This window comes from Hemitrygon akajei, chromosome 4 (genome assembly GCF_048418815.1).
Source record: "Hemitrygon akajei chromosome 4, sHemAka1.3, whole genome shotgun sequence".
In the NCBI taxonomy this organism is placed as follows: domain Eukaryota; kingdom Metazoa; phylum Chordata; class Chondrichthyes; order Myliobatiformes; family Dasyatidae; genus Hemitrygon; species Hemitrygon akajei.
This window is the reverse complement of record NC_133127.1, coordinates 79,823,337-79,944,072: the sequence shown is the minus strand read 5'-3', so window position 1 is coordinate 79,944,072 and position 120,736 is coordinate 79,823,337. Positions and strand designations below refer to the sequence as shown.

At 40.0% G+C, this 120,736-nt stretch overlaps 2 protein-coding genes across 7 annotated transcripts; one reads left to right on the top strand and one right to left on the bottom strand.

The window, feature by feature from the left end:
• The first annotated feature begins 23,625 nt into the window (after positions 1–23,625).
• On the top strand, positions 23,626–55,858 carry tmem184c (transmembrane protein 184C). 2 transcript variants are annotated; one of them, XM_073042928.1, is made up of 10 exons: positions 23,626–24,668; positions 25,647–25,777; positions 25,873–25,909; positions 31,302–31,507; positions 32,134–32,208; positions 42,544–42,637; positions 42,938–43,050; positions 43,251–43,350; positions 47,452–47,623; positions 54,147–55,858. In XM_073042928.1, the coding sequence occupies exons 1-10, from the start codon at positions 24,552–24,554 to the stop codon at positions 54,398–54,400; spliced, it is 1,299 nt and encodes a 432-aa protein (XP_072899029.1). In that variant the 5' UTR covers positions 23,626–24,551; the 3' UTR covers positions 54,401–55,858. The 2 variants fall into 2 exon arrangements, with proteins under 2 accessions (XP_072899029.1, XP_072899030.1); XM_073042929.1 differs by lacking the exon at positions 23,626–24,668 and adding an exon at positions 24,703–24,865.
• Positions 55,859–57,228: 1,370 nt separating this feature from the next.
• On the bottom strand, positions 57,229–117,210 carry prmt9 (protein arginine methyltransferase 9). 5 transcript variants are annotated; one of them, XM_073042924.1, is made up of 13 exons: positions 116,912–117,026; positions 104,703–104,782; positions 100,491–100,639; positions 98,782–99,018; positions 92,710–92,877; positions 84,929–85,031; positions 72,350–72,456; positions 69,385–69,577; positions 68,056–68,239; positions 65,511–66,225; positions 62,414–62,567; positions 62,186–62,308; positions 57,229–59,972 (listed from the first exon to the last, which is right to left on the bottom strand). In XM_073042924.1, exons 2-13 carry the CDS (start codon positions 104,736–104,738, stop codon positions 59,754–59,756), a joined length of 2,388 nt encoding a protein of 795 aa, XP_072899025.1. In that variant the 5' UTR covers positions 104,739–104,782; positions 116,912–117,026; the 3' UTR covers positions 57,229–59,753. The 5 variants fall into 5 exon arrangements, 4 of the variants coding, with proteins under 4 accessions (XP_072899025.1, XP_072899024.1, XP_072899028.1 ...); XM_073042923.1 differs by lacking the exon at positions 104,703–104,782 and having other exon boundaries at positions 116,912–117,205; XR_012098649.1 differs by lacking the exon at positions 104,703–104,782 and having other exon boundaries at positions 59,835–59,972; positions 62,404–62,567; positions 116,912–117,210.
• Between the last annotated feature and the right edge of the window lie 3,526 nt (positions 117,211–120,736).

The window sequence follows — 120,736 nt, the reverse complement described above, 5'->3', positions numbered from 1 at the left end:
AGGTAGAAGAATTTCTACTTATTTTCTTAAAGCACATAAACAAGTTACTGAGTCTATGCCGGCTCTCAGAACTCAGGTGGCTGTCTATTTTTCCACTTATTCATTGCAACCTATTTTCCAAATGACTATTTTCAACCTTCCTGTACAAGGGGTAATTAGCAGCACCACACTATGATCATGAATAAGCCAGAATACCCAGAGGAAACACACGGGGACATTCAACCTGGACAGCACCAGAGGTTAGCAATCAAGCTGAGTCACTGGAGACATGCAACGACAATGCTAACAATACTGACCATTACAACTTTTGGAACTACCAACTAAAGACATCATCGTCAATCATCAAATGCCTATTACCCTGCTGGCATTTAGGGCAGCTTTTGTGCTGTTTCTGTAACAATTAAAAAAGACCATTCAGGGTTGTTAGAGCTGAGCTGAGCCCCCGAATCTGGAAGACTAGTGGATTATTCCCACTCTGACCTCTACCCTTTGACCTGTCAGGCATAGTTGACCCTACCCAGAGTTAAAGCACAAGGCCCTGACTCCAGCCAACATAGCTCTCCAGGTCATCGAGACACATAAGCCTCCAAACCTTAGACAAGGTTGTGGTCCTCTTGGAGGAACCGAAGACAGGCAAAATAACATTTGTCTGTCTCTGATGCTCTCTTGTGGTTAGTAATGAAACAGCTGAAATGAAGAATCTAGTCTTGGTTGCATAGCCTAAGCAGTATAGTATTTCTGCTAATAAATGTTGATAAATGCTGATTACAACCCACACTTAAGGAAGAATAAAAGAACCATCATTAATATCACTACTTATGTTCTCATCTTCAGGGGAGTTCACTAGTAAATCTACATCAATAAAACCTTTTAAAATTTAGCATACAGGCAAAGGAGATCAAATATATATTTTTCATTTATTTTCTCAACACTACATCTGCCAAATGATTTATAGTAAGCTGAATTTGTTTTATTGGACTATGAATATGCACATATTATTTAGACTTATTTTAGTGGTGCATGGTCATTGATAAATTGTCTCTCCCTGCACTTCTATTTTGTGCAGACCTGAACAATCAAATAAAAATGTGAAACAATGTTCAAAAAGAACTGTCATTATTATCAGTCAAAATCATTTTAAAAAATTGTTACTGTGTTCTTGCAAACCTAATCTTATAGTAGTATCATTCATTATTTTTGTAATAACATTTGCTACTACAGAAATTGTCAGGAGTGCAATTTGTTCATTTTAGATCTTTACATGTATCATGTCAAACTTAAAATAAGCTGCAAAGTATCAGTGGGATTGCTGCAAAGTCCCTCTTTGAGTTTTAGTTCTCTGACTGCTTCAGTTGAAAATGAGATTAATGAAACACTCAACAAAGTTTTATGAAAGAACGATCTCAACGCGCTTTGCTGGAATTATCCTGATGCCGTGCCTGCTTCTGAATAACCAATGGACACCAGGATAATGTTCACGTCAGCCTAGGTACTAACCTATGCATCCCATATCTATAGATTTAGAAATAATACAGATATACAATTCAAGAGGATAGAATAAAAATGAAAACCTCTATAACAAAATTCAATATTTATTTTCATTGATGATACCAACATACAGAACCACCTATTTGTTGCTGTCCGCAAGGAAATTTTACAATTTGCTTACTTGTTTTAATTCTCAGGCAGCTACTGAATTTGAAAATCCATTTTATACTTGATGATGAAGTTTAATTATCCCACTAACTTAGCTGAACCTTACAGTCTTCTTTATTTCTTCTCTTGGCCTCTCCTCTAAGCTACTTTCTGTGATTCACTCATACTCTACACTCTCTGAGATCACTGACATCTTGTCCTCCATAAACCTCTTCATTCAAATAAATGCCTCTAATAATCAAAACTTTATCCCAATCGAACATTTTATTGTCTATCTCTAAACCAGCCTCACATCCCACAGCATCCTCAGTTGCTGAGGGTGGAACCAATCTTCTCTCTGTACCTTACCATGGAAAAAGCTCTCTGCATCATAGATAACTGTACGTTCTGAATCTCAGCTATACAGACCTTCTCCTTCCAGCTATTAAATTCACTTCCAATCTGTTCCTCCACTGTGCCACATTTAATTTCTGTTTACTTTTGCTTATCTGGTCCAGCTTCTTGGCTTGATCGAAATATTTACTCCATGTTAAATAGATAAAAACTTTTCAAAAAGTTCAGATCCTCAGGACGTCTAATTTTATGAAAGGTCAGTATTCATTGTCTTTCCCCACTATTTTAATGAGGTTATCTTAAACCACAGAGCAGATGCAATCCCTACCGGCAAAGGAGTACTTCTGATGTAGAACATGCCCTCAACCTTCCTCATTTGGGATGAGAAGTCTCTGGCAGCAATCTCAGGAATGACATAATCATGACCACCTGCAACAAAGAAGACATGTCCAATTAACAGCTACAGAGAGGGTTCCCTGCTGCCTGCCATAGGAAAGCTTATCACATGGATGCTCCTCAATCTTCTCAGTGTTGGTCAAAAGGTTCCTCCAAAATCCCAGTGCTGATATTATCCATCAAGAGATTTAGTTGACATGACCTATACCTCACGATAAACATAAAAAAGATAGAATACATCAGTTACTGGGCATTGTCTTTTTAATCAGACAAATTGTTCGAGTTAGTCATCTCCATTCCAGAATTGTATTCACTCTAAAATTAGTCAACTTACAAGTGTAAGTATCACTCCTATGTGTCCAGATCCAGATGCCGAGCTCCATAGATCATGTCCAAATCTCAGGAACCATGTCTCAGCGAAGGCAGGCTCAAATGTGGAATTCATTTTGGCCTTCAGTGCACCAGCATTGACTTTGATTGACTAAGGAAAAGTGTGCTTGAAGAACAAGAGCATTGTCCTAAAACTAAGCTCAAGAGCAGCAGGTCAGTAGTAGTCCCCATTCTTCTATGGATCTCAGCATCTACAGCAGACACTTCAAAGTATTAAAAAAATCACTAACACTGCCTCTGAAAAATTCTCCAAATTCACTAGCAAACTAACAAACTAATAGCACAATTGTCTCCAAGAAAATATCTCCAAAAATGAACCTATATAATAACAAATTAATCCATAAGGCAGACAATATCATCCACATGCCCAATACCAGACACCTAATATTCTAAACTCCAACATGGCAAGATTTTATCAGGAGGCGGAGAAAACTCTTCAAAGATGTATCTGAAGTATCTGTGCAGAAATGCAACATTCTCGGTGACTCCTGAGAATCCCTTGCAATTATTTATATAATAAACTCACGCTAGCCTGGAGCATATTCACCAAGAATTGACTATATTGAGCAGAGACAGAGAGACACAATCAGCTGGTCCACTGGCAGAATCAGTTTTAAATCAGGTTAGCTGGGTGGAAAGCATAGTGACAAAACGAGCTCTGTTTTTACAGTTGGCAGGAAGTTTGCTAGGTACAGTAAGTAACATGGCTGCTTGTGAGGAGGCAGTGATGTGTCTTGATTGGCATTTAGGAGGGTGCCAGTAGTCACAGGTAAATAACCCACTGGATTAATAAGGTCTCAAATCTGTGAAGGTGGCAGGAATTGGATGTGGACAGGAAGTAATGAAAGGTTGGGGTAGAGATTTAGGAAAACATAAATCCCAAACTGGAAATTAAAAGAGATGTTAGGGTAAAAGAGAGAACTCTTGGAGGAAAGAGAAAAGTTTCTAAGCTACATGAAGTATCTGTGTTCTAAGGAAAAGCTAAGGAAATTCTAAGGTTTTATTGGTAGTTCTAAGGATAGCTATACCAACAAAACTTCCTTTATGGAAGGCAATCAACTTTCAGCTGAAAGCAGTGGCTGACAAAATCTACCCACTCATGTAATGATCCCCTTTAAAAATGGAATAATTGAATGCAAACTATCAACAGTCCACAAACAGTAAATAATACTCTCAATTAAATATTTAGATGTATGAAGTTGAGCCATATCAACCAAACATAAATTTACTCAGTTTCAAAGTTCAAAGCAAATTTACTATCATACAAATCACAATATACAACTCTGAGATTAATTTTCCTGTGGGCATACTCAGCAAATCTAGAGTAGTAACTATAACAGAATCAATGAAAGATCAACCAGCGTGCTGAAGACAACAAACTATGTAAATGCAAATATAAATGAATAGCATTAAACAACAAAAACATGAGGTAATAAGATAGAGTCCTTTAAGTAAGATTCCTGAAGAAGTAGAGGTGCTGCCATGCTTTCTTCACAATTGCACTTATATTTCTGACTGTCTTGACTATGATGTACTGTATGAGTTGGACTTAACATCTACAGGATTCATACCACATATTAATAATTCCCATGGATTACTTCTCCAAACAGGTTTGAAATGTAACTCACACTAAAATTATACAAGAATACAATTGTTCTATATCTATGTGGAAATATGCATGTCATAAAATATTTCTTAACATTTATTGTTTGACACCAAACCTAACACGGGATAAATAATACTTACCAATTACTAACAGGTGTAGCAGTCATTGTTTGCTTTTGCCATATTACAAAATACCATGAAGTCAATCACATAATTGTTTTTAGTTTGATTACTTAATGTTCCCTAACTTAATATTCACACTATTTTGTATCTTGACTTTCACTCTGACTTCCCATAGATATTGGACTTTTCTCTTCCTTGTACATAACTCTTTTTAGTCCACACTGTATTCCTTTTTCCGTGTTCTTACCCATACATTCAAAGAGGCTTCAATGGATGGGGACAAGCTAAACGTGTGGATAAGAACATGGAAAATGGAATACAGTGTGGGAAAATATGAGTTTATTTACCAAAATAACCAATTATTTGTCAAACAGGAAGAGCTCAGGCTCTGTTGACGCTCAGAGGCATGTAGGTGCAACGACACAACTTAAACTAGCTTTCCCAGTTCCGATGAAAGATCTTGAACCTGAAATGTTAACATTTTCTCTTTCCACAAATGCTACTTCACCTAGTGAGTCTTTGCATCATTTTGTGTTTCTATTTCCAATTTCTAACATCTGCATTTTTTGATCTTCAATTGCTTTTTGGAACTGACAACAGTAGGTTCATGCTTAATGTTATATCTCTCAAAGGATCTTCAGAACTATTATCCTCTGCATCACAGTGGAATCTTCCATTAACATATCAAGCACAATCTAAAGTTATTACCAGCCATTCATTAACCCCATAAGTGGCAAATGCCTTATAGAAACTAAGCTCTTCCACAAAGCCTATACTGTCTCTTCAGTTGCAGTAATACCTTCTGACTTAATAAAAATTAAGGTGGATCTCGAACTATCTATACTGGGCCCAACATATTGATGCAATTACAAAGAAGGCATAATAATGGCTATTTTTCATTAGGAGTTTGAGAAGAATTGGTATGTCACCTAAGATATTCTCAAATTTCTACAGATGTACTGTGGAGAGCATTCTAACTGGTTGCACCATCTGATATTGAGAGGCTACCGCACAGGATGGGAAAAAGATGCAGAAAGTTGTAACTCTGCCAACTCTATCATGGGCACCAGCCTCTCCAGCAACCAGGACACCTTCAAAAGCCGATGCCTCAAAAAGGCATCATTATGGACATGTCTTCTTTTTATTACTACCATAAAGAAGGGGGTACAGGAGCCTGAAAACATGCACTCAATATTTCAGAAACAGATTCTTCCCTTCCACCAACTGATTTCTGAATAGAAAATGAACCCATGAACACTACCTCAGTCTTTTTATCCTCTATTTTTGTGCTAGTTATTTAATTTAATTTCTTTTTTATACTTACTGTAATTTATAGTTTTTATTATTTTGTATAGCAATGTACTTCTGTCGCAAAACAATAAATTTCACAACATATGCCAGTGATATTAAACCTGATTTTGAAAATTACCTTGCTACAATATCTCATGCCAATTTTTATTTTGCATACCATCTTGCATATTTGCAGATGCTAGCAATGTTGCAGCTATTGTCCTGAAACTCCACCGTATCTGCTCTCTTATACTGTCCAAGCATCTTATGTATTCCTCTGAAATAGTCCACATCAATAATTGCACATGTGCCAATTCCTCTGAAAATGCTAAATCACTATCCAAATGGTACTCTGAACTTTGACTGTTTAAAACAATCTAAGATTCACTCTATTACATATCACCATGTTGACTTATTTGATGATCGACTGAGCTGATTTCCTCTTCAACCTCATGGAGTCCTCACAGATTCTTCAGTAATGCAGTTCTGCTCGAACATCTATCTGGCTGCCATAGCAAAGCAAACTTTGCAATGTTTCTTTTACCTACTACTACATCAGTGAAGTGGGATTGTTATGTTTTGTAATGTCATAAATTAATTGAAAGGTAAATATGGGAGCCTGGGGATAAATGTGACTCCTTCCTTTTACTTTTGTGAGGCATTCATTTATAACGTGGTGACATAATGATGTGTTGAATCAAGAGTTAAAACTGGCATGTCGCAAAGGTAATGGTACGGTTGTTATGGGGGATTTCAACATGCAGGTAGACTGGGAAAATCAGGTTGGTGCTGGACCCTAAGAAAGGAAGTTTGTGGAGTGCCTCCAAGATGGATTCTTAGAGCAGCTTGTACTGGAGCCTACCAAGGAGAAGACAATTCTGGATTTAGTGTTGTGTAATGAACCAGATTTGATAAGGGAACTCAAGGTAAAGGAGCCACTAGGAGGTAGTTACCATAATAAGGTAAGTTTTAATCTACAATCTGAGAGGGAGAAGGGAGAATCGGAAGTGTCAGTATTACAGTTGAACAACGGGGACTATGGAGCCATGAGGGAGGAGCTGGCCAAAGTTGACTGGAAAGATACCCTAGCAGGGATGACAGTGGAACAACAATGGCAGGTATTTCTGGGAATAATACAGAAGGTACAGGATCAGTTCATTCCAAAGAGGAAGAAAGATTCTAAGGGGAGTAAGGGACGACCATGGCTGACAAGGGAAGTCAAGGACAGAATAAGAATAAAAGAGAAGTACAACATAGCAAAGATGAGCAGGAAGCCAGATTGGGAAACTTTTAAAGAGCAACAGAAGATAACTAAAAAGGCAATACAGGGAGAAAAGATGAGGTACGAAGGTAGGCTAGCCAAGAATATAAAGGAGGATAGTAAAAGCTTCTTTAGGTATGTGAAGAGGAAAGAAATTAGTTAAGACCAAAGTTGGGCCTCGAAGACAGAAACGGGTGAATTTATTAGGGGGAACAAGGAAATGGCAGATGAGTTGAACAGGTACTTTGGATCTGTCTTCACTAGGGAAGACACAAACAATCTCCCAGATGTAATAGTGACCAGAGGACCTAGGGTAACGGAGGAACTGAAGGAAATTCACATTAGGCAGAAAATGGTGCTGGGTAGACTGATGGGACTGAAGGCTGATAAATCCCCAGGGCCTGATGGTCTGCATCACAGGATACTTAAGGAGGTGGCTCTAGAAATCGTAGACGCATTGGTAATCATTTTCCAATGTTATATAGATTCAGGATCAGTTGCTGAGGATTGGAGGGTGGCTAATGTTATCCCACTTTTTAAGAAAGGAGGGAGAGAGAAAACAGGGAATTATAGACCAGTTAGCCTGACATCAGTGGCGGGGAAGATGCTGGAGTCAATTATATAAGATGAAATAGCAGCACATTTGGATAGCAGTTAACAGGATCAGTCTGAGTCAGCATGGATTTACAAAGGGGAAATCATGCTTGCCTAATCTTCTGGAATTTTTTGAAGATGTAACTATGAAAATGGACAAGGGAGAGCCTGTGGATGTAGTGTACCTGGACTTTCAGAAAGCCTTTGATAAGGTCTCACATAGGAGATTAGTGGGCACATGGTGTTGGGGGTAGGGTACTGACATGGATAGAAAATTGGTTGGCAGACAGGAAACAAAGAGTAGGGATTAACGGGTCCCTTTCAGAATGGCAGGCAGTGACTAGTGGGGTACCGCGAGGCTTGGTGCTCGGACCACAGCTATTTACAATAAACATTAATGATTTAAATGAAGGGATTAAAAGTAACATTAGCAAACTTGCAGATGACACAAAGCTGGGTGGCAGTGTGAAATGTGAGGAGGATGTTATGAGAATGCAGGGTGACTTGGACAGGTTGGGTGAGTTGGCAGATGCATAGCAGATGCAGTTTAATGTGGATAAATGTGAGGTTATCCACTTTGGTGGCAAGAACAGGAAGTCAGATTACTATCTGAATGGTATCAAGTTAGGAAAAGGGGAAGTACAACAAAATCTACATGTCCTTGTTCATCAGTCACTGAAAGTAAGCATGCAGGTACAGCAGGCAGTGAAGAAAGCTAATGGCATGTTGGCCTTCATAACAAGGGGAGTTGAGTATAGGAACAAAGAGGTCCTTCTGCAGTTGTACAGGGCCCTGGTGAGACCACACCTGGAGTACTGTATTCAGTTTTGGTCTCCAAATTTGAGGAAGGACATTCTTGCTATTGAGGGAGTGCAGCGTAGGTACACGAAGTTAATTCCCAGGATGGCGGGACTGTCATATGTTGAAAGATTGGAGTGACTAGAATTTAGAAGGATGAGAAGGGATCTGATTGAAACATATAAGATTATTAAGGGATTGGACATGCTAGAGGCAGGAAACATGTTCCTGATGTTGGGGGAGTCCAGAACCAGAGGCCACAGTTTAAGAATAAGGGGTAGGCCATTTAGAACAGAGTTGAGGAAAAACTTTTTCACCCAGAGAGTTGTGGATCTATGGAATGTTCGGCCTCAGAAGGCAGTGGAGGCCAATTCTCTAGATGCTTTCAAGAAAGAGTTAGATAGAGCTCTTAAAGATAGCAGAGTCAAGGGATATGGGGAGAAGGCAGGAACGGGGTACAGATTGTGGATGATCAGCCATGATCACAGTGAATGGCAGTATTTGCTCGAAGGGCTGAATGGCCTACTCCTGCACCTATTGTCTATTGCCTTTCACATGTTTTTACGTATAAACATTAATTATGTAAACAAAGAATGCTTAATCAAATATTTACAATATTACTCAAATACTGCTAAAATATTAAATACACAACAATTCTCCCTGCTTGCCTATAAACTCCAACTCAATATAGAATGCACCTCAAAAGACTTAATCGCTGTGGAGGATTTCTTACTCTTGTCAGATAACGTCTTTCAAGGGACGTCACTCGATTAGGCAAATGAAACTTGTGACTGTGAAACAATCTCAGATTCTAGATGCCACCCTCCTCCCCCCCCCCCCCCACCCGTGGTGATTGTAGGAGTTGACTGTGGGCCTGCAGGAAGTGGTACTGACTGCTCTGGACAACTTTCTTCTGGACATGTTAGCATCCCAAACAGTGTATGACAAGCTGCTTGATCTGCTAATCTATCCCACACCAGCAGACAAGGCTTTGAGCCAGCACTTTCACTTTCACCACACCTAGATGGCCAGCATGAGGCTCCGCCAACACTTTATCTCTCAATGAATAAACTCTTCTTGGGCTTCAAGCCGGGTACAGGTATCGATTATAACTGACGTTTTGATGACGAACTCTGTGATCTTCTTCTGGGATGATGCCTGTGTATGTCTAATCTGGTTGTATTAGATTCTTTTTCACTTTGGATGGTGCAACAACTCTTAACCCCCACGTAAGGACACCTCTGTCAGAGGCAAGTTCATCATGGCACTGGTAAAAATGGGGGAACAGGAATATCTGCAGCATATTCCAGCTATTTTGGGTCCCATGTAGATCTGAGACAGTATGGGGTCTGTTCTGGTTTCCTGTTGGATCATCTTGGCTGTAATAAGGAGACTTTTGATTTGCATTAGGGAGAATACATCAAAAGGAGTGTCCCTCCTTTGTAAATTGTTTGGTTATTTCCTTTCCAAGTAAATAGGACAGTCCATCAGCATTTCCATGATTAGTTGTATGCATGGATTTGATCTTGTAATCGTGTCCTTCAAGAAACATCTCTGCATTTGTGCTGCTGTTGTTAGTAGAACACCCTTCTGTGGATTGAAAATGGATACTAGTGGCTGATGATCAGTAATGAGGGTAAACTCTCTCACATACAGGCACTGAATGAAATCTTTTACACCTCAAACCAGGCTCAAAGCCTCTCTGTCAATCTGTGCATAATTTTTTTCTGTAGTCATAAGGGGAATGATGCAAAAGCAATGGGTGTTCACTCATAACATGTGACGTGACTGCACCCACTGTATACCATAGGGTGAAGTGTCACAAGCAAGCTTCACTGGACTATGTGGATCATAATGTGTGAGTACAGTATCTGACATCACCATTTCCTTTGTCTTTTGAAAAGCAACCTCACACTGCTTTATAGAACCATAGAACACTACAGCACAGTACAGGCCCTTCAGCCCTCCATGTTGTGCCGACCCATATAATCCTTAAAAAAAATCCATTACTAACTATCCATTGCCGTTTCTTCCTAATTGGTAGTAGTAAGTTAAAGGGGAGGGGCATATTAGCTAGACTGGAGAAACCTGTTATAGTAAGTGACTTATCTTACAAGGGACTGCAATGGTGACACGTGCTTTGGCCTTGGGGAATCCTCCATTGCTTGAATTTTCTCAGCACACATGTGTGATTCTTTTGCGTAAATGGCGTGACCACGGTAAGTGATGCTTGCTTTAAAGAATTCACATGTGTTGCATTGTGCTCTGAGCCCATAACCTTCTAAACTTTTCAAACTATGTTGAGATTTTGAAGATGTTCCTTGTCATCCTCACAGATAACAATGATGTCATCAGGTAACATTGAGAGCAGAGGCAGCCTTGCAGTACCTGGTCCATACTTTTTGCCAGAGTGCAAGTACAGATACTACTCCAAAAATAAGCTTATTTACAGCTATTAAGTCCTTTGTAAGTGGTTATGGTGAGAAAAACTAAACTATAATAGGCTTACTTCGGAGTAGCATCTTCTTCCATCTCGATCCGTTGGAAGGCCTCAGCTGTCCACTTTGCTGAAGTGTTTCCCTCCAGAAAGGTTTGCAAAGATATCCTCTATTCTGGACAAAGGGTATGGATGCACTTTCAGTACTGGGTCAATGGTGACCTGAATCCTAAGATCACCACATATCCTGTCAGACCAATGCATCTTGGCTACTAGGACCAGTGGTGTTGAAAATAATTCCTTCAGTCTACATATGATCCAGCTCATTATCAGGATGGCATGAACTGGATGGGCTTTGTAAAACTTGAGTGTGGCATTTTAATTTAACACTATTTTACCCTTGATATGTTTGAGTTCTCCAATGTCATCACTTTCAGTTGACTCTCTTTCAGGGGATGTGGCACGCAACTGATGGATGAATCTCCAATCAGGTTGAAGTTGTCTCAGCCACTCATGCCCCCCGTGATGGCCTTCTTGTTTTTACCACATGCAAGCCCAATGTGGCTTGTTGGTTGTCATATTTCACTGTTACAAATATCATTCCCACAGGAATTATCTTTTCTCCAGTATAAGTTCTTAGTTGGATATCTGCAGGCTCCAGTTCAGTATTTTGAAGTGCCATTCAAACTCATTTTGTAGAACAACTGAAACAGCTGAACCAGTGTCCAATTCCATCTTAATTAATTTGCCGTTCACTTCTGGTGTAAGCCATTTTGCTTGTCTATTGTTAATTTTTACATTGTAAATCTCAAAGCTACCCAGACCTGTGTCACTCTCATCATTATCAGAATTTTTTATCAACAGCATGCAAATTAGTGCTCCTTTTGAAACTGCAAATTGACCATTTATCTTTTTCTCTTTCCTGTGCAGTCCATTTATTTTTGTCTGCCTTATATGCTCTTTGGTTGTTTCCTATTTTGTGGCATTTTCTGCAAGTTTCACCTTTAACCCTGATTAGTTTGGTGTATGAGAGCCCCTGCTACAATGGTAAACCAAGTTGTTCAGCCAGGCTGGTTTCTGTTTAGACATTGTAACTTTGTTCCTGCTCACAACTCAATTGTGTCTCTGGCTGCTGTTTTCAATCATGCAGCACTTCGAACTGCTCTTTTAAATGTGCATTGTGCCTCAGTCAGCACCCATTTCTTAATGCTTTCTAGTAAGATTCCACAAAGTAAATTATCTCTCAGTGCATCAAGTCTAGCACTGAAGTGACAGTGCTCACAATCTCTTCAATTCAGCCACAAAAGCTGTAATTGATTCACCTTCCTTTTGATTCTGCTTCTTAAGCCTAAAGCGTTCTGCAATCAACAATGGTTTTGGTTCTAAATGTTCCTGGTGTGGCAGTCCGCACATACAGCGCTTGGAACGCCATCGGAAGCTGCGAGCAGACGCACGACCCACTCGGGGCAGACTTTTCGGGGTCGGTCTGATGTCACGTCGGCCCTGCTGTTCGCAGGGACCCATGGGAAGGGAGTTTTAAGCGCACGGGTTTGAATCAGTAAAACCAGTCCGAGTTCAGCTCTCTCTGCCTCCGTGTGTTCCTTTTGTAGCGCCTTGCGCGCCACTACATTGGTGACCCCGACGTTCCAGACGGCATCTGGAACCAGTGACTCCGCAGCCAGCCACGAGTTCGAGCAATTCACACAACACGGTTGCTCTGAAGCTTCCGACTTGCTGGGCCACTCAGCCCCACGTTTGGTTCGAGCAGGCTGAGGCCCAGTTCAATATCAGAAACATTACGGCCGACGCCACGCAGTACTACTACGCAGTCAGAGCGCTCAACCAGGAGACGGCAGGCCGGATCATCGACTTCCTACACCAGCCGCCAACGGAGGACAGGTACACTCAGCTTAAGGCGCTCCTGCTCCGTACCTTTGGACTCTCCAGCCACGAGCAGGCCGCACGGCTCCTACACGTGGACGGCCTGGGCGACCGCACGCCATCCGAGCTCATGAACGGCCATAAGCTGTGCCTTTTATTCGAACAGTTGTTCCTCGAGCAAATGCCAGAGGACATTCACCTCCTCCTCACGGGTGAGGATTTCAGCGATGCGCACGGGGTCGCAGCTAAAGCAGACATCCTTTGGCAGAGCAAGCAACGTGGAGCAGCCTCCATGGGCCTAGCCACAGTTGCGCGCCCCAAAGCACCAGCCCTACAACCGAAGCCGCCGAGACCCATGGGGGGAAAAGTCAACAGTTCAGAGCAATGGTGTTTCTATCACCAAAGGTGGGGTTCAGGCGCGCGCCGCTACCGTCCACCATGTGCTTTTCCAGAAAACACCGGGGCCAGCGGTCGCTAATGGCAATGACGGCTGGCCACGGAGACAGCCTCCTGTACCTCTGGGACCGACACTCCAGGCAGCGCTTCCTGGTAGACACTGGGGCCAAAATCAGAGTGCTTCCCCCCTCGAATATGGACATTCGTAACGCGGTCCCAGGCCCCGAACTCACCGCCACAAATGGTACCAGTATTCGGATGTACGGCCCGCGAACTATCACACTGCATATCGGGTCCAGCCGTTTCACTTGTTTCACGTTGGTGGTGGTGTCACAGCCACTACTAGGGGCAGACTTCCTCCGCACCAACTGTCTCCTGGTCGACTTGAAAGCCCGGCGTTTGATCCACACCGAGACGTTCCAGACTTTCCAACTCAGAGAAGCCAAGCTACCAGCCCTCCACCTGGATTCCGTGACCCTCTCAGTTAACGAATTCACCAGGGTGTTGGCGGAATTCCCCTCCATAGTCACCCCGCAGTTCTCCACGGCCGACCCCAAGCACGGCGTGCAGCACCACATCCCCATGCAAGGCCCACCGCTGCACGCCCGAGCTCGCAGGCTCACACCCGGCAAGCTCCTCCTCGCCAAGGAGGAGTTCCGTAAGATGGAAGAGCTGGGGATCATACGCCGCTCAAACAGCCCGTGGGCATCCCCGCTGCACATGGTGCCCAAGTCCGCAGGAGGATGGAGGCCCTGCTGAGCCTACAGAAGGCTCAATGATGCCACAACCGCCGACAGATACCCGGTACCCCACATCCAGGACTTCACAGCGAACCTGCACTGAGCGACCATCATCTCAAAAATCGACCTGGTCAGGGGGTACCATCAGATCCCAGTGCACCCCGACAATGTGCCCAAGACAGCCCTCATCACCCCGTTCGGCTTGTTCGAATTCCTGAGGATGCCTTTTGGTCTGAAGAATGCAGCCCAAACTTTCCAGAGGCTCATGGACACGGTGGGACGCGGCCTGGATTTCGCTTTCATTTACTTGCACGATATCCTGGTGGCCAGCAGTTCGCACCAAGAGCACGTGGCACATTTGCGCCAGCTCTGCCAATGCCTAAGCGACCATGGACTGGAAATCAATCCGGCAAAGTGCCAGTTCGGGCTTGCGGAGATTGACTTCTTGGGCCACAGAGTCAATCGGCACGGCGCAGTTCCCCTACTAGACAAGATCCGCCAGTTCCCCAAGCCCAACACGGTCAAGGGCCTGCAAGAATTCTTGGGGATGGTCAACTTTTATCATCGGTTCGTGCCGTCGGCGGCACGCATCGAGACCCTTGTTCAGCCTGATGGCCGGCAAGGCCAAAGAGTGGCATGGGACGCGGAGTCCACGGAGGTGTTCGAGCAGACCAAGGAGGCGCTGGCAAAGGTGGCCCTCCTAGTGCACCCGAGAGTCGATGTACCCATGGCACTCACAATCAACGCTTCCAACACTGCAGTTGGCAGAGTCCTGGAGCAGCTTGTTGAAGACCAGTGGCGGCTGCTCGCTTTCTTCAGCCGGCACCTACGGCCACCGGAGATGAAATACAGTGCCTTCGACAGAGAGTTGCAGCAGATCGACTCCTGTGTGACATGTCTACCGGCAAACCCCAACCCGTGGTTCCAGCAGCATGGAGGCGCTGGGTGTTCGACACGCTGCACGACCTGGCCCACCCGTCCATCCGGGCGTCCATCAAGCTGGTAGCAGACAGATTCGTCTGGCACGGTTTGCTCAAACAGGTCGGACACTGGGCCAGGATCTGCGAACACTGTCAGACTGCCAAAGTCCAGCGGCACGTGAAGGCTCCCCTCCAGCAGTTCCAGCCGCCACGTAGGAGGTTCCAACACATCCACGTGGACATCGTCGGCCCCCTGCCAGTCTCCCAGGGCGCCAGGTATATCTTTACCATGGTAGACAGGTTCACCAGATGGCTGGAAGCCGTACCGCTCACAGACACGTCCCCGAGTTCTGCACCAGGGCACTCATTGCCAACTGGATCGCCAGGTTCGGCCTCCCAACGAACATCACCTCCGACAGAGGGGCACAGTTCACGTCTGGTTTGTGGACAGCACTGGCGCAGCTCCTGGGCACCCAGCTGCATCACACCACAGCGCACCATCCCCAGTCCAACGGTTTGGTAGAGCGATTCCACTGGCATCTCAAGTCAGCCCTGATGGCACACCTCAGGGGCCCCAACTGGACAGACAAGCTTCCCTGGGTCCTACTGGGCATCCACACAGCCCCCAAGGAGGACCTGGGCACCTCCTCGGCGGAATTGGTCTACGGCACCCCCCCTGACGGTCCCAGGCGAGTTCGTACCTGAGGCCCAAGGTTCAGAAGAAACTCCAGCTGCGGTGCTAACGAGGCTGCAGGACAAGATTGGGACCCTAGCGCCGGTCCCGACCTCCAGGCATGATCCCACGCCATCCTTCACCCCTAAAGACCTCTGAGACTGTGAGTATGTTTTTATTTGCAGGGGCATGCACAGGTCACCTCTACAGTGGCCATACGAGGAACCCGTCAAGGTGATCCGGCACAACAGAACCACGTGTGTCGTGGAGGTGGGTGGCCAGGAAGAGACTTTTACAGTGGACCCCCTCAAACCGGCGCACTTGGACATTGAGCAGCCGGTGACAGTTCCCGCACCGCACCGGCAGGGCCAGCACCCTGGCAAGCCAGACAGACTGGGGTCTCCACTCCCCCGATGGACATTTCTTGGGGGGGTGGTGTGGCGGTCCACACACACGGGGCTCGAAATGCCATCGGAAGCTGCAAGCAGACGCGCGACCCACTCGGGGCGGACCTTCCGGGGATGGTCTGATGTCACGTCCACCCCGCTGTTCGCAGGGACCCATGGGAAGGGGGGTTTTAAGCGCGTGGGTTTGAATCAGTAAAACAAGTCCGAGTTCAGCTCTCTCTGCCTCTGTGTGTTCCTTTCGTAGTGCCTTGCGCGCCACTACGCTGTATTACTTTCAAGATATCAGCAAAACTCATTTCAGCTAGTTTGGTTGGAGCAGTTAAACTTCTAAGCAAAGTGCATGCTCTTCCACTTACTGAACTCAGTAACACTTCCGCTCATTTTCATTGGCTATTTCAGTTGCTACAAAATACTGCTCAATTTAATCAGTATATGTCACGCAGTTATCTTTTGTGCAATTGAACGCATCCATCTTTCCAATGTAGCCAGCCTTTTTTTATTTATAATTACTATCACCCAGTATTCACTGTTTATGAACATGTGAATTCCATCTGTTTTCTGCCTTTCTTTTAACTTGACCATCTTTCTCCTCTTCCAAAGAGACACATGCTGTGCTTTTTTAAAAAAAGACTTGAACATTTTTCTCTCCTCTTTCAAAGAAAAAAACATACTGCACTTCAATGGGTAGGTAGTCGTCTCGGGTTCATTCTAAAATGTCATCATCACCACTGTTATGTTTTGTAATTCCATAAACTAATCGAAAGTAAAGCCCAGCAGCCCAGGGATAAACAAGTCTACTTCGTTTTACTTTAGTGAGGTGCTCACTTGTGACGTGGTTGCATGGTGATGTGTGCCATTCATATTCTTTTACATATAGTATGAATAATGTAAACAAATAAAAAAATCTTAATCAAACAAAATATTTACAATATTACACAAATACTACAGAAACTTTAAATAAACAACAGGGATATGTCTCAACCTAGCTAGCAGACACATGACAATCAGCATTGAAAACATCTGGCTTCTGAAGAATGATCTCAATAGTTGTTTTATCTCACAAAAAGTGTGTGCTTTGCTGACATTGCCAACTTAAAACCACAGCTCTGCTTCTGGGAATATCACATTTCCATTCCCTGCCATGCAATTTCATCACAGTCCTTGGCTGTATATTGATCAATATTTTCTTGGTATCTTTAAAATCAATCTTTTCTGTTATTGGACCAACTTTCTAAATTATCTCTTCCAAGAAGCCCTTCTATCTATCTACCCACTCAGCTTGCCTTTAAGCTTAAACTTCAGACACATAGTTTTAAACTCTGAAGGATAGGCCTTGGTGCATCATCAGGGGTATTATCATCACTACATCTTTCCACAGAGACAGACACAGTCTACCTTTGCTTTACTCACGCCACAAATTATATTTTCTGTTGGCATCTCAGGTAATATATTGATATCATCAATTTTCATTTGCATTACTTTGTTGGACCCACAGCCAGTGATTTTGATTAGGCATGACAGTAAGCTTTAGACTTCTTGTCAGTCCCCCAAACCCAGCAGATGAGTGATGTATTTAGGTGAAGTTGATCATTTAAATGCCAGTTGCAACGCTTCTTTCAAACATACACTCTTCAATCCAAATAACTCAGTCTAATCTCTGTCCATAAGCATTCGTAATCCATGATTGATTATAATAGATAACTGGACTAATCTATGACTTCTAACAATTCAACTATTCCATGACATCTGTTTCCTCCCGCACAGACACCATTTTGTTCACTTCAATAGAAACTGTGGTGATATTTCCAATATTTCAAAGGGACAAAGAAAACATGGGTCTGTTATGTAAAACTTTATTAGAGTATATTTTTCCAGGCACTGAATGGAGGACAGGAGAAAGTCCAGAATTAAGGTTTCTATGGTGAGACCAAGGTCCTAAGATGCAGCAATGCTGAATTGCTATGCGAGTTTATAGACAGTGGTGGATGTTTGAAAGGGGGTGTGTTGCACGATGTTATGCCGCAGGGATTTAGGGCAACAATGAAGGTCCTCCATTTCTGGTGCTGTTCAGGTCCTCCTTCATCATGTCAGAAGCTTCCTCTCAGTTTTCACTACTGTCAGTCATGTAAGTCCCAGGTGGAGACTCAGGAATATCATCGCATTCAGATGTAGAAGGATTCTTCATTGCTGGTTGGTAACAATTTTGTTTTATCAGTCGGGGTTGTTAGCCATGAGGTGAATCCCCAAACCTGGAGAATTTGTGGAACACTCTTAGTCTGTCCTCTACGCTTTGACCTGTTTAGTATGGATGACCCTGCCAAGAGTAGGGTCATCCATAGGTGGTGGGGTGGAGATACGTCCCTACCAAAGGAGGTGTAAATCATTCAATCCCTCTGCTAGCCTGTAGATCACTCTTGGGCAAGTTGTAACACTTGCTTAGCCCCTGATCAGGGTCATGTGAAGCCATGGGAGTAGGTGGTGGATAATCATATGAGCAGTTGGTGCGTATCACAAATCCTGGTTATGCAACCACTGATGACAGGTAGACACTACCTGAACAGTACTGATGATGGCTGGGGTCACCCATCTTATAAGGACACTGCCCACTTCTGTAGAAAAACTTGCTAAGAGCAGTCATGGTCATAGTCCATGATTGTCCACGTCATACGACATGACACATAATGATGATGATTCAACCAAGAGCCAAAGCATAAAGCCCTGACTCCAACCAACATAGCTCTCCCCGTCACTGAGGCACACAAAACCACAAGGTTGTGGTCCTCTTGGAGGGTTGCATGGTGTACCTATAATGTATTTCCATAAGACTGAAGATCCCAGCACAAATTCACCTCTCAAAAAATATTCCAAACAAAACATTTTCTCAGTTAATAAAGTTGACTTATTTCAGTATATGATCCTGAAATGTTTATGATTCCTTTGAATTGCATGTCATACTTGTCTGAGTTTCAATGACCAGTTTCAGGAATCCCAGAATAGTAAAATTGATTGTCAAAAATAGCAGATAAGCTAAATATCATAAATTACATAGTACCAAAAGTAGTAACCATGCAGAAGGTCAGGAAGCATCTGTGGAAGTAGAAACAGAGTTAAAATTCCATATCTGAGAGCCTGAGGAGTAGGTGGAGGGGGTGGATAGAATAAATGAAATACCTCTAATATCTTGGTATCAAATGACTTAAAGAGGCAGATTGAATAGGCTATGGGACATGCCCAATAGATGTGCTATACAAGAGGGAAAACCTTGGCCAAATTTATAAATTGCCAGTTCTGATAAGATGAAAAGAAACAGCAAATTGCCTGAAAGTTGAGGCATTCCATAATGTGTCAGTAAAAAGATGAGATATTGTCCCTCAAGTTTGCATTAGACTGTGTTGTAATAGTGCAGGAGGTCTTAGAAAATAGCTGAAAGTGGAAGTGGAATGGTGAGTTAAAGTGGCAGGCAACCAGAACTCATAGTTACTCCTGTGGACTAATTGTAGGTGCTCCACAATGTGACCATCCTCACAGCAACTGACCTCTCCAACGCAGAGGGGATCGTACTGTGAATACTAAAGACTTTACAGTAGAACGTTGCTTCTCATGGGAAGACTTTGTGTCCCCAGATAGAGGGAAGAGGTGAAAAGACAGCTGTTGCAAATCCCACGGCTTTATGGGAAAGCACCATAAGAAGGGGAGTGGTAGGAGACAATGGAAAAGCAGCCCAGGGAATTGAAAAGGGGGCAATTCCTTTGAAATGCTGAAAGAGAAGGGGGGGGGATATGTGCCTGGTAGTGGAATTTTGTGGAGCTGGCAAACACTGCTAAGGTTGACTCACTAAACGCAGAGGTTGAGGGGGTAAAAGATGAGGTTTATTGGAACTTCGCTCTTGCTCTCTTCAGGAAACAATGATCAGAAATAGCTGCAATGCAGTCAAGCCCTCAGTCCACCAAGAGTGATCTTAAGCCACCATTCAGGAAGAAGGAAGAATTTTAGGAACACCTGTGCAGGAAGTCCCAGCGTCATAGCAAATGTGACTAAGACAAAAGGAACTGGGAGGAGGCAGTAGGGTCCTTATAGGAACAGGGAGGTGGGAAGTAAAGCCAAATAACTAGGAGTTGCTCGCTGAGCCTGCCTCCAGCAGAGGGCCCTCAGCCCTCAGACCCACCTGATGTGAATGTGATAACTAGAGGGGTTTATATGAATGGTGAAAATGAAACAGTCAGGACAAATAAATTGGAAACCTCTAAAGTATAAAAGGGAATCCTATGTTTAAAATGGACCGGGGAGAAACAATGGAATCAGGGTAGAAAGAAATAATTTCAGTGGGACAAGAGGCTGAAACAAAGGGTGAGTCTGGATAGCCTTGAACAAAAGCTAGAAGTTAACTGTGCAGAGCAGGGGCACTCCAGGGTTGTAAACTATGGAAGGAAGATCTCCCTAGAAAATATGGCGGAAGACAATAGCTTTATGTTTGATGGTGGGGTAGTGGTCCAGCCAGCATTAAGTGGATGTGTCAGAGAGCTGATAGAATCCTCTGTAATTTCTTCCTGACCCCTCTATCATGGCATCTTATCTATTTCCGATACCTGCTCTCAGCCCTCTCCTCAGGATACTCAATACCTGTCCTTTCATCTCTTCCATTCCCAACTTCTAAGGACTCAGTCTTTTTAGGTGAAGCAGTGATTTGTTTCCATATTTTCCAATCCATTCTACTCTATTCAGTGTTCATGATACTACACTGGAGAACCTGAAAACAGGTCAAGCGATCTCTTTGTGGAGCATCTATGCTACAGTAGTGACATTCAGCTGCCACGTCAATTGTCCATGCCACTCCCACTCTGACCTCTGTTGGTAGCTTCCTGCAAAGAGAAACAACACTGAACAACAAGCTTGTGCAGCAACATGTTATCTGTTGTCTGGGCATGTCATAGCATGTAAGACTCCATATACAATTCTCCAATTAAAGGTACTCACTCGCTCTTTCTGTCTCTCACAGGACTAACCATTTCCACAAGTCATCTGTCTGTGATACTGGTCTGTTTTTCTCTCGGTTGCTCAGCATTTCTCAGAACGCTGCTTTTGCAGATGATACCGCAGCGTTAAGGCCAAGACCAACAGGCTCTGAGACAACTCCTTTCAGATTGATCAATACATATTGATCTGATTGCATATCTTACTGTACATACACGTATACAAAACAGTTACGTATACAATCTTCCCACAATCCTGATTGAGAAGTTGCAGAACCTGGGCCTCAGTCCCTCCCTCTGCAATTGGATCCTCGACTTCCTAACCAGAAGACCACAATCTGTGCAATTGGTGATAACATCTCCTCCTCACACCTCAGGGGTGTGTGCTTAGCCCACTGCTCTACTCCCTGTATACCCACAACTGTGTGGCTAGGCATAGCTCAAATACCAGCTATAAATTTGCTGACGATACAACCACTGTTGGTAGAATTTCAAGTGGTGACAGACGGCGTTCAGGAATGAGATATGCCAACTAGTGGAATGGTGCTGCAGCAACAACCTGGCACTCAACATCAGTAAGACGAAAGAGCTGATTGTGGACTTCAGGAAGGTTAAGATGAAGGAGCACATACCAATCCTCATAGAGGGATCAGAAGTGGAGAAGAGTGAGCAGCTTCAAGTTCCTAGGTGTCAAGATCCCTGAGGATCTAACCTGGTCCCAACATATCAATGTAGTCATAAAGAAGGCAAGACAGCGGCTATACTTTAGTAGGAGTTTGAAGAGATTTGGTATGTCAACAAATACATTCAAAAACTTCTATAGTTTTACTGTGGAGAGCATTTTGACAGGCTGCATCACTGTCTGGTATGGAGGGGCTACTGCACAGGACCGAAAGAAGCTGCAGAAGGTTATAAATCTAGTCAGCTCCATCTTGGGCACTAGCCTACAAAGTACCCAGGACATCTTTAGGGAGCGGTGTCTCAGAAAGGCAGCGTCCATTATTAAGGACCTCCAGCACCCAGGGCATGCCCTTTTCTCACTGTTACCATCAGGTAGGAGATACAGAAGCCTGAAGGCACACACTCAGCGATTCAGGAACAGCTTCTTCCCCTCTGCCATCCGATTCCTAAATGGACATTGAAGCTTTGGACACTACCTCACTTTTTTTTAATATACAGTATTTCTGTTTTTGTACTTTTTAAAATCTATTCATTATACATAATTGATTTACTTGTTTATTTATTATTGTTTTATTTTACTAATTATGCTAGATTATGTATTGCATTGAACTGCTGCTAAGTTAACACATTTCACGTCACATGCCAGAGATAATAAACCTGATTCTGTTTCTGACAATCTTAGTATTTTTGTAATATACTCCCACATTTCCCTTCCTTATTGCTTATAGGTTGTGATGGGGACGCAACATATAGATTTTTACTCCCATGGATGTAAGAAATAAAATAAATACAAATAGAAATATTAGCCATGCTTACCATAGACAAAGTGTCACCTAACAAAGATATTCCCCTTCTACTACCTATTCCTCCCCATTCCTTCTCTGCAACTGAAAGCTGACTTATTTTCTCTCTTTCCAATTCTGATGCAGGAAATCTGATCTCTGAAATTTGATGCCCACTGGCTGGTACTGGGTGTCTGATTCTGCTCACTGTTTGATGCCCACTGGCTGGTACTGGGTGTCTGATTCTGCTCACTGTTTGATGCCCACTGGCTGGTACTGGGTGTCTGATTCTGCTCACTGTTTGATGCCCACTGGCTGGTACTGGGTGTCTGATTCGGCTCGCTGTTTGATGCCCACTGGCTGGTACTGGGTGTCTGATTCTGCTCACTGTTTGATGCCCACTGGCTGGTACTGGGTGTCTGATTCTGCTCGCTGTTTGATGCCCACTGGCTGGTACTTGGTGTCTGATTCTGCTCGCTGTTTGATGCCCACTGGCTGGTACTGGGTGTCTGATTCTGCTCACTGTTTGATGCCCACTGGCTGGTACTGGGTGTCTGATTCTGCTCACTGTTTGATGCCCACTGGCTGGTACTGGGTGTCTGATTCTGCTCGCTGTTTGATGCCCACTGGCTGGTACTGGGTGTCTGATTCTGCTCGCTGTTTGATGCCCACTGGCTGGTACTGGGTGTCTGATTCTGCTCGCTGTTTGATGCCCACTGGCTGGTACTGGGTGTCTGATTCTGCTCGCTGTTTGATGCCCACTGGCTGGTACTTGGTGTCTGATTCTGCTCGCTGTTTGATGCCCACTGGCTGGTACTGGGTGTCTGATTCTGCTCGCTGTTTGATGCCCACTGGCTGGTACTGGGTGTCTGATTCTGCTCGCTGTTTGATGCCCACTGGCTGGTACTGGGTGTCTGATTCTGCTCGCTGTTTGATGCCCACTGGCTGGTACTGGGTGTCTGATTCTGCTCGCTGTTTGATGCCCACTGGCTGGTACTGGGTGTCTGATTCTGCTCGCTGTTTGATGCCCACTGGCTGGTACTGGGTGTCTGATTCTGCTCGCTGTTTGATGCCCACTGGCTGGTACTGGGTGTCTGATTCTGCTCGCTGTTTGATGCCCACTGGCTGGCACTGTCTGGGCCTTAGCGAATGCAGATCCAGCCCAACGAATCACTCTAATCACGTGACTGATTGTGCCCACCCTCTCTGTTTACGTCACCCATTCCTTTCCCGGCTGCTGCATGATTGACAGCAATTCTCGCCATTCAGAGCGTAGTTTGGGTTGTGACGCCACGGGGTGGTGACGATTCGTGGTGAGGAGCTGCTCGGGAAAGACGTCTATTCACCACCAACTGGGCTGTGTGAGGATGGGGTCGGAGTTCGATCAGAGTGTCCACTAAACTGGGCAGGACCGTTCTGTTTTACCGAGAGGCTTGGGCCTAATGTGTTTCCGGAGACCCGGCACCAGTGGTACCTTCAGCGCCGACACCGTTCCCGTAGCAGGAGCTCACTGTTCGGAAAGTGTCCAGTGGCCAGGGTGCCCCCTTGCAGTGAGGAAGTGGTGGTCAGGGTGCCCCTTGCAGTGAGGAAGTGGTGGCCAGGGTGCCCCCTGTAGTGAGTAAGTGGTGGCCAGGGTGCCCCCTTGCAGTGAGTAAGTGGTGGCCAGGGTGCCCCCTTGCAGTGAGGAAGTGGTGGTCAGGGTGCCCCCTGTAGTGAGTAAGTGGTGGCCAGGGTGCCCCCTGTAGTGAGTAAGTGGTGGCCAGGGTGCCCCCTTGCAGTGAGGAAGTGGTGGCCAGGGTGCACCCCTGTAGTGGGGAGGGTGGGATTGAGACAGCTGTAGGGGTGAGCAGAGGGTGCGGTACAGGAGGCAGTATACCGAAGAGGGGAACTAGGTGTTTTGCATCCACTGTAGAGAGTACGATGTCCGTGATTTAGACAGGGAGGGTGCTCTAGGGGGGTGGGTGGAGGGAGGTGAAGTCTAGGAACAGGGTGAACTCCACAGCGCGGATATCCAGATATCAAGGCCTACACTGTTGATAGTTTACAGGGGTAAATTTGTTTATCATGGTGAATGTTTTCGGGAAGGACAAGCTGTGCCAACCAAGTTCAATGGATCCATATTGGAAAGTGTAATACACGTTCTGCTACATGTGGATTCAGTAAGGTCTGATCAACTGAGGTGTATTGCGTGAGAAAGGTATACCCATATCCTAGAGCCATGGCGTGCACCTGTGGGAATTGGAGACAGTGGATCCGCCCCTTGGTTGTAGTCTTGTACATAGTAGGTGTAGCTGTTGCTATTCCTCTCTGTGTCTGGGAGCTGCAAAAATCTGAGGTATTGTGATGGTCTCATTCAATTTCATTTTAAGCTATTTTTCCTTTAAAACAAATTGCACTTAAATGTAAATGCTCATATTTAGTACACTTGCGTAGCAAGTTGAATGAAGTGGGATGTTGGATCTTCAGCACTGCTGATAGTAATCTGGAGGAAGTGATCAAAATTTGTCAATGCAGTTGGACTTGAGGCTTTTGGTAAGCATACTTTATATGTGGACAAGATTTATTCGAAGGAGAAAGGAATATGATATTTTTTATCAAAAAGGCTGAAGAAGATGGGCTGAATTGGGAGATTGTAAAAGGGGGAAGGGTATAATAAGGGGCAGCAGTTTTTGGCTGGAGGGAAACACAAAGAAAAATACACACATTTTGAAGAGGCTCAATTTGCTTTAGCTCCCTACTTTGAAGAATTCCATCAATGAAGCAATGTTGCTTATTCTAGTCTAGTGTGGCTTTCTCTTTTTTTTTGTTTTTTTTAACGTAGTTCAGTCTAGTTTTTGTACTGTGTCATGTAACACCATGGTCCTGAAAAACATCTCATTTTTACTATGTACTTTACCAGCAGTTATGGTTGAAATGACAATAAAAGTGACTTGACTTGACTTATTGGTAGAGACAAGAAAACTTTTCCAGAAGTTAGTTGCTATTCAAAAGTTGTTCCTGGTTAAGGGTTATGCGACTGATAAAGACCTAATGAGAATCCAGCTTCCATATTTAAAAAAGCCAAATCCATTTTTCTGGCCGGAAATTATTTTTAGGTGGATATATTATAAATATGGGCATTAGAATTTATGATAAAATATAGTATCTGTGTCAAAAATAATTGTTGCATAATAAGTTATCTCCATTCCATACATGTCACTCAAAACTAAACTTGCTATCAAATTATTTTTCTCCTGTTGAATTACCAGTTTAAAAAATTGTTTGTGTCCATGGTATTTTATTTTCAGTAATATTTTGCTATTTTTAAATCAAGGTCGGAACTCACAATAAAGCATGGTTCACTGCAGGTATTTTTGTGTTTATGACTATTCCGATATCGCTTTGGGGCATCTTGCAACATTTAGTACATTATACTCAACCAGACTTACAGAAACCAATAATAAGGTACACCATAATTTTTGATTTTGCTACTTTCAAGGTACGTCTGAAGAAATTGCTGAATATTAAAAAGTGTGACATAATTTTCTATCCCTCTGCAGGATCCTGTGGATGGTGCCGATATATAGTTTAGACAGTGTAAGTAATTTTAAAAACACTGAATATTTCTTATTGAGGATTTGCTGGTTCGTGTTTAATATTAACTAATGGAAAGGCATTCAGATTAATACAATTGAAGAAAAGTAATTCAAGATATCTAATTTTAACAGGTTCTTTGATCCTTATAATGAAATCTTTGATTTTCACCCAAGATCTTCAGTTTTTACAGTCTGAGCACATAATTTTTAAATTTGTCAAATTGCCTCACATTTGATAAAGCTGGGTTTGAAGTGAAGTCATATTATGGCAAGCAAGCATACATTTTTTGCAGTTTTTATGCAAATGAGTTTATTTTAAGAAAATTAGCTCATCCAGCCATTGAGCTGGTTGATGGTGAGTTGCACTGTGTGTCTGAGCTAAGAACAAACATTAATTCATCCAGCTATTGACCTAGTTGATGGTGAGTTGCACCATGTGCTAAGAACAAACATTAATTCATCCAGCTATTGACCTAGTTGATGGTGAGTTGCACCATGTGCTAAGAACAAATAGACTTTGTTATACAAAAAAATTTACTCAGAACACAGTCAACTTTTAAAAAGCACAAGGAGATAACTGGTATCAGAAATTACGTCAAATCCTCCCAGTGGCTGAGAATGGCACTGTCAGTATGAGCAGACAAAAAAAAACTTACTCACTTTGTTTGATCATACCTCCTTCCATAAGAAGCTAATTTTCTCAAAGCCCCTCTTAGCAAATTACAAATCCATTTGTAACTTCTCACGTTACTCGTAATCTTAAACATGTGACCTTCTGAATTCATGCCAAAATTTCGCATAACTCCATATTTAGATTGTTAAAATCAGATTTCTGCCATATCCCAATTCTCTGGGCAGCCATTAATGTAGTTAATCACGTCATTATCTAGTGCCTCACATCTGTTGGTCAGATAAATAGGATGCTTTAGTTTTGTGCCACTTTTCCCTCTTAAATACAGTTCACTGTCTTAACATCAAGTTACAGAGTATTCCATTATTTTCTGTTTTCATGTCAGATTGCTTGCCTGAGCCTAGTTATGGAATTTTCTCCAGCAAAAGCAAAGTTATTGTCTATATACACTTGCAATTTGTGACTCAGTCTGTCCCTAGTAAATGCTTCTGGATGAATTAAACTATTCACAATATCTAAATCTTGTTTAATTTTGAGCTAATCTTCTACTATCACACAAGATACTACACTCAACCTTCCTTTGGTCCTCCTGCTTCAGAACCTCTCTTCCATACCACCCTCACTTCTGAATTTGACTCTGCCAATTCTCATGTGACCTATTCCTCTACTTTTCTCCAGCTCAACTTTGTTCTCTCTCCAGCTGTTGTGCATGGCCATTCCCTACAGCAGTAATTTTTTACAGTGGGCTGGTGATGGGAGAAGGGCCATAACCCTCTGCTGGATCATAGAATGTTTTAAAATGGGTCAAAATCAATTATAAAATGCAAAGAAGAGACTTATTGCTGTTCTAATAAGGAATAGTTATTGTTTATACAGATTGAAAGTTCAAAGTAAATTTATTATCAAAGCACGTATATCACTATATACAACCCTGTGATTGATTTTCTTGTGGGCATACTCAGTAAATCTATACAGACAGACAGACATACTTTATTGATCCCGAGGGAAATTGGGTTTCGTTACAGCTGCACCAACCAAGAATAGTGAAGAAATATAGCAATATAAAACCCATAAATAATTAAATAATAAGTTAATCATGCCAAGTGCAAATAAATCCAGCACCAGCCTATTTGCACAGGGTGTCTGACACTCCTAAGTTTGATGGCCACAGGTAGGAATGACTTCTATGACGCTCAGTGTTACATCTCGGTGGAATGAGTCTCTGGCTGAATGTACTCCTGTGCCTAACCAGTACATTATGGAGTGGATGGGAGTCATTATCCAAGATGGCATGCAACTTGGACAGCATCCTCTTTTCAGACACCACTGTCAGAGAGTCCTGTTCCACCCTCACAACACCATTGGCCTTATGAATGAGTTTGTTGATTCTGTTGGTGTCTGCTACCCTCAGCCTGCTGCCCCAGCACACAACAGCAAACATGATAGCACTGGCCACCACAGCCTCATAGAACATCCTCAGCATCGTCTGGCAGATGTTAAAGGACCTCAGCCTCCTCAGGAAATAGAGACGGCTCTGACCCTTCTTGTAGACAGCCTCAGTGTTCTTTGACCAGCCCAGTTTAAAATAATAACCATAACAGAATCAAAGCCAGAACGTCCAGGTAGGGTGTTCAACCAGAGTGCGGAAGGCACCAAACTAAGCAAATACAAGAAGAAGAAACAACAACAACAATAATAAATAAATATTGAGAACATGAAATGAAGACAACTTGAAAGTGGGTCAGTTGGTTGTGGGAACATTTCAATAATGGGGGCAAGTGTAGTTATCCCTTTGGTTCAAGCGCCTGATGGTTGAAGGGTAGTAATTGTTCCTGAACCTGGTGGTGTTGAGTCCTGAGGCTGTTGTACCTTCTTCCTTGTTAATTTTTTTAAAAATTTCTTTTAAATAGTTCCAATGGAAATATTTTCAAGGTTTGTTCTTGTATTAGTGGTTTTATTGCTGTAATCATTAGATTTGTAATAAACTAGTTGTTGTCACATGGGTAAAGTACTTGATTAAAGTGGATTGTCTTAAAAAAAACCTTAAAAACCAGTGTCCTAGAACATGCTGTTTGTTATGTTGTCTTTACTCATTTAAACCCCAAAGATGGAATGTACTTTCTATACATTTGACACTCATATGCCCTCTACCTTTTGATTGCCACTAATATGAATTAACTGGAACAAGGTTTGATCGGCCTTTCAAATATATTTTTTGGTATTGATTTGTATTTCATTCCAGTTATTGATTTCCCCCAGGAAAGGGAAAGAACTTTTAGCATTAGACCTGATAAAGCCCATTCAATTTTGTGGTTTCAGTAAAAGTATTGTTATTCTTAATTCAACTTGTACAAGCTTTCTTCATAACTCTTTGGTTCTAGGAAGCAAGCTATTGAACTTTCTTTAAACTACCTCCAATTCCTACAAGGAGTCCAGAACCATACCAGTACTCCAAATGTGGTATCACCATTGCTGCATGTAGCCATAGCACAGTTTTATTCACACACCACCTCCTTTGTAATTCCATTTGTTTTCTTAATACTGTGTACATGGCACTCAGATGTCTCCATCTGTATAGTTATGTGAATTAGACTTCTTTCTAGGAAGTTCCCCACATTTTTCTTCATCTACCAAGTTTTTGCCACTCACTTTTCATAGTTTATATCTTTTGAAGATTCTGTCATCACAATTTGCTTTCCCACTTTTGTTTTGGCAGCAAATTTAGCTGCAGTGCTGTCCCTTTTAAGTCACTAAAATGATTATAGATAGCTAAAGTCCTAATACTTATTCCTGTGGCACCCCACTCGTTAAGCCATTCACCTATTTATCCCACATCTCTTATGTTAGCTAACAAATTCTTGATGCTAATGTATTGTTCCCAATACCACGAGTTTTGGTGCAGTGACCTTTCAGGAGACACTTATTGAATGCCTATTGGAAGTTTATCTACTGGTTCTTCCTTGTCACTGTAACTGCGATATCCTGAAAGAACTCTAATAAATTGCCCTTTCACGAAACCATTTGACACTGTTGATTGAAAGTGTATTTTAGATTTCTAATACAATACTACCTAAATGGATTCCAGCATTTTCCTCAATGACATCTTCTACTAACTAATCTATAAATGTGCTTTTTGTCTTCTTCCTTTCTTGAACATGGATGCTAAATCAACAGCTTTCCAATGCTCTGGGATACACTTTGGAAGATTATGACCAATGCATTCCGTAGCTCTATAGCTATAACATTTAAGGTCCTTGGTTGATAGCCATCAGCTTTAGGCAAATAATCTTAGATCAAATGCCACTACTTTCCTTGGTGATTTACTTAAGCCCTGTGACTTTTTTACTTTGAAGTTCTATTTCCTATAAGGTACCTTAAGCTATTTTTGAAGACAAATTTAAAAAATTGAAACAATTTGGAGGAGTGAGTCAAAGAAATGTATTTTAGAGCACATTTGGAGCACAATGGAATTGTTTAAGGTAAATTGCTGTTATGTGGCTCCGTTTTCCTTACAACCCAATACTTGGAAGCCTCAGGTATATGTTTGTAACAGATTAGAATTCAGGAAAGTAGAAGTAAAGCATATTCTGAATACAGTAGATCCCAGTTAATTGGGACACATTGAGACCAGGACAGCGGCTGCCCTGTCTAGCTGGAAATAGAAACATAGAAAATAGGTGCAGAAGTAGGCCATTCGGCCCTTCAAGCCTGCACCGCCATTCAGTATGATCATGGCTGATCATCCAACTCAGAACCCTGTACCTGCTTTCACTCCATACCCCCGATCCCTTTAGCCACAAGGGCCATATCTAACTTCCTCTTAAATATAGCCAATGAACCAGCCTCAACTGTTTCCTGTGGCAGAGAATTCCACAGATTCACCACTCTCTGTGTGAAGAAGTTTTTCCTCATCTCGGTCCTAAAAGGCTTCCCCTTTATCCTTAAACTGTGACCCCTCGTTCTGGACTTCCCCAACATCGGAAACAACCTTCCTGCATCTAGCATGTCCAATCCCTTTAGTTAATAGTTAATAAGATTTTTTTAAAAGGCAGACTACAGTTTAACTGAGTAACAAATTATGTATTTAAATGAAATGCAGAACAAGCTAGAACTTACCAATGCTACTACAGTAGAGTAAGACTATATTTGTTCCCAAGAATGATCTGCAGAGGAATTCATCCCATTTATGCTGCCACATAGGATCATTTTTTTTCAGCTTGTGTCAAATCTTTTTGTGTCATCTTGGCAAGGGTCTGAATTTCTTTAAGTCGAAATAAAAATACAGAATGATCAAAATCACCATTTTTTTAAAAATTGGTGTCCATCTGCCCAGATGAATAATGTAACCCAAGCATACACAACTGACGCTATTTTAAAAGCTGTTCATTCTAAGCACAGTGTAGTGTCTAACAGCCATAGAAGTGTACATGACTGACACTAGTTAGATACTGTTCAGCAGCAGTCTCCTGTCCCTGTTAAGCAGCATAGTGCTCCAAATAAATGAAGGGAATCCCAGCTACTTTCTCAATTAGATTAGATTTTTGTTCTTTGAGTTGTCCCAAATCAGCAGCTATCTTGATCATTTGATGGCCTAATTAACCGGAATCCACTGTATTTGAAAGGGGTCCTATATTATGTAGATTCTTAAAAATCAAATTTGAAGTACCAATTGTGCAACAGTTTGATATTTAGTCATACCTATGATATGTCTAGTATGGTAAAGTCTAATTTGCTTGTATACCATCATTTTCTTCTTGATCAGTGGATAGCTCTGAAATACCCTCACATCGCTATATATGTTGATACATGTCGGGAATGCTATGAAGCATATGTCATCTATAATTTTATGATCTTCCTGCTGAACTATTTGACCTATCAATACCCAAACTTAGTGATGCTACTGGAAGTTAAAGATCAACAAAAACATCTACCCCCTCTCTGCTGCTGTCCGTCTTGGCATATGGGAGAGTAAGTAGCAATCCTTCAACTGTTTACACATCTCTTAAATGTAGTCACTAAAATGTCAGTTTTGCTACAGAAGATGAAATTTTTTTTAAAGTGCTGGAAATGCAGGTCGTTTTAATTAAAAATTTAAACTAACAATTGAGTACATCCCATGCATAATTTTTTTTAAACTTTAAAATTGTCTATTTGAGTTGTACCATGTATTGCATGTTAAATGTTTTTCGGTGTTGTAGATTCAGTTCCACAAGATCCTTTTTTTCATAATATCTTATTTTCAGATTATAAAAACTTACACTTGCAGGGAACAGAATATGTCCTCAGTACTGCATGTAGTTTTTTGTATTAAACGTGGGTTAGTTGCCAGACTCTTGCCTCCCAAGTCTCAAATATTTTGATTCAAAGTTCTACAGTGGAGATTGGAATGAAAAGCTTAGGCTAATAATACCAGGAGACCAGTTCACTGTTGGTATTGCAAACTCTATAGTGACAGCAGTAAGATCAGGGTTGAGCAGTGAAGCAGCAGATCTAATTAAAGGGAGTGCTTTTCTATTACTTGCTACATTCATAGTTTTGTGTTCCTAATGAATACAAGTTCTGACAGACATTTTTGCATGTGCTTTACTTGATAGGGTATTGCTGTTCAGGTGCAAGCTTGGAGTTCTGCAATACACAGTTGTCAGACCTTTTACAACAATAATTGCTTTGTAAGTAATGTTTTGAAGGAATGAATGAAAATATTTACCATTGTTTCTTTTGTTTATGTATGACTCCAAACCCACTTTAATCACCACTTTTTTCGAGTTGAATATGCTAAATTAGTTTTAAGCTCTTTTTTTAAAATGTTGTTTATTGTCACAATGTCTGTGAACATCAAACTTGTAATCTGTTTTGCTAGTCTGGCATCAGACAACAACTGTCATGGCCTGAATAGCTGACTAAATGTAGTTGAGTATGGGGTATGCTGATGTTGGTTATACTTACCCTTGCAGTATGGGGTAGATGCTGATGTTGGTTATACTTACCCTTGCAGTAAATTTGGAGGGCTTTGCAGAGTCATCATCTATTCAGTGTCTTGAATTTCCTGCTGCTGAAGCACGCAGGAGAGAAGGAATCACTACTTTGTGCTCAACCATGAATTTTATGACTGTCCAGAGTCTTGGTCTTCGAATACCCTTTTCCTCAATCTAAGATTGTGCTGATATATTAAAGGCAGTGACATCATCATTTACCTTCACTGAGGGGCAATTCCCAGGACATGAGAAAAGGTTTGCATTTTCCAGGGTTGCACTGCACACCTACAAAAGTTTGGGCACCCCAAGAGATTTGAGCTCTCAAGATAACTTTTACCAAGGTCTCAGACCTTAATTAGCTTGTTAGGGCTGTGGCTTGTTCACAGTCATCGTTAGGAAAGGTCAGGTGATGCAAATTTCAAAACTTTATAAATACCCAGATTCCTCAAACCTTCAAAAACCAGCAGCCATGGGCACCTCTAAGCAGCTGCCTAGCACTCTGAAAATAAAAATAAATGATGCCCACAAAGCAGGAGAAGGCTATAAGAAGATAGCAAAGCTTTTCCAGGTAGCCATTTCCTCAGTTCATAATGTAATTAAGAAATGGCAGTTAACAGAAACGGTGGAGGTCAAGTTGAGGTCTGGAAAACCAAGAAAAATTTCGGAGAGAATTGTTCGTAGGATTGCTAGAAAGGCAAGTCAAAACCCCCGTTTGACTGCAAAAGACCTTCAGGAAGATTTAGCTGACTTTGGAGTGGTGGTACACTGTTCTACTGTGCAGTGACACCTGCGCAAATGACCTTCATGGAAGAGTCATCAGAAGAAAACACTTCCTGCATCCTCACCACAAAATTCAGCATCAGAAGTTTGCAAAGGAACATCTAAACAAGCTTGATGCATTTTGGAAACAAGTCCTGTGGGCTGATGAAGTTAAAATGGAATTTTCTGGCTGCAATGAGCAAAGGTATGTTTGGAGAAAAAAGGGTGCAGAATTTCATGAAAAGAACACCTCTCCAACTGTTAAGCACGGGGGTGGATCAATCATGCTTTGGCTTGTGTTGCAGCCAGTGACACGGGGAACATTTCATTAGTAGAGGGAAGAATGAATTCAATTAAATACCAGCAAGTTCTGGAAGCAAACATCACACCGTCTGTAAAAAAGCTGAAGATAAAAAGAGGGTGACTTCTACAACAGGATAATGATCCTAAACACCTCAAAATCCACAATGCAGTATCTCAAGAGGCGCAAGCTGAAGGTTTTGCCATGGCCCTCACAGTCCCTTGACCTAAACATCATCAAAAATCTGTGGATAGACCAGAAAAGAGCAGTGCATGCAAGACAGCCCAAGAATCTCACAGAACTAGAAGCCTTTTACAAGGAAGAATGGGCAAAAATCCCCCAAACAAGAATTGAAAGACTCTTAGCTGGCTACAGAAAGCGTTTACAAGCTGTGATACTTGCCAAAGGGGGTGTTACTAAGTACTGACCATGCAGGGTGCCCAAACTTTTGCTTTGGGCCCTTTACCCTTTTTGTTATTTTGAAATGGTAAAAGATGGAAATAAAAAAGTAATCTTGCTTAAAGTATTAAAGAAATGTGCAATCTTTAACTTAACGCCTTTTGGAAATCAGGTCATCTTTTACTCGCTTAGCTAGTCACAGTAACAGAAATTTTGACCGGGGTGCCCAAACTTTTGCATGCCACTTTGTTTTTGGAGGGCAGTGGGGGCAAGTTAGTAGAGGATTGATTTATTATTGTCATGTGTGCCAAGATTCAGTAAAAACTTGGATCTTGATCTTGTGGATACATGCATTATCTACAGCTAGGCTACTGAGGTTTAATAGACAGTAGGTGCAGGAGTAGGCTATTCGGCCCTTCTAGCCAGCACCGCCATTCACTGTGATCATGGCTGATCATACACAGTCAGGACCCCGTTCCTGCCCTCTCCCCATATCCCTTGACCCCACTATCTATAAGAGCTCTATCTAACTCTCTCTTGAATGCATCCAGAGACTTGGCCTCCACTGCCTTCTGGGGCAGAGCATTCCACATATCCACCACTCCCTGGGTGAAAATGTTTTTCCGCATCTCTGTTCTAAATGGCCTACCCCTTATTCTGAAACTGTGGCCTCTAGTTCTGGACTCACCCATCAGCGGGAACATGCTTCCTGCCTCCAGTGTGTCCAATCTCTTAATAATCTTATATGTTTCAATCAGATCCCCTCTCATCCTTCTGAATTCCAATGTATACAAGCCCAGTCACTCCAATCTTTCAACATATGACAGTCCTGCCATTCCAGGAATTAAACCTTGTGAACCTATGCTGCACTCCCTCAATAGCAAGAATGTCCTTCCTCAGATTTGGAGACCAAACTGCACACAATACTCCAGGTGGAGTTTCACCAGGGCCCTGTACAGCTGCAGAAGGACCTCTTTACTCCTATACTCAATTACTCTTGTTATAAAAGCCAGCATGCCATTAGCTTTCTTCACTGTCTGCTGTACCTGCATGCTTGCTTTCATTGACTGATGTACAAGAACACCTAGATCTCATTGTACTTCCCCTTTTCCTAACTTGACTCCATTTAGATAGTAATCTGCCTTCCTGTTCTTGCCACCAAAGTGGATAACCTCACATTTATCCACATTAAACTGCATCTGCCATACATTTGCCCACTCACCCAACCTGTCCAAGTCACCCTGCATTCTCATAACATCCTCCTGACATTTCACACCGCCACCCAGCTTTGTGTCATCAGCAAATTTGCTAATGTTACTTTTAATCCCTTCATCTAAATCATTAATGTATATTGTAAACAGCTGCGGTCCCAGCACCGGACCTTGTGGTACCCCACTGGTCACAGCCTACCATTCCTAAAGGGACCCGTTAATCACTACTCTGTTTCCTGTCAGCCAGCCAATTTTCAATCCATGTCAGTACTCTGCCCCCAATACCATGTGCCCTAATTTTGCCCACTAATCTCCTATGTGGGACTTTATCAAAAGCTTTCTGGAAGTCCAGGTACACTACATCCACTGGCTCTCCCTCGTCCATTTTCATAGTTACATCCTCAAAAAACTCCTGAAGATTAGTCAAGCATGATTTTCCCTTCATAAATCCATGCTGACTCGGACTGATCCTTCTACTGCTATCCAAATGTGTCGTAATTTCCTCTTTTATAATTGACTCCAGCATTTTCCCACCACTGACGTCAGGCTAACCGGTCTATAATTCCCTGTTTTCTCTCTCCCTCCTTTCTTGAAAAGTGGGACAACATTAGCCACCCTCCAATCAGCAGGAACTGTTCCTGAATCTATAGAACATTGGAAAATGATTACCAATGCATCTACGATTTCTAGAGCCCCCTGTTTAAGTACCCTGGGATGCAGACCATCAGGTCCCGGGGACTTATCAGCCTTCAGACTCAACAGGCTATCCAACACCGTTTCTTGCCTAATATAAATTTCCTTCAGTTCATCCTTTACCCTAGTTCCTTTGGCCACTATTACATCTGGGAGATTGTTTGTGTCTTCCCTAGTGAAGACAGATCCAAAGTACCTGTTGAACTCATCTGCCATTTCCTTGTTCCCCATAATAAATTCACCCGTTTCTGTCTTCAGTGGCCCAATTTTGGTCTTAACTGTTTTTTTGCTATTCACATACCTAAAGAAGCTTTTACTATCCTCCTTTATATTCTTGGCTAGTTTACTTTCATACCTCATTTTTTCTTGGTGTATTGCCTTTTTTGTTATCTTCTGTTGCTCTTTAAAAGCTTCCCAGTCCTCCGGTTTCACGCTCATCTTTGCTATGTTATACTTCTTCTCTTTTATTTTTATACTGCCCTTTACTTCCCTCGTCAGCCACGGCCGCCCCTTACTCCCCTTAGGATCTTTCTTCCTCTTTGGACTGAACCAAAGGTTTGGGTGTACAGTCACCATAGGCTGAGTTTCCATTTGTTTTGAAGACTCATTCCACTCCAGGGCTGACAACGATTGAGTATTGTGGGACTGACACAGCATTGTTTGATGTCAGTCTTCACTGAGAGTAGTTCTGTTGAGGAACAAATTAACCATCATAGCATGCATGCCATATAACAATTACAGCACGGAAACAGGCCATCTCGGCCCTTCTAGTCGGTGCCGAACGCTTACTCTCACCTAGTCCCACTGGCCTGCACTCAGCCCATAACCCTCCATTCCTTTCCTGTCCATATACCTATCCAATTTTACTTTAAATGACAATACTGAACCTGCCTCTACCACTTCTACAGGAAGCCCGTTCCACACAGCTACCACTCTCTGAGTAAAGAAATTCCTCCTTGTGTTACCCTTAAACTTTTGCCCCCTAACTCTCAACTCATGTCCTCTTGTTTGAATCTCCCCTACTCTCAATGGAAAAAGCCTATCCATGTCAACTCTGTCTATCCCCCTCATAATTTTAAATACCTCTATCAAGTCCCCCCTCAACCTTCTATGCTTCAAAGAATAAAGACCTAACTTGTTCAACCTTTCCCTGTAACTTAGGTGCTGAAACCCAGGTAACATTCTAGTAAATCTTCTCTGTACTCTCTCTATTTTGTTGATATCTTTCCTATAATTCGGTGACCAGAACTGTACACAATACTCCAAATTCGGCCTTACCAATGCCTTGTACAATTTTAACATTACATCCCAATTCCTGTACTCAATGCTCTGATTTATAAAGGCCAGCATACCAAAAGCTTTCTTCGCCACCCTATCCACATGAGATTCCACCTTCAGGGAACTATGCACCATTATTCCTAAATCACTCTGTTCTAACTGCATTCTTCAATGCCCTACCATTTACCATGTTTGTCCTATTTGGATTATTCCTACCAAAATGTAGCACCTCACATTTAACAGCATTAAACTCCATCTGCCATCGTTCAGCCCACTCTTCTAACTGGCCTAAATCTCTCTGCAAGCTTTGAAAACCTACTTCATTATCCACAATGCCACTTACCTTAGTATCATCTGCATACCAACTAATCCAATTTACCACCTCTTCATCCAGATCATTAATGTAAATGACAAACAAATGCCATCAGGACACATACAAAATGGGCATAAATTTCAGTGGACAGCCAAATTTTTAGGGCGTTTCATTGTGTTTTTCAGCTGATGAATTAAAAGCTGTAATGAGGTTGAGAAACGCCACATGTGGTGGCTCGTGGTGAACCCAATGTTATGCTAAAAAGATCATGTTCACTATGATCTTTTTAGGTGAAATCTGCAATACAATTTGGGGTGCAGCTCCCCAATCTCTAGGAGCAAAAGGAGGTTGAGAAGATTGCTGACTTTCCCTTTAGTTGTTGTGCAAACTACAAATTTGTATACCAGATGATAGGTTTTTATGATGATGCTATTCAAGGAAGAAAATCTTCTTCCTTAGTCTGACCTACGGTTGCAAGAAAACGTTTGTGAACCTTTTGCAATTACCTGTTTTTGTGCATTAATTAGTCATAAAATGTGGTCTGATCTTTATGTAAGTCACAATAATAGACGAACACAATCTGCCTAAACTATTAACACAATTATACTACTTGTCATTACTGGGTACACCATTTAAACAATCACAGTCTAGGTTTAAAGAAGTATGTGAACTTCTGAGGTAATGCCTTCTACATGCACCCCAAATTGTAATGTGGATACCATCCATCCAGACTTAGTGAACATGATCTTTCGAGCATGGCGATAATACGGGGATCACCACTAGCCACTACATGTGACCTTATTTAAGCCTTTCATTTTATCAGCTGAAATATGCAATGGAACACCCTACAAATTTGGCTGTCCACTCCAGTCACTGCACTCAAGCCCAAGGGGTTCTCAATACACTCTGATGGACAGGATGGCAGCATCAGGAAAGGGTAGAGGTGGTAGCCTCTGCTTCATGATGAGCTCATTGTGGTTATTGGAAGTTTTGGTCATCTTGCATTCTTGTTCTCCCGACGTGGAACATCTAATGATTAAGTGCTGACCATTCTACTTATTTGAGCATTCTCCCCTGTGATCCTGACTATGGTTTGCATACAGTCAAAGGCAGTTATCAAGCTAGCACTTGATGTATTGAGTGCCATCATTAATGAACAAGAAAAAGTTTACTCTGGTGCCTTTCATGTCCTTGCTGGGGTTTTCAGTCAGGCTAGCTTAAAAATTCAGCCCAGCTACCACTAGTACATCACCAGCGGACCCAATTCACTTGACCACTACTACACTACCATCAAGAATGCCTACCATTCCATCCCTTGACTGCGTTTCGGGAAATCTATCCATGTATAGTCAGAGACTAAAGATCAATGTACCAGGGGTAAGAAAAACACAGGAGGTAGAGCTGTGACTGCAGAGCTGCTTTGAGTTGATGGACTGGACCATTTTCAAGGGCTCACTAGTGGACCTGGACAAATATGGCACCATTGTCACGGTCTTTATAAAGGCGCGCATTGACGAGTGTGTCCCCTCAAAATCTGTCTTTCCCAACCCAAAATCCTAGGTGAACCAAGAGATTCACAATCTGCTGATAGCTAGAACAGTGGTATTTAGGACTGGTGATCCTGGAAAAATAGAGGACCAGGTATTACCTTTGGGAGGTCATCTCACATGCAAAGTGGCAATTCCAGACTAAATCTGAACTTGGAGGGATGCTCAACAACTGAGGCAGGGCTTGAATGCTATAACCTCCTACAAAACAATATAAATTACAATGAGGTTTTGTTCCAAGGCTACCTCAGTGTCACTTGTGCTCACTTCGGCCAACAGTGCAAGATGGCACTGGCAATACACAGTGACATTTTCTGGGCAGTTCACAAAACTTCCAGATATACTTCAGAACATGGAGGTACCTTCACAAACATCTGCACACCTTAACGGCTTTGTGATCTCAGTCCACAGGAAGCATTTAGCCCAGACAGCATATCTGTCCGAGGTACGAACGCAAGCTAGCCAGGAATATAAAGGAAGATAGCAAAAGCTTTTTTAGGTATGTGAAGAGAAAGAAGATAGTTAAGAACAATGTTGGGCCCAATGAATTGGGTGAAATTGTTATGGGAAACAGAGAAATGGCAGAAGAATTTAATGAGTACTTTAGATCTGTTTTCACTAAGGAAGACACAAGCAATCTCCCAGACGTATGGATGGGCCAAGGACATAGGGTAACAGAGGAAATGAAACAGATTGACATTAGGAAGGAAACGGTGATGAGAAGACTGATGGGACTGAAGGCTGACAAATCCCCAGGTCCAGATGGTCTGCATCCTAGGGTACTAAAGGAGATGGCCCTGGAAATTGCGGATGCATTGGTAATCATTTTCCAATGTTCCTTAGATTCAGGATCAGTTCCTGAGGATTGGAGAATGGCTAATGTTATCCCACTTTTTAAGAAAGGAGGGAGGGAGAAAAGAGAACTATCGACCTGTCAGCCTGACATCGGTGGTGGGGAAGATGCTAGAGTCCATTATTAAGGATGAAATAGTGGCATATCTAGATAGCAGTGATAGGATTGGGCTGAGCCAGCATGGATTTACCAAGGGTAAATCATGCTTTACTAATCTGTTGGAGTTTTTCGAGGATGTAACCAGGAAGTTAGACGGGGGAGATCCAGTGGATGTAGTGTACCTCGATTTTCAGAAGGCATTTGATAAGGTCCCACATAGGAGATTGGTGGGTAAAATCAAAGCTCAGGGCATCGGGGGGAAGACATTGACATGGATAGAAAACTGGTTGGCAGATAGAAAGCAAAGGGTAGCGGTGAATGGGTGTTTCTCGGAATGGCAGGTGGTGACTAGTGGGGTGCCACAGGGCTCGATATTGGGACCACAGCTGTTTACAATTTACGTCAACGATTTGGATGAAGGCATTGAAAATAACATCAGCAAATTTGCTGATGATACTAAGCTGGGTGGCAGTGTGACATGTGATGAGGATGTTAGGAGAATTCAGGGTGACTTGGATAGGCTGGGTGAGTGGGCAGATACTTGGCAGATGATGTTTAATGTGGATAAGTGTGAGGTTATCCACTTTGGGAAGAACAGGAAGGCAGATTATTATCTGAACGGTGTAGAGTTAGGTAAGGGAGAAATACAAAGAGATCTAGGAGTCCTTGTTCATCAGTCACTGAAGGTGAATGAGCAAGTGCAGCAGGCAGTGAAGAAGGCTAATGAAATGTTGGCCTTTATTACAAAGAGAATTGAGTACAAGAGCAAGGAAATCCTCTTGCATTTGTACAGAGCCCTGGTGAGACCACACCTGGAGTATTGTGTAGAGTTCTGGGGGTTAAGGAAGGACATCCTGGCTGTAGAGGAAGTGCAGCGTAGATTCACGAGGTTAATTCCTGGGATGTCTGGACTGTCTTACGCAAGAGAGGTTAGAGAGACTGGGCTTGTACACGCTGGAATTAAGGAGATTGAGAGGGGATCTGATTGAAACATATAAGATTATTAAGGGATTGGACAAGATAGAGGCAGGAAATATGTTCCAGATGCTGGGAGAGTCCAGTACCAGAGGGCATGGTTTGAGACTAAGGGGTAGGTCATTTAGGACAGAGTTAAGGAAAAACTTCTTCTCCCAGAGAGATGTGGGGGTCTGGAATGCACTGCCTCGGAAGGTAGTGGAGGCCAATTCTCTGGATGCTTTCAAGGAGCTAGATGGGTATCTTATGGATAGGGGAATCAAGGGATATGGGGACAAGGCAGGAACCGGGTATTGATAGTAGTTGATCAGCCATGATCTCAAAATGGCGGTGCAGACTCGAAGGGCCGAATGGTCTACTTCTGCACCTATTGTCTATTGTCTATTGAAGATCCGTGCTAATCAATTGGCTGGAGTATTTATGGATATCTTTAGCTTCTCACTTCAGTCTGAGGTACCCACCTGCTTTAAGCAGGCATCAATCATACCAGTGCCCGAGAAGAATGTGGCAACCTGCTTCTATGACTATCATACAGTATCACTTACATATACTGTAATGAAGTGTCGAGAGGTGGAGGGGGTCAGTAGCTTTAAATTCCTTGGCATTATCCTATCAGAAGATCTGCCCTGGGACCTGCACATAAGTGCCATTACAAAAAAAAGGCACAACAGTGCCTCTACTTCTTAGAAGTTTGTGCCAAGTCAGCATGTCAACAAAAAGTTTGACAAACTTCTATTGATACACAGTGGAGAGTATCCTAACTGGCTGTATCATGGCCTAGTATGGAAACAACAATGCCCATTATTTGCACAGTTTGTCTTCTGCACGTTGATTGTTTGTCCGTCTTTATCTGTTTATGTATAGGTTATCATAAAATTCTATTGTATTTTTCCTGTAAATGCCTGCAAGAAAATGAATCTGAAGGTGGTATACGGTAACACATGCATACTTTGAACATTCTTAGTGCTAAAGATTTTGCTATACCAAGTAAGTTAATGAACAACACACAATGCTGGAGGAACTCGGCAGATCAGGCAACATTTATGAGGGATAATAAACAATCAGTATTTTGGGCCGAGATCTTTCACCAGTACTGGAAAGAAAGGGGGCAGAAGACAGAATAAGCTGGGAGGGGAGGTGTACAACCTTTCTGTGAGCATGGCTGATGTGTAGTTGGTATTTGGTGCATGTGGACACATTTAGTAGAGCCCAAGTTACGTGGTTTGAAATTTGGAATCAGCAGCATCAAAATTTGTGGATGACGCCAATCTTTGGAGGGTCATATGGGGAAGTTTCACAGTATGTGAGCAGAAATGTGTGTTTACTTAGATTTTAAATGAAGGTTGATGGTCCTGATCCAAATCACTGGCGAAAGTTTTTGTTTAAATAATTATCACACGCTGACATTTGGGACTATTCAGTTATAACAAAAGCAGTGTGATTCTATTAACTATTTAAGGAGGCTACCAGAGAACGGTGCGATATTCTTGATATTTAGCTTTATTTTAGATTTTTGGCATGCCAATCTTGGAGGCAGGCAAGTATGCTATCAAGTAGTGTGCTTTATTCAAGGCCAGTAATTGAAATTTCTTTTCGTCTAGAATCTGCGAACTCATTGGGGTTTATGATGAAGGGAACTTTAGTTTCAAGAATGCTTGGACATACTTGGTTATAATTAACAATCTTTCACAGCTAGTAAGTCTTGATATATGTATATGCTTATAAAAAATGTAATTTTTATTTTCCTGGTTTGTTGCACTTGATTAAATTTTTTGAAAACAATTTGTCTTTTGTTTTGGTCTTAAATTCAAGAATTTCGCTGTAAAATGAAGTTTTAAGGTTTGACTAAATTTTGAAAAGAAACAGCTTTTCAAACATAATTCCTGATTCTTTCAAAATCATATGCACGTTTGGTTATATTTTTCTATATTAAAGATGCAGAAGTGCTGCTATTTATTCTTGTAATGGTGATTATGCTGTTCTTTGTTTTTCAAGTTTGCCATGTATTGCCTTGTGCTATTTTATAAAGTGCTGCGAAATGAATTGAACCCCATCCAGCCAGTGGGCAAGTTTCTCTGTGTGAAGCTAGTTGTTTTTGTATCTTTCTGGTAAGTTGTTTTAAAAAATGTTTTATTCTCCTAAGGCTTTTTATTCCTTGGTTTAAAACAGACAATAGTTTCCTTAAAGCTGAATTTAATAATATAAATTAGTTGAATACATTAATGAAAAAAATCAAAACCCAAATTGTTGAATTGCTTTTTTGATCATTTTATCATGTTTATTAAAATTTCCTTTTCAATCATTTTAGGCAAGCTGCCTTTATTGCATTACTTGTGAAAGTTGGGGTCATATCTGAGAAACACACTTGGGACTGGGAGAGTGTAGAAGCTGTGGCTACTGGTCTACAGGTAATTTTAGCAGTTATATTTGTACAGCACCCTCAAAAGTGGCATCTTTTATGGAATCTGTTTTAGTTTGCAAGGATGGCTAGGAACAGGTTATTTTAAAGCTACCATTGTTGAGAAGAATAATTGTATATGGTAGAATTTTATATAAAGAATGAATCATCTAGTTTGGAAAAGTGAACAATTTTGAAGGTTGTCTTTGCTAGTGTTGGACCTCTGATAATGTTCTGATCCTTGGGGTTCTCCCAGGAGTCAGGAATGACAAGCCATCTTAATTCTAAGATTTCAGTTTATTTTAAAGTACAAACAAATGTACAGATACTAAACAAACTAAATAAAGAGCTGAGAAATGATGCCAAGAGGTGAATAGACGCAACAACAAAAGGAATAAAGATGGTACCTCTGAAATGTGCACCACTTTTATAGATGAAATTAAGAACATTCCTTGGATAGAGTATAAACTAGTTAATAGGCTAATTAAAACTATCATATCATGTGGGTAACGTACTAATAGTTAGCCAATGAAAACTGAGAAAGGTGATACAGCAGTTAATTTAACTGTTATTACCGCTTTTTGCCAATAAGTGCTGATGAACCATCACATATCGTCACAAAAACAGATTAGTTTTTTAAAAAGCACAAACCTCATAACAGGAAAAAGTATTTTAAAAATTGCTGCAGTAAAGGTTTGACGGTAAGAAAACATCTCTAGCATAATTTTCTACAAATACATATCCCTTTTTAAGGCATAAAAGCCAAAGGAAGAGTGTTCTACTCATGGCAGACAAGGTTATAAGTAATAGATTTTTTTGTTGTCTAAAGATCGGTAAGCCTAAGAATTGGGAATCCAGACACCTGATCAGGAAAGAAATATTAGAAAATGGGAGAAATCTGCAGAAAGGCACATACATAGTCTGGAATATCTTCTGTAGACCTGTTTTGTTTTAAAAATAAATATTTAGCTTAATAACTGAAACAGGATAAATAGGGGAATGAGGAAGTAGCTGAGTAATAAAATAAGTACTGTGTGTCTGTATTACCTGCAGGAAAGAGTGGAGAACAACTACGGTAGTTTGAAGTGAATAAGTTAAAATAAACTAACATTAATAAATTAATGGGATTGAAGGTTGACAACCACACTCAATTTGGAAATCTACATACAAGGTTTTGATAGAACTGGAAGGTAGTCAAAGTAACTCCACCTTTTAAGAAATGAGGAGGAGAGAGCTAACTGCTAGCTCCAATTGGGTTCAACTGTCATGAAGGAATTTGCCACAAGGCTATTTATCGGATCACTTGAGATTGGGAGGAGTATTCTGGCCTGAACTGAGTATTGGCTGTCAGAAAACAATCTGAACAAATGAGTCATTTTCAGGCTTGGCATCTGTGACCAGTGCTGGGGTCCCACCAGTTCACAATTGGTTTGAATCCAAGTTTGCTGATGACATTAAGCTGGGTGATAAAATGGGATGTGAGGAGGGTGCAGAGAGAGCTTGCTTAATTTTCCATGTACAACAGACCCATCATCCCATTCGTAAAGCTTGGAAGAATGGTAAGAGACGTCATTGGAACATTGAACATTCTTGCACTGCAGAATGGCAGAATTCCCTCAGGCCAGGGAACACAGTCTCAAAATGAATGGTCACCCATAAAAGATAGAAATTGAAAGAAACTTCACTCAGAAAGTGGTGAATGTTTGTGATTCTCTACCCATAAATATGCTCAAGACAGAAATTAATACATTTTTGAAGCCAAATGGGATTAGCACAGGAAAGTGGCTCTGAGGTATGATATTGATTAGCCATGATCTTACTGAGTGGTGGCGTGGCCATTAGAACTGAATGGCCTACTTCTGTTTCTTGCAATCATATTTCTGTCTTCAAAGTTAATTTAGTTTTGGGAGTGAGAGTACAGCTTGTCCCTAGTTATTGAAGGAATTGGGTTCTTAGCCTTTCATGCAAGAATTCAAATGGTAGGTTGTACAATAAACCCTTCATCTCACTGAGGATACATTACAGAAATACCACAAACATGTACTGTGCTGGTAACTCTTTGCTGTTTATTGTTCTGCTGGTAGCCTTCAACTAAGAGTTGTAGTAAATAGTGAGAAATGTCAGGAGGCTGGTCAGTCTCCTCCCTATAAGAATATAGTAAATCAAAAGCTTGTTTTTGCATGCTAGTTACTTATTGAATCTATGCTGCCAGATGGAAGAATGCAGTTACTTAGAAGTATTTTTTTCCGTTATAGTGTTTTTTTGCTTAACAGGTGTATTTTTCTGATCAAACAATCTGTGTTTGATATTACTATTTTGAGAGCTAGCCTTCAAGTATATTTCCTACTTCCAATGTAACAACAAAACCTTTTAAGCAACAAGTTAAAAAAAACGTTGCAAATATTAAAGCGTTCACCACTGGTGATTTATATAATGTTAGTATGCAAATGATGGGATACTGTCAACAACAATTACTGTGTAAAATAGTGATCAACGTTCTAGTGTGCAATTTTAAATATAGAGAGCACAATAGAATAATTAAACACAAAATGTACATTAATTTCAAGTTCCATTTCTCACCTGCTGCTTCACCTGCACCACTGCTCGCCTCTCCATTGTTAGTGCTAATCATTTATTAATAAACTGTAAGGTACTTAGTTTTCTTTCTATTGTTTTTTTGCCACCAATAAGTAGTCACTGGGCACCATGAGTGCCATCTTAAACTGCATATTTCTGTTCAATCTATCCAATACACCAAAAAAAATTTCCTTCTACCTGTAAAGAGTTTGTACATTCAAACCCTGTGACCACATGGGTTTCCTCTGGGTGCTCTGGTTTCTCCCACATTACAAAGATGTACGAGTTAGGGCCATTGAGATGTGGACATACTATGTCAGTGCCAGAAACGTGGCGACGCATGGAGGCTACCCAGCATAAATTGTGCTGATTCGACTTGATACAAATGACACATTTCACTGTATTTTGTACATGTAGCAAGTAAAGCTAATGTAATCTAAATATGAACCCATTGATGCTGCTATAGTTTGGAAAAAGTACTGCTTATGTAAATGAAATATCGGTAAATGATTTGAAATTCCAGTTAGGAATGGCAGCTGCAACTAAACTGCTAGATAAGGTCCAGAATGGTTGGGAACTGTATTTGGTAGGATTTTGGCATGTTTGCATATATGAAATTTTAGAAATTGGTTGCTGAGAGATGGGTTGGTTAGTAAAAAGTGAGGACAAATCCAGTGGGGCCCCAGGAACTTCAAATATGACTTTGTTATCAGTGAATTCTGTAACCTGCTGATGTTCCATTGCACATCACACAAGGAACTTTGGAAAAGGTAAATTAAGGACATGTAAAATGTGTTTGAGAAGCGAAGGTTTTTAAAATTACAAAGACTTATTGATTCTTTTGAATATTTTCATATGTAACCATTTGCGTTATCAGACAATGTTTCATTTAGTTGCAAGATTTTCATTATGATCACAATGGTAACACTTTATGTATACACTAATTTCCATGACCAGATTGTCTGAGTAGTTATGACACAGGTTCAGCCCCTAAGTGTTCAATGATCCCGTAGAGTGTGGTGGCTGCACCAAGATTCAATACTCCGCAGCACGTGGTACCAGATTTTAGAATGTGCTACTCCACAACACTTGGGTCACGATGCCTCTTTCTCTAAAGACCGTCAAGATCAAAAGATTGATAATCTTCCAGCAGCAGTTGATGTTAGTCTCTGTGTATTTGTTTGAAAAGCCTAAACAGCACAGCTTTCTATGTATGCAGAATGGAACATTGTTCAGCAATGTGACCAGACACATCTTTGCAAGGTAGAATCCCGCCAAACGGTGAAACTCACCGTTTGCATTCTGAGACCTCCGATGTTTGATGTACCCATGCACAACGGTGGCCATTAGAACGAGCACCAATTTGGGTGCAAACCAGCCAATTTGATTTGCATCTTGTACACTAATACTAATGATCTACAACCTTTATATGTGGTTAAATAGATTAATTGAGGAAATTGGCTAGCATGAAGAAAGGTATAAACTGAAAAAAAAAGTAATTTGATCAACATTTTTTTTCTATTTTCCTTCTCAGGATTTTGTCATTTGTATTGAAATGTTCTTTGCCGCAATTGGTCACCATTATAGCTTTTCCTATAAGCCCTATGTGCAGGAAGCTGAGGAAGGCTCCTGCTTGGATTCTTTTCTTGCGATGTGGGATATCTCTGACATCAGAGCAGACATATCGGAACAAGTGCGGAATGTTGGTAAGGAAGATGTGTTAGTGAGATCGTTTACATGTTGACATTGAAACTTTTGAGTGCAAAGGTGTCAGTTCCAAAGTATCATCTTGACTTAGTTTCAAGTGAAGCCAGTGACAATGTTGTGTTATTTGTTTAATAGCAATCATATGAGAAGAGATACCCCAATTAAGATCATACTATATATTGTATTTTGCAAGACTAGAAGTGCATCATTTTATATGGAATCTTAAAAAGAAAAGACAGGTCTACCTAATTAGTCAGTAGAAATTATTCTTGCAAGAAACCAGCATTTAATATGTCTCTTGTTAACCTGAGCTCACCAAGCCAATGATCTAATTTTAGACAGGACTTCATAGATCCGATACATTCTTCTGAAGTAACTCAGGTTGAGCACCCCTTATCCAAAATTTGAAAATGTATGAAATGTAAAATTTTTTCTGTTGATATGTCACAAATGGAAAAATTCATAAGGCACTGAGAAGGTTCCCAGGTGACGTGCAGGTCTCTGCACACCACAGGCAATTCTAAGAAGTCAAGTCTAGTGAAGTTTATTGTTATTTACTATGTACGTGTATATTACATATACAGAAATGAGACACCATTTCCTCGAACCACGGTGTAAAGTGCTTTATACACATAACACACAATAAGTTATGAAGGTAAGGATAAAATCTGCAGATGAATCTCACATAAATAACAAACCAAAGTGAATTAATATTAAATATTGTAAGGAATGGAACAGATTAACCAGTGACACTTCGAATACAACGTGGCCGGGAGTTCAGAAGCCTAATGGCCTGTGAGAAGAATCAGTTTCTCATCCTGACCGTTCTTGTTTTAGTGCATCAGAGTCTCCTGCCTGATGGTAGAAGTCAAACTGGATGCTGGATGGATGGGTAGGATCCTTAATAATACTAAGGGCCCTGCGTATGCAGCGCTCCTGATAAATGTTCCCAATGGATGGTAGGGAGATCCCTATGATCCCCTCAGCTGATCTCACAGTCCTTTGTGGGGGCTTCAGGTCTGATGCTCAACTGCTCCCATCGCAGATGCAGTTTGTCAGGCCACTCTCAGTGATGCTCTGTAAAACACAGTGAAGATGGAGGGTGGGGGGTGACTTGCTTGCCTCAATCTTCTTGAGAAGTCGGAGGCACTGCTGTGCTGCCTTGTTCAGGGAGCTGATATTAAGGGCCCAGGTGAGGTCATCCATGATGTGAACTCCCAGGTTCTTGGTGCACTTAACTCTCTCTACAGAGGAGCCATATATTCACAGAGGGGGATGGTTTGTCTGCACCTTCCTGAAGTCCAGAGTGATTTCTTTTGTCTTCTACGTTCAGGCTTGGGCTGTTCTTCTCACACTTCCCCTTTATACTCCGTCTTGTCATCGTTCTTGATAAGACAGCCACTGTTGTGTCATCCGTAAACTTGATGACAGTTTGAGCTGGATCCTGCAACAGTCATGCATCAGCACTGTGAACAACAGCGGGCTGAGCACACAGCCTTGGGGAGCACCAGTGCTCAACATAATGGGATGAGAGATGCCCACACAGACTGACTGTGGCCTTACTGTTAAGGTGAAGTGTCCTCATATGTCATGAACAGAAGTTAATGAAAAATAGAACAACAAAAAAACACTGCATAGAGCAAAACAGATCTGAGTGGTGTATGAAAATAGCAGATCTGTCTGTGTTGGAGTGAACGTGCAGCTTAATGTGAAACAAGATCTGTTGCAACAAATTGAAACTGAAGGTAATTGTGAATATTCAGCAGGCTGGTTGAGAAATTTAAGAAAATGCACAGCATTAAATTTTTAAAGATTATGGGGATAAAGTATCTGCTGATCACAAAGCAGCAGTGAGACTTATTGGGTTTGTCAAGATCATTGCTGATGAAAATCTTAACACACTGAAAGGCTGCATCAATACATGTGTGATGAACAAGTGTGAGATAGACTGCCTACCGGTAGCACATAAATTCAGAGTTGGGAATGATGGTGATGCCAAACAGCCACAGACTGTCCACCTGGGCAGGTGAGCTTACTTTTCTGATAATTCAATGTACACATTATTTCATGCACAAAATTGTTAACAATTTTTATATAAAACTACCTTCATGATATCTGTATGAGTTGTACACGTAATGTAAATGGATTTCATGTTCAGACTTGGGTACCATATTCAAGTTAACAAGTCTGAAAAAATATGGAGCACCTTTAGGCCCTTTGGATAAGGGTTGCTCAACCTCTATCAGGCTACTTTTCTACTTGGGATACGCTTTTACAATAGACAATAGGTGCAGAAGTAGACCATTCGGCCCTTCGAGCCTGCACCGCCATTTTGAGATCATGGCTGATCCAATTCCTTATCAATACCCAGTTCCTGCCTTGAACCCATATCCCTTGTTTCCCCTATCCATAAGATACCTATCTAGCTCCTTCTTGAAAGCATCCAGAGAATTGGCCTCCACTACCTTCCGAGGCAGTGCATTCCAGACCCCCACAACTCTCTGGGAGAAGAAGTTTTTCCTTAACTTTGTCCTAAATTACCTACCCCTTATTCTCAAACCATGTCCTCTGGTACTGGACTCTCCCAGCATCTGGAACATATTTCCTGCCTCTATCTTGTCCAATCCCTTAATAATCTTATATGTTTCAATCAGATCCCCCCCTCAATCTCCTTAATTCCAGCATGTACAAGCCCAGTCTCTCTAACCTCTCTGCGTAAGACAGTCCAGACATCCCAGGAATTAACCTTGTGAATCTACGCTGCACTTCCTCTACAGCCAGGATGTCCTTCCTTAACCCTGGAGACCAAAACTCTACACAATACTCCAGGTGTGGTCTCACCAGGGCTCTGTACAAATGCAAGAGGATTTCCTTGCTCTTGTACTCAATTCCCTTTGTAATAAAGGCCAACATTCCATTAGCCTTCTTCACTGCCTGCTGCACTTGCTCATTCACCTTCAGTGACTGATGAACAAGGACTCCGAGATCTCTTTGTATTACTCCCTTACCCAACTCTACACCGTTCAGATAATAATCTGCCTTCCTGTTCTTACTCCCAAAGTGGATAACCTCACTTATTCACATTAAATGCCATCTGCCAAGTATCTGCCCACTCACCCAGCCTATCCAAGTCACCCTGAATTCTCCTAACATCCTCATCACATGTCACACTGCCACCCAGCTTAGTATCATCAGCAAATTTGCTGATGTTATTTTCTATGCCTTCATCCAAATCGTTAATGTAAATTATAAACAGCTGTGGTCCCAATATCGAGCCCTGTGGCACCCCACTAGTCACCAGCTGCCATTCCGAGAAACACCCATTCACTGCTACCCTTTGCTTTCTATCTGCCAACCAGTTTTCTATCCATGTCAATGCCTTCCCCCCGATGCCCTGAGCTTTGATTTTACCCACCAATCTTCCATGTGGGACCTTATCAAATGCCTTCTGAAAATCGAGGTACACTACATCCACTGGATCTCCCCCGTCTAACTTCCTGGTTACATCCTCGAAAAACTCCAACAGATTAGTCAAGCATGATTTACCCTTGGTAAATCCATGCTGGCTCGGCCCAATCCTATCACTGCTATCTAGATATGCCACTATTTCATCCTTAATAATGGACTGTAGCATCTTTCCCACCACCGATATCAGGCTGACAGGTCGATAGTTCTTTGTTTTCTCCCTCCCTCCTTTCTTAAAAAGTGGGATAACATTAGCCATTCTCCAATCCTCAGGAACTGATCCTGAATCTAAGGAACATTGGAAAATGATTACCAATGCATCCGCAATTTCCAGAGCCACCTCCTTTAGTACCCTAGGGTGCAGACCATCTGGACCTGGGGATTTGTCAGCCTTCAGTCCCATCAGTCTTCTCATCACCGTTTCCTTCCGAATGTCAATCTGTTTCATTTCCTCTGTTACCCTATGTCCTTGGCCCATCCATACATCTGGGAGATTGCTTGTGTCTTCCTTAGTGAAAACAGATCTAAAGTACTCATTAAATTCTTCTGCCATTTCTCTGTTTCCCATACCAATTTTCTCTTATTGCATTGGTTTAAAGATTTCCTTTGACTAGAATTTTGATATTTTGTTATGTAGTTAAACATTTGATGGGCTTTATTATTAGCTACTTTGTATGCTGGGTATCTTTGTCTTTCAAATTGGCCCACTACCATTTGTGGAGAGTGTTTATTTTTCTTCCCAAGTCTACAGCCTGTGAGTCAGCAATGACTAGTGCTGTCAAATAGTTATAAAATTAAGAGGATTTGCTGTTTTTAAAAGTTCTCAGGAATTCATGACCAAGAGTCCTGCCAAAATGAGATGTTTCTGATTTCAATCTTCTTGAACCAGCTAACCTCAAGTCTGGACAATAGTACAAGAACTGTATCTGGTATCTGCTTTTGGGCTTGGGAAGTACAGATCATTGATTTGTATTCCTGACTCCTGTACAGTAAGACCTCAAAGTCTGCATTTAAGGTATTGGGTCAGGACTGTTTCTGCTTGGTTGATATGTTCTAGTGTAAAGAGGTAATCCATACTGACTTGCTGATTTGGCCAATTGCCTTAATACATTAATTTTACCCTATTTGAATTCTTGAAGTTAACTTGCAGCCAAAACAATATAACTGACTAATACTGTCGTTTCCTGGGTTATTTCCAAGTATTTTGGACTTTAGCACGTTTCCCATTTTCTGAAACGTTTGGAAGTTGGTTAGTGCTTTTGACATCTCATCAGACTTGGGGATACACATACTCTGAGGCACTTAAGATTTCCATTCAGTCTGAGGTAAATTTTGGGCAAAAAATATACTTCCAAATGTTTGTCTTCAGAATTAATTTCCTCTCTGAAGTACTCTTATCCTGCTTCATATTAATGAAACCTAAGACAGAATACTGCATTCCTGCAGTTTCCGTTACTGTCACAAGATGTCCTTCTTTCTCCAAAATTAGTTGTACAGGTTGCACACTTAACAGAAATGCTTGCTGCTGGAATTTTTGTTTGCAATTTTGGAATATTTGCATCTATATAATGAGATACCTTGGGGATGAGACCCAAGTCAAAACACAAAATTCATTGACATTACAGAACATATACAGCTTGTCAAATGCCATGAGGTAGGTTTATATATTTTTAATAATTTTGTTCATAAAACAATGTGTACATTGAACAATTAGAATTGTAAGCTATTACTACCTCAGCAGCCCAGGTGGACAGTCAGTGGATTCTGAATTTGTGTGCTATTGGTAAGCAGTCTTTGTCTTACATTTGTTCATCATGTATATGTTCAGCTTTTCAGTGTGTTAGATTTTCATCAGTGACGATATCGGCAAACTTATTGAAATTCTCTGCTGCTTTCTGATCAGCAAACCCTTTACCATCAATCTTTAAGTGTAATGCTGTGCCCTTTTCTTAAATTTCTGCAACCAGAGTGCTGAATACTCAGTGGCCTTCAATTTTCAGTTCATTGTGACAGATCTTTGCATGTTTCATGAAACCGCATACTATTAAGTAACATATGTTCACCTTGATGCTGACAAATCCACTCTTTCAATATACAATCAAGATTTCATTTTTCACTTAATGCAGTTTTTTTTAAATTTTTCATTAAATTCTGTTCTTAACACGTGTGAAGTCACTTCTCTGAACTGTCTGTGGTTCACAGAAACCTGCACATTCCCTGGGAACCCTCCCAGCACCTCGTTTAATTTTCCATTTGTAATATGTCAGAATTCAAAAAAATTGCATATCTCGGAGATTTCTGGAATTTTGAGAGTTCAACCTGTATACTGAATATATTACTCTTTCCTTTATACTTTTGTTTCAAAAGCTGCAGGTTTAAACCAGTAGTAGGATACTGACCGTTTTTACGGCTGCTGGATTCTTCTGGTTAACTCAATTTTATCATAAATTTCATAAGGAAAATTGTGTGGGAAGTCAGAGACTGATCATTGAAACCCTCAAGTTTGAGAAGTTATCATTTATGCCAGCTGTTTTTCACTTTACAGGCAAATTCCTTTGTCAGTAGAAGAGAATTACTAATTTGTAAATGGTAATTGATTTGCATCAAACAGCTGTGCATAAAGCCTATGACTTAAAGATTTTATAGTACATTCTAATGATGAATCTTGAATTGCTGTTGCAACTGTACCAATGAACTTTATTTCATATGCAAGTGTGCCAGTCTGGACACCCCTTCAGATCTACTTAATAGTTAACACATGTATGCTTCTAACTAGTCTCTTAGCAATTACTCTTATTGCATAGCGTTTAGGGAATACTTAATTTTACAGGATTTGCTCATGGTAACACAAAGTTCCAATTAATAAATGTAGGTACAATTAAGCTGATAGTGACTTAAATCTCTTGTATCTGGATAGTAGCTGCAGGGTAAATATACTCTTAATAATTCATAGAATTTTTATCTAAATATAGTTAATGCAACGAACCCAAGATAGTTTGTGGATCTTAATGAGGAGCAATCATCCCGTCATTATTTCTGAATGTTTAAATTTTATAGGAAGGACTGTGCTGGGTCGACCAAGGAAAACAAATGTTACTGAGGAGGAGGAGCACAATGAACATACCAGCCTTCTCTCTTCAGCGAGTCAGGACCTGAATTCTGATACTCCATCTCTCCCACCGTCTCCAAAGGGATACTATCAAGGATTTGGACAGACACACGCAGCTCTTGCACCCCATACTATTGATGATTTACCAAATGAGAAAGAAAATGAAGATGTCTTAAATTCTGTGCACAGCAAATCACCATAAAATTCCTGATCAAAATGCTTAAATTGTTGATTAAATTTTGACTTCAAACTTGCTTTAAATCCATATCTCTTGATGGTACCATGATAACAAGATCGAGCATTATAGATGAACTTGATGAAAATTTTAAAATAGAAATCTAATGCTGTATATTAAAACAAGCAAACTATATATCATAGAACTTTGTGATATAAAGGTTGTATGAAAATCACTAACTACTGTATAGATGTCTATAATAGTTTTTAATGGAAGAAATTGCACAATGTTGTTCAGAGCATCATAAAATCCATCAAATATCTCCCAGATTATTGGATATGGAACTTGTGTCTGAATTTAAAAAGTACTTGATGGGCATTTGTACTCCCCTACAAGGCTGCAACCAAGGAGCTGAGTAGTGTTAGTCAGAGCACCTTGACTTCTATGGACAGGAAAGGCACAGGAGGCTTCCATTTCAGACTTTTAAATATTAAGGCATCTTTGAATATAATGGTTATTTATTCAGATTCACTGTTTTCACTTCATTTTATATTTTCACTATGATTAGTCATTTAAAGGGGCAATGGAGACTACTTTTGCTCAATTTGTCCCAATTCTTTATTTAAATTCTGGTTGAGGGATCTTGTGTACAAACTGATAGTAATTTTTCTTCATCTACATAATGGACTAAACTTCCACAAACCATTCATTAGGCTGTAAATCATTTTGGAATATCGTAAATGTGTCAACAGCACTTTATTTCTGCACACCGGAGGAAGAGTTAGTCCAAAGTGCAATAGTTCCAGTGTGTTATTTTACAGACCCAGGAGTTTTAATTCTACAATAACAATATATATTCCCACCAATTTTGTGCGGCCAGAATGAGCAGGGCAATCCTGCTGTAGTAAATAATTCCCAGGTATTACAGGTATAGCAAAAGGTTTGATAAATCCAGTAAATTTTATTTCCTGTATTTTAAATTTCTGAAAAAAAATGCAGTTCTAATATCTCTACAGCTGAAAACTTGTATGGGCCTATTTTTGAGACAATGTTGCATGGAAGTGAAAGAGGAAACTATGGTTACTACTTCTGAACTGTTGCCTATTCAAATTTAATACTGGAAGTACATTCTAACTACATTACCAACCTGTGTATAAATCATGCATCATAATTGTTACAAGACTTGGATGCACTCAAAATGTACTTCTTTGGATTTCCTCAATGCTGTAACTTGGAAAAGGTTGAGTGTGAATCAGAGTAGTATATAACTAGTATAATAGTGTTTTAACAGTAACATTTATTCATCTGCTGTATGTAAATTGTTAAAATAGAATTGTCATTTAGTAAACTGTTAGGTTTATAATGGTAAATTAATATTGCCTTGTATAAATCACAGACTGCTAATCTGTCAAATGTTGGGCATTTTGATCAGAAATGAGAGCTATCTTGAAATTTTTGGTTATTAAACTACATTTTACCATTTGAGTTTGGATGTTAGAATCAATTAAATATACAGACTATGTAAAATTGATTTCTACATTAATCACCATATTCATTGTTTTTAATTATTTGGGGCTATATTTTAAGTGATCCAATTGGAACAATGTAGAATCCTTAAAACTTGATCTAGTAATCAAAGATTTGATATATTGCTTAATTTGATAATGGCACATGCTGATAAATGAAAGATGTTCCTTTCCTTTAAAATTAGCAATCAAAATATGTTCTGTTATAGCTACACTAATGCCAGCAGAAGTTGGTGTAATAATGCTTACAGTAAATCAAAGGTGGTTAAAAATTTTAAAAATGTAATTAATTGGACATTTTCATGCCTCAGTGACTGTTCTAAAGAGCATCACTTAAGTACTGGAAACCCTAACGTTACTGTTGTTTAGCTAATGAAAATTCACCATTAAAGAATTCAAAATCATGACCCAAAGATTTGAGATACAGAATTTGTGGGGGGGGGGGGGGGGGGGGGGGAAGCAACTACAGTTTCTTGACACATGCTCAGATGATCCTGCTTCACATTTACTGAAATTTGTGAGACAGACTGTTTTCTAAGAACACTGCTCACCGCAACACTGGGGTTACCTGGATATTGTTTCTGAAAGTTAAATGTGGCTTTCTTCCTTTCCAGTCTCTCATCAATATTACTACCACTATTTGTGAACCAATTTGAAAGTTATGACCTGAATCTTACCAAGACATATTTTACTGCGGATCTTGGTAAAATGTGTGCAATTATATTACTCATTGGTAGTAATGTGACTGCCATTGAACTTTAAGTTGGCCTTGCGTTGGGAAATCTGCCTGCTAATCCTATGCCAGTTTAAACCTGTGGAGCAGGTTTAGCAAATCTGTTCCAAAGTAGAGAAATCAAGATAAAAGATTCTTCAACCTTGGACCTGGTCAGGCTTGTCCTGTTTTAATTACATTGAAGTAGGTTTCACTCTGTTTTTATATGAGTACCTTTGCAGCTTTTACACCATAATGTCATTGCTGACAATGTGAAGCTACCATATATGTATGGCTGTTTTTGCATGTATCTACATCAAATACATAGAGGACCCAGCAGCAGTTTGGTTATCTTCATGATCTAAACAGTAAAGTTAGTGTGCTGAACATTGTGGTTATATCAAAATGTGCATAAATATTGCCACATAATCTGATTTTTAAACCACACTAACCAATGTTCTGTAGTGCTAAATGAATTACTTATTTGTTCTTCAGCTTGAAGGTGGCCAAAACCATTAAACTAATATTCATTGCACACAATTCCTCTTGCTCATCTATAAAGGATGCTGTTTGAAGCCTCCTTGGAAAGAGTAATTTTCACTTTGCATAATAACTGGTTATGTGATTCAATTTTACTTTAATAAAAGCTCTTAAACTTGTGTAAACAAAAAGCCTTCCTGTGAATACACTATTGGGTATTCTGTATTAACATAATAAATCAGACATTCACTTGATATGGAAATAGCTTAGAAATAGTTCTAATGTTTCAAATAACATCTAGCAGCCAGAACATTTGATCATTTTTCATGCGTAATAATGTGAGAGATCTATTACTATTAGATATAATTATTTTGCCATTTCTCATCTCTATCTGCTTAAGGCAGATTGAGATCCGTTTGCTGAAAGAAAACATCTTTTTGATAATGTCAATGCAATAGGTAATTGTAAACCATAGGAATTATTGAACAGTTCCTCCAATGGTGACAGAAGCCGAAGGCTAATCCGCAAATGGTGAATACATGGGTGTATTTTGCAGTATTTAATACAAAGTCTATAAAAAATATTCACTCCCCATGGAAGTTTTCATGTTTTATTGTTTTATGACATTGAGTCTCAATGGATTTAATTTGGCTTTTTTGACACTGATCAACAGAAAAAGACTTTCATGTCTAAGTGAGATCTCTGCAGTTATCTACAGTAATTACAAATATAAGACAAAAAAATTGCATAAGTATTCACTTCCTTCCCCCCCCCCCCTTTTAATATGGCAGACCAAATCATCACTGGTGCAGCCAGTTGGTTTTAGAAGTCACATAATTAGTTAAATAGAAATCTATTTTTGGAGACCTGAGTGCAGTCAAGGTGTATCATAGTATCATCATAGTGATCATAGTAAAAATACACCTGTATCTGGAAGGTCCAACTGCTGGTGAGTCAGTATCCTGGCAAAAACTACACCATGAAGACAAAAGTACATTCCAAGCAACTCTGCAAAATGATTATTGAAAGGTACAAGTCAGGAGATGGATACGTACAAGAAAATTTCCAGGTCACTGAATATCTCTTGGGAGTATAGTTAAGTCAATCATCAAGAAATGGAAAGAATATGGCACAGCTGTAAATCTGCCTAGAGCAGGCCGTCCTCAATAACTGAGTGACCGTGCAAGAAAGGGACTAGTGAGGGAGGTCACCAAGAGACCTATGACAGCCCTGGAGGAGTTACAAGCTTCAGTGGCTGAAATGGAAGAGATTGCACATACAACAACTGTTGCCCAGGTGCTTCACCAGATACAGCTTTACGGGAAAGAGACAAAGAGAAAGCCACTGTTGAAAAAAACTCATGAAATCTCAGCCAGTTTGCCAGAAGGCATGTGGGAGTCTCTGAAGTCAGCTGGAAGGTGGTTCTATGGTCTGATGAAACCAAAATTGAGCTTTTTGGGCATCAGACTCAATGCTCTGTTTGGCATAAGCCAAATATCACACATCATCAAAAACACACCATCCCTACCGTGAAGCAGGTTGGTGGCTGCATCATGCTGTGGGAATGCTTCACTGCAGCAGGCCTTGAAAGGCTTGTAAAGATAGAGGGTAAAATGAATGCAGCAAAATACAAGGAAATCCTGGAGGAGAACCTGATGCAGTCTGCAAGTGAACCATGACTTGGGAGATTTGTTTCCCAGCAAGACAATGACCCCAAGCAAAAAGCTAAAGGAATGGCTTAAAAACAACAAAGGTTAATGTCCTGCAGTGACCAAGTCATAGTCCAGACCTCAATCCAATTGAGAATTTGTGGCTGGATTTAAAAAGAGGCAATTCATTCATGATCTCCATACAATCTGACAGAGCTTGAGCAGTTTTGTAAAGAAGATGGGTGAAAAATTACAGTGTCCAGATGTGCAAAGCTGATAGAGACCCATCCACACAGACTCAAGGCTGTAATTGCTGCCAGAGGTGCTTCTGCTAAATACTGACTTGAAGGGGGTGAATACATAAGCAATCAATTATTTAGTGTTTCATATTTGTAATTAATTTAGATCACTTGAAAGAGATCTGTTTTCACTTTGACACGGAGTCTTTTTCTGTTGATCAATGTCAAAGAAAGCCAAATTAAATCTACTGTGATTCAATATTGTAAAACAGTGAAACATGACAATTTCTAAGTAGGGTGAATACTTTTTATAGGCACTGTAAAAACAGCAGGAAGTGGCCTTTGGACTATTTCAGTCTACTTCAATAAGTAGACTGTTTCTCTTCTTCCCATCCTCACCCAAATTTCATTTTCAACAAATGATTAAAGAACAATCTTCTTCCAAGTACATTGTCTTTATATACATTATTAAAACTGACAAATTTGTGAACAATTTAAATTAGAAAGCCATAGAAATAAGGACAAATGCATACAGGTCTATAAATCATGCAATTATCCAAGAAAATATCTGTTCATATCTTTGGCAGTTCAGTTCAATGGTAGAACATTGGGAATATCTTTCCAATGGGAAATTAATAGTCCTGTTTGATGGTTCTTGTAATTTGGAATGGAACAGATTCATTTTACTTCACTGCTTTGGGGAACTTTGCTATAATTTGAGCTGTGAACAGGCGAGTTCTATTCATATCAATTTTTAATCTTGAGTAATTACTGCTACACATGGTTTACAGTTATTGAGATATTACTCTTGTGATAACGAACTTTTAACAGAAGTTCATCTCCCCTGTTAACTTGTATTGGATTGTCTAGAACAAAAGCAGCCTGCCTCCAATGAGAAGATTCACTCCATGTACTCAGACTGATGTCCATGTCCAGGTGAATTTCATACCAAAACGGAACAGCAGTTAGACTTCCAGAGGAGTGCACTTGCACCTATGTGTTAAAAGAGAGTAAACTGAAATTAGTATGGTTTTACAGTTATGTCCAAAAGCATATGGTTGAATTGTAGACTGGAAATTCCTACTGTTTATAACCAGCTGTTGCATTGGAATGGTTAAAATTGCAGCAGGGATTCCGCTTCTGTTATAAAGTGGTAGGTTTACCTACAACAGCAGTTGATTTCACATGTATTGTCTTTGTTTCAAAGAATATTATGAATTTACTTGAAAACAGTAAAAATCTCTAGATTCTTACTGTTGAACTAGATGATATCTTACCTGTGAATCTCTAGGTATAACTGAACCCTTAGAAGTTCAAGCAACTGTTAAAGCCCAATATAATACAATATACAACACAATTACATTTAACATAACAAAACATCCCAAGATGCTTCCCAGAAATCCCATCTGAGGAGAAACCTGCCACAAAGGAGATATCAGGGAATGAGGTAACAGAATTGACTTTTTAATGTGTGTCTTAAAAGATTAAAGTCCAAACAATGGAAACTGGAGATAAAAACTAAGCCAGGGCTGAAAGAACACAATTCACAAAGAACTGTGGGGCTGATGTAATCGAATGATGTAGGACAGGTCATGGGTATTGAAAGAAAAGGATGATAATTTTAAACACAAGAGTTTCTGCAGATGCTGGAAATCCAGAGCAATACAGACAAAATACTGGAGAAACTCAGGAAGTCAGGCAGCATCTTTAGAGAGGAAAAAACATTCAACATTGAGTTAAGACCCTTCATTGGGATTGGAAAGGGAAGGGTAAGAAGCCAGAATAAGAATGTGTGTGTGTGTGTGTGGTGGGGGGGGGGGGGGGGGAGGGGAGGAGTACAAGCTGGTAGGTGATAGATAAACCTGGTGAGGGGAAATGTAGGTGTGATGGAGGACGGGGTGAAGTGAGAAGCTGCAAGGTAATAGGTGTAAGAGGTAAGGAGCTGAAGGAAGAGGAATCTGATAGAAATGGACCATGGGAGAAAGGAAGGAAGAGGAGAGTGCCAGAAGGTGGTGATAGGTAGGTGAGGAGAAGAGAAGGGATAAGAGGGAAGCCAGTATGGTGAAAGGGAAAAGAGAGAAGGAACAGTGGGGATAAATCACCAAAAATTAGATAAATCAATGCCCATGCCATCAGGTTGGCAGCTAACCATATGGAACATAAGGTGTTGCTCCTCCAAACTGAGAGTGGCCTCATTGTAATAGTGGAGAAAGCCATGGTCCAATATGGCGGAATTAGAATGGCAAATGAAATTAAACTGGATGGTCAGCAGAAAATTCTGCCTTTTGCAGCAGGCGGAGCAAAGATGCTTGACAGTGGTCCACACTGGTAAATATCTAACCCAATTCTTGACAGACAATGTCTGTGGAAAGAAATTAATGGGTGACATTTTGGGTCAAACTGCTTTACATATACACAAAGTTTATAGGTAATTTTGTTACATGGAGAGGGATTTATGTCATTATCATTATAGTAACATAATTGTCAAAAGTCTAAATATCCTGAAAATTTCTCCGTATTGCTTTCAAATTTGAAGATACAAATTATAACTAAAAATATTGATATGAATACTGTTTTTATATTTCAGCCTATACTTTGATGAACTAAATTATATTATTCCTAACATTTTTATCATTCACCGGTCTAGCAGGTTGGTATATTTTGCCTTTCTACATGTAATATGCACTTAATATTTACAACAGATTACTTGTCAAACGTTTAAAAGACATAGTTACAAGATTAGGGGGTGGTCATTTAAAACCTCCTTGTAGGAACTCTAGGATTTTCAACCTCAGAAAGTTTGGAGGCTGGATTATTGGTATTTAAAGAGGATGAAGATAAACATTTAAAAGATCAAGGTATGAAATGCTACGAGGTAAGGGCACAGAAGAGATGAGACTTGAGTCAGATCAACTATGATTATTTTGAATGGAAGGGCAGGCTTGAGAGGCAGAGTAATCAACTCCTGTTCCTATTTTCTGATGTTTTATGATCTTGCTTTTCATTAAAATTCTATGCAACAAACATTCTATAGATAGTGGAGTCCCTGTTGCAGCCTAAGCTCAAAAGGGAATGATTCATGTGACTATTTAATTAGCAGTGAAAGAATATGACTAATTTTGGTACTAGAATGCAAAGTTGTAAACTAAAGCAAAATTCAAAGTTCCCATAACCATTGATATAACTTTTTAAAAAATACACTTTACCCTGATCTCACTGCATAGGTCATCAGTGACAAGGTCCAGGAGATTCAGCTTTAATAGTTCCACTGGCTCACTGAGTTGAACATGAGGTAAAGTGGATAAATGCAAGAAAACATGGATAGGTACCTGTAGGGAAAAGAAATCAATTTCTTCACACTTACCACAGGAAAATCTATTTAATATAAGAAATTGATTTTGTACAACATGTACACTATACTAACAAGAAACAACCTTGAATTGGTTGATGAAGGGTGCAATATTGAAACCTAATGTGGGTTCTTTTCCCTGAACAGCACTTTCTTGCTGTAAAGTGTCAGACTCGATGAGTATTCCATATATTGTTATACACTGAGGCAGCAACCTTCCCTCAGGTCGAAGCAAGCACCTAAAAAAGACAAACATTTAAGCAGTCTTATGATTCAACAATTAACAAACTTCATATATCCCTCTCTACTGATGTAGAATGGCATCTGCATCACCTTATACCTTACAGAACCTGACCTGAAGAGGTAAACACCAAATTTAAATCTGGCATTTATGCATTTAACACACAAAAGAAATTCTAATCCCACCCCATATCATTAATGGAGAACGTGTGGAGCAGGTTAAGACCTACAAGTATCTGGGAGTACAGTTAGACGAGAAGCTTGACTGGACTGCCAACACAGATGCCTTGTGCAGGAAGGCACAGAGTCGAATGTACTTCTTAAGAAGGTTGGCGTCATTCAATGTCTGTAGTGAGATGCTGAAGATGTTCTATAGGTCAGTTGTGGAGAGCGCCCTCTTCTTTGTGGTGGCGTGTTGGGGAGGAAGCATTAAGAAGAGGGACGCCTCATGTCTTAATAAGCTGGTAAGGAAGGCGGGCTCTGTCGTGGGCAAAGTACTGGAGAGTTTAACATCGGTAGCTGAGCGAAGGGCGCTGAGTAGGCTACAGTCAATTATGGATAACTCTGAACATCCTCTACATAGCACCATCCAGAGACAGAGAAGCAGTTTCAGTGACAGGTTACTATCGATGCAATGCTCCTCAGACAGGATGAAGAGGTCAATACTCCCCAATGCCATTAGGCTTTACAATTCTACCGCCAGGACTTAAGAACTTTTTTAAAAGCTATTATTAATGCTTTTTGAGACGGTGATTTAGATGCATATCATATTTTTTTTACTGAGTTAAGTATTGTATGTAATTAGTTTTGCTACAACAAGTGTATGGGACATTGGAAAAAAAGTTGAATTTCCCCATGGGGATGAATAAAGTATCTATCTATCATAGACACCAAATAAAAAAAACAAATCCCAAGCATGAGGTGGAGGTATGAGAAGTAATCTAAAGTATGATCAGGTAACTTCCAGGATGAATCCAATTGAAGCAAAGAAATGGATGGGGATTTCAGCAGGTTTGAGGTAAAGTCAAAGAAATTAACTAAAACCAAAGTCATTAACGAGTTTTTTCTTCCAACAAAAAAAAAGCTCCTGATCTCAAAGACAGCAAAGTTTAATGGGCATGTAGGACTTTTCTTGCAGTGTATAGGTAATAGAATTAATTTCATAAGTTTAATATTAACATAAAATATCCCACCATTAGATCAATTCAATGACTTAGTTATATTTGTGCATTTTACAATAATGGGCCTACCAGGTCTTGAATTAAACTTCATAGAGCTTACAGTTCAAAAATGAATTCCGATCGTTAAGCATGAGAAAACAAAATAAGATGTTCTTTTTGTTCTGGTACTGTGTAACATGTTACATTCCTAAAGGAGCTGCCTGTCTCTCTCTCTCTTGATAGCTCTTAAATATAACCTCAATACCAAAAGGTTTAATATATGACTCTTCAATTCTAATAGTCAGCTGTCAAGTCACAGAATCTTAATTTGTTCTGTTATTTATTTGTTTAGGTTGGACATTTTGAGGTTTTTTTTTCAACATTACACTCTGTGGCCACTCTATTAGCTGGAAGAGTGGAATGTGGTGTGGTCTTCTGTTGCTGTAGCCCATCCACTTCCAAGTTTGATGTGTTATGCACACCACTGTTTTTAACGTGGGGTCAAGTTGTTGTCGCCTTCCTGTCAGCTCAAACCAGTCAGGACACTCTGTTCTGACCTCTCACACCAACAAGGCATTTTTGCCCTGTTAAAGAGCCCTCAGTAAATGTACTCCTTACAAATGTGCATTCACAGTCGTTGCACTGAATGTATGCACTTCAATATCTTCCCTGGTATATTCTCCTAATGGGTCCCTAAATGAGCTGATGAGCTCAGGTTGGCTTTATGGTGCCTTCCACCATTTATTTTGTGAAGAGGAGCTGAAAATGTGTATATATTTATACTGTATTTAAGGTAGATACTGATGTTTATTTTGTAATATGATTTTAACTACATTGTGGGATGTATCATATTCTACTTCATGTGTTGTCTTAAGTTAACTTTGTTGGTAATTAAAGATGGCAAGTCCTAGTGACTAAAAAAAAATCTCATTGCTCTCAGTAAGGGAGAGAGAAAGGAGCTGCCAGGAGTTCACACTGGGTAAAAATAAGTAGTGAATGAACCATTATTGTGTATTCTGGTAGAAATCTTTTTGTAAATATTGGCAGTTTTCCTTAATTTTTGTGAAACTTCTGTCAAACTACATTTGGTTTTTCACACACCTATAAACACCCTAGCACTAAAGTGCTAAGCGACTCCAGCCATTTTCCCTTTGGTCATAATGCACGTCTCTAACACACCCACAGAATTGCTGCTCACTGGATTTTTTTTTGTTTTTTGGCAACACTGACTGTAAGCTCTAGAGATTGTTGTGACTGAAAGTCCCCAGAGATCAGCCCATCACAAACCACCCCATCTGGCATCAACAACCATTCCACAAGTCAAAGTCACTTAGATCATACGTCTTCCCCATTTTGATGTTTAGTCTAAACAACAACTTGACCATATCTGCAAACTTTTATGTATTGAGTTGTTGCTACATGATTGGCTGATTAGATATTTGCATTAATAAGTAGGTGTACAGGTGTACCTCATAAACTGGCCACTGAGAGTATTTGCTCATTGCTGAATAAATGTAGAAATAAACAAAATCACGTGCAAATTAAGTTAGTAATCCCATTAAGATCTTTAATTGGCCACTGGCTCTACACTTCATGAAGATGTGGCCCAGGAGAATAAAACCCATTTCATCATCAAAATATCCCCAACTGAGACAAACTTGGGTTGCCTCCCCATTTTATCTCACTTTTACCATCTGTACCATTAATAAGTAGCTTATTGTTTCTGCAAGACAAGAAGTTTATATGCATTCTTTTAAAGAACAAGATGAAAATTAGACATACCTAGCAAGGACTGCTTTCTCTACCAGACCTTGTCGTATAAGTCCACACGTCTCTATAGCATCCAGAATAATCACACTCCAGAGCTTGCCTGACTGAGGCCTTTGCAAAAGTGTCGAGTCATCGTCCAGATAATTATGCCAAAACTCTAACAGATCTTTGGAAATGTTGTTGGATTCTGCTAGAATACTCAATGTAGCCTGCTGCTGTGCTTTCTCTAAGGAACTAAAAACTTTAATGGGTGCCAACTTAGCAGCAATCAGTGGCAAAATTGAAAAGCCCTCTGATACATCTAACAAGTACAAAGTGTCAAAGGTTGGGTCTGAAGAATTATGTAAGTCTGTGTTTTCACAATTCATGTCATCCACTCTCTGTGAGAAACAGGTTCCGCTGTCCACTGGTGTTAATGAAGATAATACACTGTTTAGAGCCGATTTGAAACAGTCATTATATTGAGTGTTATTGAGACGAGCTATTTCTGACGATTCAAGCATACAATGGAGGGTCATTCCAGAGTCACTCGTAGTCTGAAGATTGGCCAAAGCGTTACACAGTTCAGTTTCGCAGGCAAGATGGCTACTTGGCTGATCACTCAAAGTGTTCATTTCGATTGTGGTCTTGTTTTCATGTCTCAATACAGCAATACTGTGAAAAACCAGGTATGAATTCTTGCAGGAAACGTCAACTACTAGAGTATCACCATATTTCACTATCTGGCCTGCAACATAAGAGCAGATATAAATCATAAGCCAGATTCTACTGACCTGTTTCCCTCCCAGAACTTAATTGTATGAATAGTGAAGGACAATTACTCATGTCACAAAAGAATGAATACATGAAGATCTGTGCATTCAGCTCATAACAATTATAATTTCCAGTTCTGAAAATAAAATAAATCAAATTGGGATCCTTGTACATCAAGCACAGAAACCTGTGTATTGCCGATTTACACTCCTCTTGAGCTAAGTGCATGGCAGGAGTTCAGCCTAAATCCTGGCCCCATTAACTGTAAATTTGAAGACTTCACTCCTGGTGAGAAGTGATAGTTAGCATGAAATTGTTCCGTCACTAAGGCAAACAGGGCACGCCAAATTTGAAGCATGCAGCAGCAGCTTTAACTACGTGCTAAATAATAAATACTTGTGTTTGGAGACACATTACGCTGCTCACAAAAACCTGATGTGGCCAAATAGGATTCCTGCTAAACTGCCAACACTTCACAGATTGAAATTAGATAACTCAAAAATAATCTTAACACTTCAACTAAGAACCAGAGGAAGTGTTCTGAAGGTTTTCCAATTACTGTGGGACAGGAAGATAAGCCTCAAAGCGCATACGTGACAGAGTAGAAAGTTACACAAAAAGCACAGTTCCAACCATTCCCCATTGTTGTTGCCAGGCCTATCCAAAGTAATTGAAAGAGAAATGTATGAAGAAGTGTTTTATATTTTTAGTACCTTCAAATAAGGAAACAACTATCATTTTATTATGATAAATCTGCTTATTTGAGATGTCATCTAATATTGATAAAAACATATAAATTTTATATATGTATACATTATGTATAAATCAAGGTAAGTATTGATTTTAAAAAGTCTCATCTGCTTTCCTCCAAAATATTAATTATACTTCATTATTTTTATTTAGTTTCTTCAAAATAAAACAGCATTTTTAAATGAAGTATTGGGACGATGCTTCAGATTTCTTGACAAATTCTATCCTGTTCTGTTCAACCCCAATATAGTAAACTGTCTGTTTGGTCAAAGCTTAAAATGAATCTATGGCTTCTCTCTACTTCTCTATCAATTCCAAATGTCCCCAAGGTCCTCTGATTTCTTTCACTCAACCGTTAATGGTTGTGTCTGTATCTTAAGGACTGGAATTTCTCTATTCCTCTCCACCTCACTGTCCCCTTTGAAATTTATTTCTTCAAATAGAACTCTGGTCATCCAACATGGCTTGGTGTCAAATTTTACTATGTGAATGCACTCTATTGAATCTGATTGTTGTTGTCTTATTAAGGATAAGTGCTTGATGCATTTTGGTTTCATTTCATTTGGGGAATACAACAATCTATTCATATTATGTGTTTTGCTCTGATTTCCAGCATATGCAGAATCTTTTCTGTTCATACTGTTCATATTTGATTGAAAGAGTAAATTTTCACTGAACAAATTCTGAGCAAACTATAGAGTTTTAAATCATAGAGCAAAAGCCACTTGATCTGTCATGCTAGTGTTAGTTATTTGAAAGAGCGGCCTAATTCAGTCCTGCACTCCAGGTTTTCCCTTTATATTAATCCACTTTAGGTGGTTTTGCAAATTATTTTGAAAGTTCATTAGAAATGTGTTTCCATAGCATTTTTTTAATAAGTGTGACTGAGCAAAAATTCTCATTTTCTGTTTCTATGACCATCGTTTATCAACAGACTGCCACACAAAACAGTTTCTTTCTACTTGCTCTAAAAATATCCTTCATAGTTCTGAAATCACTACTAGTGAATTAAAATACTTTCTCTTAACAAACTTCTCTATTATTTCATACTGACCGAGTGCACCCTGCACAGGATATACAGCCTGTTCCCAACAGGTTTCTTCATCAGGGCCAGTGGAAAGACTGGTTTCATCATCTAACTGCAGAACAAACCAAGCAACGATAGCATCCAGCACACCCTCTTTAACTACTGGCAGACAAAGTCGACAAGGTTTCCTATTTGTAAGTTCTTCCAAGTCCTAATATAAAACATAAACATAATGACCGCCATTTACTGCAGACTTCATATCATACAGTGCATGGTATTTTCAAAAGAATAAGATGCCAAATTACCTCTCAAAGCAGTTTTTTAAAGATATTACATAAAATGATTTTTTCTTTTAGTTTCTGAATTACGATTCATAGGCTCAATTATTGTGTAATTAAATAGTGCAAAAATATATCCTTTTAAAAATGCTTACATGCAAACAAATTTCTTAACAATGACAGAAATTTTCCTGACTTTACTCTTTCAAAGAAACAATAATCAAAGTAAATGGTATAAAGGTTGGAAAAGATTCAGAAATACCGCCCGAATATCTATATTGATCTTTTACTCCAATTTAACTTTAAACTATTTGCTTCACGCTCTGGATACAGTAGCTCATTGGACTTGAGGCCTGAATACTGGAGATACGAGCTAAATCCCATTTCACTTGGATCCAATAGGTATCTCAGGTTGAATCCCAATTAAATAAAATTTAGAATAAAAGGTAATATCACAGGTAGGGATGAAGAAACAACTTCATTGTTGTAAAAACCCATCTAGTTCACTAATATCTTTTAGAGAAGGGAACATTCTCTTATCTAGTCTGTCCTGACTCTCTCAAACAGCCCAACAATTAATGGGCAATGTTCACATTCTGTGAACAATTATTTTTACAAAACCCTTCAGATGTCAGTATAAATTCACATCCCCTCACCATTGTGTTCAAAGAGAGCACAAACTGTTACCATATACTAATGCTGAGGCTCTGATCTCAAATGCTTTTATGTGCATCAGTGCTGTGACTTGTATCCCATCAATGGGTTTACCCAATAGTGTTTACCCTAGACTCATGAAACATCAGTGAGTTTATTCTGCAGCTGACCAAATAATCAGCTGACCTTGACGGCTAACAGAGTGAAACATAACAAAAACTGAGAGTACAACTGCACATGTATTCCCCTGCAGTTAATTCTTTACATCTTTGCCTGAAAGTAAAAGTGTTGCACTGTTTTTTTGAACAGTAATACGAATATTATACTTCACTGGTACTTGCAAAATACAGTCACAGGCCAACTTCAAGCCCGGAATACGCTTTCTCGATACATGTCCTTGGAATTGATGCAGCTGTTCTCATACCTGTGGACTGTTGAAGTCAATTGTCATGGCCTGGAAATGATCAGTCAGAGGGCTGTATCCACCTGGTACTCGCCTCATTCGTTCAGTGGTGTAAGGTTCAGCAGCATCACCATTACAAAGCTCACTGCTGACTGGGCTGTACCATGTTATTGTATCATTCATCTGCAACCCACCAATCTCATTGAAGCAAACTCTGACAAATAAGAAAAGAATAAACTTGATTAAAGATTATCAAAAGCTTTCTGTAACAAAACTGGATCTCATAGTTTAACATAAAGTTTAAAGCTTCTTTTAGCCCTTTCATTGACACACTGAAACATCACAATTCTTTTTGCTTCAAATCAGATTATTAATTTGTTGAAGCCTCTCCAGACTCTGGATTTGGGGATTACCAAACGTTATATGGATTTTTTGGTGTAGTCTATTTTGTCGTGTGCTTTTGTGATATCATTCTGGAGGAGCGTTGTCTTATTTTTTAACTGCATTGCATTTGTGGTTTCTAAATGACAATAAACTGAACTGAACTGAAAAACTGCTATAAAATTGTATTTGGTTGCATTATCTGTCCTGGTTTTCCCCCTTGCACCATTTGCTGTCATTCCACCCTCTCTGATATCTTGGGTATGATGTTTTGTAGGACAATATTACTTAGCAGAAGAAATTGGATTGGCTTATATGCCATAGAATCAAGTCATAAATGCTTTTATCTAGGACTAAGTCACAGCTGAGGCATTTTTTCAAGCAGGTGCTAACCATCTCTTTATCCTTGATAAGCATCTTCCTCTTCAGCTCTCAGTGGTTTGTGACCTTGAGTACATAATTATAGAAAGCCTTTACAGTACTGAAGAATCCATGTATATCAGAGTTATCAGCAAGTTACTGAGCTTCCTATTTTCCTTTCCACCTACTCAGAACCCACAAAATTGGAATGGGAGCAGATTTCGCTTGATCACAAAGGAGCAGCTAAGATGAAGGAGATAATTTTGATGTTTCCATAAATTTTGAAGATTTTTGCAAGTGTTAACATTGGTATATTTTCCAATCTTACTATGGGTGGCCCTGGTCTGAAAAACATATAGGAATTCAAAGATCTGCTGCTCGCTTAAACCATGGGTTTTGCGTCAGGTCTGAGATCCAGATTGCCAAATACCCTCATCCTCAATCAATCAAGGACCGATATACTGAAGCATAACAGCTTAATTTCTTCACTTCTCCTGGTGAAAAGTGGCTCTCGAGAAGTGATCCAGGCTTTCCAGGGTCTCATCATTGGGGCCATCAGTCTTTGGCTTGTAATTGAAATTAGCTTGGAGCTCAGCTTCTGAAATTGTGTAAGTACAAATGACACCTGAGGATTGGGTGATCTCGGCTTGGAAGCATAGTTGTCATGGGTGCCATCAGTTCCAAGGATTAACTTGCTGTGATTCAGTGATGACTAACTAATTCTTAAACATCAAAAGTGAAAGCATATATTTTGAGTGACAAAATCTGTAATTTTTTGGATCATTGTGTCAAAATAAAAATTGCTTGTGCTGACAGATTAGTATTTTGGGTATTTTTCTAAAGCTAATAAACTTGAGACACAGAGGAAAGGTTTTGCCAGCATCCTTTTTAAAATTGTGCAAGTTATTTAACAAAAATATTCCTTTAATTAAATCAAACAAGCTAAAATTCAACATGAATCTTTTTAATGCGACTCAACATCATGCATGCACCAGATAATAATTAGCGTTGTTGTGCAAACTCTGAAGAGTAGCCTCAATATGATGGACTGCTTCCCATCAACAGCGTGAGATTTTGAAAGTAACCTACTATCTTTTAATTTTCTGGCAGTTAATGTGCATTAAATAACAGCAATCTTAACAAATCAATAATGGTAAACCACCAAGGGTGTTAGCCATTTAAGAGCATATAAAATTGCATATTTCAACAAACATCCTGGAGAGTTCATTTAATGAAATCCATAAAGAAAGGATCAAAAGTTTGATTAAGTAATTTAGCCTTTGCATGGTGTGCATAACCACATTCAGCTCTTAGGGGAAAATGCTTTTTTAAATTTATTTCATCTTGAATACAATGCTTGCAGATTAGCTGTCCATATCACAGCTGTAAATACAAATTGGGATAAATTGTTTCACAAGATCATTTCAACCAAAGCCAAATTCTTGGGAAGAAATGTAATTCAGCTTGGAGTTATGACACTGGTGAGGCCTTACTTGAAGTATTGTGAGCAGTTTTGGACCCTTATCTAAGAAAGGATGTACTGACATTGGAGAAGGTCCAAAGGAGATTCACGAAAATTATTCTTGGGTTGAAAGGCTTATCTTATGAGGAGGGTCTGATGGCTCTGGGCCTGTACTCGTTGGATTTCAGAAAAATGAGGGGGGGATCTTATTGAAGCCTACTGCATGTTAAAAGGCCTCAATAGAGTTAATGTGGAGAGGATATTTCCTATGGTAGGGGAGTCTAAGACCAGAGGACACAGAATCATACTTTTGGAATGGAGAGGAGGAGGAATTTCTTTAGCCAGTGTGGTGAATCTATGGAATTTGTTGCAACAGGTGATTGTGAAGAGCAAGTCATTAGGTATATTTAAGGCAGAGGTAGATAGATTCCTGATTAGTCAGGGCATGAAGGAATATGGTGTGAAGGTAGGAGATTAGGGTTGTGCAGGAAATGGATCAGCCATGATGAAATGGCAAAGCAGACTTGATGGGCCAAATGGCCTACTTCTGCTCCTGTATCTATTACGCTCTTAATCAGCCTATTGTTTTGACAGAAAATGCCACTTAAGGATGGTGTTAAGAGGCATTTTACGTCAACAAATCATTTCATTTAAAGAGAAACAAACCAAAAGTAGAGGAGAAACACAAGTTGTTTGAAGTAATAGTTGAGCATTGTCAGTCTATGTTGTCATTTTGACTTGCTTCTAACATAGGTACACTTTCAAATAATAACCTTAACCCACCTGTGATGTCTGCGGATTTCTTGACACTCCACTGCCATGCCAAATACAACAGCATGCAATGGGATAACACGACCAAATCCTTCTGTAGGACCTTCCTGCCCTGCTGGCTGAAAAACAAGTAAAAGGAAAAAGGGAAAATTAAAATGGAAAGATTAGTGCCTACAACTGTACTTCTGTCAAACTATAATTATTTAGAAGTTAAATAAAAAAGGAAACCAGCACTGATATAACCTCTTTCAAATTCCATTCAGTACTGCCCAAAACACTTTACAACTAAAAAGTACCTTTGAAATATAATAAGAATCCCTGAGATTGAATGAATTAGATGAGGAGTTCCCAACCTTTTTAATGCCATGGACCCAATACCATTAAGCAAGGTTGGGAAGCCCCTGAATTAGACAAATAAAAATAATTTAAAGTCCAATCCATGTGATGCAAAGTCTATCTTCTTTGATGGGAATATTCTACAGCACCCTCCCCCAGTATTAACAGGGACACTGAGGAGTAGATAAGTAGGCAGATTTTGGAAAGGTGCACAAGTAATAGGGTTGGTGTCATGAGTGACTTCAACTTTCCTAACATTGATTGACACCTTAGTGAAAAAACTTTAGATGGGCTACGTGTCCCAAAATTATTCATGACATGGTATGTGGACAGGCCAACCAGAAGAGAGGTCGTACTGGATCACTAAACAATGAACCTGGTCAGGTGACAGATCTCTTGGTAGGTATGCATTTCAGAGATAGTGACCACAACTCTCTGACTATTAGCATAGCCATAGACAAGGATAGGAGCAGATGATCTTTCTTTTTTCTTTCTTTTTCATTATCTTTTTAAGTACAGCACAGATACAGACCCTTTGGCCCATCTAGTCCATGCCAAAAGCAGCTAAGCTCCCCATTCCCATCGACCTGCACCAGCACCATAGCCCTCCTTTCATTTCCGTATTATCCATGTACCTATCTAAACTTCTCATAAATGTTGAAATTCAGCTTGCATGCACACTTGTGCTGGCAGCTCATTCCACACTCACACAACCCTCTGAGTAAAGATGATTCCCATCATGTTCCCCTTAAACAACTCATCTGTCTCCCTTAACCCTTGACCTCTGGCTGTAGTCCCACCCAAACTCACTGGGAAGCCTGCTTGCATTTACCCTATCTATACCCCTCATAATTTTGTATACCTCTATCAAATCTCCCCTCAGTCTTCTACATTCCAAGGAATAGAGTCCTATTCTAGTCAATCTTTCTTTACAACTCAGGTCCTTCAGACCCAGCAACATCCTTGGAAATTTTCTCTGCATTCCTTCAACCTTGTTTACATCTTTCTTGTAGGTAGGTGAGCAAAACTAGACACAGGACTCTCTCTCTCTCCCCCCCCCCCCCCCCCCCCCCCACTCCACTCTCTCCATGGTGTGTTGCTGCTGTCTACTTGCCATGAAAATTAGCATCCTTATATGATGGTTACAAAGAATTTTCAGCGGTGCTAAATTAGGTGAGGTCCCATCTGGAACAGTGCAGGTTCTGTATTAGCACAATTCTGTGTGCAAACCATCACAACACTGTTTTTAGATTTGGCCAATTTCATAATGTCTTGCAAGGAATCTGATTGGGTGATTGTGCTCTCTATCATTCCACCTAAAAGGTGAGAAAGTGAATTTCTAGACGATGGTCTGACATACATACTGTGTGCCAACATTAGCAAAATCCTATTAAAACAAATAAAGTTTTCATAAAGCATAATTTATTTCTGGTCAGACAACTTTTGGTCATTGTAGTTTAAGAATCTCAATATCAAAGTAGTGGAAAATCTACTTTTATGAAATTTATTTGGCTGACGGACTTTCTCCCTTAAAAAATACCAGATCATTTAGGTATAAGTTGGCAAGTGGCTTGGGATTCCCCAGATCAGGATACTGCTGAAGTTTAAACTACTGCAGAAAACTAGCAATCTACCCGCTGTATGCTTTCCAGGTAATATGTAGCTAAACACAAATGATTTCTGCACCCATAGATCAATTAAAGTGTTGTGAATATGTCAGACTTGACTTATCACGTTTCAGCTATATGACCCGTCATCTTCATACAGGTGCCAGACCACAGAAAATGCCCCATGATCATCTTCCTCTGAGCTGGAAAACTGCTTTGAGAAATGGAAGCTGTCTGTAGCCTGAAGTTTCTGCAAGTTGAAAACCCTGTCAGCTGAGACCACTGTTAGCTGAGGCGGAAAAGGTTGTACGTGTCGGTTAATTAACAACAGATCTTTGATAATTTTAGATATTTGTTAGATTGCAGTTAAAATGTGTACAGATCTGTATTATAGATTCAATACAGGCTGAACAACAAGAGTTCAATCTGCAAAATAATTAATTATAAATTTTCAGCCATATTGTCTAACCCATGCAACATGTGAAGTTCCTTGTAACTGGCCAGAAGGTGGACAGATCAAACTGTTGATCGCCAAGCTGGTAATCTTCCAACCAACCACTTCTATCTCAGCTTTCTCAAACGGATTCAATCCTGGCCTCCAATTCTACCCAATGGTATTTTGCACATTCTCCGATATCACATGGGTTTTCTCCAAATGTGCCAGTTTCCACCCACATCCCAAAGTTTGGTAGACTAAATGATGACTATAAATTGTTCCAAGTGTAGATAAATAGTAGAATGTGGGAGTAGTTGATGAGAATGGGGGCAAAGCGCTACTGGATGCTCGATGGTCAATGCAGACCCTCTGGTCCCAAAGGTATTTCTGTATTACATGACCATGACTTTTGCCAGGTGCCTGGAATCTCATGGTCTTTGGGTTGGCAAGCAGATCCATCAACAAATTTTATCATAGACCTCTAGCTGAGTGAGACACAAGACTTCAACAGCTCAGTCTGGAACTCTGGGGTTAGGGAATCAGCAACAAATTTGGTGTATGTTGCTTAAATTGCTTAAAATAGAACTAACACACCAGTGGTAGTTAGTGCAAAGACCTTTTTTTTAAAAACTGAATCAGCTTCTTACTTTAAAAATGCTATTAGTTTTCAGACTCATACCTCACCCTAAATGGTTGTCACCTAAGACCTCTATACTTTATTATGGGGTACAAGCGTCAGCCAAAGCCAAGACCCAAAGAACACACTGAGATGGCTAAGATTTACAAGCAATTCTTTGTACCGTGTGACAGTAAGCAAGTCATATCACCAGTGCATGAAAGGAATGGTCATTAAAACTACTTACACTTAAGATATAATGTGTATTAGAGGATAACCAGCTGACTTCAGCTGAGAGTATTAATAAATCACATCCAAATGTGACATGATTCACATTACAGATATACATGATACATGGTTTCCTTGTAGTCAAAATTCACTCCCAAGACAATTTAGCTGGTCATCAGAATCAAAGCAAGCTTTGTAATTTGATTCTTCAACTAGTTAGGTTCAAAATGACAAAATAATTTTACCAAACAGACTTGTGTTTATGTAACACCTTTCAAATCCTCCAGATGTTTGAAAGTACTCTGGAATTAATGAAGTACTTTCTCAGAGCAAATAGAACACAGAACGATTTGAAATCACAAGCTCACAAATTTTGACTCAAGATCAAGTTAAGAGCCCAAACATCAGGTCAAAAAAAAATTGTAAGAAGCAACTTGAAAAAGATAAAGAATGTCAGAATTTAGAGTACATCAAAGGCACTACCAAAGGAAATGGCATTAAAGCCCAGAATTGAAGGAGAGTAAGAAAATATATCATTGGCGGCCCAAGTGGTTGACATGGAAACCCCATAGTCACTTAATAAGTTCTATATTTTACTGTGAGGTACGAGCCAAGACGTAAAGGACCTACTGATATGGCAAAGATTCCCAAACAATATTCCTGTGAGAGTAAAAAGTGGTATGACCAGTGCGTGAAAGGAATGGTCACAAAAACTTTCCACACTTGAAGAACAATGTGCATTACAGGATTAACCAGCTGAAGGTATTAATAACTCACATCCAAATGCAAAATTAGATGATCCAGCACAAGACTGTGTTTCTTTCCCTGTTGAATTGTGTGGCGGTGACATAAAAACATGGTTTCCTTGTAGTCAAAAATCATTCCCAAGACAATTTACCTGGTCATCAGAACCAAAGCAAGCTTTCAAAGATGGGTTTGGTAATTAGATTAGTTTGATCTACAATGACAACATAAATTTACAAAACAGACTTATGTTTATATGGTACCTTTCTAACCTTTCTAATGTTTGAAACTACTCTGCAAGCATTCAAGTATTTTCTTGCAGTAAATGGAAGACAGGAAACAATTAACAGATACAGTCTCAAATTTTGATACAAAAATCACATTAGCTGCCCAAACATTAGATCAAAGAAGAAATAAAGAAGAATATTTTAAGAAGCAACTTGAATGGGATAAAGAATGCCATTCTTTGTGGTGTGTCAGATAAAGGCACGACCAAAGAAGATTGCATGAAAGGCCAGGAATAAAGAAGTGCAAAAATAAGTGAATGGAGCCTTCAGATGTGGGACAAATTGTACAATTATATTTTTGACATGATAAAGGATCAGAAAAAGAGATTCCTCAGTATAGAGTCCAGATTTAACATAGTGACTACTATGTTAAGATTTGGCATTAACATTCATAGAAATCTAAGACTAGAACAAAACACATCAAACAGAAAAAGCTTTCCAATCAAGTTCCCTGGAAGTGTGAATGGTACAGAAAAAAAGTTAGTGACGTACATGGGATTTTGAGGTCAGTGATAAAGAATGATGCTCAGGATTTCCCTTCGCCTCTTAGACGGAGATATTTTGAAGATGACATCACCAGAACTCTCAAGTATTGACAAAGGATCAATAATTTCAAAGGACATCCTTATTTTTTGAAACAATACCTTTGAGATACCTTCCTGGGTTGTACAGAGTTTACATGTGAAGCAACCACCACCGTATTCCTCCAAAGATCCTCAGACAAAAATATGAATTTTAGCATACCAACAAGAACACCTTAACATGCACTTTTCAGTTCAATTCTAGAAATAAGTAAATATTTGATTCTGCCAAAAGATAGACAGCAATGGGTAATGGAAAATAAGACCTTGAAATATAGGAGCAGAATTTGACCTTTTGGACAATCTAGTCTACTTCTCCATTCAATCATGACTAATTTTTTCTTTCAATCCCATTTTCCCACTTTCTTCCCACAAAGACACTAAGACCATAAGATATACAAGCAGAATTAGGCCATTTGGCCCTTCAAATCTGCTCTATTTCATCATGGCTGATTCCATTTTTCCTCTCAGCCCCAACCTCCTGCCTTTCCCCCATATCCCTTCATGCCCTGACCAATCAAGAGTCTATCAACCTTCCTCCGGAGAGGGGGACACCAAAGTCTGACTAAACATTGCACACTGTCTTTTGCCTCTCTGTTGGCAGTTTTGCTCAAGTGAAGGGATGCTGCCCCGCCCACCCACACTCAGTGGCTCAGGGACATCATGTCCAGTCTACACCTTGAGAAGATCCACTACTCAATCCTCAATTCGGAAATAAAGTTCCAAAAGGTGTGGGGACCCTTTCTTGAATATTTTAAAAATTCCCAGCCAGACTAAAGGTCCATTCTTTCTCCCTTTCCTCAGTACATAAATCCCTGACCTCCAGCATTTTCCAGTAAAGCTCTTTGGACTCAGATTTGTTATCATACAACAGCCTATCTATTAGAAAAATACACCTCTATACCAATGCAGCTCTGAGGGGACAAAGGTTCTGTTTAACCCTTTTTGCCAATGCATTGATGACTTGGGGACTGGAAGGGGTAGGGCGATAATGTTTGTACTATGGGTGCATCTCCTTCATGAATGTGAATTGTACATTTGATACACTTGTTATGCACTGCACAATTCTCCTTTACACTATGTTCTCTTTATTTTAAAAAAACAATAAAAATATTGTTGAGAGAAATAGAGATCACAAATATAATCTTTGTGTTATACCTTCTTCGTATGATTGCAACTTTACCTCTTGATAACAACAGAAGTAAAAAATTATAAATTTCTTTTGTATGCATTCCATGCCCTATTTGGAGATGTGAAGTTATATATCTATATATATTTCTCTTAATTTTATTATGCCAATGAAAGGCAAAGACTGATTTAAACATGCATCATAATATTGATGGGCAAAGTGTAAAATTTGAAACATAATTAAATTGCATTGTGTTTTCTGCTGAAAAGAATCTATCAACCTCGGCCCTAAATATATTTAAACACTTGGCCTCCACGGCTGCCTGTGGCAACAAATTCCACAAATCAGCACTCTCTGGCTGAAGAAATTCCTCCTCAACTCTGCTGTAAAAGGATGCCCGTCTATTCCGAGGACATGTCTTCTGGTCTTATGCACTCCCACCATAGGAAACATCCTCTCCACATCCACTCTATTAAGACCTTTCACCATTCAATTAGTTTCAATGAGGTCACATCTTATTCTTCTGAATTTCTGTGAATACAAGCCTAGAGCCATTAAACGATCTTCATACGACAAGCTATTTCAATCCTGCAATCATTTTTGTGAACATCCTTTGAACCCTCTCCAGTTTCAGCAAATTCTTTCTAAGATAATGGGCCAAAAATAGCTCACAATACTCCAAGTGAGGCCCCACCAGTGCTTTATAAAGTCTCAACAATACATCCTTGCTTTTATATTCTAGACCTCTTGAAATGAATGTTAATATCGCATTTGTCTTCCTCACCACAGACTCAACCTGCATATTAAACTTTAGGGAATCCTGCACAAGGTCTCACAAATCCCTTTGTACCTCAGATTTTTGCTTTTTCTCTCCATTTAGAAAATAATCAACCCTTTTATTTCTTCTACCAAGTGCCTGACCGTACACTTCCCGTCACTCTATTCCATCTGCCACCACTTTGCCCAATCTCCTAATCTGTCCAAGTCCTTCTGTGGCCTCTCAATATCCTCAAAAGTGCCCACCCCTTCACCTATCTTCGTATTGTCTGTAAACTTTCCAACAAAGCCATCAATTTCATCATCCAAGTCACTGATACAGGCAGTCCCCGGGTTACGTACGAGTTCCGTTCCTGAGTCTGTCTTTAAGTTGGATTTGTACGCAAGTTGGAACAAGTACATCTGGTATTATTGAGCGTCAGTTAGTCAAACTTTTGTCTTAGTATATAGTATATATTTTACCTTTCTATGCATATAAAACACTTAAGAAACATATGTATTCCAATAATTAAACCACTGCGTTGCTTAGTAATAATTGTAGCTTTCATCAGGGCAGGGCCTTTCACATGCTCCATTATTCTCACTTTATCCATTATCCTTTAAAATTGTTCCGATTGTTGACCAACTGTAGCCTAACGATTTTCCAATTACCGATGGAGTTTCACCTCTTTCCAAATGCTTTATTATTTCCACTTTATTTTCAATCGCGATCGCTTCCCATCAATGGAACAGAAACACTGTGGGCAGCGGGTCCCGAACTCTGCTGGCTCTCGAGGTCTACTGGGTCCTAAGGACCACCACACTGAATTCCCCGGGTCTGCACTGAGACACATTAAATGGGACAAGTGGGGGCTGTGCTGGGATTGGGTATTTGATCCTCCAAAATATTCCGCAAGGGAATTTAAACTGGAGGTGGCAGTGTTTTTTTTACAAGGTCGACATCAACCCGGCACGGGAGCAGTCTGTCACTAGATCGAACTCGGGAACCTCCATTCTCCAGCCTGGCGCTGACCTCACTGTGCCACTGGTCGACCGGAACCGGGGGGGGGGGGGGGGGGGGGGGCGGGGTCAGGGTGAATCTTGCTAAGAAAAATTTAAGCCAAATACAAAGTTAAACACTCAACACAATGTCAAAGGCAATGACTTAAAATGGTGGACGGCGGTTTCCTTCCTCGGTTCGTAAGTATGAGTTGTCTGTAAGTCGGACATTCGTAACTCGGGGGCTACCTGTATATAACTTAAAAAGTATCAGTCCCAACAGATCCCTGTGGAAGACCACTAGTCACTGGCAGCCAACTAGAAAAGGCTCCCTTTATTTCCACTCTATGACTCCTACCAGTCATCCACTGCTTTATCCATGAAAATCCAAGTACACAACATCAATCAATTTTCCTTTGTCTATCCTGCTTGTTATTTCTTCAAACAATTCTAACAGATTTGTCAGACAAGATTTTCTCCTGAGTAAGTCATGTAATGCAGACAAGATTTTATCATGTGCCTTCAAGTACTCAGAAACCACATCTTTAACAATCAACTCCAACATCTTCTCAACCACCGAGATCAGACTGGCTCACCTGTAATGTCCTTTCTCCTGTCTTTCTTCCTTCTTGAAGAGTGGAGTGACATTTGCAATTTTCCAGTCTTCCAGAACCATACCAGAATCTACTGATTCTTGGAAGATCATTACAAATGCCTCCATAATCTCTTCAGCCACCTCTTTCAGAATCTTGAGATGTATATAATCTGGTCCAGATGACTTATTTACCTTCAGACCTTTCAGTTTCGCAAGAACCTTCCCCCTGGTAATAGTAACTTCATAGACTTTATAACACCTGGAACTTCTACTATACTGCTAGTGTCTTCCATTGTAAAGACAACCGCAAATTACTTTTTCAATTTGTCCGCCAATTCCTTGTCCCTCATTACTCTCCAGCATCATTTTCCAGCAGTCCAATTCCACTCTCACCTCTCCTTGACAATTTATGTATCTGAAGAAACTTTTCATACCCTCTTTAATATTATTAACTGACTTACTTTCATATTCCATCTTTACCTTTTTGATGACTTTTTGTTGGTATTTAACAGCTTTTCAATCCTCTAATTTACCACTAATTTTTGCTCTATTATATGTCCTCTAACAATCATTAATGTATAAACAATTGCAATCCCAACACTGATAGTATCTAACAGCATTCCTTTGTCTAACCTACTTGTTGCTTCAAAGGATTGTAACAGATTTATCAGGCAAGATCTCCTTTTGTAACTATGCTGACTTCATTCTTATTATATATTTCCAAGTACTCTGAAATTTCATCCTTAATAATTGACTTTAAAAATCTTACTAACCACTATGGTCAGGCTAACCAATCTATAATTTCCTGTCTTTTGCCTCCCTCCCTTCTTAAACGGCAGTGTCACATTTACAATTTTCTAATTGACTGGAACCATCCTTGACTCCAGTGAATCTTGAAAGATCATTGCTAATGCTCCATAATCTCTTCAATTATTTATTTCAGAACTGTGGGGTATAGCCTACCTGGTCCAGGTGATTTCTCCACTTCCAGGTCTTCCAACTTCCCAGCACTTTCTCCTTAGTGGCCATTACACTTATCTCCACTCCCTGACCCTCTTGAATTTCTGACATGTTACTAGTGTCTTCCACTGTGAAGACAGACACAAAGTACTGACTTAGTTCCTTTACCATTTCCTAATTCCCCATTACTACTTCTCAGAATCATTTTCAAGTGGTCCAATGCCCAGTCTAGTCTCTCCTTAACCTTCATGTATCTAACAAAAAAACTTGTCTTTTTTTATATTATTGACATGGGAATTTAAGCATGAGCATTATCCTAGAAGAATGAGAACTTTTCCATCTCTCCTTACTTGCATCTTGAACTAGACTACTCATAATGGGAAAACAATCCATAGCTCCGGGCTTCTTTCCAAAACACTGGCTTTTGGGTTGCCAGTTGCCCACAATAATTCTGAGTGCTTTGTGACATGGGTCCTTTACTTGTTCCAGTTGACATCTGATGGCTTCCGTACAGCATGTGCAAATCCTAACAATATTAAATGACAATTTGGTTGCTTGCCAATCAAGAACTCTGACAAATAGCAAAACTGGAAGTAAAAAGCTCTGATTCATAAAATTATTTGATATTTTACATATAACCAAATAAAGAGTGAGATGTACTTATGGGATTAGGATAGAGACTAAATGTTCTTCTTTTAATTATTTTCATGTAATATGTTTGCAGATAATACAAGAACAAGGATCATATCAGCTGTAGAACAATATTGGGGAGTTGGTAAGAATGGAAAAGCAATGGCAGGTGGAATTTAATCCTGCATCTTTGGAGAAGTAATATTTAGCAAATACTTCATGAATACATATACAATATGAATACACAATATTGCAAGATCCCTAGGAAATACTGAGGAACAGAGGGTGCTAGGTGTACATGTCCAAAGATCCTCTAAGAGGGCAACCCCTTACCCAAGGTGAGCAAGAAGCATGAGGGACTCTTGTCTTCGTTACCAGAAGTATAGAACATAATAGCAGGAAGGTTATAGTACAACTATATAAATCAATACCTGAGCCACAACCAGATTATTGTGTGCAGATCTCATTGCCAATACAAGGGTCTGACATCTGACATGTGAAGTTGGTACAGTTTGTGATCTTTTCCATGGCTGTACACAATTTCATGTGTCAGCTGCAAGATGTTCTACAGTTTCTAAGTTGGGAATCACCTGCACCATAAATCAACACTATCTGATACAATGCAACACAACTAAATTGCAACAGCTATTGCAAGTCCATTTGCAAGTTCAGATGAGTAACTTCTAAGAGTAGTTAGATGAAAATGGTAGTGGCCATCCCAACTTTCCAGTATTGCATAACAATAGACATTGCCACTGGTCTTCAAGGGTAAACATAATGTAAGCAGAACCATGCAAAAGACATATTATGCTGCTATAATGCAGTAGCAGCATTTATTAAATTCTCGAATGCAACTTTTCAATTCCATGATATTAAAAATGCTTTATTGAATTTAATGGCCAGAATGTGCATGCTTCAAACAGAATCCTGCTCATCTGCTTTGCATGGGACTGCACATTAATGACCATAATTATCAGAAATCAAAGCCATCATGTTCAAAACATAATACAATTGGGTTTCAAAATCGGTACAAGGGATTACTCGAGTAAACAGGAGCATTGTTGTCTATGGGATCTTGCAATTGTCGAATTACTTTGCACTCAAGTATTAATTTTTTTTAAATGTAGTGTCGAAAACCTTTTATGAACATTGAAGCAAGAAGCAAAATTAATTTCACAATACAGAGCCCAGCTCAAGAGATTACTGCCACCTGCTGACAGAATTCTGTTAGAATCACCAGCAATATTAAATTTCTGCACGGAAAATTCTGGATTGCTCTAATCTGTATTGTGTTCTAAAGGACACAAGAGGTTCAGTAATAGTACTTGAAGATCTGCAAGAACTACTGCTTATAATCCCAAAAATAAATTCATTTTGTAGACAACCTCAAAGTAGTAGATTAGTTTTGCTTCATCTCATTTACAAATTCTAGATAATGCTGTTATGAACAGGCAAAATAAGTTGAGAAGGAACGCAACTATTTTTTCAACTCAATGAACTTCCAGTGCTCTAAGAAATATTAACTGTGGTTTTCTCTCTAAAGCCGCTACCTGTCTTGCTACTTTGCTATTTCTACTTCAAAGATCTGCTGCTTTTTTTAAACTTTTGTATTGTTGTATGCAAATTGACTGCCATTATTATATTTCAAGTAGAACAAGTCAGGGCCTCAACACTACTGCACAATGCCGTCAGATAAATGTGACAGGAATTAACACTGTCATCCATCTCTTTCACAAATGTATCTTTACCATGAGGATGCAGTGGTCATTTTCAAGTTCAATGAATACTGAGGCATGTGCAGCACAGGAAGACCAACTTTTAAAAAAAGACAGCATGGCCTACCCAAAATTTGCTGATCTGGCAGTGCAAGCAGCAGTCCATAACCAAATGCTGCAGACCAGCACTTTACAGGGTGCAGGGTTAATGCTTAGAACAGTACTTGCATGGTTTCATGGGGTGTAACACAGTTTAGGTTCCTTAGACAGCACAGCAGCGAAGTGGATAGCACATCACTTTACAACACCAGTGGTAAGTAATAGGGGTTCAATTCCCAACTCTGCCTGCAAGGGGTTTGTATGTTCTTTCTCTTGACCATGTGGTTTCCTCCAGGTGCACCAGTTTCCTCCCACTTTTAAAAGACATATGGTTAGGGTTGTGGGCAAGCTATGATAACGCCAGAAGCATGGGGACATTTGTGGGCTGCCCAGCACAATCCTTGCTGAGTAGCTTTGACATAAGCAACGCATTGCATGGCATATTTTGATGTTTCATTGGGCATGTGACAAATAAAGTTAAGCTTCGATCTTTTCTTTTTCCACCATTGCACACCAAGTAGATGGGCCGTATATGAAAGCCTTGTAAACACTGCACTGATGGAAATCTTGGCACAAAAAAGTCGATGCTATGTTGATATAACATAGATGCTTTAAGCAAATATACGGATGTGCTCAGTATAATGAATGATGGAAAAGAAATGCCTCATAATATAATTGTGTAAAATTTATACAAAGACGATCGAAGAATTTACTTTATCTGAAAAGCTTGAAAAACCCCTTTATTTTCAGCCATACAGTATTCAAAATAAATAACCGGGAGAAAAAGTATACACACAAGAAACTGATTGTGATACTGGCATTCTAATTATAGTACTCAAATATTGGATGGTCACATTTATGTAAAATACATACCATTGGTGGCAGAAGAAGGTATTTCCATGCATGTATCAAACTCTCTACGATTCCTTCACCAAACAGTCCAGCATCCACAGTCTCCGTGACAACAAGCGACACCCTGAGGACAAAATTGGAAGCTCTGTACTTATTCAGAAGTTAGAAGAGTCAATCATAAGATGATACAAAGTCACGCTTTATTCCAGCCTATGACTACATTAAATTAATATAACTTGCAGGTCTGGGTGCAAACACTTTGATTGATCAACTCATGACGTGTTTGATAGCACTGCTACACTGAAATCACTTTATCCATGATCAGGTATTTTGGAAGGAGTATACAATGAATTCCAGTTAACTGGGACACATTGGGACCAGTACATTTTGGCCCAATTAAGTGGCTTCCCCAATTAGCTGATGTTTCATGGAATTAGTTAAAAAGGATTAAAAAAGATCAACTGGGTAACAAATTATGTATTTAAATAAAGTACAGAACAAATTAGAATAATACAAATATCACTCAACTACTATAAAACTGTGTATTGCTTCCTAATTTATTGATGGACAAATTCATCCAGTGTACGCTACCATGTTCTTTTGACTGTAAATGAATAAAATCAGTGCAGATAACTAGTACAGCTAATAGTCTACTTTCATTGATTGCATTCTCTAAGTCTTCATTTTCATTGTAACATTCAAGATGATTGTCAATACCTTCAAATGCTTCATAGTCCCTAACTTGTTGAAGTAGTGAAATCATTTCATTTATTTATTGACATACAACAGAGTAGGCCCTTACGGCCCTTCAAGCCGTGCCACCCAGCAATCACCCAATTCAATCCTAGCCTAATCACGAGACAATTTACAATGACCAATTAACCTACCAACCAGTATGTACTTTGGAAGTGGGAGGAAACTGGAGCAGCTGGAAGAAACCCACACAGTCACAAGGAGAATGTACAAACTCCTTACAGGCAGTGGTGGCAATTGAACCCTGGTCACCTGTATTGTAAAGCATTGTGCTTATCACTATGCTATCTACCTCATTTGAAATATAACAAGAAATCTAAAAATATCTTTATATATTTCATCTGATCTTAGACTTTAACATTATATTGAAGTTTATTTAAACCAAGGCTTTAGACAAGACGGTCTGGAGAAAAATAATAATGTGAAGAACTTGTGTAAAACACTAAAAATTACATTATTAATCTATAGTTGGAAACATAGAACAGAGAAAAAGACTCAGAAGTATTACAGATAACAAAGAAAACAACAAGAGAAAATCACAGATGATAGAAATCCAAGCAATACACAAAAAATGCAGGAGGAGTTCAGCAGGCCAGGCAGCGTCTATGGAAAAGAGTACAGTCGAAGTTATGGGCCAAGACCCTTCATCAGGATGAAATATTACTTTGATTTAATTTGAATTTTCAGTTTTATTTTCAAAGTTCAAAGTAAGTGTTATTATCAAGCTACATATATGTCACTATCTACAACCCAGAGATTCATTTTCCTGTGGGCATACTCAGTAAATCTACAGACTACCGTAGATTCCGGACTACAGAGCGCACCTGATTAAAAGCCGCTGGCTCTAATTTTAGAAATAAAATCAATTTTTTAATTGTAAAGGCCGCACCGGATTTTAGGCCGCACAGCTACTTTTAAATATACATACGTATCGGTAACACAAATTACGTTGCATATACTTTTTTACTGAACAGCACGAACAACATTCCAATATCTCCTAGCGACTGGTAAAAATATATATACTGCAGCCTACCAGGAAAAGTTATTGATCGCCTTTAACTTAAAAGCAGCGTTTTCGCTCGGGTCTGATGCGCTCGCGTAACGCGATCGGGTCTAATCGGGTCTGATGCGCTCGCGTAATGCCCCCACCTTCCCGTATATATCCCACAAGACGTGGCGAAACCGGGTGTGACGTCATAGCATAGTGATGTAGTACAGAAAACAAATATACCCGGTAGTTAAAACACTTCTAACTTTAACTAACAAATGAATTACTAAGCGAAAATATTATAAACTAAGTAACTGCCATAAAGGCAGCACAATGCTTTTCTTCGAGTGTTTTCCATGTTGATGAGGGGGAGTACAAATGACTGATTTACAATAATTTAATTGTGAAAGTGCGCTTGATTTATCGTACAATTTCATTGGACCTCTGTGAACTACTCATCAATTTTATTGGTCTACTGTTACGAGGCAAAATGTTTACGAGGCGGCATGAAGAAAAACCATGTATTAGCCGCTCTGGATTAAAGGCCGCAGAGTTCAAAGCTGTTCAAAATGTGGGGGAAAAGTAGCGGCTTATAATCCGGAATCTACGGTAGTAACTATAACAAGATTAACAAAAGATAAACCAGAGTGTAGAAGACAATAAACTGTGCAAATGCAAATATAAATAAATAGCAATAAATAATGAGAATGAAATAATAAAATAAAGATCCTTTAAGTGAGAATATCGGTTGTGGATCACCAGAAATAGAAAGAGTCCTTTTGTTCAAGAGCCTGATGGTTGAGGAGCAGTAATTAGTCTTGAACATGGTGGTGTGAGTCCTGAAGCTCTTGTACCTTCTAACTGATGGCAGTAGCAAGAAAAGATCCTGGCCTGGATAATGAAGAACTCTGATGATGGATGCTGCTTTCCTATAACAGCAATTCATATAGATGTCCTCAATGATTGGGAGGGCTTTACCCATGAAGTCCTGGACCGAATCCACTACTTTTTGCAGAGCTTTCAGCAATAAATGTTTGCATACATTCTTAAGGAACTTAAAAGAAAACTATGAGTCACATGCATTTAAAAGAACTGACACATTCTCTTCTTTCCTCTGCATTAAGACAGTATTCATTAATGCCAGCACTGGAATGCTGGAATGAAATGCCGTATGGAGCTCCAATTTGGAGCAATGACAATGATGAAAATGATAAAAAAAAGTTTAGAAAGCAACTCAATATTTATGTCAGGCTTAAATGAAATGTCCTGGAACAACACACAAAATTGCTGTGTTAGTCATATCCTGATAAGCATTCTTGCTGATGACGTACACTGCTTCTCTTAACTGCAAAACAGACTGCATTACCTGTTCTCTTAAATTACACTTTGAATAAGTACATTCAACTATTTAAAAATCAGTCTCTACATACAATTCGAATCAAGCACATCAAAATCTCCCCATCAACATGGACTATTTTCATATTCTGGCAAAATGAAGATATTTCAAAGCTTGGATACATATCTTGTTTCTAAATATGTCTAATTTTTCAAAGGGAAGGTCACTCTTGTGGGGCCATATTATAGTACCCAACCCTTCCCCCAAAAACAGTCAACTGGGACTTGAATAGTTCAGTTGTAGAGAAACTGCTCATAATTGTAAGAATAATCAGTTTGTTTAAGTGGGAGATTTTAATTTCCCTGGAATTGACTAGACCACCCAGAACATTAAGAGCCTGGGTAGGGTGGAATTTGTGAAATGCATTCTGGAAAGTTTCCTGAGTCTGTATATAGAGGTCTCTACTGAGGATAGTGCAATACTGGACATCCTCTTAGGGAATATGGGAAGGCAAGTAACGGAAAGTGACAATCAAGGAGAACTTTGGCGTCAGTCACCATAAATCTATTAGCTTTGAGATGGTAATGGATGTATAGCTGTGAGAGCTGGACTGTAAGGCTGGATAAAGAAGAAACATGGATGCTGGAGGAAAGAGTTAAAGAGTTTGCTGGACAGCAAGAAGATCCAACAAGTCAATACTTGAAGAAATAGGCCAGACTGCTCACTAGGAGGCTTGATTATGAGACTAAAGCTCAAATATTTTGGCCACATCATAAGAAGACAGGATCCCTTGGAGAAGACTTTCATGTTAGGTAAAACAGAAGGTAAAAGAAGGAGAGGACAACAGAGGCTACGATGGGTAGATAATATCACTCAATGTATATGACCTTGGGGGACCTCAGAGAGGCAGTTTCCAACAAGGCAGCTTGGTGTGCAGGAATCCATTAGGTCGCAAAGAGTCAGACTCAACTTAATGACTGAACAACAAACTAAACAAAACAGGCTGCTCCTAAACTAAAACAGAGCTGATTTCAGGGTAATTGAACAGGATCTGGCAGAAGCTGATTAAGTGTGCCCGTTTAAAGGGAAAGGAATGAACAACAAGTGGGAGACCTTTAACAGTGTGATATCAAGTGCCTAGGGGCAGCATGCTCTTTTTAGTGTGAAGGATAAAACTGGCAAGTTTTGGTGTTCTTGACTAACAAGAGATATTGAGGTTCTGATCAAGGAAAATAGGAAACATATATTGGGTTTAGAAGGTCAGGATTGAGCAAATTCTACGACAACTATATAAAAAAAATTAATACTATTAAGGAGGAAATTAAAAGGTCAAAGAGTTGGTACTGTCAGGTAAGGCGTTATAGCTATATTAAGTGTAAAAGGGTGGCTAGGGAGAGAGCAGGTCCCCTTACAATTCAGCAGGGCCACCTGTCTTGAGTCACAGGAAGTGGGTGGTTTTTTAATTATTATTTCTCCTCATTGTCTGCTGAGGACAAAATCTTGGTAGCTCAAGAGACAAGGGAAACAAGTTTTGGAAGAGGTACTTGCAGCCTCATAGTACATTAAGCCATTTAAATTCCCAGGGCATGACAAAGTGCATCCTCAGACCTTGTGAGAGGCTAGAAAAAAATTATGAAGGCCCTAGAGGAGATATGTACTTCATCATTAACCACTGGTGAAACTCCTTAAGACTGGAAGGTGGCTAACATTGTTCTGTTGTTTAAAGAGGGTAGCAAGAACAAGCCATATCCTTACTAGGACAGGTCAGTCAGCCTGACATCAGTACCAGGGAAGTTACTGGAGGAAATTCATCAGAATGGGATCTACTAGCATATGGATAGACAAGGTCTGATCGTGAAGAATCAGCATGACTTTGAAAGTTGTAAATCGAGCTTTATATAAAAAAAATCAGAGATTTTTGACTCTACATCAACAGAATCAACACCAATATGCCTTTATAGTTATTTGCTAGCCAATCACCTTTCATACTTTCAGTTAACTGGATTTCCATAGTCTCAAATATTGTTTTCTCAGTTGCCTTTTAATTCCACCGCAGTGGAATTGGATGTATAATTGTAGAATACAGTATTTGTTTTAATGGACCCTACTTTGTAGCATTTCTTTGGACCATAATTTAATCATTGGATAAATCTCTGCCCTGGAATCAGATCAAGCCACTTTAACCTCTCAAATATTCTCATTGATATGCTATTCTTCAAGCTTATACCTATACCACAAAATTAACCGTGAAATATTTTGAGAGATTTTTGCTTAGGGTCAATACATTCAACATACACCTGTTCTGTTAGTTCCTTCAAAGCACAATTTTATAGGCAACATTTATATTTTAAAATAAGGTGTTCTTATGTAATGGCTGTAACTGCAAAAGTTTTGGTAAAGGATATATATATTCAACCTTAGAGAATTCACAAACATTACCCAAAAAATTAAGAAATAAAATAAAATGTGCTCTCTCAGAGTTTGAGTGGAAAAAATAAATCCTAGAAATTTTCTTCCCAACTTGAATTTCTTGATGTTTTAGTAGTCATTGATACTGTTGAGAATTGATGAGATTTCTAGTATAACACCAACATCAGGAATATGCTCTGCACCTCATCAGGACATGAGGCAAGTTGACAGTTCTTTGTTTCTCATTACAAAAAAATAAAGATAATTAGTTTTTCACTTTTACCTTTAAGTTGTGAAAGAAATGCAACTCATCGCCTGTTGTCATGTCCAGACAATGCATGTTTCATATTTTATCATTAATTAGTTCTCTGTGTTTGCTTGTATACTCTAAATATTGATTACATTTATCTGATACTGCGAAGTAAATAATTAGTGCCTAGAAAACAGGCACATTTGAGTTTGCTTTCTTCTGTATTTATTTGTGCATACAAGTAGTTTTGCATACTTTAGTGCTAATGATCAATTTTGAGCAACTAGATAACCACTGAGGTATTGGCCAGGCACCCCCTGCCATGGATCATCTTGTTTCAGATTTACTGACAAAAATTATATTTTAAAAATGTACTGACGTCCTGACGAAGGGTCTTGGCCTGAAACATCAACCGTGCTTCTCCCTATAGATGCTGCCTGACCTGCTGTGTTCCACCAGCATTTTGTGCGTGTTGCTTGAAATTCCAGCATCTGCAGTTTTCCTCGTGTTTGCTTTTAAAAATGTACCTTGTGTTTTTCATTGACAAAAATGTTAAAACCATGCATCAATTTGGCAAAAAGATGAGTCTCAAAGAGCTTCCATTGGGATATGAATGTCCTGCATATAGCATCTAGCAGGACAAAAACACAAGAGATTCCACAAATGCTGGAAATCCAGAAGAACATACACAAAACGCTGGAGGAACTCAGCAGGTCAGGCAGCATCTATGGAAAGGAATAGAGTCGACAATTTGGGCTGAGAACCTTCATCAGCAGAGAAGAAGGGCTTTGGGCCGAGATGTCGACTAATTATTAATTTCCATAGATGCTGTCTGACCTGCTGAGTTCCTCCAGCATTTTGTGTATTGCATCTATGATAGTTTTTTTGTTCTCATGCATCCCTGATGAATGTTGTCACATCTCCATATTATTCACATTAATTCAACACCTTGCACTCACAATAATGTGGCAATGTCAATCCCTACAGTCTGTCATTTTGGGGAAATGTACAAGCTAATTATTTTTTAAGACCCAATTCAAGATTTTTTTTTTAATTTAATTTTTTTTTAAAGTGGAGTTGTCTCTACAATTTCCAGAATTTTTTTATCCAGTCAGTTGACTGGACACCAGAGCAAGGCATGGTTTAATGCTCAAGAAGAAAGTGAACCACAATTTCCGGAAATTATGGACATTTATCTAAAGGCATCACAACTCAATTTATGCTGTAGTGCAGAAAATGAACTAAACACTATTATGTTACACTTCTGTCATTTAAAATAAGCCTGAATTAGATGCGTTGAAAACCACATTTTATTTTTATGAAGCATCCTATGCAAGAACTAAAATCTCTTACAAACTAATGGATAACTGCTTAACAAATATTTTCAGACATGTACAGTAATACTATTTTGGACTGTTTGTTAACTTAACTATACAATGTGCATTTGCAATTAATTCTGTCTGAATATCCTATTTGACAGTTTGGTCAATTCAAAGGGCATAAATGAAGTTATTCCCATTAGGCACTAGTTCCAGGAAAATATAGAAACAAGAGAGTTACTCTCCCCACAGTATTCTATCTCCCATAAATTAAATGCAGACGGTTACATTTCAGAGGAGGCAATACAACATGCCCCACAAATCAAACGGCCCAACATATTAAATACTACAAAATATTGGCATTTATATATACCACCTATGTATTCAAACACAAGTCAGAAGGATAATTTAATCCAATGCATTACTCGTGTTCCTCCGCCTAACCTATACAAGTAACTGCCTGTGCTTCTCTAACATTACCCTACCTCTATTGTAATTATTAATGAAAAGAAAAATAATTTGTAAACTAATAAAGTAGATGAAGAAATAGCAAGCTGCACACACTGAAAATTCAAAATAACACTTTTAATCAAAAAACAAACAAACCCTTGGAGGATGCAGCCTGGAAAAAATAATTAAATAATGTTGCAGTACTTCACCGAAAGACTGCCAAAGGTTAAATTAATTCTGTCAGTAGAATGAAGTAATAATTTTGAACCAAAGATTTTAAGTTATGACCAAACATACCTGCTGGACAGATCTTTCGGAATTTCCATATCCAATGATTTCATGTGCAGAATCTTTATCTCTCCTGCCATTTGGTTCGAAACGACCACTTCACAGGCAAGTTCATACATTGTCTTGGACAGCTCACAAGCATATACTTGACAGGCTCCAGCCTTTTTTGCAAACATACTGAATTACAAACAAGGAAAACAAGAATTTAAAAATTAGAATATGTATGGTTTAACAATCATTTAATCATCTTTCATTTATCTGCTGATAAGATGATGGCATTTGACAAAGACTGTCCTCATACAGTGGATTCTGGTTAATTGGGCCATCGGTTAATCAGGGCAGCCACTTATTTGGGACAACTCTTAAAGAACAAAAACTAATTGAGAAAATAAACAGGATTCCTTTTGTTTATTTGGGACACTATCCCACTTCGTTGGGAGAGGAAACTGTTGCCAAACAGTTTCTAGCTAGCTGTTAGACACTACATCATGTTTAGAGCATCAATTCCAAGTGCTTCTGAGCAAAAAGCAGTAACTTTTGTTACTGATAGTTGGCAAGAAATAAGCAGCTAGACAATTCAAAACTGCGGTTTCAAGCTTTCAGTAATGACCAGGAGTGAAAATGAAATGATTTCACTACTTCAACAATTTAGGAACCATGAAGAATTTGAAAGTATTGACAATCATCTTGAATGTTACAATGAAAATGAAGATGCAGAGAATGTAATCACTGAAGGCGGTCCATTGTCTGCACTGATTTTATTTGTTCATTTACAGTCAAAAGAACATGGTAAGCGTGCACAGGATGAATTCCTCCACCAATAACTATTAGGAAGCAATACATAATTTTATAGTACTGTAGTGGTATTGGTAGTATTCTAATTTGCTCTGTACTTCATTTAAATACATAACTTGTTACTCAGTTAAATGGCAGTTTATCATTTTTATACCTTTTTAACTATTTTCATGAAACTTTCGCTAGTTGGGGCAGCCACTTAACTAGGCCAAAATGTGCCGGTCCCAACGTGTCCCAATTAACCAGAATCTACTGTATATATATTTCATCAGATCCAGGCCTGTGAATGGCAAACAGGCATCAGAAGTTACTTGTTGATGTAGATTATGCTTGTGTTTTAATGTATAGTCCCTTCTATTAATCAAGATATGATTGTTGAATCTTTACCAATTTATAAGCAAATTTAATAAATACTTTCAACAGTTCTTTAAGAAGTTCTTATGGTATTGCCAATTTTGAACCCAATGATACTCGAATGTTATCTGTGCTGATATTGCAAGTATTTTTTCTCAGTCAGTACAACTCAGACTGGAAAATTTTCTGAGTTCTAATACTCAAGAAAATAAGTTTACTGAGATACACTGATTGATTTACATTAATGCTCATTTGTAAACCAGGGGCAAAGAAGGGGGAGCAGTAAGAAAATTCACTCCAGAGGTTTACCAGTCCAAAAGTGGGAAACATCAACTGAAGCAGGTGAGAGTGTCACACCATCTATTTTTATTCAATATACGGAATGTGATGCCTACCACAAAATGGAGCACAATGCGACTCAAGAATCAAATAGCAGCAGGTTTTGGATATTACAATGAAGATCACAGTGTACAGATGTTTGTACCCACTGGAGAGAAGACATTTACCTCAAAAATACCCTCTATGGATCTCTTACTTCACTACATACCCCCTCTTACCATTCATGCCTGGTCTCCTTCCATCCTTTATACAGATGGTGGAGGACCACCAGCAAAATACCCATGCACAACTGTTAGTTTTTGAAATTATACTTTTCATTAAAGTTGGATGTCACCAAATAATCCCATTGGTGACAAAATACAATGGTATGCAGTGAAAAGCAAAAATAACTCTTGTTATGTTGAGCTGAAAAATTCCCACCGAGTTCCTCTAGTGCTTTTTGACAAATTCTAAACTAAGTACTTATATATGACCACTGGGAATTCAACTGAGGGTACATAAACTATTTATTCTTAGGGCTCTTGCAACTAAAAAGTTTTGAAATCAGATCTAATCCTTCTTACATGAATCACTCTGCTGCTACAAATACACAAGTTCTGAATGCCAAGCAGCCAGAATCCAATTGCATGGATACAAATTAAGATAAAGACACAAGCATTTTACAATATTTTAATTTACAGCAGATCCCCTTATGAGATTAGCTCAATTAAATAACAAGTACAAATGGCCATTACTTGATTTAATTTGGCAGTTCCTTATCTGCTCACAAGAAAATATTATAAAAATAAACTAGACTTAAAGAATGACCTTTTGTTAAAAAATTCTAAATACCATTCTCCACTTTTCCTGAGTACTAGTTCACCATGAATTTATTAACAACGTTAAACAATCGGTTCAGAAATACATACGTGGACAATTAAATATGGGTGGAGAAATCTCAGCCAAGAACACCTGGAGGAATTTGATCTTTGCTGCAATCTCTTAAAACAATGTTACTTTTGTATTTATTACTGAATTTATTAAAAGATAAAATGAATGTTTTAATGGGCTCTGGTTTACTTATTTTACACGATCGGACACTGGAGAACCAAACCACTATACGAGTGACACAATATGCAAACCAAAATTTCATACTGACATCTCTTCCCAACATTATCCGAACAATAAATATATATATACTAGTCCTATAACCCTACCTCCAAGGTCTGACAATTCAATTACAGTTTGAGTTTACATCCAGACAGCACCAATTATTTTGAAATGTCCATTACATCATAAGATATATTGAGCTGTAATTATTAAAACAGTGGAAAATTTCCTCCTCACTCACAACCAATCCTGCACTTGTTCTGCTCTTTTTGGCCACTCTCTACCCACAATAAAAAAATCTGTTATCCTTGGGAGTTTCGAAATTAACCTAAACGCAAGACTAAACTCTTGAGTATTTCTGTTTGCTGTTATGTGGTATAAAATCTTCTCACCTCCCAATCCAAGTATTGGTACAACCTATGTAAAATTGCATTTTGTGAACAATTTCAAACTTGCATATGAAGTTAATAGATGAGTTAAGAAACACTAAGTATACTCTGAGATATTCCCTCAACAGAACACTAACAAACTTGCAGCATCAAAGGGTTTGACTGGCCATCTATGTTGGAAGCTGATAAAGCCTTGTTAGATACAGAATGTACATTTCTTCAGCACTCCTTGAGTATCCTGTATAAACATATTTTGTAAGGGCAGTACAGGGTCAAATGGAAGAATCCTCCCTGGCTGTCATAGTTTCTCTCCCCTAATCCATGGAAATTCCCTAAAGTGGCATCAGCTTCATTTCACAGAACAATACAGTATCCGGTTCCTCTCAAACAACCCAGGGATTAAATATAATTGCCTATAAGTGGAAAGGTATGGTTCTTCCCCCCCTCTGTTCTTAGTTTAATTCCTTTACCTTTTCTCATATTTCTAATTTCTGAATATCTTATGCACTTCCTGAGACTCCAACCAATGGATTTACTACAAACAGCCTTCAAATATCTTTGTCTTGGAAAAGGGGGCTAAAGAATTTCTCCCAACATCCACCCGTGAAACTTGGGAAATGGCTATGACAAAGCTTGTACTGAATAGCACCATCATGTTTCATTCTTTTTTGGATCAATCTGGACTTTGATTCATAATATATGCATTATTTCTCTTTTATTATTGTTGATTTCAAGTCATTGCTTTTGTTTACCACCATATTTGATTGAGTACTTCTCATCTGCCCTATAAACCTACTAGTCAATTTCTATTAATGGTTGTGGTAGTCTGCACCTCTAATGGCTCCTAGATTTGTCTCCAGTCTGAACCCCTAATGGCTCAGGAGCAGGCATCATTGGACACTCTCAGACTCAACATTACATCACACTTTTATATGCTAAAGATCAAACGTAACAACAGGACAATTCTACAGTTACAATGCATTCATTCTGCTTTCTTTGATTCAAACACCTAGATCTTCACAACAGCACTCAAGACACCCAAAATTGAATGTTAATCACAGCTATCTCTGAGCTGTATTCGTGCAAGTGCAGATATCTCAGGTGAATGGGGTGTTTCCTGGTTTGCAATCCACCTGAGACTGCAGCTCCAAGAACACCATTGTTCTGAGCTGTGTTTTAAATTCAATCTTCAATCCACATTCCCATCTGAAGAATGGCTGTTGTTGAAATTAATATTTGCTATATTCCATAACTCCAGAATATGCCCTAACAGCTACCAATAACTTTGCTTAACCGCAAAAGGTCTCAGACTTCAACTGTGTTATTCACACCACAGAGCAGTGATGGGAAATCATTTTCTGACGAGTAGGCTGCCTGTGCTGACTGTCTGTCTTTCCAGCACACCATTTCTTCCAGCACGTTCTCAAGCACAGTACTCTGCTGGCAAGACTGCACTGCCCCTTGGAATCCATTAAGTGTGGTGCAGTTGTCTCAAAAGCAGCATTTACCTGGAATGGAAAGCCAAGCAATAGCTGCACTTTCCTGCTTTTCTGCCCATTTAGTCAGCAAAAGCAAATAGACCCAAGTGGAGATGTCTGTTTTTAAATAGAAGATCGAAACAACATTCCCTTCTACAAATCCATATATATGAACAAGGCATGTGTTTTTCTAACTGGAGCAGACAAAAACTGAAGGTGCTGGACTCCAAAACAAAAATCGATGCACTCACCATGTTAAACAGCATTTGTGGAGAGAGGAACAGTCAAGTTTCAGTAAAAGAAAAGAGGTATTTTAAACTGTAGACTAAAGTAGGGTGGAGAAGACAGAAACAATGTCTATGATAGAGCCCATTTAAAAAGTGAGACAGAGAGAAAAGTGAAAACCAAACTGAAATATGAAGACAATGCCACATTCAAGGGAAGAGACGGGGAAAAAAAAGGTAGTTATCTGAAAATGTTAAACTCAGTATTGAATTGTGAAGTCTGCAACGTGTTCAGACTGAACTTGAGGAACTGTGCTTTGAGCTTATATTGGGCACCATTGGAATAACGCAGGAGGACAAAAGGTTAGAGCTCATAACAGCAATGGGAAGGAGAATTAAACTGATAAGAACCTGGGAAGTTCTAGGTAACCACTGCAGACTTAATACAGCAAAGGTCATCAATCTGAATTTTGTTTTCTCCACTGCAGAAGAATCCACATGGTGAGTACAGAATGCAATGCACTAACTTCAAAGTAGTACAAAGGAATCTCTGCTGCAACTGGAAGAACTGCTCAAGTCCCTGGATAGTAGTAAGAAAGAATGAAGAAAAGGGGGCAGGTGTTGCATCTCTCTTGAATACTTGGGAAAATCACCTTGAGAAGGAGAGTGTTGATGAAGAACGTACAGTGCACTGCAAAGGGAACAGTCCCTTCAGAATGCTGAAAATGTAAGGGTGACTTCCAAGGTCTGCCCTTAAAATGTAAACAGAAATTCCCATCTTCTTATGTGACAGTCTGTCTACTGGTCTGAAGAGAAGCCAATTATCTTTTTCTTCCTAGTTTTCTTGCTTTATCTTTCATACAGTGACAACATATTTCATTTGGCAAAGGTTATTCTTAAAGTTACACAGTTCTGCACAGTTTTGCTCACATTCAGAAATACAATTCAAATGTATTTTTAAATACACTTGTGGCAGCTCTCTGGAGGTGATGGCATTAGTGGGAGCACAGTGAAAAGGAGACAGCAAGAAGACCAGGCTAACCTCTGGACATTAACACCCTACATTCATTGGCAGTCTAACACCATGATCTTAATAACATGATTAAACCTCAAGAACATGGATATTTTTCAACCTGTTTAACCATGTAAAAACATAAATACAGTATAATATATAAATATTTTGTTAATCTAAAATAATTATCTTACATTAAAAACAATAAGTAACAGCATTAAAATCTCAGATATAATGTGGAAAATGATTTTGAGATGCTATGCTTTTAAATAAAAACATTTTTGTACTTTCCTCCACCAAATCCCATTTTCATAAAATACACAAAAATAACTAAAGCACATACATACAAACTCAAGAGTCTGTACATTTATTTCTTTCTTTGACAAGAAAATTCAACAGACCTTAAGATGCCAGTTCCTGTTCCAACATCCAGCACAGACGTGCAGCCAGATTGTACTGCTTTCTGGATCGCTCTCTGATAGGCAACATTCCTCTTTTTATCATTTAGCATTAAAAAATGCCACCGCTCCACCAACCAATTAGCAACACGATAAAAATTCTCCCTTGCATCTGCACAGTCAGGATTGAGTTTAATGGCTTTGTGGAAATAGCCAGCTGCTTCATCTCGGAATCCCATGCTGATCATTATGCAGAAAAGAGAATGCAAAACTGAAGTTATTTGGTATAATGACTTTTTTTCTTATGACAAAAGGTAATTTTGATTCTTATTAACAACAAAACATTTCTGGAATCAACAACAAAGCTGTAACTTGATTATACAGATCAGTAAACACTCTGGTTATTTCAGTTTTATTGTTGGTTACTGAAAGTAGTTTGTTTATAGATATGAATAATATGACAGCGATTCTTGTAAAAAGACCAGAGATTTTTTTCCCCCACTTGTTACTTGTTTGCTCCTGAATAGGTCTTAAATTGGCGTATCAACCTAAAAATGGTTATGATGGTAACCAGAGCTACAAACATACAATGGGAGCACCACTAACTTTTAAAATCCATTAAAATGATGTGATATCCTGTTCACTCTACATCTGGCAGTATTTTATCCTAGAGGTGAATGAATGTCTTGAGACCAAGTTTGATGAAGCCTTTTGTGAAGACTGATTTTATCTATCTCTAATAAGAGGATGGCATCGATAAAGCCATGTTTAAATGTCCATTAATTATGCCCTTCAGTTAGCAATAGAGAACTATCACTGTGTATCTCTGCATTTCAGATGATAATGATAGTGTTTCTTTTAGTCTTTTAGATAGGGCAATGCAGAATTTCTGAGTTAATTTATCACATTTATGGGAATGATGAAAACTTCACAATTTATCTCAGTTTCTTCAGATTAAGACTGATAGTAAAAATATGAGGCTTGCACTCTTGAAAATCTCCTTGGGTTCATATATCATGTGAAGGAGTCAAATTCAGCCAATATGCTCAGCTAGTAGTAATCAGTATCAATGATACTACTATAATATCCTAAGGCAGGACAGTAGCACAACATTTAGTGATTCTAACTTACAGTTCCATGGACCCAGATACAGTTTGAACCTCAGGTGCTCCACATGTGGAGTTTGCATGATCCTTGTGACTGGTTAAGTTTACTTCACATGCTTCAGTTTTCTCCCACATCCTAAGATGTGCAAGATGGTTAAATGGCTACTGAAGGTTATCCTTTAAATGACAAAATGGATCAAAAAGGAAGTTGACGGGCCTGTCTGAGAGGAAACAAGTTGTAGGGCTACAAAGAATTAAGGAGAGGGGGATTGGAACCAATGAAATTGCTTCCCTGGGAGGAGACATGGACAAACTGGACCAATAGCCTATTTTTGTGCTGCACCAGAAATAAGATGAATATAAGAACTATCAACTACCGAGCCACATAAAATTAGCAAAACTGAAAATAAGCTCTTTAGCTGATATATGTTGAAAAATTCACTAGATTAGGGTACAGGGTACTAACATTCAGTGGGACCAAGTTCACAAATTACTTACCATTATTGGGTAGGACATGAAGGAGCAGATGACAGAAGAGGTATAAAGGAGAAAACTTACAAGCATTAAATACTACATTCAAATTTAACTAAAAATAGTTGCACAAACCTAAATAAATGTTCCCCCATACTGTTCCATATCACCTCATTATTGGGATAGAGCTCCAAGGCCTGTTCATAGCAGTCAAATATATCCTGTATTCGACTTAAGGAATTGAGTTCTTCTGCCCACTTAAACAGGGTATTTTGAAAAGATTCCTGTAATTTTACAAACAAAAGGTACTTTGTCAAATGCAGCAAAATAGTCTTACAAATATCTTGATTCTAAGGTGCTTTAACATATTCTGAAGTTATTAACGATGCTATAAAATCCAATTTTTTTTAAATCACATACTCTGTACAGGATATTACAAAAGCTTTTCTTCATTGTCCAGCTAAGCATTGCCAATGCTAGAGACAGAAAATTCTGAAAATACTCAGCAGGTCTCTTAACACTGGATTCCTGCTGGTACAATTGGGAGTCCAGTTTCAAACTCACAGTCATAGCACGAATTTCTGTGACACTGAAACACTTAGCAGGAAATGAAGATAGCACCAACTGACTACGAAGAACTCTTTTACAACAATTTTTTAGGACTAGTACTCCTTAACAATGATCTTTCAAGAATCATAGATTCTGGCATTGCACCTAGCAAATGTTACTCCGCTATTTAAGAAGGGTGGGAGGCAGCAGAAAGGAAATTATAGACCTGTTAGCCTGACATCATGGTTGGGAAGTTGTTGGAATCAATTGTTAGGGATGAGATTACGGATTTCCTGGACACATATGAAAAGACAGGCCAAAGCCAGCATAGTTCCTTGGAAAATCCTGCCTGACAAATCTACTGCAATTTTTTGAGGAAATTACAAGCAGGGTAGACAAAGGAGATGCAACAGATGTGGTGTACTTGGATTTTCAGAAGGCCTTTGACGAGGTGTCACACATGAAGCTGCTTAGCAAGGTAAGAGCCCGTGGAATTACAGGGAAGTTACTGGCATGGGTGGAGCATTGGTTGATCAGCAGAAAACAGAGAGTGAGAATAAAGGGATCCTATTCCAGCTGGCTGCCGGTTACTAGTGGAGTTCCACAGAAGTCACAGATGGCTGCTTTTTAAGATGTATGGAAATGATTTGGACTATGGGATTAATGGATTTGTGGCTAAATTTGCCGATGATACAAAGACAGGTGGGAGGAGCAGGTAGTGTTGGGGAAACAGAGAGCCTGCAGAGAAACTTAGATAGTTTAGGGGAAATGGGCAAAGAAGTGGCAAATGAAACACAATGTTGGAAAGTGTATGGTCATGCACTTTGGTGGTGGAAGAAATAAATGGGCAGATGGGAAGAGAATTCCAAATGCAGAGATGCAAAGGGATTTGGGAGTCCTTGTGCAGGATACCTTAAAGGTTAACCTCCAGGTTGAGTCAGTGGTGAAGAAGGCAAATGCAATGTTGGCATTCATTTCTAGAGGTATAGAATATAAGAGCAGGAATGTGATGTTGAGGCTCTATAAGGTAGTCGTGAGACCACAAGGAGTATTGTGTGCACTTTTGGGCTCCTTATTTTAGAAAGGATATACTGATATTGGAGAAGATTCACGAGAATGATTCCAGGAATGAAAGGGTTACCATATGAGGAACATCTGGCAGCTCTTGAGCTGTATTCCCTGGAGTTCAGGAGAATGAGGGGTTATCTCATAGAAACATTCCAAAAGTTAAAAGGCCTGAACAGATTGGATATGGCAAAGTTATTTCCCACGGTAGGGGAGTCTAGGACAAAAGGGCACGACTTCAGGATTAAAGGACGTCCATTTAGAACACAGATGTGGAGAAATTACTTTAGTCAGAGAGTGGTAAATCTGTGGAACTAGTTGCCACTAGCAGCTGTGGAGACCAAGTCACTGGGTGCATTTAAGGCAGAGATAGATAGGTTCTTGATTAGCTAGAGCATCAAAGGGTATGGGGAGAAGGCAGGGGAGTGGGAATGACCGGAAGAATTGGATCAGCCCATGATTGAGTGGTGGAGCAGAGTCGATGGGCCAAATAGCCTACTTCCGCTCCTATATCTTATGGTCTTTGGTCCTTCCATCCAAAACTACAAAAAAAAGTAGCTTCACTTTTTCCCCTCAAGCTCTGAATATCAACATTCCCCACGTCATTGTTACTGGAAACCATTTTCCTCAGCATCAAAGTCTTGTTAGGCTTTGCCTGCATTCCCTCCCCTTAAATATGAGGAGCTGCGTATCAGTTTTCTAGAGACAAAAAATGGACCACAAATAATTTCAAACAACTGTATTTTCAAAGCTGACAGTCAAGTTTTTAAGAATACTTATCTGCAAATTGGATTACATAGCACCTTTTCTTAAAGCAATATACAATTAACCCAAGTTTATAATCAATTCTGGATCAATTCACACCGAATAGAAAACCCAACCAGACTCTTCCTGTCATGAAATATTCTTGTGACCATGACACAATCGCCATGTGAACCATTATGCCTTACTCAATGCTCCTTTTTGATCATTTGAACCACATTGTCCTGAGGATATCTATAAATAAGTACTTCTGAGTCAGTGCCGAAATGTATCCAACCAATCCCATTACATAAAACTTTCCTCTTCAACAATGTCAATCAATTATTCATTCTTTGGTATAGTGACCCAAATCAAATTTCCACCTTTGGCTGCCAACCATAACCCCCCCACCCCCTGACATAACGCCAGCATTCACTCATCAAAACTCTGAACATATTTCACACACAATATTGCAACCACAATAGCAACCTCCCAATGGTATTTCCCAAAGTCTTTGCACTTCCAAAGTTGATGCCAACTTTTTATTTTAATTTTGCATCAACCTCTCTAAATATCAGGAAGATCTCCCTCTCCCTTCTGCAAAAATTTGGGCTCATCGCCACATCAATCTCATCAACCATGCAATATCACCTACGCTACCAACCACACCAATGCTGGCATAATTTCACAACCCCCACCAACTTCCTCACTGGATGTAGACTCAAGAGTGCAAAAGCTGGCAAATGGAGCAAAAAATGTAATTGCTTGATCCTAAAGGGTGCCTAACCCACTGCCCCCATGGATGCTATCTGACCTGCTGAATTCCTCCAGCAGTTTTTTTATACCCTTCACTAGATGTGTCATGCTTACATTTCCCCTACTCTCTCCTTAATAAAATCATATGGATACCAATGCTAACATGTATACCTAAGCCCACCACACACGCTCAGATACCAGGTCGGAACCTGAGCCACACCTCCCAAGACTTGCTTTGGGATAAGAGGAGCAAGCAGCATTCAGTGCTGGTAACCTGCAGCTTAGATTTTAGCTCCAATTGCAAAATAATATAAATAAATTGCTTAAACTGTCAAAGAATATTGTTGTGCAGAGGCAAGTGGCAGGTCAAAAGATTTTAGAATATATAAACAGAAAGAAATATTAAACATTAATAAGGAAGGAAGAGTGAGAGATAGAGCTATCCACATATTTTAAATGGTAAGAATTTGCATACATACAGTATTTAAAAATGTAGATTAGTCATAATAAGCAAGGCTAAGGAATTGTAAATGAAAAACAAAGAGACGGTAGATAAATTAAGCAGGTATTTTTCCATCAGCCTTCACAATTAGTAACATCCCAAAAAAATGACTATAAATTGCAAGGGAGGGAGGAAATAGAAAAATTACCAAGACCAGAAAAGCAGTAACGAGTGAATTTCTGGAGCTGCAAGCAAACCAGCATCTGGGTCCTGATGTACTACATTCTGACCTGAGGTCTTAGATAAAGTGGCTAGTAAGGTAGTTGATTTGTTATTTTAAATATTTCAAGATTCCTTTGACTGGGAAGAAATTCTATTATATTGGAAAATAAAGAATGTTGCTTCGTATTCAAAAAGATGTTTGTCTAATTACCTTGAGACTGAAATTAGGACAATACAGGTCTATCAACTAGGGAAAAAATTGGAAGCTATTCGTAAATTTTTTATAGAAGGACACTTAAAATTCAAGGTAACCTGGAAAGGTCAACATGGCTTTGTAAGGAAAATCATGTTGGCCAATTGAAAGTTTTTGAAAAATGTCACAGCCCAAGGATACGGTGTAGGCTATAAAGGATTGAATTGCGGTGAAATTTCATTCTCCTAAGAATGGTGAACCTGTGTAATTCATACCACAAACAGCAGTTAAGGCCATATCGTTAAATATATTCAAGGAAGAATTAAGATTATAGCGCTAATGGCTAAAGAGATCAAGAGAAATGTAAATCAACACGTACAAACAAGCTGGATGAACTCAGCAGGTCGGGCAGCATCTGTTGAAATGAGCAGTCGACATTGTGTTTTCTCTTTCTGTTTACTAAGAGAAAAGTAAAGAAAGCTGGATCATGGTAATGAGTTCAGATGATCCAAATAGTCATTCCCTACTCATAATTTCAGTGTTTAAACAGAGAAGGCTCAAAAGCCAAATTAATGTTCATGTTTGCAGAACCAACATCACAATGGCTGCTGATTCTTCACCTCTACCATTCAGGTGCACCCTTTAGGCAAGTCTATCAGCAAACTCTGTTTGTAGAATTTTCATAATTTCAGAGATTATAAATTAGAGCTCCACTTCAGCGCTTCACCATGCTATCGTCATGAAGCTGCCATGCTTCGAAAACTGTTAACACTGAGCTGTAGGTACCCAGCCCATTTTCTTCTATAATAAGTATTTTAACCTACTTTTGGCTTGTACATCTTCTATAAATAAGTTATCTTGGGTTGGTGGGGAGGAGCAGTGTGTGAACTAAGTGCTTACATATACCTGTGACGATGGGTAAGTGTAAGGAGTTATGGAACAGTGCTAACTAGGTGAGGCCTATAAAGCTAATGCAGAAGGCGCACAGGATCTACAAAAACCTTAGGCTATGGCACATGCTGTTAAAAACATGGGGAAAGTTTCCAGAAAGAAATGTAGATAAAATGACAACCATATACATTAAACATAGTAGAAGTACAGTACATGTTGCTAACTGCCATCATCTGAGTGAAACAATTCTAATGTGGACAACAACAGAAATTTTATCTTTAAAAGATTTGATATACTCCAGGTATTCACAAGAGAGTTACATTTTAATAATTTTGTCCCCATGTCCCGTTTATCATTCCCTTTGAGTATAAGCACATTTAAAATGCTATCAAGAACATTTGGTAGAATCCATGAAGTTGGGAGAAGGTTGTTGGTTAGGAATCAATAGATAAAAAATGAGTAAATGATTGGGGAAGTTGTGCCGTGCACCCAGGGATCTCTACTAAGACCTAGGTTATTCAATATAGTTATAAATAATTTAATAAAGTACAGTAATAGCTTCATATCCAAGTTGCAACTCCAGACTCAAATGGCTATCTCAACCACTCTTCTGGCCGGCTGGTGGTACAATGGCATCAGCGCCAGACTCCAGAGCGAAGGTTCCCAAGTTCGAATCCAAGTCGGGCCATCCCCAAGCACGCTTTCCATCCGTGCCAGGTTGAGTGTCAAGCTAGCCACTCGGCCTCGTAAAAGAAAGGGCCAAGTCAGGAATGTTCATATCATGACACGGTTAATCCAAAAGGAGACCAATCCTGACACCACGCGCTAGACAAGAATGGCTGACCGTTCGGTGCGACGCGCTAAAAAAACACTCCTCCCACCTGTTTCCTGCGAGGACTCTTTCCCCAGCTTCTCTGGCTCCTTCATATCTATTCTGATAATGATACTTTCCATACCCGTGGTTCTGAAGTGTTACCCTTTACCATTAACTATGGTTTCTCCTACAGAAATGCTGATAAGGTTCTCAGCCACATCAGCGCTAACTCTTGCACTTCTGGTGTCAACCCCCACCCAGAGCAAGAAAAAACTTCTACCTTCCATTCCACTAACCCATACATTCGGTCAATCACCCTCCACAACACCCAGTGAAATACCACCAAACACATTTTCACCTCCCTTCCCTTTTTCAGCATCTCTGATGATCCATTGAGCCATTGCTTCCGAAACTTCCACTCTTCCATTTTCACCAACACTCATTTCCCTTCTTAAGGCACTTTCCTATCAACTGCAAGACATCTAATACCTGTCCTTTAACATCTTCCCCCCCTTCATCCAAGACACAATTATCCTTTCCAGGTGAAGCAGCAATCACTTGCATGTATTCCGTATTAGTGCACTGCATTCAATGCTTATGATGAGATCTGTCACACTGGATAAACCAAACACATATTGACTGACAGCTTTGCAAAATGCATCCACTCAGTCTGTTTTCAGCTGCCTTCGCTTTAATTCTCCATCCTACCCCCACACTCACTTGTCACTTTAGCATCTTATATTTCTCCAATAAAACTCAATATCAAAGAAGAGCATTTCATCTCTGCAATGGGCTCATTATTCCCTCAGACACAACACTGAATTTAATAACTTTAGATACCACTTTTTTCAAATTTGTGCAGCACTATCATTCAAGGTTATCAACTTATTAAAGTTAACTCATTTTTCTCTTTCCACTGACATGCTGCATAATTCTAGTATTCTATTTTATTTTAAAGTTTCAAAGACTTCACTGTTATGTATCTCATAGTCCTGGCATCCACGTTGCATTGTATTTTCTCCTCTTTCTAGTTACTTCTCTCCAGACAGCATCTGCAATTAATGAGCTAGCTCCACCTTCTTTCAGCTGACATTTACATGTTTTCTTTTCAATCCGATCCTGTTTTCCCAAAGTGAAACAAATAAGTATAGCAAATGCTTAAACAAAATCTGTCATAAGAAACACAAGTAAGATTTCTGGAGGAACTCAGCAGGTCAGACAACATCTATGGAAATGAATAAACAATCCTGAAGAAAGGTCTCCACCTAAAATGTGAACTGTTTATTCATTTCCAGAGATGCTGCCTGACCTGCTGAGATCCTCCAGCATTTTGCGCGTGTTGCTCTGAGTTTCCAGCATCTGTAGAATCTCTTGTGTCTACCATATAGATTAGATTGGAAACAGATTAGCCATTAGCAAATACGTAGGAATATGCCAAAAATATAAAGGGGATTTGGGATTAAGCATCAGTTTGAAAGGCAAAGACAACAGTAGATTAAAATGTTTTCCATTATAATGATGTGAAAGAATTGATATCTCAAACAGGTATCAACTAAGGCTGCATTTAAAAAGCTAATTGCTAAATTACTTCCAGCAAATATCCACAAGCATCACAAAGAACTTGAATTATATCCCGACATAATTCAGAAGGGAATCCTAGATGCACACAGCAAAGATTTTTTTAATTAGTGTGAAAAGGGAATGACATCAACAAATTTATGGTTGGCATTATATAAGAACTATTATAAATAGAGAAATTCTGGTTGGGCTGCAAAAAGGCATAGACGTTAACAGATTTTAAAAGAACATAAAAACTTAAGTAACCACAAGATCCAAGTACCACAAGTACCTGCTGAACTTGTAAACATCATTATGATTAAATCTGAAATTTGACAAAAAAGCTGATATGGGAATGAATAAGTATTCCATAACAAACATGTGAATATAACCAAAGTTCCAAATAAATAAAATTAATAAACAAATAAATACTAACAGGAGATGAATTGCTGGAAATCAATAACCAGATTATCTTCTAGAGCCAAGGGTGTACCTGAGATACATAATATGTACTTTAAAACTGTCTACACAATCAGAAAAGTATGCTAAAATACAACATGATGGAATATAAATAAGCAGGCATTCAAAGGTCGATTCAAATAGAAAAGTCTTGGTTTACTGAGGGATAGAAAGATGGATATGGTGATTCTGGCCAGTTTTCCAGCATTTCAAAGAACTCTTCTTCTTAAACACAAAGTACACTGCAGATGCTGTGGTCAAATTAACACAAAGAAAAGCTGGATGAACTCAGCAGGTCAGGCAGCATCCGTTGAAATGAGCAGTCAACATTTCGGGCCGAGACCCTTCGTCAGGACTCTTCTCCTTAAGCAGTCCTTGAGAATCAAGTGCTTACTTGTGAAGTCCAAGGAGGCATATAAGGTCAGTCAGAGACCTGCAGCAGCTTTTAAATGTGGGACAGATCTAGTGTTCCAATGAACACCACCCCACAGAATGATAATTCAGTATATCATTCTTGATCCTTCAGCCCAAGCACCTGCAGATACATTCCCCTCTGTACTCTAAAGAAAGGCATCTGTGCTCTGCAATGTCAGGAACAATACTTAGCTGTCCCCAGTGATGCCTCCACAGAAGTGATTTACCCATGGCTTAGAAACATAGAAAACCTACAGCACAATATAGGCCCTTCGTTCCACAAAGCTGTGCCAAACATGTCCTTACCTTAAAACTACCCATAGCCCTCTATTTTTCTAAGCTCCATGCGTCCATCCAGGACTCTCTTAAAAGACCCTACCACTTCCACCTCCACCACTACCACTGGTGGCCCAATCCATGCACTAAAATCCATCCAAAACTTACTCTAGACCGATTGCAAGGCATCCTCAAGGGTGAGGGTGAACAGCCGGAAGTGGTAGTGTACGTCAGCACAAATGACGTCGGGAAGAAGAGGAAAGAAATTCTCTGCAGCGTGACTTCAGAGAACTCAGAAGAAGGCTGAAAAGCAGGACCTTCAGGGTGGTTATCTCCAGTTTGCTTCCAGTTCCTTGTGCTGGTGAGGGCAGGAACAGGGAGACAACAAGTGTATGGGACATTGGAAAAAATGTTGAATTTCCCCATGGGGATGAATAAAGTATCTATCTATCTATCATATGCGAGGAACTGGTGTGGCAAGCAGGGTTTTAGATTCTTAGACCACTGGGCTCTGTTTTGGGGTAAGGATGAATTGTACAAAGGAGACAGGTTGCACCTTAACAGGCGGGGGACCAGCATTCTGGCAGGCAAGTTTGCCACTGCCACACCGGTGTGTTTAAACTAATAAGTGGGGGGAGGAGACGAACTGGAAATATAAAGATGGAGTTAAAGTGAAAGAAAGAATAAGAAAAGTTAAGGAAGACAACAGAATTAAAGGAGCAGAAAGCTCAGGAAGAGATCGGAGAGTATGGCCAAGTACAATAGGGATCGATGTGAGAAGCGAGGGGAGTAATGGATTAAAAGTACGGTATTATATATGAATGCATGGAGTATAAGAAATAAAGTGGATAAGCTTGAGGCTCAGTTGGAAATTGGCAAATATGATGTTGTAGAAATAACAGAGACATGGCTGCAAGAGGACCAGGGCTTGGGAAATAAACATTCAAGGGTATATGTCCTATCGAAAGGACAGACAGGTGGGCAGAGGGTTGGGGTGACTCTGCTGGTGAGGAATGAAATTCAGTTCCTTGCAAGGGGTGACACAGAATCAGGAGATGTAGAGTCAGTATGGATAGAACTGAGAAATTTGTAAGGGCAAAAAGACCCTAATGAGAGTTATCTACAGGCCCCCAAATAGTAGCCTGGATATAAGGTGCAAGTTGAATCGAGTGAAAATTAGCATGTTGCAAAGGTAATGCTGCAGTTGAAATGGGGGATTTCAACATCCTGGTAGACTGGGAAAATCAAGTTGGTACTGGACCCTAAGAAAGGAAGTTTGTGGAGTGCCTCCGAGATGGATTCTTAGAGCAGCTTGTACTGGAGCCTACCAGGGAGAAGGCAATTCTGGATCTAGTGTGTGTAATGAACTGGATTTGATAAGAGAACTCGATGTAAAGGAGCCATTAGGAGGTAGTGACCATAATATAAGTTTTAATCTACAATTTGAGAGGGAGAAGGGAAAATCAGAAGTGTCAGTATTACAGTTGAACAAAGGGAACTATGGAGCCATGAGGGAGGAACTAGCCAAAGTTGACTGGAAGGACACCCTAACAGGGATGACAGTGGAACAATGGCAGGTATTTCTGGGAATAATACAGAAGGTGCAGGATCAGTTCATTCCAAAGAGGAAGAAAGATTCTAATGAGAGTAGGGGGTGACCATTGGTGACAAGGGAAGTCAAGGACAGTATAAAAATAAAAGAGAAGTATAACAAAGCAAAGATGAGCGGGAAGCCAGAGGATTGGGAAACTCTTAAAGAGCAACAGAAGATAACTAAAAAGGCAATACAGGGAGAAAAGATGAGGTACGAAGGTAAGCTAGCCAAGAATATAAAGGAGGATAGTAAAAGCTTCTTTAGGTATGTGAAGAGGAAAAAATTAGTTAAGACCAAAGTTGGGCCCTTGAAGGCAAAAACGGGTGAATTTATTAGGGGGAACAAGGAAATGGCAAATGAGTTGAGCAGGTACTTTGGATCTGTCTTCACTAGGGAAGACACAGACAATCTCCCAGATGTAATAGTGGCCAGAGGACCTAGGGTAACGGAGGAACTGAAGGAATTTCACATTAAATGGTGTTGGGTAGACTGATGGGACTGAAGGCTAATAAATCCCCAGGGCCTGATGGTCTGCATCGCAGGGTACTTAAGTGGCTCTAGAAATTGTGGATACATTGATAATCATTTTCCAATGTTCAAAAGATTCAGGATCAGTTCCTGAGGATTGGAGGGTAGCTAATGTTATCCCACTTTTTAAGAAAGGAGGAAGAGAGAAAACAGGGAATCATAAACCAGTTAGCCTGACATCAGTGGTGGGGAAGATGCTGGAGTCAATTATAAAAGATGAAATAGCAGCATATTTGAATAGCAGTAACAGGATCGGTCCGAGTCAGCATGGATTTACAAAGGGGAAAGCATGCTTGACTAATCTTCTGGAATTTTTTGAGGATGTAACTATGAAAATGGACAAGGGACAGCCAGTGGATGTAGTGTACCTGGACTTTCAGAAAGCTTTTGATAAGGTCCCACATAGGAGATTAGTAGACAAAATTAGAGCATATGGTATTGGGGGTAGGGTACTGACTTGGATAGAAAATTGGTTGGCAGACAGGAAACAAAGTGTCCGAGATGGACCAATTGAAGTTGAGGGCTGGGTGGAACTTAGAGGCAAAATCAATGAAATTGACAAGCTCAGCATGGGTGCAGGAAGCAGCACCAATGCTGTCGTCAATGTAGCAAAGGAAAAGTTGGGGAGCAGTACCAGCATAGGTTTGGAGCATAGACTATTCCACATAACCAACGAGGCAGGCATAGCTGGGGCCCATGCGAGTGCCCATAGCTACAGCCTTGGTCTGAATAAAGTAGGAAGAGCCAAAAGAAAAGTTACTAAGAGTGAGTACCAGTTCCACCAACCGGAGGAGTGTGGTAGTGTTGGGGAACTGGTGAGGTCTATTGTCAAGAAAGTAGCAGAGGGCTTTGAGGCCTTCTTGATGGGGAATGGAAGCGTATAAGGATTGGACATCTGTAGTGAAAATGAAGCAGTCGGGACCGGGGAAATGGATGTTGTTGAACAGGTGGAGGGCATGGGATGTATCCCGGATATAGGTGGGGAGGGACTGAACTATGAGTGACAAAATGGAGTCCAGGTAGGCAGATACAAGTTTGGTGGGGCAGGACCAAGCCAAAACTATGTGTCTACCGGGACAGTCGGGCTTGTGGATCTTGGGGAGGAGGTAAAACCGAGCAGTGCGGGGTGGGAATTATGAGTTTTTTGGCTGAGGATGGAAGGTCTCCGGAGTTGATAAGGGCGATGATGATACCTGTACCAGATGCCAGCACCCAGATCCCTAGCAGAGCAGCAGTGAGGGCATTTTACACCACATTCCCAGCACAAATGTTTAATCAGTATCAAGATGCTATAATTTACCACCTTGTGGCAATCTGTGAGCACTCTTGCTTCCAGAAATACATCCCAAATATTAAACAAGTTATCAATGTATAACATCCCAAATCAAGAATAGAAAAGAAAATAAACCAACTACTATAGTCCATAATATCCTAATGTGGACACTAAACCCAGAAAAAAAGGCAATTTGAATGTGCAAGGATACAGGAAAATCAAAATGCATCTATTACAGATAAATGTGTATGAATAACCTCATTGATGAAACCAGAGATTCCATGGTACAATAACCATGTGCATCTCCAAATGTCCTGTACAGTACATAAAATATTGTCAAGCAAAATTAAAGCAATTAAATTGACAGTGGTAGCATAGAAATTTTAAAAAAAAATCGAAGATAAGGTAGTTACCCTGATGAGTTGCAGTGTAAGAGGGGAACAAAATCAAAAAGTGTGACAGGTACAGGACTGAGGCGTTATATTTGAATGCATACAGTATACAGAATAAAATAGATGACCTTGTAGCTAAGTTAGACTGGCAAATATGACATCATGGGCATCACTGAATCATGGCTGAAAGAATATTACAGTTGGGAGCTGAACAGCCAAGGATAAACAGTGTATCAACAGGACAGGCAAGTCAGCAGTGGGGGTGGTGTGGCTCTGATCAACAGGACAGGCAAGTCGGCAGTGGGGGTGGTGTGGCTCTGATGGTTATAAAATAAAATCAAATCCATAGAAACAGGTGACATAGGATCAGATGTAGAATCCTTGTGGGTAGAGTTAAGAAACTGCAAGGGCAAAAAGACCCTAATAGGAGTTATACACAGGCCTCCAAATAATAGCCAGAATGTGGGCTACAAATTACAGCAGAAGGTAGAAAAAGCATGTCAAAAGGGAAATGTTATGCTAGTTTCAATATGCAAATATATTGGGGAAAATCAACTTGGTATTGGATCCTAAGAGAGAATGTGTAGAATGCCTACAAGATGGCTTTTTAAAGCAGCTTCTGGTAGAGCTCATGAGGGGATCGGCTGTTCTGGATTGGGTGTTGAGGTTTGAACCAGATTTGGTTCGGGAGCTTTAGATAAAGGAACCCTTAGGAGGCAGTGATCATAATATGATAGAATTCACTCTGCAATTAGAGAGGGAGAAGATAAAGTCAGATGTGTTAGTATTACAGTGAAGTAAAGAGAATTACAGAGGAGCAGGCTAAAGTTGATTGGAAAGTGACACTCGCAATGGCTGAAGTTGCAGGATAGATAAATCCCAAAAAAACAGTATTCTGACGGCAGGCTGACAACCATGGGTGACAAGGGAAGTCAAAGCCAACAAAAGAGAGGGCATAGAATAGAGCAAAAATTAGTGGGAAGCTCGAGGATTGGGAAGCTTTTAAAACAGAAGGCAACTGAAAAAGCCATAAGGAGGGAAAAGATGAAATATGAAGGTAAGCTAGCCAACAATATCAAAGAGGGTACCAAAAGATTTTTTAATTATATAAAGAGTAAAAGAAAGGAGAAAGTAGATATTGGACTGCTGGAAAATAACACTGGAGAGGTAGCAATGGGGGACAAGGAAATGGTGGACGAACTGAATAGGTATTTTGCATCAGTCTTCACTGTGGAAGACACTAGCAGTATACTGCAAATAATTCAAGACTGTCAGGGGGGCAGAAGTGAGTGCAGTTGGTATTACTAGGGAGAAGGTGCTTGGGGTACTAAAATGTTTGAAGGTAGATAAATCATTGTACCAGATGGACTACACCCCAGGGTTCTGAAAGAGGTAGTTGAAGAGATTGTGGAGGCATTTGTAATGATCTTTCATGAATCACTGCATTCAGAAATGCCAGAGAACTGAAAAATTGCAAATGTCATCCACTCTTTAAGAAGAGAGGGATGCAGAAGAAAGGAAATTATAAGCCAGGTAGCCTGACCTCAATGGCTGGGAAGATGTTGGAATCGATTGTTAAGGATGTGGTTCAGGGTACTTGAAGGTCCATGATAAAACAGGCTAAAGTCAGCATGGTTTCCTTAAGGAAAAATCTTGGCAGTATGTTAGAACTTGTTGAGGAAATAACAAGCAGGATAGAGAAAGGAGTATGTTGTATACTTGGATTTTCAGAAGGCCTGTAACAAGGTCTATGCCAGTGGTGTAGTGGCATTCGCACCAGGACTTCAGAAGGAGAGGTTCTGGGTTCGAATCCGGCCAGCTCCTTCTCACCCGTGCTGGGCTGAGCATCAAGCTAGCAACTTGCCTTTGTAAAAAAGACAAATGCTGAAGAACAAACACGAGGAAATCTGCAGATGCTGGAAATTCAAACAACACACACAAAATGCTGGTGGAACACAGCAGGCCAGGCAGCATCTATATGGAGTTCTCCCTATAGATGCTGCCTGGCCTGCTGTGTTCCACCAGCATTTTGTGAAATGCTGAAGAAATAGCTTGGTTGCCACTCGATGCACCTAGTGGCGCAGGAAGAAATTTTAACAAGGTGCCGCACATGAGGCTGCTTAACAAGATAAGAGCGCATGGTATTACAGGAAAAATACTAGCATGGATAGAGGATGGGAATCTTTTCTGATCAGCTACCGGTGATTAGTGGTGTTGGGACGGCTTGTTTTTACCTTGTATTTCAATGATTTGCATGATGGAATTGATAGCTTTGTTCCCAAGTTTGTGGAAGATACGAAGATAGGTAGGGGGTCAGGTAATGTTGAGGAAGCAGGGAGTCTACAGGAAGGACTTAAACAAATTGAGAGAATGGGCAAAGAAGTAGTAGATGGAATATACTGTAGCACAGAGAAATGCATGATGCACTTTGGTAGAATGAATAAAGACGTAGACTATTTTCTAAATGGGGAAAAAATTCAAAAATCAGAGATGCAAAGCAACTTGGGAGTCCTTGTACAGGATTTTCTAAAGATTAATTTGCAGGTTGAGTCAGTGGTAAGGAAGGCAAATGCAACATTAGCATTCTTTTGAGAGGACTAAAATAGTAAAGGTGTAGCTTAGGAGGACGATGACTTCTAACAGCGACTCCTTTGCTTGCATCTTCGGAAACAGCTCTATTTCTATCTTTAATATCTCTTTTTTTTCTTTTCAGGATTCTTTTGAAGACCCTGACTTGGAGTTACACACTGACTTCAGTTCTTTTCCGGAATGGGACCTGCTCTCGGGGTCTCACAACTGGCCACTCACGTGGCCTGGAAGACTAGTGTGCCAGATTTTCGTGGCTCTGGAGGTGGGCAGGCTCGAGGTCGGTGCCACTGCCTAGTGCGTTGTGGGAGATGGAAAATCGAAAGCAGCAAGCTGGCTGCTGGCTGTGTGTCCAGAGACTTGAGTTCTTTGGGCACAGAGCTTGGAAAAAGCAACACAACAGACTTATAACACAATAAATAAGCGAGTTGTTTTGTTATGTCTCCCCTCTCACTGTGAAACAGGGACACCTTTTTCTCCCTTATTAGGGAGAAAGAGATCCTGTAGTATGTCAAATTACTGGGTGAACGAGTCGTCTTTGAGGTACTGCAAGTCTGTGTCTTTTTTATGCTTCGCTGCACGCTTGTGCTCGGTGGGGGGTGTTGATGCTGTTTTGCTCGTGGGGGGGTCATTGTTTGCTGCTGCTTATGCATGGGAGGGGGGAACTTTGCAGTTCTAACATTTCCTGGTATGAGAACTGCACCAACCTTGATCGCTGGGCACTACAGAGTAGTACAGACAGCCCAGCACATCTGTAGATGTGAACTTCCCTCCAATGACAACATTTATAGCAGCAAGTGCAGAAAGAAGATCATCAGGGCCACCAGTCACCTCAAACATAAACTGTTTCAGCTGCTTCCATCTAGCAAATGCTACTGCAGCATTAAAGCCAGGACCAATAGGCTACAGGACAACTTCATTCTACAAGCCATTACACTTTTAAATTCACATGTCTGTACATTGCAATGGAGTCATAATCCAAAGATTTTTATTCCCTCACGTTGTGGGATGGATGTAAGATTTAAATGAATTCTAATATGTTTGCTACAAAATTGAGTAAAGATACTTACTCATCTACTCTGTTAGTACTTAATGAAGAAGGACAAGGAAGCAGGTCACGGGAATATCAATACTTGAAGGATCCAAGACACAGAACTCAATTAGGAATTATATTGCCAGCCTTTTTATTATTGCTAATTGTAAATCTCTAGACTCCAATTCTAATAGCGCCATAGGGTTATCTTCACTCACGAGAGCCTCTCACACCACCTTCTCAGGTACAGTTAGGAATAAACAATAAACTCCAGCAATGGCCAGAACCCAAAATGAATTCAGAGTTAAGTGGAATCAGCCTAAATAGGAAGGAAGCATGGGACAGGGCAGGCAGAGCAACATCCTTCTCGGGAATTAGTTTTTCTATGAAAAACTAGCAGTTCCATCGGGACAACTTTGATGGAGATCAAGAAGGCAACTCCTGGAAGCACTTCAGTCTGATTAAGGGTCTCGGCCGAAACGTCGACAGTTTATCCATGTCCATAGAGGCTGCCCAATTTCTACCTGCGTTTTGTATTTGTTACTCTGAACTAACAGTATCTCCAGAATAGCTTGTGTCCTGGAAACAATCGACAGGTCAGGCAGCACCATATTTTCTATTTTTCGCTCTTGTGAGATACTACCTGACCTGTCGATTGTTTCCAATGGTTTCTGCTTTTGTTTCCGATTTCTTGCAGTCATTTGATTTTTCAGCGTCTACTTCCAAGCCCGCACCCCTAATGACAGACACTCCAGCACCAGCCCCACTCACCCTGATGATTTCCTTCAACTCGGGCGCCAGGTTCAGCAACAACAGGTAGTGGGCGAACGCCGTGCCGAAGTCTCCGCTCTCCAGGTAATCCTGGGCGCTCTGCAACGAGCGGTAAACCAGGCGCACCCGTCCTCGGCTGCTGCTGCTGCTGCTGCCATTGCCGGCACGTCGCCCAGACCTGCGAGCCGACATGAGAACAGACGGCGGTCCGGGGAGCTGATAGTGAAGCCCACGGATTCCGGCCGGGGGACACAAATACGGAAGCGCAGCACAGTTACCGCGCCGGGGGAAACGTGGTGCTGTAGAATAGTTCCCAGTCCCTCCACCCAACATCTCCCGCTAACCACTCCACTCCCCCCCCCCCCATTGTACAGTACACCAGCCTATACTCACCCCGACCTTCAACCCCTCTCACCTCTAAGCTCACTCCCACCTATCCCCCACAACTTTTCCCCCTCACCCCCAAAATTTCTCCCCTTCCCCCACCACCACTTCTCCCTTCTCCCACCCCCACACCTAACTCCAACCTCAAAAACTCATCCCCACAACTTCTCCCCTCCTAACGTACTCTCACAATCCCTCCCCTCCCCCACGCCTCACCCTCAAGCTCAACCCCTCCCTCCACCTCACTACCTCCCAGTCCCCTTCCCCACCTCCTCCCCTCACTACCCCAATACCCACAATTTCTCCCTCTTCCAATACTCCCGCAACCCTTCCCTCCTCCTGCCCTACTGTACTCCCTCACATCCTCCGCCTCTCCCCTCCACAACCCATGCTTCAGTTCCCCCTCTCCCTCTCCTTCCCCTACCCCACTCCACTCCCTTTCCCCCTTCGCCACACCTTCACCTCCCTCGCTCCCTGTTCCCCCACCCCCTCCCTCTAACTTCTTCCTCCCTCTCGCCCCTTCTTCTCCCATTCTATCTCCCAGCCCACTTTCCTAATCCCTACCCTCCACCACCTCCCCTCCTTAATCCTCCTCCCCTCACTCACTCATTCACTCCCCCTCCTCTCACTCCTCCCCATCCCCTTCCCCTTCCCTCTCCCCTTCCCCCTCCCCTCCCCCCTCTTTCCCCTCCCCCCCTCTTTCCCCTCCCCCCTCTTTCCCCTCCCCCCTCTTTCCCCTCCCCTTCCTCCTGTCTCCCACTCCCACTTTTCTACCAACCACAAAAGCTTTCCCTGATAAGTTCCCCAACTTCAGTTCCTTTCTCCAGACTTTTTTTCTCTCTGTCCCGCTCCAATCTTCTCACTCTTTCCCCATCCTGCTTTTTGCTAATTAAGATATCGAACTACAGAATTCGTCTTTCTTGCATTCATAGTATTTCATAATGTCAGGAATTGCAAGATATTCTATTTATAGTTCAGTGGACTTCTTGAACAATGCACCTATCAGTGTTCAAGAGTCTGTCTGCTTCCTTTAATATTTCCACATTTGTGTCCTCCCTCCATGTTCCATTGCTACACACTCTCACTGAGTATCTACTAAATTCTCACAATCTTCCCTTTCCCTTAATCCACGTCACCTGTATTCATGCACTGGGCTTGCCCTCTGTGACAATATAAAACTTGAGGAACACACCCTTTTTATGGGATAACTGAGACTGTAAATATCCCAATAATTCTGAATAACAATTCAGATTTTCAGCTCTCCATAATCATATTGACTTTGCAATAGTTGGAGATACACCCTTCTCCTGTGGAATGAAGCTGAGGTAATGATAACATGCTCAGGCATAAAGTCTGGGTGAGCCAAGTAGTTCTCTTTTTTTGAATACAAGCCTAACAACTGAGCTAAGGCAATCCAGGCACTTATTACAAACTACTTTCTTTGCCTTAAACCTATTAAATATGTAATTGAGACTGATGTAACTATTGTAAATATATTAATAGCAACACACACACAAAAACTGGAAGAACTCAGCAGTTCAGCAGCATCTGTGGAGGGGAATAAACAGTAGATATTTCAGACCAAGACCCAGGTCTCAAACTGGCCTACTGAGTTCCTTCAGAATTTTGTGTGTATTGCTCAAGATTTCCAGCATCCGTAGTATCTCTTGTGTAACTAGATCAAAGGTTATTTTTAAGAAGGTGTTGTAATAATGCTAATTCCATCTTTTGTATACAAGCAACTTCTGTGTCAATATTCAAGTATTTCTGCACATTCATTGCTCAAATTAAGATTGTTTGTATTTCTCCATTACTGCAATATTAAAGCATATGTTGAGCAGACAGAGGAAGCTCTTCTAATGCCTGTATTGCATCAGATCCATCAATTGACCATTGATGGTCCAGGACTGGTTATGAATAAATCTATGTTGGCATGTTGAAGCAGCAATGTCCTGCAAATAAACGTGATAAGGTCCTTGACACAGAGCTGAGTAAACTGCAAACATATTCCTGGCTACAGTGCCCAGATACAAGGGATTACTGTGGAATAATGAAATTTTTAACAGGAATCTTGAAGCCCTTTAATTTTCTTAAAACTGTTGCACTGCACGGTATCTGTGCACCAAGAAAATATTTCTTTCATTTATTTTGGGAAGGTTACATTCTGCACTCTGAAATGCACCAATCCTTTCTTGATAGTTGCGATGGATGTAGTCAATAAAATTGGGTACTAATGCCCATAATCTTTAGAAAACTGGTAGTTGCAAACTCAACACCTTACTCTCTCTGCCTCTGTAAGGCATCATCATCAGTCTTGATTGGTCAAAAATGACATCATTCAACTCACACTTGCAGCGTGAAACAGTAGTCAGGAAATAGACAAAAATGAAGAATCCCTCAAAAACCTTGAAGCATGCACAATTACTAAAGATAGCAATAGAGAATAGGATAGTGAAAACGATGTTTTGCATGCTGGCCCTCCTCAGTCAGGGTATCGAGTGTAGAAGTTAGAAAGTTGCTGTATGCTGCAGTTATATAAGGTGTTGGTGAGGTCACATTTAGAGTATTGTGTACAGTTTTGGTCACCCTGTTATTGAAAAGGTGTTAATAATCTTGAAAGAGTGCAGCAAAGAGTTACCAGCTGTTGGCTAGACTTAGGGGCCTGAGTTACAACGAAGGTAATGTAAACTAGAACTCCATTCCCCGAATTGTAGGAAACTGAGGGGTGATCTGATACATGTATACACCATAAGAGGCATAAACAGGGTAAGAGCACATAGTCCTTTTCCCAGGGTGATGGTGGCAAATACAAGAGGGCATAGGTCAAAGATAAGAGGCAAGAAATTTAAAAGAGACATCGGGGCAGATTCTTCATGCAATGGGCATTGCATATTTGGAACTGCCTGAAATAGTGGTTGAGGTAGGCACTTTAGCAGCCTTTAGAAGCCATCTAGATAAGTACCTGGATACGGAAGGTTTGGAAAGTTAACCAAAAATGGGCGAAAAGGACCAGCTTGCTGAGCAAGTCAGTCGGCATGGATAAATTGGGCCAATGGGCCTGTCTCCATGGTTCTATGATTTCTACACATTAATTCAGATCCAGAGAGGTAATTTTGTTTTTCAGTTGTCAGTGAAAGAATCTGACACCGTAGCCCCCCCCCACCCCCAACACACACACACACACACACACACACACACACACACACACACACACACACACACACACACACACACACACACACACACACACACACACAAACATGTTTAATTCTTACATGTTCCTATTAATTCCACCCTGAATCCCACCACGTAATGACACAGTAGGGGCAGTCTACAATAACCCTCTTCAATCCCACTACCATTGGGTCCAATTCTTTTTCAAGCCTTCGCTAACCAATTACCCAGATCCACCTTATCCATGGCTGCTTATAATCATGCTAT

What these genes read in the sequence shown, in the direction of transcription:
- tmem184c (XM_073042928.1), top strand. Translation starts at nt 24,552, where the DNA reads ATGGCGTGCACCTGTGGGAATTGGAGACAGTGGATCCGCCCCTTGGTT. An exon ending in TTACAGAAACCAATAATAAG is followed by an intron (nt 25,778 to 25,872) that starts GTACACCATAAT and finishes ATCCCTCTGCAG; the next exon opens with GATCCTGTGGATGGTGCCGA. An exon ending in CCGTCTTGGCATATGGGAGA is followed by an intron (nt 31,508 to 32,133) that starts GTAAGTAGCAAT and finishes TTTACTTGATAG; the next exon opens with GGTATTGCTGTTCAGGTGCA.
- prmt9 (XM_073042923.1), bottom strand. Translation starts at nt 117,103, where the DNA reads ATGTCGGCTCGCAGGTCTGGGCGACGTGCCGGCAATGGCAGCAGCAGC. An exon ending in AGTTGAAGGAAATCATCAGG is followed by an intron (nt 100,640 to 116,911) that starts GTGAGTGGGGCT and finishes GTAAAATTACAG; the next exon opens with GAATCTTTTCAAAATACCCT. An exon ending in CCGAAAGATCTGTCCAGCAG is followed by an intron (nt 85,032 to 92,709) that starts GTATGTTTGGTC and finishes TTTTGTCCTCAG; the next exon opens with GGTGTCGCTTGTTGTCACGG.